Here is a 144179-nt window from a genome sequence, read left to right on the forward strand (position 1 = left end):
CACCAATCATTCACCCCTCTGAGTTAGAATATCCCCAGTTTCCAGTTTCCATTAGCCTTGAGCATTACTCAGACTTGAAAATGTGTGTAAAAATGGTTACCCTTATGCAGGCCATACATGGGTCAAATTCCGAACCAATTTTCTTTCGAAAATCCGAAATTTCTTGCGTTTTGTTATCTGATGATGCCACCACTGATTTCGAAATTTGACCAACCAAGCTTTCAATCTCACCTCATGTTGTTACAGAAAATAATTTTCGTGGACGGGAATCTTCTTTTCTTTCCCAGGAATTTTCTTTTCTTGTGCTCATGAGCATTTCTTTTTTTATTATATTTTTCACACGATTCTCCCATTATTGATTAGAAAATAATTTTTCAAAAAAATTCCAACATGCTCGATCACTCAAATTCGATGGCCACACGAAAATCGGCCATTGCTGCAGCCCACTAATGGTGCGAAATTCTAACCAAAATTTTTTTTTAAGATTTTTTAAATAAAATTATTTCTAAATTTGTCCCATGTATGGCCGGCCTCAGATACACTTTGGGGTGGATTTCCTAAAGGCAAATAGACTGTACACTTTGCAACTGCAGCTGCACTCTGCAAGGGTTTGCCTCCGAGCCTTGTAAGTTAGGTCAGTGGTCCTCAACTCCGGTCCTCAGGGCCCACTAACAGGCCAGATTTTAAGTATTACCTCGGGGAGATGCAGACTAAAGTACTGCAATCACTGAGCAGCAAATTATATCACCTGTGATGTATTTCAGTTATCTTGCAAACCTGGCCTGTTAGTGGGCCCTGAGGGCCAGGGTTGAGGACCACTGAGTTAGGTGAATCACATGAAAGGAAAAAAAAAAACATTTCTACTTGCACATGATTGGACGATGAAAGGCAGATAAGCTTCCCCTTACTAAGCTGTGGAGCAAATGCCCTTGGAAAGGGCACAGTCTACTTGCCTTCCGTAACTCAACCCCATTGGGTTAATCTTTTTTTACATAGTATTTCAAGACTGAGTAATGCTCAGGGTTAACACTAAGGAGCTTAATCTCCAAAGATCAATAGGATCATTAGTTTTGAAGAAAACTAATAAAGCAGTGAATACCATATTACAACAGTTAATATTTACCCAGAAAAGTAAATGATAAGCAAGATGTACTTAGTTCTGAACTTTTGTTAGTACATAGTTCATGTAATAACCGTCACAAATGAATAATAAAAAGATAGAAGAGAAAATAACATAGTTACATAGTTAGTCAGGTTGAAAAAAGACACAAGTCCATCTGACTCAACCAATAAAAAACAAAAAACAGTAAAGAAAACCCAACAGTACAATCACATATACATAATCCAATACCCGCAGTTGATCCAGAGGAAGGCGAAAAACCCCAGCAAAGCATGATCCAATTTGCTACAGCAGGAGAAAAAAAATCCTTCCTGATCCCCCCCGAGAGGCAATCGGATATTCCCTGGATCAACTTTACCTATAAATATTAGTACCCAGTTATATTATGTACACCTAGGAAAGAATCCAGGCCTTTTTTTAAGCAATCTAGTGAGCTAGCCAAAACGACCTCTGGAGGGAGTTTATTCCATATTTTCACAGCTCTTACAGTGAACAAACCTTTCCGTATTTGGAGACTAAATCTATTTTCCTCTCAACGTAAAGTGTGCCCCCTTGTCCTCTGTGTTGACCCTAAAGTGAATAACTCAACACCAAGTTCACTATATGGACCCCTTATGTATTTAAACACGTTGATCATATCCCCCCTTAATCTCCTCTTCTCAAGAGAGAATAAATTCAGTTCCTCTAATCTTTTCTCATAGCTGAGCTCCTCCATGCCTCTTATCAGTTTGGTTGCCCTTCTCAGCACTTTCTCCAGTTCCCCGATATCCTTTTTGAGAACTGGTGCCCAAAACTGAACTGCATATTCCAGATGAGGTCTTACTAATGATTTGTACAGGGGCAAAATGATATCTCTCTCTCTCTCTCTGGAGTCCATGCCTCTGTTATTACAAGAAAGGATTTTGCTTGCTTTGGAAACCTCAGCCAGTATCCTCCTGACTATAGAAGATAAACTAACAGGTCTATTAGTTATTTGGCATAGACTTTGATCCCTTTTTAAATATAGGCACCACATTGGCCCTACGCCAATCCAGTGATACTATTCCAGTCCTTAACGAGTCCCTAAAAATTAGAAACAAAGACTTTGAAATTACAGCACTCAATTCTTTTAGGATGCATGGGTGGATGCCATCTGGTCCAGGCGCTTTATCCACCTTTATTCTGTCTAAATATTTCTGGATCATATCACTTTTGAGCCATTGTGAATCATTTGGGGCTGTGTCAATACCATCCTTGTTATGGTCATGAGCTCCCCCATGCTCCTTTGTATACACAGAGCTGAAGAAAGTATTTAATACATTTGCCTTCTCTTCCTTGTCCCCAGTCAACCACTCCAGATTTTTTTGTAACTAGCCTACATGCTCAGATCTAACCTTTTTACTATTAATATATTTGAAGAATTTTTTGGGGTTTGTCCTACTATCTTTTGCAATCTGTCACTCATTTTGAATTTTTGCCTCCTTGATTTCCTTTTTGCATATTCTGTTATATTCTTTATAACAATTAAACAATGATAGTGTTCCCTCATTTCTATATTTTTTTAAAAGCTCTTTTCTTATTATTTATAGCCTTTTTAACTTTGGCCGTGAGCCACATAGGTTTTATTTTTAGCCTTTTAAACTTATTGCCAATGGGAATATACTTTGCAGTGAGTTTGCATAAAGTATTTTTGAAAAATTACCATTTCTGTTCTGTGTTCATCTATGCCAATATTCCCTCCCAGTCTAAGTCTTGGAGAGCAGCCCTCATCCTTGGAAAATTTGCTCTCAAAGTTAAACTTTTGTGGGGAAAAAAATAAGCAAATAAAGAAAAAACAATATAGCGTATACAATTGCGACACAAATCATATTGTAAATGTTATTAAAAATTACCATTCCTTTTCAATCTGCAGCTGTTGTAATATTCCAAAAATGCAATGCAATATGGCTACCTGGAGCTGTTCTGTACACAAAAAGTGTACTGACCACACCCCAGAAACATAATTTCCTGCTTGTGTGATTGTCTCACAAATTTTCCCTAAAGTCTGCTTGAGATACAAGTCAGATTTCTGGCAACCCCTGCAACAAAAATGTAATTTTTGGTGAGATACTCCCAATAGGAACAGATCTAAAGGGATGCAGGCCCAGCAGCTTTCCTCATTAGAGCCTTGCAGCTGCCACAGCTGATAAATAGTTATGTAACCACTCCCATTAGACCCACTCAGCACAAAGGAACAAACAATGATTTCTTCAGAATACCAAAAGGTAGGAATCTGCAACAAAGTTTGTTAAAATCCCTGCAATGTACAGAGATCACCCAGAGGGGAATGTTTTTTCTCAACAAAAGTAGAGTTACATTTTGAGTCTTTTTATATTTCCTGTATGTGTTTTTTGCTTACAGCTAACATTAAATGGAATCATATTATGGTCACTGCTACCCAGATGTTCTTTTATATGAACATTATTAATACTGCATGGTTTGAGATTACTAGGTCCAACAGAGCATCATTTCTAGTAGGGGCCTCAATAAACTGTACCAAAAAATTGTCTTGTAAGAGGTTTATAAATTTTTGCCCTTTAACTGTTCCAGCTGTCAATACTCCAGTAAATGTTTGGGTAGTTAAAATACCTCATTAGTATCACTGTCCCCGCCCTTGCCGCCCTTTCTATGCATGGGATAGGCATAAGGCTATCCTTCATATAAGATAGGGCCAGGGACTATTCATAGGATTCAGATATATTGGGCAGACTAGATGGGCCAAATGGTTCTTATCTGCCGACACATTCTATGTTTCTATCTTACGCACACCCATTTACATTTCCACCCATACTGCTTCAGACTCATCACACACTCCATAAACTAGATTCTCTTTCACACTCACTTTGAGATCACTTCTCACATAGAGAGAGACACCCCTCCGTTTTACCCTGTCTTTCCAAAAGAGAACATAGCTAGGAATATTATTAGCCCAGTCATGTGAAGAATGAAAACAAGATTCAGCAATACCAATTAAATCATAGTTCTCCTCGTGCACCAGAGCTTCCAACTCACCTATTTTGCTTGGCAGACTTCTGGCATTGGTGAACACACACTTTAATTCATTGTCACATTTTGCACACTTGTTTTGCATATTTTTTAATTTTGTACAAATAGTACCATTCCCAATGGTTGTTTGTAACATGGTAATCTTCTTATCCTCTGCCATAACTCTCTCCCCATCTTTTCCCATTCCACCCACCAATAGGGGATGAACTGTCTGCCCCATTATAATCTAATTCACCCTCCCCCCTCAATCCTAGTTTAACCACTTTAGGACTGCTCACGTTGCTGCTACTGCAGCAAGGTGGCAGCCCTGGGTCTAGCGACGTAGACCTACGTCGCTGGACTCCTCCCTGTTTTGGCGGCGCGCGCTGCCGGAGGCTCGTTCCCGCTGTGTTTAGACACAGCAGGAGTCGGGCTGGAGGAAGAGAGATGGCGATCACCGTTTCTCTTCCCCGATCGTCGGGGAAAGACTGAGAAAATCCGCCTGCTTGTGTAAACAAAGCGGGCGGATCTTCTCTGTGACAGACAGGGACAGATCACAGGATTCAGCATAGCGATCTCTGTCTGTGTCACAGAACCCCCTCACCCTACACATGTCAGTAAGCATGAGGCACACATTTAACCCCTTGATCACCAACAGTGTTAACCCCTTCCCTGTCAGTGTCATTATTACAGTAACAGTGCATATTTTTTAGCACTGATTACAGGAGTAATGTCACTGGTCCCCCCAAAAGTGTCAAAAATGTCAGTTAGGGGTCCGATCTGTCCGCCGCAATGTCGCAAGTCCCGCAAAAAATTGCAGATCGCCGCCATTACTAGTGAAAAAAAACAGTAAAAATGACAAATCTTTCCCGTAGTTAGTAAACGCGATAACTTTTGTGCAAACCAATCAAAATACGCTTATTGCAATTTTTTTTACCAAAAATATGTAGAAGAAAACAAATTGGCCTAAAATGTTAAAAACATTTTGATTTGTAAATTTTTGGGGGGAAATGTTATATATCAGAATGTGAAAAGTATTGTTTTTTTTTTTTTCAACATTGTCGCTCTTTTTTTCAAAAATTAAAAATTGCACAGGTGATCAAATACCACCAAAAGAAAGCTCTATTTGTTGGGGGAAAAAATGACATAAATTTAATTTGGGTACAGCGTCGCACGACAGCGAAATTGTCCGTTAAAATAAGGTAGTGCCGAATCGCAAAATATGGCCTGGTCAGGAAGGGGGTAAATCTTCCAGTCTTAAAGTGATTAAAAATACGCTCATTAAGAATTTTTTTGTCAAAGACATGTAGCTAAATACATTTTGGCCTAAATATATGACAAAAATTGAATATATTGGATATTTTTTAACTGTCAAAGTAGAAAATGTTCGCTCTTTTTTTATTAGGGAAGACACAATGAGTCGGCGCACGACAGAAGAGATCTCAGAAAAGACTCTGACCAAGTCTACCAATGTCAGAATCGCAGCGAGACGTCTTAAGATATAGGAAGATGCTGAAGAAAAAAAGGGGGTCTCACTACTTATAATATATAGACAGACCAGATAATTAAATCAGAAGTCAGCAGGTATACGAAACATATACGATCCAACTCTTGCAAACTAATCCGATTCCTTTAAAATCCTTAAAAAAATCCCTATATCTGTCTGAGGTGTATGAAGGTGGGAAGTGAATCCTACTTGTAGACAACTTTCATCAGGTCAATCTATAAACAAAGAAGGTATAAGAAGACATATATAATGCGAATCTTTAAAAACATCCAAATCCGATTCCTTGACACTAATTAAAAATTCTAAAATAATAATTCCCAGTAGAATAAAAAGCCTCCTTTTCTAAAAACGACACATAAAGATATAATGACCTTGATAATCGCAACAGCCAACTGAATCGCAGTAATAGTTTGCTAATTCACAAATGGTGCATGTGTGACCAAATAAATATATATATATAAAGTGCTATGATGAATCAATAAATAATATAAAATAATCAAATATCAATAAATATCTAAAAGGTGTATAACAAATTTGTGTGTAATCCTGATAAATAATTTAAAGTGCATATATCAATCTGGTGCAGTGATCACAAAAAAAAAAAAAAAAAACATATATCAATAATTCTATGTGCACTCAACAGTCCATGTGCATAAAAGGTATATATATATATATATATATATATATATATATATATATATACACAAATCTTTGTGCAAATGATGATCCGTGTGCGGTGAATACAGTTGGTACAGTGATAAAAATAAAGTTCATCTGTGCACAATTAATAGGTGACAATTAGTGGTTTTCTAAGGCACTATTGTGAATATCCCGCGCTGTGATCCAGAGTGAGCCGTGATAGTATAGGCGCAGTGGCCGCTCACCTCACTGCGCCTTAATAGGCGCTTTAAGCTGGTCTCTCCCCTAGGGGTGTACTGCTGGGTTCTTCAGCAAGGGATACTCCAACCTCCACTCTGTACTCCACAGTTATCGGTTCCAGATTATCTCCAAACGGTACCAGTGTGTCCCAGAAAAAGAGAATAATCCCCAATCGTGAAGTATGTAAAAACTGTCTTTATTATGTAAAGCAAAGAAACACACTCACATTTAAAACGAATGGTATGGGCAGAGACGATATAATGTTGCCGCACTCTTGCGGTGTTGATTCCCGGGTACTTTCGGTTACGGCCGTCCAACCAGAAGCTGATGTCACCCAAAGCCTACTGACCGGTTGCATCACAGAGATTTTTTTATTAATATCGCAAAAAATAAAAAGTGCAGAGGTGATCAAATACCACCAAAAGAAAGCTCTGTTTGTGGGGAAAAAAGGACATAAATTTAGTTTGGGTACAGCATTGCATTACTGCGCAATTGCCAGTTAAAATCACGCAGTGCCAAGTTGAAAAAAGTGGCCTGGTCATTAAGCATGAAAATCCTCCAGTCTTAAAGTGGTTATAACCTCCAGCCTTCCCATAAACCTCTCTCCTAGCACAACAGACCCCCTTCCATTTAGATGTAACCGATCTTTAGCATATAGGTTGCACCACAATAAAAAGTGAGCCCAGTGCTCTAAAAAGCCTTGCATTCAGCTTTCTAATCTCCCCCTGTATTTCCTGTGTTGTGCATGGCACAGGCAATATTTCAGAGAATATCATCTTGAAAGGCCTTCCCTTTAACTTGCAGCCTAGTTCATTAAATTGATTCTTAAGGAGCCTTCACCTTCCATATATTCTGTCATTGGTTCCAATGTGGACCAAGACAGCTGGATCATGCCCAGTCCCTCTCAGTAATTTATCAACCCGGTCCACCACATACCAAACCCTGGCACCAGGGAGACAGCAAACCATTCGGTTGAGGTGATCCTGGCGACAAATTATTCTATCAGTCCTTCTTATTATAGAATCCCTAATTACCACCGACTGTCTAGCAGTGTTAATTTCATTGACAAAAATGTTTTTGTCGACTAAATTAACACAATTTTAGTCGACTAAAATACGACTAAAACTAAAACAATTCAGATGACTAAAATACGACTAAAACTAAAATGGCATTTTAGTCTTAAGACTAAAATACGACTAAAACTAAAATGGCATTTTAGTCATAAGACTATAACTAAAACTAAATTAAAAATTGACATCATCAAAATTAACACTCCTCTGCTGGCCATTTCTTTATCGGCAACACAATTCCATCCAGAGCCTGTAATAATAGCACATTAAAGTTTAAACATGTATTGCACCACCGCATACGCATAAGTAAGGGGCATCTAACTAAGCTGCTGAAAACTAAAAAATTAAGAAAAAGGATTTTCTTATATTTTTCCCTAATATTTAATGTTGGTAATATATTCAGGTAGTTTAAAGTTGCACTTCAGTTTGTCAAAAAGCAATAATTCTGTTTGTTTATGAAACTTGGTTTTATTTGTAAAGATGTTATATATCACAATGGCTAAATCTATGTCTGTAGTGCGTGTTCAAACCTTATAATAACATATTATTCGATTTTTACTCCAGGAGTATACAATTTGTTTAGAAATGCTAGAGAAATGTTTAAATAATGCATTACAATTAACCTAAACCTATTCGATTTGTAGTTGACTAAAATGTATGAGATTTTATTTGACTAAAATGTACTGGAGATTTTAGTCGACTAAAATATGACTAAAACTAAAACAATTCAGATGACTAAAAAACGACTAAAACTAAAATCGCATTTCAGTCAAAAGACTAAAATACAACTAAACCTAAAATGGCATTTTAGTCAAAAGACTATAACTAAAACTAAATCAAAATTTGCTGCCACAATTAACACTGCTGTCTAGGCCTACCAACAGTCCCCTCACCACCTCTACTAGACAAACTTCTCTCCCGGCCGTTAGGGATAGCAGTGACATCTAGGGCTGCCACCTCTGAGCTTTCCACCCCAAAATCTTCACCCAACGTGGCAAATCTGTTGGGGTGCTCCAACCCAGGTCTGGCCTTCCTTTTCTGTGAGCCCCTACCACTCCCTCTGACTGTATTAACCCATCTTCCTACCTGATAATCCTGACTTAACCCTCCACCCTCCCCATTAACCCCATTAGCCACCTGCTCAGCAAGCAGAGAACGCCTTTCATGGTTGTCAGTTCTGCCCAGGGTTGCAATTTGCTCCCCCAGATCTCTAATGTTAGCTTCCAGAAGGGTAACCCACTCACATCTGTCGCAGCGGTATCCATCCTGGAGCGGTTGCTCCGTTATTGTATACATGCGGCACACTGTGCACTGCACAAAACCTTAAATCTTGCTAGCACACATTTTCCCGGTTACAACAATAATACAACTAATACAAAATTTCAGATGTTACTTACTGATCAGAAGACTCCTGTTCAAATCTCCTGTTTTAAACTCTGGTTTTTAACTCACCACTTAGTCAAGGTCCACTTGCTCAGAGATTTAGCAAGCAAGAAGGTGGCAAACTCAAGAAAGAGCAAGCTCAGAAATGAGTCCTGCAGAAAGTTATATAGGACCTTTTAAATATTTTAAAAGGTTATAAACGTGAGACAGAATATATTCAAAGACAGCAAATTCTTTGCTAGTTTATACCAATAAAAGTTTTAATGTGGTTGCATACAGACCGGGAGAGTCCGAATAAAGTCAAAACTCCTAATCGACATACTTGTTCCAGGGCAGTGACTGAGAAAGAACTAAAGCCATTTAATCAGCATGACAGCAGGGGACTAATATTTGTAAAAGGAATAGGAATCTTCTGCTTTTATTGTTATGACTAGCACTGAATAGAAAGGACAATCATATTATCTTATTATGAAGAAGTCGTACATCAAAATGAAAGTTTTGCCACATATATTAAACAAAAAAGAAGCAGATATACACATCAGCTAGTAACTGAGACCTCGCCCAGTTACGCCCTATGTGTTTTTTATGTGACCCCTACAGGTGGAAGTTGATATGTAACGTAATGTTGATGTAGTGGCTCTTCTCAGTGGGTTTTTCTTTTAATTATTACATTTTAATGAAAATGTTTTCTTTATCAGAGCTGCCCCTCTTTGCATGCTCCATGTCTAGGAATAAACAAAAACTGAGTTAGGATTTTCCTGAATTTTGGTGAAAAGTGGGAGATTATTTACGGAGAAACGAGTTTTAAATGGGCACTGATGGGTAAGGAAGCTGCTTTCATCTGTTCTGGACACGATCTTGTACTACAAAAAAAAAAAGCATAAAAAATTACCCTCAATAGTTTACATCACAAAAAAAAAAAAAAACACAGGCAGTGAAAAAAAAAAAAAAATTGTAAAACATGAAAAGCATGCAATCCAAAACTAAATATATAATAGGCAACTAATACAAGAAAAAGAAAACAAATAAAACAAATATTAAAGGAAATAAATGACACTATTTTTATAAAGTAGAGCAAGGAAGAAGGAGGCCAGCTGCCCTAGGTGCAGTGTTTTCCCGTGTGTGTTGGGGGGGGGGGGGTGCTGCTCCTTCTCCCATTTGTTCCACATTCTGGGAAAATCCTGGGGACTCTAGGATGATTGTATTGTGCCCATGTACTGTAAGTCCCCAGACACATTGCTGTAATCCCATACTGATTCATGCGTATTCAATTAGGGAAGGGGGATGTAGCTTGGCATCTTCTCCCTGGGCTCTGGATGACCTTTTCCCAGCACTGATGAGGACCAGTAAGCAAGCATTACAGATGTGCCCACACCAGCTGGTTCCCACCTGCCCCCTTGCGCTGACATCATTGCTTCTGGATCCCAAGAGGACCCCATCGTTGGACAGTAAGTAGTAAGTATCCACAACACATATGTGGTGACATGTACACCTGAAGAGGGACATTGCCTCCTGTGCCTTGAAGAAGAACAAAGACTTGGGATCTGATTGCAACCTGGCAGTGAATTCATTTGAGCTAAAGAGGCATTTAGGGGTTTTTTTTTTGCCAGTGATTACTTAGATTGGCTGAAGAGAGGTGTAGTCCACAGTTTTTTTTTAGTCACTAGGTGACATATAAATATGCGACAAAAAGTGCTTAAGTGCTGGAAGACCGTGCGATCACTAAAGTGCTTGAGGCAGATACAAGGAGAATATAAATTGATGTATTACAATAAATAATCACTAAATATATACAATATATCCATGTGATCAACAAAAGTCCATAGCTGCGTGAAAAAAATTATAAAATTATAAATATAAAGTGCTTCTTTGTGGTTCACCAATAAAGTCCAATATGAATACACTTTCCACGGTGGTGCGACCTTGGTGCGTATGCAAATATCCTTTTTAGGGTGCAGGAAAAAAAAAAAATATATATATATAGTGGATCCTTCGCTTGTGGGTGTTTTAGTAGAAGTGATGGTGTTCTTCTTGTGCAGTGCCACCAAATAGTGTGCCTGGCCGCTCACCTCTTACTTTCCTTAAAACAGCCTTTAGGTGTGATAGGTCAGTATCTCCTGTGGGTCCTGGGGGAATGGAGCCCGCTCGATATCATCTGCCTCCACTACTCCTTATTCCTATAGTTGTCTCCTATTTATATGTCACCTGGTGACTAAAACATTTCTCACCACCTCATTTGTTGCAATTATGTCACTATTTTGCACAAATAACACTTGGCACTTTATTTATCTTTATTATGTATCACTTTATAACAGCATTTGCACTTTGTATGATTTCACTTATATAAGTTTTTATTCACATATGTATTATTGATGTGTATATACTAATACTGCTTGGAAATATATAAAAATTACATCATGCTTATCAGAGAGGCAGCGCGGCACTACACCATTTATTACTAAAAGAACAAAAAGGATAAGGATAAGCTTTTAAGTGTTACCAGCAGCCCCCCACCCCAAAAATACACACTTAAATTACACCTATACCCAGGACAGCGTGGGAGATATCTTTATAAATTATTGAGTAGTCCACAGTTTACTTTAAATATACATTTTTCAGAAATAATAGTCCCAAACTATTACAAGATGACCTGTAGAATTCCATCAGAAACAGGCTGTCTTCTCTCTTTTTTTAAATATAATGCAGATTAGAGAATGAAAATAACAGTCTACCCAATTGTTCCTTCCTAGCCTATATCATTCTACCTTACCCCCTCCCCTTCTCTCTTACACTCTTCTTTTTTAACCCTTGGTATTAAAAGTTGTTTCTGTTCATCATGATGTGACAATTATAATGTAACCCATGTTTTGTACACAGAGATACTCGTTTTGTTATCACAATGGTTATTCCTTTTGTGTAAATTCTAGTCTACATGCAAAAAATAGATATAATTTACAAAAAAAAAAAGATAAAATTATGCAATACAACTGTTGCATAACAGTGTACAAAAATGTGATGTACTGTATATCCTCATGCAAAAACCTAGGGTGTGTTCCCATGTACGGCCATTAGTAAATGAACAATTAGATAAGATAGAATATACAAAAAGAGAATATATCCTCTAAAGGGTGACCGTTGATCAAGCACAATAAATCTGAAAAAGGATTGTGGAAGATAAAGAATCCTCCCCAAGAAAACAGATCAACTAAGGGCACCAATAAGATGGATAATGAAAATATAATGACTTTATTAGGCACTTATGCCGGTGCAAAAAATAAATATACGTGAAAAGATGTGGCACAACAATGTACAATAACATGATTAAAAACAAACAGTAGAAAATGGAAAACCATCAACCCGGATTGCTGCAGAGGGCTGGTAGTAATATATGGGAAGATCTGTAGCGGCTAGGAAGGGGTGGATGTTGTACTGTCCCGAGATGCCAATAATCAATAGCTGATGTAAATAGTAGGGTAAGATCCGACATAAACTCAAATTGTAGAGGTCATCATTGTAGATGATTAAACCACCGGTAGGTGCCCCAATTGGGGAAGAGCTATTGCTGGAACAAGGTAGTGAAGTGGACAAACAAAATGAATGGCAGGTGCGGGGAACGAAGCGGACAGCTTTCGATCCAGTAACAAGTTCCAAGTTTCCTCTGACATCCCCGAATCATCTCTAAGGCCTGCATCAATGATTTCTGGATGGTAACTAGAAGATCTATTTTCTACCTACTATTTTTTCTCTATACATCATTAACGGCTTGGAACTTGTTACTGGATCGAAAGCTGTCCGGTTCGTTCCCCGCACCTGCCATTCATTTTGTTTGTCCACTTCACTACCTTGTTCCAGCAATAGCTCTTCCCCAATTGGGGCACCTACCGCAGGTTTAATCATCTACAATGATGACCTCTACAATTTGAGTTTATGTCGGATCTTACCCTACTATTTACATCAGCTATTGATTATTGGCATCTCGGGACAGTACAACATCCACCCCTTCCTAGCCGCTACAGATCTTCCCATACATTACTACCAGCCCTCTGCAGCAATCCGGGTTGATGGATTTCCATTTTCTACTGTTTGTTTTTAATCATTTTATTATACATTGTTGTGCCACATCTTTTCACGTATATTTATTTTGTGCACCGGCATAAGTGCCTAATAAAGTCATTATATTTTCATTATCCATCTTATTGGTGCCCTTAGTTGATCTGTTTTCTTGGGGAGGATTCTTTATCTTCCACAATCCTTTTTCAGATGTATATCCTCATGTATGCTGGATAAAAAATGCAGACAGGTAAATGGACAGAATAATCAGATATAGTACAGAGAACATCAATTTCCACAACCCAAATGCACACCAAAATAAACTTGTGCATAGATGGCCACACTTTACCTACCAAAAGAACGACATTTTATTGACAGTGCTGACATTTTTTTTTTTTTTTTTAAATTGGGACACCATAATTTTCATGGTGTCCCAATTCAAGTGTTCATTAAGGACAGAATAGAAATAATTAAACAGAGAAAATTTACTATTTTAAGGGGGGGGGGGGTTGAAGAGCACAGGGGGAGGAGAGCACTAGGGGGAAGGAGAGCACGAGTGGGGGGGGGGCGGAAAGCATAAGAGGGGCCAGGAGAGCACAGGCTGCAGAAAGCCCAAAAGTGCTGGAGAGCACTGGGGGGGTTGGAGAAAGCAGGGGGGGGCTGGAGAGCACTTGGAGGGCTGGAGAGCACTTGTGGGGGCAGAGAACATGGGGGGCCAAAGAGCACAGGGTGGGCCTAGAGCACCAGAGGGGGCCAGAGAGCACAGGGGGGGCTGGAAAGCATAAGGGGGGCCAGGAGAGAACGGGGAGCAGAGGGTAAAGGGGGGCTGGAGAGCACTAGGGGTCGGTGAAAGCACTGGGGGTTGGCAGAGAGCACGGGTGAAGAGCACAGGGGGGAGAGCACATAGGTGGCGGAGAACATGGGGGCTGAAGGGCACAGGGTGGGCCTAGAGCACTAGGGGGGCTAGAGAGTACCCGGGGGTCAGAGAGCCCTGAGGGGGGCGGTGAACATGGGGGGCAAAGAGCACAGGGGGAGCTAAGAGCATGGGGGGGCCCGGAGAGCATTTAGGGGCTGGACAGCAGTGGGGGGGGGAGCCTGAGAGCACTTAGAGCTGGAGAACACGGGGGGGAGGCCTGGAGTGCAGTGGGGGGGCCTGAGAGCACAGCACAGTGGGGGGGAGAGCACAGTGGAGGGCAGAAAGCACTGTGGGCTGGAGAGCGCTGGGGGGGCTGGAGAGCAGTTTGGGGCCAGAGTGCAGTGGGGGGGAGCCTGAGAGCACAGTGGGAGGGGACCAGTGGAGGGCTGGAGAGCAAGGGGGGTCAGAGAGAACTGGGGGGCTGGAGAGCTCTCAGGGGGTGAAGAGCACAGGAGGGGTGGAGAGCACGGGAGGGTGGAGAGCACTGGAGGGCTGGAGAGCAGTTGGGGGCCAGAGAGCAGGGGGGGTAGAGCACTGGGAGGTGCCTTAGAGCATGGAGGGGAGAGTACTGTGGGCTGGAGAGCACTTGGGGGAGCCTGGAGAGCACTGGAGGGCTGAACAGCAGCTGGGGGTCGGAAAGCAGGGAGGGGACTGAGAGCACAGTGGGGGGGGGCAGAGAGCACAGTGCGGGGGCCAGAGAGCACAGTGGGGGGCCTGATAGCACAGTGGGGGAGAGCAATGGGGGGGCGGAGAGCATGGGGGACAGCAGAAGGATAGGCGGACCAGTTCCATATACAGTAGAAGAATAAATCTCTCAATTTTTTTCCTGAAGCCTCTGAATGCCTGAAGGAGGGAGAGAAGAAGGCTTTCGAGAGCTGCAGGAGAAAAAAGGAGAAATTAATTCTTCTACTGTATATGCAGCCGGTACTCCTATCCAGGCACACACACGGGGAGCTGCACTTACTTTCCCTGCTGTCCAGCATCTCCTGCATATCCTCTCCCTCTTCATGGTCACAGGTCATCTGACCTGACCTGTAGTTTCTGCCCCCCGACTCGACGGCCAAGCTAAATTGGCGGCCAGCCAGCTGGCCACGGAAAGGCCAAGTAGGTGACGCAGGCTCAAGGAGCAGCCCAGCTGCCTTGGGTCCACAAGGACATGCGGCCTGGCAGGCCCTGCCCACCGGCCAAGTGCCTGGTGTGCCATATGGCCAGTCCGGGCCTGATTATATGTAAAATCTGAGGGGCTGGTTTTACCAAAGTTGTTAGATTTATCAACTTGGGTACATTCAGCCTGCCCATATATGGTTTGAATCTCAGTCACTCCTGGCTGAACCAGCCGAGATTCAAACTGTCTATGGCTGGTGTTCTATCAGAATGCCGCTACCCATCAAATTGTGCAATGAAAGTGACTCTCAGACCAAAAAACCCTTACTGCACCAGGGGCGGATCCAGAGTCTAGTCTCAGGAGGGGCACTGCCTTAAAATAAGTTGTTGCTTTCAGAACTGTATTGCAAAACAAACTTTCTCCATACTTCTCTTTTAAGTGTGTACCCAGCTAAAAGTGGAAAGGGTTCAAAGGGGGGCGATAAAACAGAATCTGTGCCTACTCGCTGTATAGACTGCACACACATACCACAATCCTTCTACCACAAAATACTCCTAATCACTGTGCCACAGGTAATCATTTTATAGATACATATAAACCTCAGAATGAACGATCGTGTTTCCATCACATATTCTTTACTTCACACAGAAACTGATCACTGAGCCAGCCTTAAAGAAGATCTTCATTAAAACCTGCAACTGTTGGGATAATAAACACTTTGGTCAGGGCTATGTAATGTACAATATTAACTGCACATGCCGATGACGGGTAGCAGTAATGTGATAGAACACCAATGCGAACATCTTACTACACCCAGCTACGTCTTTCATTGGAGAGCAATTTTAGCAATAAAGTTAGTGTATATAAATAAATATAGTGTATTGATATCTGTGATGCTGTTTGGATGTTTCATTGCGAAAGCATAAAATGTTAGCAGTGTGGGGTGTACCAACATGGCCTCCGCCACCTTCCTACTGCTGGCGTCCAGCTTCTTTCAAAATTTAACATCAAAACAGCATCACAGATGTCAATATACTATATTTATTTATATCCGCTCACTTTATTGCTAAAAATACTCAGAAATTCAAGATGGAACTGGGTGTAGTAAGATGTCCGCATGGGTGTTCTATCAGATTACTGCTACCCGTCAGATCATGAAGTGTTTGTAATGCATAGGGCCTTAGATACACTCTAGCTGCAATCTTCACAAGGGCGGATACAGTTTTGAGCACGTGACTGACAGGTCCGTGTCTGCTCATGCTGTCCATTTACACCCAACTTCCCTCCGATCTGGCCAGATGGAGGGGAACAGATGCCCATTGTTTTTTTTTTTTTTTTTTGCCAGATCGGATCGAATTGGAGGTAGGCTAGTGTAAACAGACACAATTCCATTTACATCTGCCACTCCATAGAGGAGAATGGAGGGTCTGATCAGTTCTGCTTGAAAATGGGCAAGAGGACCTAATCTGACCTGATTTTTAGAGCATTGGGTAATTTAGTGAACCTGGACTTATGACAGTCACTGTAATGCTAGCCATATTGCTGTCCTTTTAACATGGTGACAGAAGCTGACACCTATGCTACACATGTGTAAAGTTACTTTCACCCTGCTAAAAGGACAGCAATAAGGTTGGCATTACAGTGGCAGCAGCTTCAGGAAAACACTTTTATTATCTATCTCACCTCAATCTCTGCAGCAGCTTCTATGCAGAGGAATTCTGTTCCACCCACACAGGAAGCCCGAGGCTCTGTGGTGTTGGACAGTGCACCCTGTGTACCCATTGACTAAGGAGGCAGTGGGAGGTGGAGCAGCCCGCCTCCTGCTGCCTCCTCAGCCAATGGGTAGCTAAAATCATCTTATGTCCCTCCCTCATAACATCTCCCGAGTCCCAGCCCTGCCAGCTAGTTTACTATGCTATGCGGCAGGAGGGCTGGATTAAAAAAAAAAAAACGGACCAGCAGCCTCTGGCGTCTCTCCTGCCTCATGTCTCCTCTGGCTCCTCTCTCTTGCACTGTGCACACTTCCTGGTTGCCGGGCCCTGGGCCCCTCCTGGCGCTCAGGCTTCGTACATGTGTATCACCTGTACCCCCCCTGATGGCGGCCCTGATCGTCGCTAATACACACAGAACTAAGCAAACAAGGCAGATCTCAGTCACTTCTAACAAGGGGGAAGAAATGGATTTGTGTTCCTGCAAAGCAGGGAACAAAATCCATCTCATCTCTTAGTAAAATCATCGAACATAGTACACAAAAACACTGGTTATGCTCACAGTTATCCCATATTTTTAGCACTGATCACTGTATTAGTGTTACTCGTTCCCACAAAGTGTCAAAAGTGTCAGTTATTGTTCGATTGTCCGCTGCAATATTGCAGTCCCGCTATAAGTCACTGATCGCTGCCGCTACTAGTATAAAAATGAATAAAAATTCTATATACATATATATCCCACAGTTTGCAGACTGTACAATGTTCGGATAAATCAATCAATATACGCCTATTCTCTGATTTTTTTTTTTTTTACCAAAAACCAGCGGCAGAATACATATTGACATACATTTATGAAGTAATTGGATTTTTTTTAGCCACTTATTGGATATGTTTTAGAGCAGAAAGTAAAAAATATTGTTTTTTTTTTTTTGTTTCGTTTTTCAAAATTGTCGATCTTTTTTTGTTTGTAGCACAAAAAATAAAAAATGCAGTTGTGATCAAATACCTCCAAAAGAAAGTTCTATTTGTGGGGAAAATGACATACATTTTATTTAGGTAATGTTGCAGGACCACGTAATTGTCAGTTTAAGTAACGCAAGGCCATATCGCAAAAATTGGCCTGGTCATAAAGGGGGGTAAATAGCAGTATATCTGCTATAGGATGGTACTTAAGTGGGGGCCCTATTAACACTGGCATTAAAAGCAGGCATTTGATTTACATTTTTAACTCTCCTCAAACATCTAGTAAAGCAGTCTGCAATTGATAATATGAATAGCGTACAATGTTGGCCATGATATCAAAGCATGAAGCGTTTGCGTTGCATCACTGCGCTTTAAAAATTAAGCTACATGAAGCATCTCAACTCCTTCCATTCAAGTTTATGCTAACATGCCATAAATGTGCTGGCACACATTTGCTGCGTGTTAGTCCTCGTTTAGAAAAAAAAATTAAAAATGGACGTCTGGTGTGTGTTTTTAACACGCTTTTAATGTGCAATTTGCATAAGGCATTGGACAAAGCGCATTAATGCGTTAGGTGCATTTGTTCAGCGTCAGTATTTTTAGCAAGTGTTAACAAGATCTTAAAATGGTCTGTTGCAAAGTGGAAAAATATTCTGTGGTCAGACAAATTGAAATGTAATATTCTTTAATTTCAATCATGGGTGCAGAATCCTCTGGACCTTCTGGCTAGTTATCAACACTCAGTTCAAAAGCTTGCATCTTTGATGGCATGGGGGTGCTTTTTGTTACCCTGCCTCAACTTTTGAAAAGTGTTACTGCCATCAATTTTTTTTTTTAATATGCTACTAAACAAATTTTCTACTATAATGTACGAACTCTCTTGGCAAGTAAATATACTGAAAAAAAATAGTAACAGGGGTGCACATGCCCAGACACCAATGAACAATAACAGACAAAAAATCAACCTTTGTTGATTATAAAGTATATCATGAAAAGAAAGAAAAAGCAAATGAGTGTATGTGTATACTTATAGGATAAAAAGCATATTATTCCTTTAGGAGAGCAGAAGGTAGAAATTTACACCAGTAGTGCTAATCTGCTAATCTTTTTTAGCTTTCCCTATAATATAAGAGTATCAGACAGATGGTCACTAGCTACAAGGAGGTCTCCCTCTCTCAAACAATTTGACTGGTCAGTTACCGTGGCATGTGTCATGCATCCAAGCCACTCGTTGATCTCACTCAAAAAGAGTTAATTCCCATATCTCCACTGGAACCTACTAGGCAAATTGACTAGTCAATTACCATGGGATGGTGTCTTGCATCCAAGCCACTCGTTGGTCCCACTCAAAAAGAGACAATTCTCATATCCCCATTGCAACCTACGAGGCAAATTGACTAGTCAATTACTGTAGGGTGGTGTCTTGCATCCAAGCCACTCGTAGGTCTCATTTAAAAAGAGCTCTTATAACCACATAGAAAACTGCCTATTCACCATCCTAGTAAACCATGTGCCCCATGTGATACCCCAAAGTAAAGTGAAAAAATTGGTGCAAAAATAACTTAACTCAACATGTTTCGCTCACCAAACGAACTTCATGAGGAGTACCAAATAGTGCACCAAATTAAAATAATGGGACAAAGAAACATATAAGGTCCATGGTGGTGAAAGGAAAATGACATCCAATTGTTTGGTCACCCTGTATTTATAACAATATTGACAAAATGGCCGCCATGCGTCCACGTGCAGTGACGTCATGACGCACGTGATGTCATCATGCAATCACGCATTGGCGTTCGTGTTTTTCGCAAATAAAAAATTGCTATTTTATCTTTAAGCCACAGCGCCTTCTATCACACTAGCTGAGAAGTGTTAGGCAATATTGGCCTAAATATCAAGTGAAAATCGATTACTCCTCACTCCACCTTGTGAATGAAGGATAAAATAACACTAGTCATGAGGCAGAGGAACCAATTTAATATTCTCCAGGCCGGGGGATATTAGTTCATTTAACCCAATGTACACTTCAATAAAATACTACATTTTAAATTTATGTTGCCAGTTAGAATAATATATATCAATAAGGATCCTCGTGTTTTGAGAGGATTTCCTTTTTGTATATATCTCTTGCTCATACATACAAATCAGGTACCCATGGATCAAACTTTTAATGGTGCCTCCTCTTCACACTCAACTTGCTCAAAATTCTTCCCTTATTTTAATCTTGGACATAAGACTAGTTGTCCCACACAAAAGGTAAGTAGGTGAACCCCTCATTTAGACCATGAGGGGCCCTCAATCCCAAATGGAAATTCCCTAAAAACTGAGAAATTATTACCATTGACTCCTTCCTAAACTGTAGAAGGTGTTATACATGTGATCAAATGCCCATGCCCACTTTTATATGTTGGGAAAACAATTTGTCAACTAAGACAACGTGTTTTGGAACATGTAAACTATGTAATTCTCAAATTCGCAAACCAGAATGTCTATCCTTTTGGGCTGTCAAGCAGACAAGTCTGGGCCCAAGGAAGGGGTATCCAAACAAGATCCTCCTTAAAACGGAGGCCAAATGGATTTTCTGTTTGGGAATCGAGGGGCCCCCATAATCTAAATGAGGGGCTCACCTACTTACCTTTTGTGTGCTGATGTAATTTTGGGACAACTAGTCTGATGTCCAACATTAAAATAAGGGAAGAATTTTCAGCAAGTTGAGTGTGAAGAGGAGGCATTATTAAAAGTTTGATCTTTGGGTACATTATTTGAACATATGAGCAAGAGATATATACAAACATATGATTTTTGACTTACCGTAAAATCCATTTCTCTGATGTTCATTGACAGACATCTCTTGATCTTTTTAACCATTGGGTTATACTGCCCCCTAAAGGAATAGGACACCAGGCAGAAAAAAAAAGTCTGGCTACACCTATGGGCAGTCCCAGGGGGTATACTCCCTCTCTCTGCTATAGGTACTCAGTTTTGTTACAAACAATGTCAGAAGTAATACAAGTCCACAGAGGGGTGGGTGCTGTGTCCGTCAATAAACATCAGAGAAATGGATTTTACGGTAAGTCAAAAATCCTATTTTCTCTTTTGTTTGTTGACGGACATAGCTTTTGATCTTCTTAACCATTGGGAACATCCCAAAGCAGTGTTCAGCATGAGGGGTGGGAAAATGCATTTTCAAGGCTAACTATAGCCAACCAGGTAAACAGGAGCTCAAACAAAACAACTGGAGCTCACCTGATAAAACAATACACCCTAAAAGATGACCAGATCCTCTAAACAGCAGCCTGCAAAAACCTTGCAGCCAAAGGAAGCATCCACAGATGCCAACACATTCACTTTATAGAACTTTGTGAAAGTGTGCACTGACGACCAGGAGGCCACCTTGCAAGACTACATCACTAACGCCTGATGACGGAAAGCCCAGGAGGCACTGAGCGCCTGAGTACATTGTGCCTTGACAGGGAAAGGAAGAACCTGGCCCTGGATGGATAAGACCTGAACCACTGTCTGTCTGATCCATCTGGAAATCGAAGAAGAGGAAACGGACAACCCTTTCCGAGGCCCATTCATGAGTACAATTAGTGAGTCTGACTTCCTAAAAGACTCCGTAGCTGCCAGGTACACCCTTATTGCCCGGTCCACATCCAAGGCATGCAAAGCAATTTCCTTCGGATGGGTTGGCCTGGGACACAGGGAAGGCAACACAATGTCTTCATTCAAATGAAAATCAGAGATAACCTGAGGAAGGAACGACGAGCAGGGGCGAAAAACCACCTAATCACTATGAAACACCAGTAAGGTGAACAACAGGATAACGCCACCAATTCCAACACCCTGCACGCAGAGGTGAGGCCACCAAAAAGGCCACCTTCTGGGACAGCGTAAGCAGGGGAATCTCTCAAAGATTCTCAAAAAGAGGTTTCTGGAGGACTGAGAGCACCAAATTGAGGTCCCAACAGAGACCGTACTGGAGGTGTCAAGTGCCCAACTGCCTGAAGAAAAGTACACACCAGGGAGTATGTGGCCAAGAGCTGTTGAAATAATACCACTATGGCTGACACCTGACCCTTGATAGTACTTAAGGCCAGTTTCTGCTTAACCCCCCGTTGAAGGAAGGTCAAGAGCCGAGACACCGAACAGGAGCGAGGATGAACCCCAAGAGACTCATACCACGCAATGTACGTCTTCCACATATGACGGTATATCTTCCTAGAAGTAGGTTTCCTAGCTTTTAGACTCGTGACTGTAAAGCAGGATGGAAGATTGGACCTTGGGACAGCAGATCCTCCCTGAGAAGAAGCTTCAAAGGAACGTCGGAGACCAGCTGCACCAAATCGACGTACCAAACCCGGCAAGGCCAGTCCGGGGACACTAAGATGACCAGAATCCCTTCTGCCTCGATCCTGTGTAGAAGTCTTGGCAGAAGCTTGAGAGGAGGGAAGGCCTAAATCGGACGATACTGACCCCAGGGGGCCACCAGCGCATCTGTGGCATCTGCCAGAAGTTCCAGTGACTGAGCCACAAACCTCTGCACCTTTCTGTTGAGCTGGGAAGCCAACAGATCCACCTCGGGGATGCCCCACCGGAGACACAACTGATGAAACACCCCTGAATGAAGGGACCATTCCCCTTGGTCCAACGCCTGCTGGCTGAGGTAATCCGTCTGCCAGTTTTCCACTCCAGGAATGTGTATGGTGGAGGGGGCTGGTATGATCCGTTCTGCCCACCTTAGAATGCTGGCTACCTCCAGAGCCTCCGAGACACTTCTTGTGCCCCCTTGGTGACTGACATAAGCCACGGCCATGGCATTGTCCAATTGAATACGCACTGGACATCCCTGAAGACGATTCGCCCAATGTTCCAGGCACAGTCTGATCACTCGGAGTTCCAAGACATTGATCAGTAGTCTGCACTCTTCCAGTGTCCAGATCCCCTAAGCACAATATTTGCAGAGGACGCCTCCCCAACCTGACCGGCTGGCATCCGTGGTGACCACTGTCCAATACAAGGGGAGGAAGGATTTGTCCAGCTGAAGCGCCGAAGAACTAAGCCACCATATCAGAGACCCTTTCCTTCCCCGGGTCTGAGTGTCCAGAGACTGCGGATTCTTGTCCTATATGGCCAAAATCTCTCTTGCAGGGACCTCATATGGAACTGTGCAAATGGAACCGCCTCAAAGGTAGACACCATCAGGCCCAGCAGCCGCATGCAAGTCCAGAGGGATAACCATCTGGCATCTGCTAGACATCAGGAGACTAATTGCAGCCTGTAGTTTCTGGAGTTTGTCTAGAGCAAGGAGCACTCTGGCTAAGGCTGAGTCCAGAGTCAGACCCAGATAATCAAGCCAGAGCAGACTTCTGAAAATTCAGAATGCAGCCAAACACCCTCAAGCTCATATGGTGATTTCCAGGTTTTCCACCAGAGCAGTAGGAGACTTCGCTTGCAGAAGGACGAGGTCCATATAACCCAGTACCACAATCCCCCATTGGCATAACAATGCTGGCAGAGGCGAGACCAAAAGGTAACGCCACAAACTGATAATGCTCCTCTCCCACGGCAAAGCGGAGGAAGTGCTGGAGACGACACATATTGGAAAGTTAAGGTAAGCGTCCTTGATGTCATTGGAGGCAAGAAAATCTCTCTGATGAAGGGAAGACACCACCGTGTGATCGGACTCCATTCTGAACTTCTGCACCCGCACAAAGCAGTTCAGCGCCTTAAGGTCCAGAATTGGACGCACCATGCCTTCCTTCCTGGGGACTGTAAAAAGGTTCGAGTAAAACCCCTTAAAACGTTTCAAAATCGGAACCGGAACCATCCCCCGTAAAGTAAAAGGTCTTGCACCTCCGCAAAAAGAACCTGTAAGCGGACCAGGGACAGTCGCAAGTTGGAAGAAAGAACCTTACTGGAGGGTAAGAATGAAACCCAATCTTTTAGCCAGACGGAATGACCTCGTGGACCCATTTGTTCTTGTACCAGGGGAGTCCACGGGTCCGGGAACCAGCGAAGACGTCCCCCTACCCCACATACGGCTGAGGGCGCACCTTGCTGCTGAACGGGCCTTGAGGGCGGGTCTGGATAAGCCCGCACTTGACTTGCCAGACCAAGTTTCCTTGGATCCTCCAGAGGAGGCCCCAAAGGGCTCCGATCCCTTGTCAGTCGACCCTGAGGAACAAAACAACTTCTTATGAGCCCAGAAGGAGGGCCAACGTCTACAACAAGGGTCCTTGTCCTTAGAAGCCTGCAGAAGAAAGGTACTCTTCCCCCCTGTAAGACCTTTAATGATGTCATCCAGGGTAGCACCAAAACAGGCGAAAAGAAAGGAAAGATCAGTCAAGGCCTTTTTTAGAAGTCTGGTCCGCAGACCAGCATTTGAGCCAAAAGACACGCTGAATTACCACTGCCGAAACAGAGAGCTGAACCACTAGGGGAGCTGCATCCAAAGAGACCAAAAGGTAACGCCACAAACTGATAATGCTCCTCTCCCACGGCAAAGCGGAGGAAGCGCTGGAGACCGACACATATTGGAATGTGAAGGTAAGCGTCCTTGACTTGAAGAAAGAGGGCCCACGTCTACAACGAGGGTCCTTGCCCTTAGAAGCCTGCGGAAGAAAGGTACTCTTCCCCCCCCCCCCGTGACACCTTTAACCACTTAAGCCCCGGAAGATTTGGCTGCTCAAAGACCAGGCCCTATTTTGCGATTCGGCACTGTGTGAATTTAATGGACAATTGCGCGGTCGTGCAACGCTGTACCCAAACAAAATTGACATCCTTTTTTTCCCACAAATAGAGCTTTCTTTTGGTGGTATTTGATCACCTGTGCAATTTTTATTTTTTGTGCTATAAACAAAAAAAGAGCGACAATTTTGAAAAAATAACAATATTTTTCAATTTTTTTATATGAAATTCTCAAAAAAAAAATGTAAAAATCTAAATTTTTTAACATTTTAGGCCAATTTGTTTTCTGCTACATATGTTGGGTAAAAAAAATCACAATAAGCGTATTTTCATTGGTTTGTGCAAAAGTTATTGCGTTTACTAACTACGGGAAAGATTTATGTCATTTTTATTGTTTTTTTTTTTTTTTACTAGTAATGGCGGCGATCTGCGATTTTACTCACTACTTTACATTGTAGCAAAGTGTAATTTCTTCAGTGTTGTCACATGAAAAGATATAATAAAATATTTACAAAACAGTGAGGGGTGTACTTTCGTGACATACTGTATGTCGCGTCCAACCTAGCACGGAGCTGAGATCTGAGCGTGCTCGCTTGTCAGACTGGGGTGACTACTTGATCTAGATTACCAGCCTATCACCCAGTCCGTCAACCAGTCCGGCAGTTGATAGTAGATCTCACAGGAAAAAAACAGGAGAAAAAATATTCTAAAAATAAAGATTTTCCAGGACCTGAGTTCCCAACAAGGAACTAGGTCCTTACTCCTGACTAGGCATGAAAAAAAATAGATTTTTGTAAGATCTTACCGTAAAATCCTTTTCTCTTAAGCTCATTGACAGACGTAGTCTTCTTGATTCTCAAGAGATGGGTTATGTTGTCTCCGCAGGAGTAGGACTAGGCAGAAAGACAAAACGTTCTGGCTCCACCTTAGGGGCAGTCCCTGAGGGTATATCCTCCCTCTCTCTGCTACAGGGAATCAGTTCTGTTTTAAAGCAGTACAGAGAATTTAACCCAACCCAACTCAATGATAGAGGGGCGGGTACTACGTCTGTCAATGAGCTTAAGAGAAAAGGATTTTACGGTAAGATCTTACAAAAATCAATTTTTCTCTATCGCTCATTGACAGACGTAGTCTTCTTGATTCTCAAGAGCTGGGACATCCAGAAGCAGTGCCACAAATGAGGGGTGGGATTGACAAAATCAAATCCAATCTAGAAGGCCCAACCGGTGCCAAACTAGAAGTTTTAAAGGCTCATTATAAACAAAGAATGAGACTAAAGAAAAAATTTTCCAACGGAAAAAAACCTCGAGGTAGACCGCTGGTCTCCTCAAATTGCGGCCTGCAAAACCTTGCGGCCAAACGAGGCATCAGACGATGCCATTACATCAACTTTATAATGTTTAGTAAAGGTATGCACCGACGACCAGGTAGCCGCCTTGCACACCTGGACCACTGACGCCTGATGGCGAAAGGCCCATGACGCACTAAGTGCCCGAGTGGAGTGCGCCTTAACAGGGAACGGGGGCTCCCGACCCTTAATAGAATAAGCCTGTACTACCGTCTGTCTGATCCATCTGGAAATGGTCGCGGCAGATGCAGGCAACCCCTTTTTGGGTCCATCTGGGATCACAAAAAGTGAATCCGTCTTGCGAAACGAGTCTGTCGTTTTCAAGTATACCCTGATCGCCCGGACCACATCCAAGGAGGGTAAAGCAAACTCCCGAGGATGACTGGGCTTAGGACACAGGGAAGGTAATACAATTTCTTCATTCAGATGAAATTCTGAAACCACTTTTGGTAGGAAGGATGGATTCGGACGAAGAACCACCTTATCTCTATGAACCACCAGATATGGTGAACGATAAGATAATGCGGCCAGTTCTGACACCCTGCGTGCAGAAGTAATAGCCACCAAGAAGGCCACCTTCTGGGACAACGTAGGTAGAGGAATCTCCCTAATATCTTCAAAGGGAGGTTTCTGAAGAACCGACAACACTAAATTAAGATCCCAGGGGGGTAACGGCGCGTGCACTGGCGGAGCCAGATGTCGCACCCCCTGGATGAAATTCCGCACCAAGGAATGAGTAGCCAAAGGCTTCTGAAAGAAGATGGCTAATGCTGAGACCTGACCCTTGATAGTACTCAAGGCCAGTTTCTGCTCAACCCCTTGTTGTAGAAAAGCCAATATTCGACTAATCGAATAAGACCGAGGACGGAACCCCAAAGGTTCACACCATGCAATGTAGGACTTCCATGTGCGATGATAAATCTTTCTGGAAGTCGCTTTCCTTGCTTCAACTAAAGTAGGAATAACTGAAGCTGACAAACCTTTGTCCTTCAGCACCTGGGTCTCAATAGCCAGGCCGTTAAAGCCAGCGATCGTAAAGCAGGATGGAAGATCGGTCCCTGAGACAGTAGATCCTCCCTGAGAGGAAGTCTCCACGGGACGTCCGCCACCAGTCTGACCATGTCGGCGTACCAAGCTCGACGAGGCCAGTCCGGAGCTACCAGGATTACTGGAATTCCTTCCTCCTCTATCCTGCGAAGAAGTCTTGGCAGTAACGCGAGAGGAGGGAAGGCATATATTAGCTGGTATTGCCCCCACGGGGCGATCAGTGCGTCTGCGGTTTCTGCTAGAGGATCGCGGGAGCGAGCCACGAATCTCTGAACTTTCCTGTTGAATCGTGATGCCAACAGATCCACATCCGGGGTGCCCCACCGTAGGCACAACTGGTGGAAAACGTCTGGATGGAGGGACCATTCCCCCTGATCCAGGGTCTGACGGCTGAGATAATCTGCCTGCTTATTCTCCACCCCCGGAATGAACACCGCAGAGATTGCTGGAACAAATCGTTCCGCCCAGCAAAGAATGCAAGCCACTTCTTTGGCCGCTCGGACACTCTTGGTGCCCCCCTGGTGATTGACATAAGCCACGGCCGTGGCATTGTCCGACTGGATCCGAACCGGGCTGCCCTGGAGCTGCTCGGTCCAGTGAATCAGACAAAGTCTGATCGCTCTCAGTTCCAATACATTTATCGGTAACCTGGATTCTTCCGGGGACCAAAGTCCCTGGACAGATAACTGACCGAGAATTCCTCCCCATCCGGATAGACTGGCATCCGTGGTCACTATCGTCCAATATATTGGCAGAAATGACTTTCCCTGGCTGAGCATCGGAGACCGAAGCCACCAGACCAGAGACTCTCTGGTCTGTTTGCTCAATCGGATCCGATTGTCCAGGGATTCCGGATTCCGATTCCATCTGAGAAGAATCTCTTGCTGAAGAATTCGGGTATGGGACTGGGCAAATGGGACTGCTTCGAACGAAGCCACCATCAACCCCAGAACCCTCATGCAAGTCCGAAGGGAAGACCAGCTGTTGGACAGTAACAACTGGACTGCTGATTGAATCTTTCGGAGTTTCCCTACCGGAAGAAAAACTCTTGTCCTGACTGTGTCTAGAATTAGACCCAGATATTCGAGCCTCTGGGTGGGAACCAGAAATGACTTTTGCTGGTTCACCAGCCACCCGAATTCCTGTAAAGAAATCATAGTAATTTCTATGTTTTGTAGCAAGGTCTGAGGAGACTCTGCATGAAGCAGAAGATCGTCTAGGTAACCAAGGATCGATATGCCTCTTTGGCGCAGAAGTGCCAACATTGGGGCCAACACCTTTGTGAAGACCCGCGGAGCCGTGGCGAGACCGAAAGGTAACGCCACAAACTGATAGTGGTTCTCTTCTACGGAAAAGCGTAGAAACCGCTGATGTCCTGCGAAAATGGGAATGTGAAGATAGGCGTCCTTGATGTCTATGGACGCTAGGACATCCCCTGGATGCAGGAAGGCTGCTACTGTGCGAATGGACTCCATTCTGAATCTTCTTATGTTGACAAAAGAATTGAGTGCTCTTAAGTCCAGAATTGGACGCACTTTGCCCTCTTTCCTGGGTATTGTAAATAGGTTTGAATAAAACCCTTGAAACCGTTCTGTCCAAGGAACGTGGACTACCACTCCTTGTTGTAGTAAATCTGTGACTGCTCTCCGCAGATCTGCTAAACGATCTGAGGATAGTCGGATATTGGAAGGGAAGAATCGCGCCGGTGGGAGAGATCGAAACTCGATCTTGTACCCTGACCTTATGACTTCGCAAACCCATTTGTCCGGGATTCTGGAAAGCCATGGATCCGGGAACCGGCGAAGACGTCCCCCCACCCCAGTTATGGGTGGGGGCGCACCTTCAGGCTTTGGATGGTTTATCTTCAGGTCTGGAGGGGGCGGGCTTTTGCTTGCCCGACCAACGACCCCTGACGCCTCCTGCAGGAGCTTTGGAGGACTTAGTTTTTTCACCCGCGGGACGAAAAAACCTCTTGTGAGCAGAAAAAGAAGGCCCTCGTCTTTGACGAGTTCCTCTACCTTTAAAATTTTGCGGTAAAAAGGTGCTCTTTCCACCCGTGAGATCTTTAATGATCTCATCTAAGTTGGCTCCAAATAGACGCTCTCCTGAAAAGGGGATATTAGCCAATGCTTTTTTGGAACCTTGGTCGGCTAACCAACCTTTTAGCCACAGTGTACGCCTGAGAACCACTGCTGAGACTGATGCTCGCGCCAATAATGGAGTGGCGTCTAACGCCGCATCACACACAAACTGTAACCCCTGTATCATTTGTTCCAACAAATCTGATACCGCCTGAGGGACCTCTTCTAAGTCCCGGCGTAACCACTTGGTCCATTCAGTTACAGCCTGCGAAACCAGACCAATAGCTATTATAGGTCTGAAAGCTGATCCAATCAAGGAAAACATGGTGCGAGACATAGCTTCTATCTTGCGATCCACTGGATCTTTAAAAGACGGAGCGTCTTCTAAAGGAATAACCGTGGCTTTATTCAATCTAGCAATTGGTGAATCCACCACAGGTGGTTCTGTCCATTTCTTAATAAGGGTTTCCTCAAACGGATAACGCCTGTCAATGCGTTTAGAAATCGTAAAAGTGCGTTTTGGCAGACGCCATTCTTCTTCGATTGGATTGCCAAAACATTTGGGCAATGGAAAAACCTTCGCCACTTTGATGCGTTTTTTAGTCCCAAAAGGGATTTCAGTTTCAGCTATTTCCGATGGAATACCCTGTAACCTTAAGGTCTCTTGAACAGATACAATGAGTGCGTTTACCAACGCTTCCTCTCGGGCTATGGCGGATGCCGAAACATCCTCCTCACTGTCTGAAGATACAGGACCCGAGACACCAATCCCAGATGAAGTACCTGCAACTGCAGAAATGGGCTCAGAGTCTGAATCCGAGGTTTCAGATAATATGGGGTTAGGCGGGGGTCGCTTTCTTGCGCCCTGTCCCTGACAAGCCACTTCCACCCGGGACACAAAAGTTTCCATAATAGCTGACAATGATTCAATTGTCAATGGGGTGCTGGAGGATCCCGCAGACCCCTCGAGGGGATCCGGAGGAGATACATGAGTGGCAGGGTCCATGTTAATTCAGGACACCTTTGCCAGCAAAACAAAAAAACTTTTTTTTTTTTTTTTTTTTTTTGTGTGTCTCCCCCTAGCGCAATAGCGCCCCTCAGAGTACCTGCTTCTCGATCCCACAGAGAGAGAGAGGGACCCCCAAGGCTCACCAACCGATGCAGTGCAGTTTCCAACCAACTGCAGTCAGCGTCTGTCTTACACAGACTGGAAGGAGCTGTTTGCTTTTTCCCGGGTAGAAGGATGTGGCTCCGCCCCCTGTGTACGCCTTCCGGCGTTCCCAGCTCTCCACGAGGTAGCTGGGCTCACAAAACATGGCCGCCCCCATAGAAGAGACATAAGACTCCAAAAACATGGCGGCCGGCGTGACCTGAGGACATACATGCATTTGGTCTACGGCAAAATGGCGGCGGACCGCCGAAATCGTTTTCCCAGCACATCCACCTGCATCTCTGCTAAGAGGCGATATATGGATCTACAGGAGATACACTACACATAAGGTAGGATTATACCTCCTATGTCTGCTGTAATGTTACAGTCTGCTGGGTAGAGTGTTAGCTCTTAAACCAAGTCCGCTTCCCACAAACACATGCTGTATTACAAGGGGGACTTGTAAGTATCAGATATATACTGACCATATATGGAGGGGCCCATAATACATACTGCCTCATAACGAGGAAAAAAGGGAACGTTTACTCACCATACCGAACCGATAGGCACCCTCTCTTCACAATACCCTCTCCACCGGGGTGGGGGTTTGTGGACCACTCCGGACGCCTCGACTCTCTGGTTCCTGGCGTCCAAGCGAGACTTTTAACTCGCAAGGTCAGTCCCTCCACTGGGACTCCGTCGCGGCCGACCCAGCGCGGAGCTCTGGTCTGCACGCGCTCGTAGGCAGAAACCGGGGTGACCACTGGATCTCAACATCCAGCCCGTCGCCTGGCCCCGCATACTTACTTGAATGTGTCGCGGCCGACCAAGCGCAATGCCATGGTCTGCGCGCGCTCGTAGGCCGGCTGGGGTGACCACAAGTGTCGCCCAGTCCGGCATTTTTGCTTGAAGATCTCACAGGAAAAAACACTGGAGAAAACTACCTAAAAAATGTCTTTTTCTTAAAGAAAAAAGTCTTGCCAGGACCAAAAGATCCCAGCAAGGAACTTAGGTCCTTACTCCTGACTAGACAGAAAAAAACTGATTCCCTGTAGCAGAGAGAGGGAGGATATACCCTCAGGGACTGCCCCTAAGGTGGAGCCAGAACGTTTTGTCTTTCTGCCTAGTCCTACTCCTGCGGAGACAACATAACCCAGCTCTTGAGAATCAAGAAGACTACGTCTGTCAATGAGCGATAGAGAAACGTACCTATATCAGAGAGAGGGAGTATACCCCCTTGGGCTGCCCATAGGCGTAGCCAGACTTTTTTTCTGCCTAGTGTCCTACTCCTGGAGGGGGCAGTAAAACCCAATGTTTAAGAAGATCAAGAGCTGTGTCCGTCAATGAACGAAAGAGAAAAGGAAATCCTGTCAGAATATGAGGGTCCTGATTGATTTTCTAACTGGTCACTGAAATTTAAAATGTATTATTTTATTGAAGTGTACATGGGGTTCAATGAACTAATATTCCCAGACCTGGAGAATATCAGGCTACTGGGAATGCTTGGTTCCTCATGATTACTGTTATTTTATCCTTCATTCACAAGATGGAGTGAGGAGTAATCGATTTTCACTTGATATTTAGGACAACAAATAGTTATTTTTGCACCTATATTTCACTTTACTCTGGGGTGTTACATGGGGCACATGGTTTACTAGGATGATGAATAGGGATGGGTCGAACACTCCTCTGTTCGGTTCGCAGCAGAACTCAGGGGAAATGTTCTAACCTGAACGGCGAACCCCATAGAAGTCTATAGGAGCCAAGTAGGAACAATCAAAAGTGCCTATTTTGAAGGCTTATATGCAAGTAATTGGCCTTAAAAGTGGTATGGGGGGGGGTCTGGGTACTGCCATGGGAGACATGCATCAGTAAAAAAAAAAATAGTAAAAACAATTGTTTTTTCAGGAGCAGTGATTTAAATGATGCTTAAAGTGCAACAATAAAAATGAAACATTCTTTTAAATATGGTGCCTGGGGGTCCTCTTATGTGCCTGTAAAGTGGCGCATCTGTAGCTTGTATAAAACATGCTACAGCAAAAATGACATTTATAAAGAAAAAAAAACTGCCCCCCTCCTGAACCATACCAGGGCATAAGCCCTCAACATGGGGGAGTGGTCTGGGGCAGGGGCCCCCCCCCACCCCAAAGCACCTTATCTCCATGTTGATGGGGACAAGGGCCTTTTCCCCACAACTCTGGGCTGTAGTTGTTGCGGTCTGTGGGTGGGGGGCTTATTGGAATCTGGAAGTCCCCTTTGGAAGATCCTGGCCCCTCCCCCCCCCCCCCCCCATTCACCAAAAAAAGTGTACAAAAAAGTAAACACATGACACATTTTTTGACAAGTCCTTTTTTAAAAAAATAAAAATAGTGACCCCCGATGTAAATTCATCTTCGATCACACTGCCCGCCGCACCCGCCGACCCCCAAAAAAACAGCCCTGCTCTCATTGAACGCTTTCCTCGGTCTGCCTGTTCGCGGTTTGACAGTCCTTATATAGGGAATGGGCGGGTGGTCCTACCCCCTCGTGATATCACGGACTGGTGCATGCTGGGTTGGTGATGCCAGGAGGGGTGGGGCCACTATGTGACCAAATTGGTGTGGCCCTCCCCATTCCCTATATAAGAACTGTCAAACCACATTGGTGTGATTGATGATGGATTTGATGATTTTTTGATCTTTATTTTTTTTATTTTTGAATAAAGGACCTGAGAAAAACTGTGTGTTTATTTTTTTGTACACTTTTTTGGTGAATGGGTAGGGGTACAATGTACCCGATACCCATTCACATGGAGAAGCGGGATCTGGGGGCCTCCTTGTTAAAGGGGGCTTCCAGATTCCACTAAGCCCCCCACCCTCAGACAACCACAACTCAGGGTTGTCGGAAAGAGGCCCTTGTCCCCAACAACATGGGGACAAGATGCTCTGGGGTGGGGGGGGGGGGCCTGCACCAGAGCACCCCCCCTGTTAAGGGCATGTGGCCTGGTGTGGTTAAGGAGGGGGGGCTTTCTCATCCCCTCCCCTTTCCTGACCTGCAGGGCTGCGTGCCTGGATAAGGGTCTGGTATGGACTGGGGGGAAGGGGGACCGTATGCCGTTTTTTTTTCTTGAATTTTTTAATAGCCAGTAAGACAGCAATTGTAACCGCTATTCATTTTAAATGTGATTTGAATGTGATTTGACACTTTTTTTTTTTCTTTAGAAATGTCATTTTTGCTGTAGCATGTTTGTTGCATGCTAAAGATGCTCCACTTTACAGGCAGACTAAGGGGACCCTCCAACCCCCCCCCCCCCCCCCCCGCCACTATATTTAAAGAATATTTTTGTTTTGTTCAGCTGTCAGCGGGGAAACCTATTGACAGCTGATGACTCCGGCCCCGCTCCTTAACAACCAAGGGCAAAGCTTTGCCTAATCAGGGCACAGCATTGCAGGGCCGGAGAGAACACCCTTCAAATTCGGGTGTTCAGCGAATAGCCGAACAGGCGAATGTTCAGCCCAAACTCATGCTTGGGCCGAACCGTTCGCCCATCCCTAATGGTGAATAAGCAGTTTTCTGCTCTCCTACAGGATCTATATGCTTTCCATCTTATAAGTCTACACTAGTGATGGGCCGAACACCCCTCTGTTTGGTTCGCACCAGAACATCTCGAACAGGGAAAAAGTTCTAGGGAAATGCGAACTCTATTAAAGTCTACAAGACATGAACATGAAAAATCAAAAGTCCTCATTTAAAGGCTTATATGCAAGTTATTGCCATAAAAAGGTGTATGGGGACCCTGGTACTGAACATGGGGACATGTATCAATGCAAAAAAAATTTTTAAAACAATTTTTACAGGAGCATTGATTTTAATAATGCTTAAACAATAAAATTGAAAAATTCCTTTAAATTTCGTGCCTAGGGGGTCCCCTTAATGTGCCTGTAAAGTGGCACATCTATACGATGTATGTAGCCCGTTGCAGCAATACTGACATTTCTAAAGGAAAAAATGTAATTTAAACTTGCTCGCGGCTGTAATGTATTGTCGGCTCCCGATAAAAAAATAAAAGGAAAAAAAACAGCATGGGGTCCCCCCCCAACCAGGCAAAAAATTAAAAATAATAAAAACGACATGGAGTCCTCCCCAAAATCCATACCAGTCCCTTACCTGAGCATGCAGCCTGGCAGGCCAGGATAGAGGGGGACGAGCGAATGACCCCCCCCCCCTCCTGAACCATACCAGGCCACTTGCCCTCAACATAGGGTGGGTGCTTTGGGGTGCCTCCCAAAGCACCTTGTACCCATGTTGATGGGGACAAGGGCCTCTTTCCGACAACCCTGGGCTGTAGCTGTTGCGGTCTGCGGGTCGGGGGCTTATTGGAATCTGGAAGTCCCCTTTAATAAGGGGGCCCTCCATGTGAATGGGTATCGGATTTAGAGGCTGGAAATTCCTGGAATAAGGTAAAAAAAATGTCCCTGTATCTGTATCAACCCCCTTATTCTTACTAATCTCAATTCAGCGCTGTTCCCGTATGCAGTGATTCTCTCTGTTCTCTTTGCTCACAGGGGAAGTATTGCATACTGTCTGGTTTTTTCTTTCTGTGAAAAAAAAGTTAAATAATGAGGCTGATGCAGGTCTGTTTTTCGGCACAAGAACAGGTCCATAAAAATTGAAAGGCACTTCCGTAACCCTCAGGATCCATTTAGAGGTTGTTTCACCTTTCAAAACCAATGAATATTCATTATCTACCATCGTGTGTTCACTCAAATATAAAGAATTTAAAAAAAATTGAAAAAACACTGATAACCACCTTAATGGTGCCTTTTGCCTTGATTCTAAAATGGCAAAATTTTGCTGAACTCACTAGAATATTGGGGAAACAAAAATTCTCAAATTCGCTCCTCCCTAGTATTAATCAGAAGATTCTGCATATCATCATTTGTGTTTTTACTATTTTTGTATGTTAATATTTTTTTGTTTATGGTGCACAAAGTTTACTATTTTACCAAACCTTTAATAAATTTCACTTTATGCATCTTTTTTCTAGTTTGACTGACAGGTAGTGTGACCTTTCTCCTGATCTGTTATTTCTAGCGCTCATTGGTATACTCATGGCCTAGTTGTGGAATGCAGTGTTCATTTATTGTACTCTTCTGCCCCACAGTGGAATTTCTGTAAAATTGCAGTCCGTGTTTATACAGTATTGGCAGCTATATGGTAAAGCTTCTTTTAAAAATAAAATTATGAAAACCTAATAAAAATCAATAAGGAATACAAATTAAAAGGGGGTCCAGAGTTTCCATTTGTCAGAACGAATACATTTCATCATGTGCTCTCGGGATTACTTGTTCATTTGCAAAGTGTCAAGAGAGGCCTGCAGTAGACTCATGCGGTGTGAATGTGTGATTAAGCCTCGATTTTAATGTAAAATATGAACACTTATCTTTGGAATGAAATAAGCTTTTTATTGTTTCAATAAATTGCAAAATATCCTCATACCAATTGTTACATGCTTGAAATAATAAAAAACAAAAGTTGAGTTGAAAACATGAGAAAATGGCCAATTATGGCTTTCTGCTGCCCATACCAAAACAGCTCCCAACCATCAACCTGAAGCATGTTTACTTATGGGTAGAGGCAGATTTTAACTGTATACAGTCTGTATAGGGCTCCAGACAGGCCGCATAGGCCATCACATGGGCTATGTAGTTCTGCTCGTGGATGCCATGGAATAGATGAGCAAAGGGGCCTTTAGCCATGATGGCCACATCCTCCCCTCCGTGTGTTTCTGAAACGAGTGGGACAGCCGCTTGCTGTCTGTAATTGGAGGCTTCTGTTGAAAAAGTATTTTAAATAATGAGTTAGATTATATACACATTACATTTTAAAGCCCTATTAAATGCGAAGTGTACCAAAATACATTTAAAGTATGAAATAACCTGAAAGAAGTAACCAATCACATTCTTATGCTTATGTAGGCTTCTTGCATGTGAACAATTGACTCTAGTTTATTGTTACAGGCAACTCCTAAATAATAAAAATCTAACAAAATAAAAAAAAAAAAAAAAAAAAGTATAAAAGACAGGGTACTGTTCAGAAATGTTCTCTAAAAGTAAAAGCAGGTTTACATTACTCAGTGGCATGCCCAGCATTTCTGGCACCTGGAGCCAATCATTTCTCAACATTCCTTCCCTCAAGAAAAATAATTCTAAGAATATAGTGGCACCACATTGTGGGTTTGGCAAAATTGTGGGAGGGGCATAAAAGGCCTAGGTTAAATAAAACCTGAGCCTACTCACTGTATACACAACACACATATATCTTATTACTTGCACCTAGGCTCACTGGAGTGCATAATCAACAGAGTGCAGGGCACAGGGGTTTTAATCCCACAGGCCACCACACAGAATACAACCCAAAAAACCCAAGCCCATATCTCTCACAAATGAGATCTCAACTAACATCCCCAATCTCCCCCCAGTACATATCTTCCTACAAAGCCCTGAATCAGCCCACCACCTTAGTAAGACCCCCGCCCCTTCCCCCAGTATAATCCTGTTCAGTACTGACTCTTCCCAGTACAGACCCCTCTTCCAGACTAACCCTTAAGTACACACTCTCCCCCCTTCCAGCCTAACCCTTCAGTACTGACTCCTCCAATACAAACTCTCCCAGCCTAACCTTTCAGAGTACAGACTGCCCTCCCAACCTAACCACTTAGTACAGAACCCCACTACAGTCCCCATTCCCAGTCTAAAAATCCAGACGCCCCCAATAAAGTCCCCCTCTCAGCCTAACCCCTCAATACAGACCCCTTAGTAGAGATGCCCCCTCCAAGCCTTACCTTTCAGTACAGATTTGCCCTGTACAGACCCCCCCCCCCCCCCCCAGCCTAACCTGTCAGTACAGACCGCCCAGTATCATTGACTCTCCCAGCCTAACCCCTCAGTACAGACACTCTTTAGTACAGTCCCCTCACGCAGCCTAAGCCCCAGTGTATACCCCCTCCCAGTCTACCCCTTAGTACAGAAAGTCTAACACCTCAGCACAACCCACCCAGTACAAACACCCTTCAGTACAGCCCACAGAGAATTTTTTATATATATATATATATATACACATACATACATACACTGCTCAAAAAAATTAAAGGAACACTTTGAAAACACATCAGATCTCAATGGAGAAAAATATCATGCTGGATATTTATACTGATATGGACTGTGTTAGGAACGATAGGATGCCACATTGGTTGAAGGAAATAAAAAAATTATCAACCTACAGAAGGCTGAATTCAAAGACCCCCCGAAAAATGGGCTTTTTGTATTTACCATAAAATCCCTTTCTCTGAGATCACAGATGGACATAAATCTATAACTATTGGGTTATATTGCCTCCTCCAGGAGTGGGACTAGGCAGAAAAAAAACACCTGGCTATGTCCATGGGCCGTCTTCAGCTTGGTATATAACCCCCCTCTCTGCTCTAGGTAATCAGTTTAGTAGCAAGCAGTATTAGAAGTATCAGAACTCCATAGAGGGGTGGGTGCTGTATCCGTCGATGAACTGGATTTTACGGTAAGTACAAAAATCCCATTTTCTCTTTCGTTCATCGATGAACACAGCGCTTCATAAATTTTAACTACTGGGACCTACAAAAGCGGGGCCAAAAAGAAAATGAGGAGTGGGGAAAATAACCCAAGGCTAAACATAAGTGCTAAAAAAAAGCATCTAAAAAAATAAAAGTTTTTTAAACAGCAGTCTGCAAAACTTTGCAGCCAAAAGAAGCATCCACAGATTCCAAAGTATCTACTTTATAAAAATGTTGTGAAGGTATGCACCGACGACCAAGTGGCCGCCTTGCAAACTTGCGATATTGATACCTGATGACGAAAGGCCCAAGAAACTCTCAGCACAGAAGAATGTGCCGTGACAAGGAAAGGTGGAACCTGACATTTAATGGAATAGGCCTGAGACATCATCTGTCTGATCCATCTGGAGATGGTAGCCGAAGAAGCGACCAGCCCTTTTCTTGGTCCGCCTGTAATTACAAAAAGCAAGTCTGACCTCCGAAAGGACTCAGTAGCTGCCAGATACACCCGAATCGCACAAACCCCATCCAAGGTATGCAAAGCAAATTCCTTGGGATAACCCAGCTTGGGACACAAGTGAGGCAACACAATGTCCTCATTCAAAGGGAAGTCAGAGTCAACTTTGGGCAGGAATGATGGACAGGGACTAAGAACCCCTTTATACCTATGGTCCACCAAATAGGGACTGCAACAGGATAATGCCGCCAATTCCGATATCCTGTGGGCCGAGGTAACAGTTACCAAGAATGTCACCTTCTAGGATAACGTAGACAAGGAAATCTCCTGAATATTCTCAAATGGAGGTTTCTGGAGAACTGAACACACTAAATTTAAATCCCATGTCGGCAAGAGAGACCATACAGGTGGAGCCACATGTCGAACCCCCCTGAATGAAGGTACAAACTAAAGAGTATGTGGCTAGGGGTCATTGAAAGAAGATTGCCAAGACAGACACCTGGCCCTTGATGGTACTCAAGGCCAACTTTTGAACAACGGTCCGTTGAAGAAAGATTAAGATCCAAGCCACAGAAAAGGATCGAGGATGAGTGCCAATCGACTCACACCAAGAAATGTACGCTTTCCGCATATAATGATATATCTTGTTGGAAGACGACTTCCTCACCTTAACCATAGTAGGGATCACTGATCCAGACAAACCTCTATACCTCAGTACCTGGCTTTCAATAGCTAAGCCATTAAAACCCAGAGATGTATAAAGTACTCGAAACCCATACTTGAGTAAAAGTACAAGTGCTCGATCAAAAAGTGACTTAAGTAGAAGTGGAAGTGCTCGATCAAAAAGTGACTTGAGTAGAAGTACTAAAGTATTCAACATGTTTTGTACTTAAGTATTGCAAGTAGTTTTCTTAAAAAATTTGCTACTCAAGTACTGAAAGTATAAGTACAAGTACTGTGTTATGTAGTTATTAAAGAAAGAAGTCAAAAGTTTGAACATCATATTGTTTTTTATTATTTCAAATGCAGCTTTTATTTATACATACAGTAGCATTTATTTTCGTATGCGCTGATAATACACATGTTTTGAGCTTCATGAAACCTGCCATCTACTGTTCTGGCAGTGGTAATTTTTATAATAGTAACGAGTAACTATGCAGCACAAAAAAAAAATATCGGAGTAGAAGTATTGAAATCATTGAAAAAAGGTAGTGAAGTAAAAGTGGAAGTAGGAGAAAAAAATTCTACTCTAGGAAAGTACAGATACCGCCTTTCAGTACTTAAGTACAGTAGTGAAGTAGTTCTACTTAGTTACTATACATCTCTGTTAAAACCAGCGACTGTAAAGCAGGATGGTAGATTAGCCCTTGGGATAACTGATCTTCTCTGAGAGGAAGCCCCCAAGGGATGCTTATGACCACCAAGATGATTGGAAGATCCTCGCTCTTGATTCCTCACAGGAACTGCAGAAGCAGCCTGAGCCAAAGATGATACTGGGCTTAACATGGCCTTTGGATGTCTACGGCGTCTGCTAGAGGAACCTGTGATCTCGCCACGAACCTTGGTATCCTCCTGTGGAGCCGAACCTGCTAAAGGAGCTGCATGTAGGATTGTGCAAACAGAACTGTCTTGAAGGTGGATACCACCAGACTCAGGACCTGTATGCAAATCAGGAGAGAAAACTATCTGTTTGACAGCAGCCGGTGAATCACGGCCTGTGGTTCCTGAAATTTGTCCAAAGGAAGAACCACCCTGGTTAGAATTAAAATCAAACCTAGGTAATTCAATTCCATGGACAGGGATAGGGAGTCTTAGGTAGTTCAGACAGTACCTGAACCTTTGCAGGAATTAAATCCACACAAAGAGACTCTGAAAAACCTGAAAAGAACAAGCTTTGCCCCCCTTTCTGGGTACTCCCAAAAGAAACGTTTTGTGGATCTCCTTGATGCTCACAAAAAAAGTCCACAGGGCCGGAAAACCAACGAAGATGTCCCCCCCCCCCCCCCCAATAAGGGGTTAGGGCAGACCTTCAAGTTAAATGGGTCTTGTCTGCGGGTCTGGAGACGCTAGCTCTAGGCTTACCAGACCAAGGTTGCTTGAACCCTCCCAGGGAATATTTGAAAAAAAAATGCCAAAAGGGGAGAGGGGGACTGTACTTACCCTTCCATGGTGCGGGTAACGCTCCAGACAGAATCCTCGCCATTGAAGTAGGGAAGCTGTCGGCCAAGAGACTGATGCGACTCAGACCCAAGCCTGGTCGTATGCGATCCTGCGAAATGTTTAAGTCGCAGGCCATCCTCTGTCCGTGAGGCTATGTCGTGGCCGACCTAGCGCATAGCTGTGGTCTGCACGCGCCCGCTGGCTTGACTGGGGGGACCACTGGATCTAGATTATCTGGCCCGTTGCCTAGCCCAGCAGGTGATTGTAGATCTCCCAAGAGAAAAAACAAAAAAGATGTAAGGAAGGAGAAAAAATTGCTAGGACCAGAGATCCCAGTCGGGAGCCTAGGTCCTTACTCCTTACTAGACAGATTAAAACTGATTACCTAGAGCAGAGAGGGGGGTTATATACCAAGCTGAGGATGGCCCATGGGTGTAGCCAGGTGTTTTTTGTTCTGCCTAGTCCTACTCCTTGAGGAGGCAATATAACCCAGTAGTTATGATTTATGGAGCGCTGTGTCCGTCGATGAATGAAAGAGAAATCAAAGTAAAAAATTATGCAGCAGGCTAGTCCATTTTGGTGAAATTTCAGCAACTCAAAATGGTACTCAGTAGTTTGTATGGCCCCCACGTGCTTGGTGCTTGTATGCATGCCTGACAACATCGGGGCATGCTCCTAATGAGACAACAAATGGTCTCCTGGGGCATTTCCTCCCAGATCTGGACCAGGGCATCACTGAGCTCCTGAACAGACTGAGGTGCAACCTGGCGGCGTTGGATGGACTGAAACAATGTCCCAGAGGTGTTCTATTGGATTTAGGTCAGGCGAGTGTGGGGGCCATTTATTGGATTCAATTCCTTCATCCTCCAGGAACTGGCTGCATACTCTAGCCACATGAGGCCGGGCATTGTTGTGCACCAGCGTAGGGTCTGACAATAGGTCCAAGGATTTCATGCTGATACCTAATGGCATTCAGGGTGCCATTATCTAGCCTGTAGAGGAATGTGCTTCCCTCCAAAGATATGCCTCCCCAGACCTTTACTGACTCACCACCAAACCGGTCATGCTGAATGATGGTACAGGCAGCATAATGTTCTTCACAGCTTCTACAGACCCTTTCACGTCTGTTATATATGCTCAGGGTGAACCTGCTCTAATTTGTGAAAAGAACAGGGTGCCACTGGCGGACCTTCCAATTCTGGTGTTCAATGGCAAATTCCAATCGATCTCCACAGGGCCGGGCAGTGAGCACAGGGACCACTAGAGGATGTCGGGTCCTCAAGCCACCCTCAAAGCCTGTTTCTAATTTTTTAGGTCAGAGACATTCACACCAGTGGCCTGCTGAAGGTAATTTTGTAGGGCTCTGGCAGTGCTCATCCTGTTCCTCCTTGCACAAATAAGAAGATACCGGGCCTGCAGATGGGTTAAGGACCTTCTACGACCCTGTCAAACTCTCCTAGAGTAACTGCCTGTCTCCTGGATCTCCTCTTTGCTTTTGAGACTGTGCTGGGAGACACAGCAAACCTTCTGGCAATGGCACATATTGATGTGCCATTCTTGAGGAGTGGGACTGCCTGTGCATCTTCTATAGGGTCCAGGTATTGCCTCATGCTACCAGTAGTGACACTGACCCTAGCCAAATGCAAAACTAGTGAAAAACTGTCAGAAAAGATGAGTAGGGAAAAAACATATCAGTGGCCTCCACCTGTAAAACCATTCCTGTTTCGGAGGTTGTCTCATTGTTGCCCATCTAGTGCACCCATTGTAAATTTCATTAACACCAAAGCAGCTGAAACTGATTAACAACCCCCTCTTCTACTTAACTGATCAGAGCAATATCCCAGGAGTTTAATTGAATTGATGCTATTTTTTTGGAGCAGTGTATATATATATATATATAGATATATATATAGATATATATATATATACGTATATATATACAGCCTATAGCATTGGGGTGTGCACCCTAAAGCTCAAACACACCTGCATGTGTGTGTGTCTACATATACAGTATCTCGCAAAAGTGAGTACACCCTCACATTTTTTAAATATTTTATTATATATTTTCATGTGACAACACTGAAGAAATGACACTTTGCTATAATGTAACGTAGTGAGTAGGGATGAGCTTCGAGTTTGAGTCGAAAGTAAGTTGACTTGAACATCGGTCGTTCGATCGTTCATCGGATGACAAGCAAGTGTGCTTCTACGTGGTAAATTAGAGCGCCCATAATGCGCAGCGCATGCAGCACATTATGTGATTGGCCAAAGCATGCACCCTGACCTCATGCTTTGGCCAATCAAATTATCTCTTCCATGATTGGACAAAAGGTAGGCTTGCCTTTAGCCAATCATGGCTCAGGGGCTAAGTACACTCCCCACACTATATAAAGGCTGCCCGCGCAGCCGCAGCATGTAGTGTGATTGTGCGGGCGAGGAGACAGGGAGAGGAACGTGTTTTAGGCAGTTTTTTTCAGTTTGTCAGAGAGTGCAGTAAGACATTGCGAGAAGTGTAGGGAGGGAGAGGAGCGTGTTTGAGGCAGGGAGAGAATCGTTTTTTGCAGTTTGTCAGGCAGTGCAGTGAGACATTGCTAGCGGTTAGGCAGGGAGGGAGATTTGTGCTTTTTACAAGTTAAGAGATCAGATAGTGAAGTATATTCAGTAGTGCATGCCATAGACCATGTACCATACATAGATCTCTATCTATATATAGGGCTATCGATTACATCATATCAGGTCATTGAGTATTTTATCGGTCACTTGCATATACCCTATATCCACCACATCTCTATCTATATACAGGCATACCCCACTTTACGTACACTCACTGTACGTACACTCGCAAGTATGGACACATTAGCCAGCTTGACATGGCACTGTTCCTGAATCATAAGTGACAGGGAAACAACTTGGGTCCCTTCTCTGTGCTCCTTAAGACAACAACATATCCAAATTTGGGGTTGGCCAGCTTGCCTAGGTAATTTACCATGTCATAGTCCTGGGTCCCCTTAACGTGCTCCCCAAGTTTGGTGTCCCTGTCACTTATGGTTCGGGAGCAGTGCCAAGTCAATTTGATCTAGATTTCCCATAGACGCCTATGTTAAATGATGAAAACCGGAAGCAGTACCAAGTCAAGCTGACCATGATTTCCCATATTTACATGCATTGAGAAGTGAAAAAAGGTATTGCTTCATTTTAAGTACATTTTCGTTTTACATACATGCTTTGGTCCCATCGTGTACTTAAAAGTGTGGTATGCCTGTATAGGGCTATCGATTACATCATATCAGGTCATTGAGAATTTCATCTGTCACTTGCGCATACCCTATATCCATCACATCCATATCTATATATAGGGCTATCGATTACATCATATCAGGTCATTGAGAATTTCATCTGTCACTTGCGCATACCCTATATCCATCACATCCATATCTATATATAGGGCTATCGATTACATCATATCAGGTCATTGAGTATTTTATCTGTCACTTGCGTATACCCTATATTCATCACATCTCTATCTATATATAGGGCTATCGATTACATCATATCAGGTCATTGAGTATTTTATCGGTCACTTGCGCATACCCTATATCCATCACATCTCTATCTATATATAGGGCTATTGATTACATCATATCAGGTCATTGAGTATTTTATCGGTCACTTACGTATACCCTATATCCATCACATCTCTATCTATATATATAGGGCTATCGATTACATCATATCAGGTCATTGAGTATTTTATCGGTCACTTGCACATACCCTATATCCATCACGTCTCTATCTATATATATATATATATATAGGGCTATCGATTACATCATATCAGGTCATTGAGTATTTTATCGGTCACTTGCACATACCCTATATCCATCACGTCTCTATCTATATATATATATATATAGGGCTATCAATTACATCATATCAGGTCATTGAGTATTTTATTGGTTGCTTGCCTATACCCTATATCCATATCATCTCCATCTATATATATATATAGGGCTATCGATTACATCATATCAGGTCATTGAGTATTTTATCAGTCACTTGCGTATACCCTATATCCATCACATCTCTATCTATATATAGGGTTTGCGATTACATTATATCAGGTCATTGGGAATTTTATTGGTCACTTGCGTATACCCTATACTGATCTGATCTCTATCTATATATAGGGCTATTGATTAGATCATATCAGGTCATTGAGTATACCCTATATTCAGTGGTGTGATTCAAACATTTTAGTAACCAGTTCTGACTTTCCCAGCAGAATAACCAGCGTGCCCCCTTTCAATGCACAGTGACCAGCGTGCCCCCTTTCAATGCACAGTGACCAGTGTGCCCCCTTTTAATGCAGAATGACCAGCGTGCCCCCTTTCAATGCACAGTGACCAGCATGCCCCCCTTTCAATGCAGAGAGACCAGCGTGCCCCCTTTCTATGTACAGTGACCAGCATGCCCCACTTTCAATGCACAGTGACCAGCGTGCCCCCCTTTCAATGCACAGTGACCAGCGTGCTACCCTTTCAATGCAGAGAGACCAGCGTGCCCCCCTTTCAATGCACAGTGACCAGCATGCCCCACTTTCAATGCACAGTGACCAACATGCCCCACTTTCAATGCACAGTGACCAGCGCTGCGTGCTGGATGTGGATGTGGATACAGGAATATTCAGGGGCATTGTATTCTGACAATGGGGACCCCCCCACTGTCAGAATACATGGATTAGTGCTGTAGCCAATCAGCTGCAACCGCAGATTGAACAAGGTTTTCCAGCAGTCCTGTTCAACAGAAGCTGATTTAATGCTGTTCTCTGCTGAACTAGAAAAATCTCAATCTATGTGTAGCCAGCTTTACCTTATTCCTTGTTCCTCTAGGCTTCCTCCAGTGCTGTGACTTGTCTCTTTCAGCTTCTATGTAAGTTACTGGCTGTGGTCAAACTCCAGCCTCCCCATCATACTATACAGGGTTAATGTCCCTGCATTGTATGTGATGATGTCACATGTGATGATGTCAGGGCTTTGTGTGGAGGAAGAGAGTACTGGAGCTGGCTGCTAAATGGAATAAGGTAAGAGCAAGAGGCCGTTTCTCCCCCTCCTCTCCTCACACCTACACTGCAAGGATGGACTTTTTTTTTTTTTTACTTTCCTGGAGTTGGCTCTGTTATGCAGTTACATTCATTGCTGTTTATACTTCGATTTTCTAATAGGTTAGGAAGATGCCTGGACTTCTGAGGTGATACATAGATGTATTCCATATACATACTATATCCTATTAAAAAAGATGTGTGTTCGGAATACATCTATGAATCACCCAGTATATCCCTAACCTATTCAAGGAAGTTACTCTCTCTGTCTCTCTCAGTAAACCTGCAATGTAAGGTGCAGGGCAGGTTTACAGACATCATAGTACAGGGTGGAAGGCAGAGAAGGTCAGGACTCACAGGGGAGAAGCTGAAGGCTGCCATCTGTCCTCTTAGATCTTCACTCAGGGAGAGGCAGAGTGTGCTGGGCAGGAAGCAGTGATTGGGGCTGCTGTGTAACCTCTTCCAGCTCCGCCCACCTGTTCTGGAGTTCTTACTGTGAAAGCCCCGACTCAGCCAGCTGACAAAAAGAGGCATGACTGCACTCCAAAGGATATCACTCTGCCAGGCACCAGATCTAATGGAGGGGGCGGCACCCGGCCGCTGCTCTTGTAAAAAAAAAAAACATCCCAGAGCAGCTCATAGCTGACAGCAGCCCCAAGGCAGCCGGCCTGCCCGGAAATTTCCCGCTATCCCGGCAGGCCAGTCCGGCCCTGATACTGGCTCATTTAGACTTATGGTTGGGGGGCAATAAAAACACACAGTTGAGTTGCATTTTTAGCGCCACCCAACAGCCCCCTCTTAAAGTGGAAGTTTACTCATAACAACTTGTTAAAAATAAAATGTTCTTTAGCATGGAACATACATTCCACATTAATCGTAATGCTACCAAAATTTGTGTGCTGTATATTGCCACCAGCAGTGCTGGAGCATTGTACCTTCTTGCTGGAAGCTGCCATTTTGCTGAATCCCAGAGCCCATGAGCAGCAATAAATCTTTAAGCTGTCAGCAGATTGGCCTCTACATTTTAGGCACAGTGCTGAAAAATAAAGAGCAACTGAGCATGTGCAGAGCAAGGTAAGACAGCATATTACTGGACTTTAAACTGTATAGGCACTTATTTTTCGTATTCAAACGTGTTATTAAAACGAGTATCGCAATGGCCATCACATAAAACAAAACAGCCATCATAAATAGGGAATGCTTTCCCTCAGGTAGTGGTACATGAACAAGTGCCAATAACATGTCTAAACAAACAACAATTGGACACAAGAGGCAAATCAACTTATGGAAAAATCTATTCCTACAAATGAGGGCTTTTAGCAATCTAATAGCTAAAGTAGAGGTAGAAAAAGATAAAGATTTGGTTTGCCCACCCCAGCCATTGCCCGGGGGAAACAAGGCCCAACAAAGTCAGTGAAATATTCAGCAATATACTGATAAACAAGAGAAAAAAGTAGATAAGTAGTGGTGGAAAGGGGGTGGGGGGTGGTTAAAAGGGTATTGAACCAGCCAAGGTTCCAAGAGCATAGTCAACTGACTAGTATAGCAAGACAGCCAAGGCTCCATAAGGGAGACATCAAATTAGGGAGAAAAAAATCTTTTAAACCAAGGTTGCAAAATTTTGGAGTATCATCTCACCTTACCTCTATCTTGGTGTAGCACCCTCTAGTGCGTGCTAGATGTAAATAGGTTTGTTAGTAGTAAGTAGTGGTGGAAAGAGGGGGGGGTGGTTAAAAGGGTATTGAACCAGCCAAGGTTCCAAGAGCATAGTCAACTGACTAGTAAAGCAAGACAGCCAAGGCTCCATAAGGGAGACATCAAATTAGGGAGAAAAAATCTTTTAAACCAAGGTTGCAAAATTTTGGAGTATCATCTCACCTTACCTCTATCTTGGTGTAGCACCCTCTAGTGCGTGCTAGATGTAAATAGGTTTGTTAGTAGTAAGTAGTGGTGGAAAGGGGGGGGGGGGGGTGGTTAAAAGGGTATTGAACCAGCCAAGGTTCCAAGATCATAGTCAACTGACTAGTAAAGCAAGACAGCCAAGGCTCCATAAGGGAGACATCAAATTAGGGAGAAAAAATATTTTAAACCAAGGTTGCAAACATGCCAGTTGGGGCAGTAAGGTGAAAGATAGAGACAGAGTGCTGGGGAGGCTGTCGGCGGCCCTTCAGGGCACCCACTAGTCTGGGGGGGATAACTTTGGGGCTGGGGCTCGGGTGCTGGAGGGACTCTCTCAGAGATGTATAGTAACGAAGTAGAACTACTTAAGTACTGTACTTAAGTACCGAAATGCGGTATCTGTACTTTCCTAGAGTAGAATTTTTTTCTCCTACTTCTACTTTTACTTCACTACATTTTTTCGATGATTTCGATACTTCTACTCAAGTATTTTTTTTTTGTGCTGCATAGTTACTCGTTACTTTTAAAAAAATTACCACTGCCAGAACAGTAGATGGCAGGTTGCATAAAGCTCAAAAAAATGTGTATAATGTCATTTGTAAATCATCCCATTTGAAAATAAAGGCTGTGTATAATAAAAGCTGCTATACCAAATCTTTCCAATAAAAAGAAAATATGAAACAAACAAATAAATGGTGCTAAAGCGCTTAAAGTGCATCAAGAAACTACTAACAAACACAGGTTAATCATTTGAATAAATCATTTGAAATAATAAAAAACAATATGATGTTCAAACTTTTGACTTCTTTCTTTAATAACTACATAACACAGTACTTGTACTTCTACTTTCAGTACTTGAGTAGAAATTTTTTTTCAAAACTACTGGTACTTTTTACTTTTAGTACTTAAGTAGCAAATTTTTTGAAAAAACTACTTGCAATACTTAAGTAAAAAAAATGTTGAATACTTTAGTACTTCTACTTAAGTAACTTTTTCTGCGAACACTTCCACTTCTACTCAAGTCACTTTTTGATCGAGCACTTGTACTTTTACTCAAGTAGAAATTTCGAGTACTTTATACAAGTCTGGACTCTCTACAACACAAGGACACCTCCTATCCTGGAGGCACGGGAGCAAGGAAAAGACAGCGAGAGCAGGTCAGCACATCCGGGAGATCTCCTGAGTGTCAGTCCGAAGGACTGGTGAGTGTCAGTCAGGAGGACTGTGGAGGGCTAATGAAAGGGGCTGCTGCAGCCGGGAGGGCCTGAAGAGGTGGTGCTGGGACCAGTGACCATGGGAAGAAGTGCAGTAAATGTGGTAGTGGTGTCAATCTTTATTCCACAAGTATAAGGGGCTGAAAGTCCATGCCTGTAATGGGCCATTGCTGCAAAAATTTTAAAGAGTGACACTACTGGAGATTCTGCAAGCAAGTGAAGTGCTGGAGGAAGGAAATTAGCTGTATATAGGACTGTATAAACTAGGAATTGTCCCTGAAGTTTGTTTTGAAGTCAAGTGGGCATCTCATAATATGCCTACCCCCATCCAAGTTCAAAACCCTTAATAAAAGAAAAAAAAATAAAAAAGTACTGAACTGTTTTCTGACTCTGAAGTGACTGTAAAAATTTGCCTTGCTGTAGAGGTTGAGGAATCCCATTTCACTTGCGGCTCCTGTGGGGGTGCACTTCATTGCCTGGGCGACTTTTCTGTAGCTGCCACACTAGGTACTGGCGTCTTTCAGGCTTTGGCTATTGCCTGCTTCACAGCAGTCGATGATGAAGAGGAGGCAGCATTGGTTCCTGGTCCGCTCCATGGAATTAAAGTTCAGCAGGGCTATTCGTGGTTTAGGTGAAATCCAATTGTCAAATAACGAATACAGGATGGAACAAATGTCTTTCCAATAAGACTGCACAATGGGACAGGACCACCATGTATGTAGATATGTGTCCAGCTGCCCACAAGCTCAAAAACAGGAGGATGAGTAGCCCGGGATATATTTGGCTATCCTATGAGGCGCTAGATACCAGCGGGATAAGAATTTATAAGATGTCCCCAAAGCAAGAACATTTGGAGAAACCTTATGTGTTGTCTGCCAAATCTCCGACCAAACCTATATCTGTAGTCAAGTTAATCAACATAAGCTGGTGGGGGAGGCTGTGGAGAGGATAGCAATAATGAGTACAATTTGGAAATAACACACTTAGCGTGTTAATCAGATGCACAAAAATGTTCATACAGAGACATCACACTGAGGTCTGTGGTAAATGAAAGTGTAGCAACGTAAAAATGTTTTATTTGAAGGTATCGAAAGATCTCATGATTAAGGAGTTTATATCACTATTGTAGGTTTGGGAATGATTTAAAACCATTCCATTAGTCAAAAGATGGTGTAATCGAGTGAGGCGTAAGCGCATCCAGTGATGAAATTAAATTGGGGAAATGGCTGCAGGATAAAAAGCCAGATTGTGGAAGAAAGACAATAAGGTCCGGAGAAATAACTTTTACTTTAAATTTTACTCTGTCCCAAATACGTTAGGAATGTCGAGTGGGTGGAATGTGTAGCCTCGCTTCAGTGGGGTAAGCTAAAATAAGATGTCCATAGTGTAAGGGTCAGCATCCAGGAATTCAAGACCAACCCACAGGGGGACCTCCTTATTAGCATATAGGCACTTATTTTTAGTGTTTTACATCGCTATACCTGCAAAAGGGGCCAGCATGGAGTGATCTAGCAAGACTTAAGTTTCCGACTAAAGTTCCACTTTCAGCTACAAAGGCAGCAGATGGAGTGTTCACATGCCACAGTTGTTATCCTTTGGTTCACACCCGCGGCAAAAATGATCAGTCCTGTTGCATTTCAAAGGCAGTACCACAACCAAACACGACCCATTTAGGCAAACAGGGAAGCACCGCAAATGCCCCTAAACAGCTTGTAAGAGTATGTCACCTGTTTAGTTAGCTGCTTGCCTGGAATTCATTTTAAAGCAGGTTAATGCTACCATCATTATTTGAGGCTTTTACAATGATTTGTAGTCTATATGGAGACACTATTAAAGAACATGTTGCTATTTTTACATCTTACAATTAACTTTGCCCTATTATGAACTTTTTTTTATAAAAGTACACAGTGCACCAACCTGATATCTAAGTCATGACTTGGCAGCATTATTAAGTAACAAATTACAGAAAAAGAATAAAGCATTATTTTGTTTAATGGAAATCTATAGTTTTAGAAATTGTGATAAAAGGCAGAAAAATAGGGCCTATATCTCATATTATCATAAGGAGAAAAGTGATTCATACCAGTATCAGTGGCAGTGATATCTTCCCGTTTTCCATTGACGAGCTTGAATCCAAGACCATTCCCATACAGCAAGCTGGTATATGGTTTGAGGTCACTGGCTTTGCTTGGTGCCAAGCCTAACAAATACAAAGTAATATAAAGCATTCATGATTATTGGCAGCCACTGTATTTAATAAATAATGATTTAAAATAAACTAGCCATTTTAAGAAGAATTACTGCTGAATAGGGTTTAAAAAAAATTCTCTCTGAAAAATACAAAAATAATGGCAGAAATGAATTGTTAAGAGAAAATGGTTTTAGAGGCACCCATTAGTTACTGCATTGCAAAAGAACAACCTTAAAGAAATAACAGTTACCAGCGGAAATGTTTTAAAGTATCCATGACAAAGTACTGTACATGAGACATATGTTGTGAAAGTGAAGAACTATGTTTAAGTAAAACCAAATAAATTAAATCCAGCCAGTCAACTGCAGTCTGCTTGCTACAGTACCTACCAGTTAGTGTGCTACAGTCTGCCTGCTAAAGTACCTATAAGTTTCTGCGCTACTGTCTGCCTACTATAGTACCTACCAGTTAATCTGCTACAGTCTTCTAGAAATGTGCCTGCTATGGACACTACCAGCCAGTCTGTTACAGTCTGCTGCCAGTAGTACTGCTGTGGTCCACTACTAGCCAATGTAGCTAAAGTAAGCTATCAGTAGCTATAGTCACTACTAGTTAGTCTGGCAAAGTATGCTTACAAGTACACCTGCTACAGTGTGCCATCAGTCTGCCTGCTACCATTCACAAACAAGCCAGTCCGCTACAGTCTACTTACTACAGTCACTACCAGTCAGTCTGCTACAGTCACTACTAGCCAGCCCGTTACAAGTCTGCCTGCTACAGTTACAACTAGTCAGTGCACAACAGTCTGCTATAGTCACTACCATTAAGTGTGCAGTAGTTCGCTACCAATCTGCACGCCACAGTCGGCACTAGTCAGAGCCCTGCAGTCTGTATGCTACAGTTGTTACCAGTCAGTCTGCTTGTTACAGTCACCAGCAGCCAGTCTGCCACCAGTTTGCCTTCTACAGTCTACCAACCAGTCTGCTTAGCAGTGTGCCTGCTACAGTCCCCTTGTAGCCAATGCAGCTACAGTAATCTACCAGTAAAATGTCACAGTTACTACCAGCTACAGTCTTTACTGGTCAGTCCATCAAAATGCCAGTCTGTCTGCTACAGTTACTACCAGTCAGTCTGCCACAGTCCGCTTGCTACAGTCCTTATCAGTCAGTTCGCTAAAGTCACTACCAGTCAGTATACATTCTGCAACCAGTCTGCCTACTACAGTCACTGCCAGTCAGTCAGTTTGCTACAGTCACTACCAGACAGTTCTGCTACAGTCCACTATTAGCCAATCAAGCTATGGTTAGCTACTAGTAGTCCTGCTACAGCTTGCTACCAGTCAGTCCTGTTAAATTCGGTCACCTATCCACCTCCGCATCTGTGAGTATCTATTGGGTGACCTAGGATATGTATATAATTGTGCTATTGAGCGAACAATTGTTTATGGAATAAATATTGAGGCTGCATAAATGAAAAAGTAGTGTGATAATATATCTCCACTGTTATTGCAGTCGAAAGAGGGAGAGGCTGGAATCATGCGATAATCTTCCTGAAAAAAAAAAAAAAGTAAAGACTCTACAGAGGCTAGATTGGTTTGTGAAGAGGTTTATTAAATAGTTACTACTCTGCTGGGAGAAGACAATGATTATTGCTAGTGGCTATAGCAGCCGCTAGCGATAATCGCAATTGATCCAGCAGGCTGGTTGTACCTAAGTTGATCGATAGATCAACTTGATACATTCAGCCTGCCCACACACAGTTCAAATCTCAGCCGGTTCCTTTCTTTTTTTGTACAGAGGTATACGTTCATAGCCTAAACTACATTTGCTCTCTCCAACAGGAGTCTGCCATTGCCTTAATGCATTTTGTTTAATACCCAGGGTCCAGCAGAGCTAAATTAGTGAGTGTGACTTGACTGCATTTTTTTTAATACCCACGGTTCAGCAGAGCTAAATTAGTGAGTGTGACTTGACTGCATTCTTTTTAATAGCCACGGACCTGCAGAGCTAAATTGGTGACCTGACCACAGGTACCAATCCCAAGAAAGAGAACTCAGGATTTTCTTCAGCCCCTTTTGTTTATGTTCATCAATATCACATAATATAATAAGATAAAAATACACCAACGGCAAAATCAATCATATCTGATAAATAACATTGTAAACAGAAAACATAAAATTGCCACAAAGGAAATTCTGCAGAATTACAAATTGCACTAAGATGCAAGTTCTGCTTTCCTATTAAAAAAGAATAGCGCGCAAATGCAAAAGAAATTACTACCAAATCTGAAGAGAGTCCATAAATAAAAATGGGGGTTTGGTCCCACCATATGGCCATATCGTGCTCAAGCCCACTACTGCTTTCCACCTTCTGCTCTTAAACTGCCACATTATAATAAACTAAAAAACTCTTTGGGAGTAAAAAAATACTTACCTTGCACCCCCAGGCTTCCAGAGGGCTTGTCTAAGCAGGGTAATACCAGTGGATCTTTTTGGGGGATCCTGAAAAAGTTGGGGATCCCAAATCCGGTGAGAAAATGCTTCTGTACAGTGCTGACATGGGTCCTGAACTTTCTCAAGATCCCTCTGTGTGATCCAGTCCTGTCAGTGACCAGGGAGTAAGGTGGGTATTTTTCATCACTCTTCTTTCAAAGTTTTTTCTTTTTTAAATACAGTAATGCAGTGTTTTGTCAACAGGGGTTGGTGGCAGACACATATGCAGACCTTTCATTTTAGTGCATTTAGTGCACCACTTTAATAAAGTGCCTTACCAAAAATACTGTTACCACGATCTGTGTACCCTCCAAAGGTGAAGACATGAGAATGGTCAGCAGTCACAACAGTCAGTGTATCAGATACTGAAGTCAGCTGCCCAGCTGTGCGAATGGCTTTGTCAAACTCAACAGCTTCAGTCAAGGAATTCCTAGCATTGCCATCATGATGGCCATGGTCAATTCTGCCACGTACAACAAATACAAGAACATTAAGCTGTAGCAAAGATTCTATCATGCGAGACCATCATTTAGTATTTTGCACACAAGAACCAATTCAAGAATAACTTTTAACAAGTGATGACCATATAAAAATTCCTAATGTCATCTATTACAAAAAAAAAAAAGACCATACACTTTGAACCAGGTGATATGATTTATAAATATATAAAAATGGTCTTTCACTTTCATATGACCTTGTTTTATGGGTTTGGTACTGCCCTATGACAGCTTTTGCTGAGTATATTTTAGATGATTATTTTTTTAAATATTTTATTATTTCATACTATGGTTTTCTTTGAAAAAAGTCAATAATGACAGCAGAAGTGTGCCATACATTAGCAAAAAAACATCTGCAAGAATCCCCATAAAGAGAAGTTAATTTGTAGCTGATAAAATAGAAATAAAATAAAGTGTCACAAAGAATGTTGTTATAGTCTTGATATCTTATGTTTAAAGAGATTCTGTCACAATATAAATCACCTGTCTTAGATTTATCCTTATAGCACTTTGAAGACAAAGTTAAAAGATGTTGCTGAAAGCCAGCAGCGTTATCGATAGCCATAGTAGCTAATGCAGCTGCAATGGGCCCGGAGGAGAAGGGCCCACTAGGGAGGCTTGTTGAGGCAACAAACACAGAAAATGAGTGTGCCTCTAAAGATAACACAGTTCCAGTACTGTATTTATAATTCATCATCTTCTGAAGTCTTCATTCCAGAACAGCTGACTGTAAAACTTTGGGATCATGATGTGGCTAATCATAGATCTCCCCTTCTTTATGTGCATGTACAATCCTTTATTGATAAGCAGTATCTTTTTATTTTTGGTTTTACTATTTTCCCTTTGAAGGTCGTTTTCAACAATCAATAAGTGTTTATAAATAAATGAGTAGGATTAAAGTTTTTCCTGTTTTGGTGCCCAGCTTGATACTTTAGGCTTGTTATAGTTTTGATTTAAATATATTAATACAACACTGTGACTCTCTGGGATTTCAAGTATTCTCTTTAGGGGTAGTCATTATGCAGAATGTGTTCTGCTGATCAAACAAAATACAATTTTGGCTCTGGAACTGCGTGTCAATGAATTACACTGAATGGGAATTAAATGTTCTCAAGGCTAAATTTTAATTGCAAAAAAAAAAAAAAAACAACATAAATAGTACCAAATGTTCATGTAACAATCAACATCTTCTCAACAACATCCTTTGAACCCTGGCATATGCCTATTTCTTGTCAGGACTAGCACATTCTCTTAAGTCGGAGTGTATAAATAAAACCCTTGTGCTACAATATGTGCCATCCTATTTATACTTATCTTCTACAAAAAGGAAAAATCCATTGGGATTCTTGCTCAGGATCTTAATGGCCTTCTCAGTCATCTCTGCTAAGGATGGATCCGTGGAAGGATTACGACTTAGTTCATATTTCATGTCTTTTGGTTCAAACAGCCCTAAAATATGGCAAAACATGTTTGAATGTGTTCATGATTCCATATAACTGAAAGAAACTATGAAAACTTTCATGGTATTACAGAAACCTTCCCCAAGTAAAATATGCAGGCTGCTACTGAGAAACATCTTTCTGAAAATGGTAATTAACTGGCTGCCCTACTATCAGTGTTGGGGTAGTTACTCAAAAAATGTAACTAGTTACTAGTTACTTCTGTAAATTGTAACGAGATTACTTTACTAGTTACTGCATTTGAAAAGTAACTTCACTACTTATTACTTTACTATCCTCTTTCTTAATTGACTGTGTAGAAGAAGATACATGACACTCTTTCTGCATAGAGTTTATTGTATAAACACAGGCTTTGGGAAACATGAGAACAAAACCTGAAAAAAACAGAATAAAACATAAAGTGCAACAAAAAAGTCATAAACTTCATCCCTCTCTATTCTTCGAAATAACGATTGTATCGCACGGCTTGGGTAACGCATGAAAGCGCGTTCCTATAGCCTAGTAAAGTAGTGTAGTTACCTCCTATAGCCTAGTAAAGTAGTGTAGTTACCAATATTAGTATTGTAACTAGTTATATTACTTAGTTACCAAAAAAAGTATTGTAGTTACTGTAATCAGTTACTTTGTAACTAGTTACCCCCAACACTGCCTACTATTACTGTGAATTTAATACTTTCTCAGTGAGTCTTATAGAACAAATATTGCTGAGTATTTATGAAGTAGAAGAGAGGAGATGAATCACTAATACTTTCTGCTATGTGGTTAAATTGCAGCCTCATGGAATCCTGGGAGATCAATCACTACTAAAATCTCTTAAGTAGGGATAACCTTGCGTTTCTTCAGAACTGGGTTCAGATTCAAACCCAGAAGTCAGCTGTCAGTCCTGGTCAAACAAGTTGTATACAGGGGACTCCATCCCCTTCCTCCCCCGCAGCTGACATTACAAAGGGGTGGCAATACTCATGACCACATGGCCATATTAGGTAAATTATTTTATATTTTTATGTATTTTTACATATGGTGCCATTTACCTGCATGACCTATAGATATGTGTGTCAATGCTCAGAACCTGCGGTAGGATTTTTTTTTTAATTAGAGAGCACCACATGCACTTCTATATGTACATTGTAATTTCTTCAGAACTAATTAAAGGAACATTAGATGACATTTGACTTGCTTGTGAGTAAAGTAAACTCTTGTACTCACTGGAATTCATAAACATTGTAGTAAACACTCTTTAGAATTCTGTCGGGCCTCCGCGCCACAATTGTTGGTGCTTTGGGACAGATTCATGTACCTGTCAGATGGGTACAGGTACATGAATCTGTCGCACTGAGGATGGCACTAAGGTCAGTCCTTATCATGTCCATATCATACGCCCCATCTCTAATGCAACTCCTTAAACACTGAGCTCCCTGCCTGGTCACTACACCTGTCACATTTGACAGGCTGAGGAGATTTGTTGTGGGATGGGGCCTGATGGGGAACTCTGAGAGACTAGTTCCCCATCATATCAGACACCCTTCCAGAATTAGGCGCAGGACATTTTAAATAGATCATACCACTGTTGTGGAAATTTTATTAATATTTGTGTGGACATTTTTCAGGATGTGTTTTAGTTAAATTGCTATCATTATGTCTCCCAGTGTCAGTTTATAGGTATTCGCTATGTACGGCGAATATGGCTTTAACTAGCATTGAGGAAAGGCCTGTAGTTGTGGAAACCTTCCATTAAATGGAGACTGCACACCACTCGCCTGATCTCCCAAACGGCGGGCACTCTGAGCGACTAGGGAAGGCCGGTCCGGATCTATGGCAGTGCAATGCGAAGTCCGCCGCACCAATGTATATCAGTCAGTCAGGGCCCTCGGAATTCACGGGTGGAGATATGTTTGTGATGTGGGATTATTGGCGTTTTGATAAGTATCTGCCCTTTAGCTGGAATAATAGCTGGTAGCTTTCTATTATGCTTGATCCGCATGATCAAAATATTGCTGATATATCCTTTGCAGATACTGTATAGTCTCATTTACTGGAACAGTAGCATAATCACTATCAAATATGGTTTTTATGAACTATATTATATAGAACTCACTCTAACAGGTTATGATGGGAGTGCATGCATATGTATTGGTACGGCCGTGTTCATGAGAATACATGCTAGTTCCATTGTATGGTGTTTGGCGGTCATTACACATGGATCCCATTGTTAGCAATAGCGAATGGTTGCTCTTGCACCCAATGGCTGGAAACTCATGCACACAGCTCAGCTTGTCCATTAACATACACTGACACTCCTTTTTTTTAATTGAATCTTTGAATGTGTAGATGTCTGTGATTGGTTGTGTTGTATAGTCGCCACCTCCCATTGTAAACCATTGTTTTCTGACTATAAATAAACAAGAGCCCTGTGTTGGAGCAGGACTGATTCTGTTTACATTGACCATGACACAGCTTTTTTCCTGCTTCTATCTTTGTCACCGAGCGCTCTAGGATTTCTTTATACAAAAGAGCTGTACATTGTACTTTCAGTACAAGGGATTAATGGCGGTTGGCGCGTATTAATATCTGGCAGTGTGCTTTCAGTGCAGCAAAGTTCTCCTTTCACTGAGCAAGTTTCTATGCGCCAAACCCCATTAATTTCCACCACACCACCAGCATAGTGCCACAAATGCTTTATGGAGAAGTATGCTGCAGCTGTCCCACATTGACTCCAAGACTGAGAACTGAGCGATCATGACAGCTAATCATTTAGTGGTCTTTTTGGAGCAGAAAGCAGTGACTGTCAGTCACTGCTCTCCACTCTGCTCCTCCAGCGCTCACTGGAGCATCAGCCTGGAAAAGGGGGCGAGCACAGCCGGCTTCAGCTTTCAGTGGTGCGCTAAACACCAGAGACAGCTGTCAGTCAGGCAGCTGGGTGTATCTCGACAACATGGTCAGGATCCTTCCAGAGCCTGGAGCAGCTCCATGATGTCAGCTGATTGTGGGCAATAGCCCACTATAATCGGACTATGGGTCACAGGAGCAAAAAGTAAGTGCACTCCTGTGACCCAAAAGAGAAGTATAACCAAAAAAAAAAACCTTTGGCCATTCTTCTCTTTTAATGAATTCCCAACCATTTGATTTTCACTTATCAGATACTCTACCCATTAGGTAATCTGTTGTGGTTTCATCCACAGCATCAAAGGCTTGTTTATTCCACACATACTTTGACCCCTGTTAAGAAGAAAATAAAAATTACATATTAGTTGTCAGAGATGTTCATTATATGCTTTATAATGCCAAAAGGGAATCATTTTTCTTCTATGACATAAATAAACCAGTGTTTTGGGGTCCATTGCTAAGTGAACAAAAATAGATTTTTTATTTTTCGGTTAAGAGAAACCTGAAAGTTTTGTGGGGTTATGAGGATGACTGGTAAATGCAGCTCACCTCATCTCTCTTCATGTGTACTCTGCTCCTTACAGGCTAATGTACAAATTATTCCCTCAAAAAACAGAAAGGAATTCTGAGTAAAGCTATAATTTTCATGGCAACCCTACAAGCACCAGTGTTTTCAAATGTATTTTATGTTAGAGTTATTATTTTGTTTTTAATCAGTAAGGTTTTACTTTTTGATGATTTAATTGTAAAATGGAACACTCTGGTTAAAAAAAAAAAAAAAAATTACAAAAAAATATAATTACAGGTTATTTTTGCAAAAGTTTTGTTGTCTAGCTACAGATTATTCGTTAAGATTCCCTGCCTTGTGCTAGATGACAGATAATGGCTATGATGATAATCTACAAAAGTTATCCGTACCACCAGTTTGAATAATCTGCTTTGATGATGATCCCCATCAGACTCTGTTTTTCCTATTGGAGAGAAGTCCAGTGAGAGTCACCGTCTGCTTGGATAAATAATGTTTTATTGAACGGAGACATGAGGAGGTATAATTGGCTTTTGTAAATTACTGATGCAGATGAGAAATAGACGTTTCCCCAATGACAACACAGTGTCAGTATCACAGTGTTTGTGCGAAGAAAGTACGGTGGCACAAAAGAGCCATAACCTGCCACAGCAACTTATGAGTGTGGGCAGTGGACATACACTGTATTGTCAAAAGTATGGAGATACCTGCCTTTAAACGCACATGAACTTTAATGGCATCCCAGTCTTAGTTCTTAGGGTTTAATATTGAGTTGGCCCACCCTTTGCGGCTATAACAGCTTCAACTCTTCTGGGAAGGCTGTCCACAAGGTTTAGGAGTGTGTCTATGGGAATGTTTGACCATTCTTCCAGAAGCGCATTAGTTGATGTTAGACGAGACGGCCTGGCTCGCGGTTTCCTCTCTAATTCATCCCAAACGTGTTCTATCGGGTTGAAGCCAGGACTCTGTGCAAACCAGTCACGTTCCTCCACCCCAAACTTGCTCATCCATGTCTTTATGGACCTTGCTTCATGCACTGGTCCAAATCATTTGGTGGAGGGGGGATTATGGTATGGGGTTGTTTTTTATGGGTTGGGCTTGGCCCCTTAGTTCCAGTGAAGGGAACTCTTAAAGATTCAGCATACCAAGACATTTTGGACAATTTCATGCTACATTGTAGTTGAGGTTGAATAAAGACATCAGTCCATCCAGTTCAACCTGTGCAGGTGTGTGTATGTGTCAGCGGCCTGATCACTTCCCATAACCCTGAATGTTGTGATCTGTGAGATGCACATCCATGAGTCTTTTAAAAGTAGCCATACTCCCCGCAGCTACCACCAATTGTCGAAGAGAGTTCCACATTCTCAACCGCCCTTACAGTGAAGAACCCCTTATGCAGCTTAAGGTTAAACCGCCTCTCCTCTAATCTCATTGTGTGGCCACGTGTCTTTTTGCACTTCTTGAGACTAAATTGTTTTTTACCTATGCTGGGATCGCCATTGAGGTATTTGTAAATCGCTATACCGTCCCCTCTCAGGCGTCTTCTCTCCAAGGAGAATAAATTAAGCGATTGTAATCGCTCCTCATAATTAACCACTTTAGCCCCGGAGGATTTGGCTGCTTAATGACCAGGCCACTTTTTTCAACTTGGCACTGCGCGATTTTAACTGACAATTGCGCGGTCATGCAATGCTGTACCCAAACAAAATTTACGTCCCACACACAGAGCTTTCTTTTGGTCGTATTTGGTCACCTCTGCGCTTTTTATTTTTTGTGATATTAATAAAAAAAGAGCAAAAATGTTGCGAAAAATTGACATTTTCTACATTGACAGTTATAAAAAAAACAATATATTCAATTTTTGTCATATATTTAGGCCAAAATGTATTTAGCTACATGTCTTTGACAAAAAAATTCTCAATGAGCGTATTTTTAACCACTTTAAGACCGAAAGATTTTACCCCCTTCCTGACCAGGCCATATTTTGTGATTCAGGAATGAGTTACTTTAACGGATAATTGCGTGGCCATGCGATGCTGTATCCAAATTACATTTACATCCTTTTTTTCCCCACAAATAGAGCTTTCTTTTGGTGGTATTTGATCACCTGTGCGATTTTAGATTTTTGAAAAAAACTGCGTCAATTTTGAAAAAAAAAACAATATTTTTCACATTTTGATATATAACATTCCCCCCCAAAAAAATTTACAAATCAAATTTTTTTTACATTTTAGGCCAATTTGTTTTCTGCTACATATTTTTGGTAAAAGAAAATCACAATAAGCATATTTTGATTGGTTTGTGCAAAAGTTACTATTGCAAAGATTTGTCTTTTTTTTTTTTTTTTACTAGTAATGGCAGCGATCTTCGATTTTTTGCGGGAATGTGACATTGCTGCGGACAGATCGGACCCCTAACTGACATTTTTTACACTTTTGGGGGGACCGGTGACATTACTACAGTAATCAGTGCTAAAAATATGCACTGTTACTGTAATAATGACACTGGCAGGGAAGGGGTTAACACTGTTGGTGATCAAGGGGTTTAATGTGTGCCTCATGCTTACTGACGTGTGTGGGGGGAGGGGGTTGTGTGACACAGACACAGATCGCAGGTTCAGCTATGCTGAATCTTGTGATCTGTCCCTGTCTGTCACAGAGAAGATCTGCCCGCTTTGTTTACACAAGCGGGCGGATTTTCTCACTGTTTCCCTGACGATCGGGGAAGAGAGACGGTGATCGCCGTCTCTCCTCCTCTGGCCCAACTCCCGCTGTGTCTAAACACAGCGGGAGAGAGCCTCCGCCGGCACTCGCGCGCCGCTGACACAGGGAGGAGTCCAGCAACGTAGGTCTACGTCGCTAGACCCAGGGCTGCCACCTTGCTGCAGTAGCAGCAACATGAGTGGTCCTTATGGGGTTAAGGTCCTCCAATCCCCTAATTAGTTTAGTTGCCCATCTTTCCAGTTCCAGCACATCCTTTCTGAGGACTGGTGACCAGAACTGGACAGAATACTCCAGGTGTGGGTGGACCAGGGTTTTATAAAGTGGTAGGATTATAGCTTTATCTCTGGAATACATCCCCTTCCTTATGCATGCTAATATTCTGCCGGCTTTGACAGCTGCCGCTTGACATTGCATGCTATTACTTAGTCTATCTTCCACTAAGACTCCCAGATCTTTCTGTATTCTTGATTCCCCCAGAGGTTTCCCCCCCAAAGCGTATTTTTCGTTCATGTTTTTAGTCCCCAAGTGCAATACCTTACATTTCTCCACATTAAACCTCATTTGCCATGTAGTTGCCCACTCTGTTATTTTGTTCAGGTCATTCAATAAGATTTCTATATCTTGATGAGAAGTTATTGCCCTGCCTATTTTTGTGTCATCCGCAAAAATTGAGATTGAGCTAATGATCCCATCCTCGATGCTATTAACTACTTTAACCCCGCCCACCGTACATTTACTCCGGCACTCTGCCACTGCTGGGCAAAACGACGTAGCCCTACGTCACTCGCTCAGGAGACTGTAGGGGGCGAGCGCACGCCGCCGGCAGCGCGATCCCCCCCCCCCTCGTTCCCTGGGGAGCCGTCCACTCGCGATCTCCTGCAGCAGAGAGAGAAAAACAGATGGCTGATGTAAACACAGCCGTCTGTCATTCTCCCTGAAGTGATCACAGAGGCTATGCGATCCTGCTATATAGGATCGCATGTCTCTGTGGTTACTTCACTAGCCACGCCCCCTGACAGTTAGAATCACGCCCCTAGGGACACATTTAACCCCTTGATCACCAGTAAAGTTAAGCTATTCCCTGCCAGTGTCATTTTTACAGTAACAGTGCATATTTATAGCACTGATTACTGTAGTAATGTCACTGGTACCCCCAAAAGTCTCAAAAATGTCAGTTAGGGGTTCAAACTGTCCACTGCAATGTCGCAGTCCCGCAAAAAAAAATAGCAGATCGTCGCCATTACTAGTTAAAAAAAAACCAAAAAAAATGACATAAATCTTTCCCGTAGTTAGTAAACGCAATAACTTTTGCGCAAACCAATGAAAATACGCTTTTTGCAATTTTTTTACCAAAAATATGTAGCAGAAAACAAATTGGCCTAAAATGTTAAGAAATTTTGATTTTTACTTTTTTTGTGAGAATTTCATATAAAAAAAAATGTGAAAAATATTGTTATTTTTTTTTCAAAATTGTCGCTTTTTTTGTTTATAGCGCAAAAAATAAAAATCACACAGGTGATCAAATACCATCAAAAGAAAGCTCTGTTTGTGGGAAAAAAAGGACGTCAATGTCATTTGGTTACAGCGCTGCACGACCGCGCAATTGTCCGTTAAATTCACACAGTCCCGAATCGCAAAATAGGGCCTGGTCATTGAGCAGCCAAATCCTCCGGGGCTAAAGTGGTTAATGAAAAGAAATGAACAAAATTGGTCCCTGGACTGAGCCTTGTGGGACCCCACGGTCCAACTCCAGACCAGTCTGAGTACGTGTTATTTATCACCACCATTTGGACACTCCCCTGTAACCAGTTTTCTATCCAAGAACAAACCTTGTGGTCGATGCCTGCAGACCTTAGTTTGTAGATTAAGTGTTTGTGGGGAACTGTATCAAATGCCTTAGCAGAATCCAGATACACCACATACACAGGTCTCCCCCTATCTAGCTCACAGCTCACCTCCTCATAAAATGTTAACAGATCGGTTTGACAAGAACGTCCTTTTGTTAACTCATGCTGATTACTACTGTTGATACTGTTGTCCTTAGCAAATTCTTGGATATAGTTCCTTATCATCCCTTCCAGTAATTTATATACTGTTGATGTCAGGCTGACCAGCCTATAGTTTCCTGGGATATGCCTCCGCCCTTTTTTGAATATTGGTATCACATCGGCTTTCCTCCAGTCACCTGGTTCAGCTGCTGTAAAAACACTATCTGCAAAGATCAGGAACAACAATCTAGTTATAACCCTACTGAGTTCTTTGGGTACTCTCGGGTTCGTGCCATCTGGTCTTGGTGATTTATTTGTGTTAATGTTATCAAGCCTTTCCTTGATTTCACCCTCTGTTAGCCATAGCAGCAAGTCCTGTGATGTGCTGCTAACCATACAGTCAAGGTCAGTATACCCCTCCTTTTCCTGTGTAAAAAACTGAGGAGAAGAAAGCATTTAGTACAGATGCCTTCTATGTGTCCTCTGTAACCATGCTCCCATCATCGTTAATTATGTGTGCAACGTGCTCTGACCTCGCTTTTTTGCTATTATATTTAAAGAATTTCTTAGGGTTCTTTTTACTTTCCTCTGCTATGTGTCTCTCGAAGTCAATTTTAGCCTTCTTGATTTTGTTTTTACGTTTTGTATTAGATTCCTTGTATTGGTGGAAAGCCGATAAAGTCCCCTCCGATTTTCTTTTTCTTAAAGGCCTTTTTTTTTCTCTAATAAGCTTTTTTACATTACGGTTTAGCCACCCTGGTTTGACCTTGGCTCTTCTAAATTAATTTCCCTTTGGAATGCACTGTGAGATATTAGCATGTTCCTAAAGCATTCCAATTTTTCCTCTGTGTTCAGTGTTCCTAGGGTTTGGTCCCAATTTATTTTCTCTATTATTGAGCACAGTTCAGGAAAGTTTGCCCTTCTGAAGTTTAGGGTTCTTATGTTCCCCTCTTGCCTTGCTATCTTATGATTTACGCTAAATGTGATCATCCTGTGAGCGCTAGAACCCAAGTTGTCCCGGTTTCCTACATCTGTGATTGATGTTGGTCGTTCGTAGTGAATAGATCTAGCAATGGATCCTTTCTAGTAGGAGAGTCCACCAACTGAGACATGTAGTAGTCCTGTAAGACATTCATGAAATGACGGGCCTTTAATGAGTGTGTAGTCCCCTCTTCCCAGTCAATGTCAAGATAATCGAAGTCACCCAATATGATGACTTTCCCCAGCTTTGCCGCGTTTCCCAACTGCGATAGAAATTCCAGCTCTACCTCCTCCCTTTGGTTGGGCGTCCTATAACATACCTCCACTATTTCTTTCCCCCTTATTACTTCTCCTATGCTGAATTTTATCCTATGAAAATAGAAGAAAAATGGGTTGTTCTGGTAGTAGATCCTGCCATTTCAGCCCTCAAACACCTTATAGTTTCTATTAACGATGTTTCATCTTAAAAGGTGTTTTGAAGCCATTTTAAAGGCTTCCTTTGCCCTTGCAGCTGACATGTCTATTTGCCAGACTATTGCTTATGTACACCAAAAAGAAACCTTAATTGCTAACTGGACAAGACAGATAAAATAGAGAACATGAACCTGTCCTTGATGACCCCATTCTCTTGGAACATTTTCAGCGGATGTCATCAGCCTTATTGTTTTGCGTTGACACTCCAGAGCAACCATTCTCAAACAGGGTTCTGAGGAAACCAGGTTTCCTTAAGAGGTTGCTAGGGGTTCCTTACGCTGTGCCTGATTGACTTTCCATTTATTGGTACCAGCATAGTTATAGGGCCCACACCATGATACCAATGATATTTTTAGCTATACGTAAGGGTGGTATTCTGACCATCACTGTAAGAGTTTTTTTTTCTTCCTACTGACTACCAATGTAAGGCATTTTTCCCATTGCCACGAGATGAAACTGGTTTCAGTAAGGGTTCACAGAGACCTGAAAATTATTTTAGGGGTTCCTATGGAGTAAAAGGGTTGAGAAAGACTGCTTTAGGGAATGTATTTATCAAGTCTCTAGGAATGTCTCTTATCTCTGTGCAAATGCACAGGAATTTGTGGTTAAAAGCTTGGTCTGCTGAACCTGCTTGTAAAGGGCACCCTTTACGCAGGTCTTTTGACAATGAATGCATATTTGGGGAATCCCTTGATAAATAATAAAATCTGTCCCTGGGGGAAAGATGCTCCTACACCAAAAGAAAAAGCCTAAGTCTTCTACACGTACAGCTATTACCTCTACCTAGCAAAAAGGGACCAAACAAAGGCTTAGTGCTATCTTTCGTCACAAGCTTTGTACTCCTACATTTACTAAGCTTGCCTAGAAGCCCTTCTCACAATGAAGGAGTGTCCCCACTCCTCGAACTAGGGGGATGTCTGATGACATTTATATCAGCCTTGATCCGAGATGTCCCGATCTCTGAGTCAAATCTGTCATTTCAAAAGAGTACAAAATTAAATGTTTCTCTCTGTCCCCTCCTTGGTTCCTATATATACTGGCAACCTTGTGGCAACTTCTGCCAAAAGGAGTGGTTGTACCTGTTCCTTCAGTGGAAAGGTTTCATGGTTTATTCAAAATGATTCACACACACCCCAGACTAAATTTTCCTCACACTGGATTTAAATGTCTAAATCAATTACTTCAGGTACCAAAATATCACATGGAATCAGCAATATCGGTCATTTCTTTTCTCAGACATAGGGAACCTTACAACATACAAAATGCCTTTCTACATAGCTCCACATACCCCTCACACCAACGCTGTCTGCGAGTTGTTGTGGGGGATCAGCATTTCCAATTTATAGCACTACCATGCAGAAGCAAAACTGTTTGCCCTTCTTCTTCATACCCAGTACATTCATGTCATATGGTACATGTAGGGTTGAGGAGTACTTTGGCAGAAAGAGTCTGTTCACATACAAAAAATGAATAAAGTTCACTTTTCAGGAAAATATTCAAAAAAACCCCCATGTGATTCTACATGTAAAGAATAGTACATACCATAGCTCCTCCTGTTGGAAATGAAGGTCCTCCCATTCCAGATGTAGCTGTTTTGGGTTCTCTCCACAAAACGAGCAGACCCCTCATACCTCTCTATCCTGCTGTTTGCAGGACGGGCTGAATTTCACTATACCCCACCCCCTAGCGTCTGTCCTTGGCTTTTCAAACTGCACGCCTGGGCAGCGAGTCCTCTTGTGGTTTCAGCAAGCCTTAGTGGTGGCCTTTCTGGGCCGTGCAAACTCCATGCATGAGTAGTGAACAGTTTCCCCCTCTATCTAAGTTTGCTGCCCATGCATGGCGTTTGACTGGCCCACAGTACCTGCTACTAAGGTCAGCTGCATCCGGTAGAAGATGCACTGTGCAGGAGTGTAGTTTGAACAGTCTGGAACAGGTGCAATATAGTGAAATGCAGCCTGAAGTGGATGGTAGGAGGCCTAATATAGTAAGATTCAGCCCATTCTGCAAATGGCAGGACAGAGAGGTATAGGGGTCAGTGCTTTTTCTGGAGAGGACTCAAAAGCTGCATCTGGAATGGGAGGATCTTTACTATTTCCAAGAGGAGGAGCTATGAATTGTACTAATCATTAGATGAAGAATTGAATAAGAGGGGATTTAAAAATCTTCTTACATGTTAAGTTCCTTCAAACTTTTTTTTTTTACTAAATTTTATTTATTTATAATTTTCCACATACATTTCTTATACATTCATGGTTTCATGTATTATTCACATTATAACAGAGGTTAAGGTTTATAACTTCAGTAACTTTCCCACTATGGGGAGGGTACAAAAGAAAGGGTAAACAAAACAGTATAAATGAAAAGTAATCACATCTTACGTATTCCCCCAGTTTACTGGTCTGTTTGTATACCTTTAACTATCTGACCTCTCTTTTAATACTTTGAGAGACCATGAAGAACCAACAAGACTAAACACTTAAAAACTTCAAACTTCTTGGCTGGTTAATAAACTTCCTAAAGTCTACCCTCCAGTTTTCACACTGTCTGGATTATCTGGGTCTAATACTGTTCACAGCCCCAGCCAGAATTTTCCTTCCTGTAAAAAATATTGTTTGGTTAAGGTCTCGTACAAATAGATCTAAAAGGCATCCTTGGGTTTGCTTCTGCATAATGGTTCTGGGCCTAATGCTAGCCTCCTTTGAAGTAATTTATTTTGCCCAGTTTAATTCCAGGCCACTCCAACTCATCCTTATGTCTTTGAAAACACATCAGTTCTGGTGGGCAGCTTGCAACTCCTTAATGGTTCAGGGGACCTACTCTTCAGAGGAGTTGAGACTCCAGATCAAAATTCTGAAGCTGAGACCCATCATATTTACTTTACAATATTGGATCTCTTCTGCAAGGTCACTCAGACAAGGTGCAGTTGAACAATACTACAGTAGTTACCTACATAAACCACAGGGGGGCACCAGAAGTCAAGCAGCCCTAAGAGAAACAAACGTATTAGTCTTCCGGGTGGAAATTCTCATTCTTGGAGTGGGAAATTGGCAGGCAGACTTTCTAAGCAACAAATGCCTAGACCCGCAGAAGTGGTCTCTGCACCCCAAAATCCACCAGGATCTCTGTCAAAGGTGGAGAAAACCAGATGTAGACATTCTGTCCTGCAGGTTAAGCAACAAGTTATACTGATTTGCAGCCAGAATCCCGGAACCTATAGACTTTGCCATAGATGCCCTGGGTATTCGTTGAACTCCATTCAAGCTGATATACAGTATGCCTTTTTTCTGATAAAAGTTCACAGTGACTGCCACACAAGATAGAAGAAAAAGGGTTGCTATCAGTGGCGGCTGGTGCTCAAAATTTTTTTTTGGGGGGGGGGGCGCAAACAGAAAAATGTAATAGGCATTGCTTTGCAGCAAAAAATTGCACGACTTTGAGGTCACAAAAGTGTGAAAGGGGCCTTCAGTAATCAAAGTATAGTGTGCCCCCTTCAATGCAGAGTGACCACAGCATGCCCCCTTCAATGCAGAGTGCCCATAGCGTGCCCCCTTTCAATGCAGAGTGACCACAGCGTGCCCCCTTCAATGTAGAGTGCTCACAGCATGCCCCCTTCAATGTAGTGTGACCACAGCGTGCCCCCTTCAATGTAGAGTGACCACAGCATGCCCCCTTCAATGTAGAGTGACCACAGCGTGCCCCCTTAAATACAGAGGGCCCACAGCGAGCCCCCTTTCAATGCAGAGTGCCCACAGCATGCCCCCTTCAATGTATAGTGCCCACAGCATGCCCCCTTCAATGTAGAGTGACCACAGCATGCCCCCTTCAATGTAGAGCGACACAGCGTGCCCCCTTCAATGTAGAGTGACCACAGAGTGCCCCCTTAAATGCAGAGGGCCCACAGCGAGCCCCCTTTTAATGCAGAGTGCCCACAGCGTGCCCCCTTCAATGTATAGTGCCCACAGTGTGCCCCCTTCAATGTAGAGTGACCACAGCATGCCCCCATCAATGTAGAGTGACCACAGCTTGCCCCCATCAATGTAGAGTGACCACAGAGTGCCCCCTTCAATGCAGAGTGCCCACAGCGTGCCCCCTTTCAATGCAGAGTGACCCCAGCGTGCCCCCTTCAATGTAGAGTGACCACAGCGTGCCCCCTTCAATGCAGAGTGCCCACAGCATGCACCCTTTCAATGCAGAGTGACCACAGCGTGCCCCCTTCAATGTAGAGTGACAACAGCCTGCCCCTTCAATGTAGAGTGACCACAGCGTGCCCCCTTCAATGTAGAGTGCCCACAGCGTGCCCCCTTCAATGCAGAGTGACCACAGCATGCACCCTTCAATGTAGCATGACCACAGCGTGCCCCCTTTCAATGCAGAGTGACCACATCGTGCCCCCTTCAATGTAGAGTGATCACAGCGTGTCCCCTTCAATGTAGAGTGACCACAGCGTGCCCCCTTCAATGTAGAGTGACCACAGCGTGCAGAGAGACCAGTGCACTTACCTGATGCAGCGGCGGCTTCTCCTCAGTCCTCCGTGTCTCCCGAGTCCTCCTCCTCCCCGGCCAATGGCAAAGGTTCACCTTTCGGCCAATCAGGACACGGGTCTCGGACCCGCTTCCTGATTGGCCTGGAGGAGGATCCGTGTGACAATAGGGAATATTCATTCGCTATTGTCACACAATGGGTGGGCTCAGGGAGCACTGCTCTGCGCCCCGGGTCCACCCTTTTCTGAAGCCTATTAGAGCCTCTGGCTTTAATCACGTGCTTCAGAAGAAAAAAAAAACCCCATTGAACTTCATGTGCCCAGCGCCCCGCATGTAGATTAGGGGTCCGGACGCATGGATAGGGGGGGGGGGGGGGGCGGCGCCCCTAACGCACCGGCCGCCACTCCCTATGATCCTCATTTCACCAAATTTGCACAGAAGGAAATGGTACACATACTCCTAGTAGATGGTCCTTGGCCTATTTAAAACTGAACAGACTTGCTGGAGCAAGGTCTTTAATTTACACCCTGCTTCTCAGTCGCTGGCTTTAATGGCATGGCTGTTTAAACCCAAATCCTGAAGTATAGGGGTATTTCTGATTTTGTTATCTCCACCTTACTCAAACCGAAAAAATCTACCTCTCACAAAATCTACGTTCACATATAGAAGGCTTATTTTGCCTGATGCAAGTACAGGAAGCTAAGCCACAAAGTAGCAGGAAGCAGAGTCGCAATACTCTGTTGTTTGTATTTTGGCCTTTCTGCAGTCTAGTCCTGATCAGTGACTGGCACACACTACTCTTAACCACTTCTGGACCGGAAGATTTGCCCCCTTAATGACCAGGCCATTTTTTGTGATTCGGCACTGCGTTAATTTAACAGACAATTGCTCACTCTTGCGACACTGTACCCAAATAAAATTGATGTCCTTTTTTCCCCACAAATATAGCTTTCTTTTGGTCATATTTAATCACCTGTGCGATTTTTATTTTTCGCTCTATAAACACTAAAAGAGCGACAATTCTAAAAAAATATATATATATTTTTTTTCACTTTCTGCTATAAAACATTCCCCCCAAAAAAATTTTAAAATCAAATTTTTTCATAATTTTAGGCTAATTTGTATTCTGCTACATATTTTTGGTAAAAAAAAAAATCCCAATAATTGTATTTTGATAGGTTTGCGCAAAAGGTATTGCGTCTACAAATAAGGGGAAAGATTTATGTCATTTTTATTTATTTAATTTGTTTTACTAGTAATGGCGGCGATCAGCGAGTTTTAGCCAGACTGCAACATTGCGGCTGACAGATCGGACCCCTAACTGACAAATATGCACTGTTACTGTAATAATGACACTGGCAGGGAAAGGGTTAACCCAGGGGCGATCAAAGGGTTAAATGTGAGCCTAGGGGGTGTTTAACTGTGGGGGGGATGGGCTTGTGAAATCAACACAGAAACCTGTGTTCCTAAATAGGAGGAACACAGGAGCTCTGTATTAATTCCTGAGAGAACAACGGTCTGCTGTGTTTACAACAGCAGACCGCTGTTCTCTCTTCATTGGGAGCGATCGCTGGTGCCCGGCGGCAATGGCGGCCACTGGCCCCGTGAATCGGCTTCCCTGCTGCCGAGTGGGCGCACACAAACCACCTCTGGTGGCGCGTGCGTGCCCCCACAATCGTTCCCGTGAGCCATTGTACAGGTACGGCAATATGCAGGAACCTGCCGCCGTATATAGGCGGCAGCTGGTCGGTAAGTGTTTAAGGCTAGGTTCACACATGTCCAGTGCGAATTTCCCCTCAGTTTTCACTGCAAACTTACTAAGCAGCTGTTCAGTGGTTCAGCTGCGATTTTAGATGCTGTTCAGATGCAAATTTTTGGAACTGGCGACCACCAGTGTCTTTAACATTGGCTGGTTGTTGAGGAGCGGGCCAGTAAGCCGACCATCGGGTCCTTAACAACAGATGTCTCCTTTGCATGGGGACCCTAAAAAATCCATACCAGACCCTCTTCTGTGCATGCCGCCTTGCAAGATAGGAAAGGGGGGGACGAACGAGCGCTCCCCCAACCATACCAGGCCTTATACCCTCAACATAGGGGGGTTCTTTGGGGCAGGGGGGTCTGACCCCCCACCTCAAGGCACCCTGTCCCTATGTTGATGGGGACAAGGGCCTCTTTGCTCAGGGTTGTGGGGAAGAGTCCCTTGTCCCCATCAACATAAGGACAAGGTGCTTTGGAGTGGCGTGGGAGGCAGAGCCCCCCTGCCCCAAAGTACCTCCCATGTTGAGGGCATGTGGCCTGGTATGGTTCAGGAGGGGGCGCTCGGTCGAGCCTCCCCTCCCCTCCCCCTTTCCTGGACTGCCAGGCTGCATGTTTGGACAAGGGTCTGGTACGGATTTTGAGGGGGGACCCCACACCATTTTTTTTAACAAATTTTGGTGTGGGAGTAGAAGGCAATAGCCTGAAATGTGAATCTGAACCGCACCGCAGTGCTCAAAAAAGGCACAAGACTCTCTTTAAATTTGCAGTAAATTCACACTGCTGCTGCCCCGCACATATTTGAACCGGCTCCATAGAAAGCAGGTTTAATTCACATGTCATGTGAATTGGATCCAGTTCAAAACCCATCCAATTCACATTTATATGAACGGAGTCTAAGAGACAGGTTTTTCCCTTGTTTGATAAGTGAATGTAAACCCGCGCTAATTAAGTATAGTGATATAGTGATAAATAAGTGAAAATTATATAAAATAAAATTACAAATAGATAAATGGATGATTGCAGCTGCTGTTCAAGTAAAAACTCGGAAATATTAATGAAACAAGAGGGCACGCTTGCAAAAATAATAATGATAAATATCTTCAATAACCAAATATACAGTAATGTTCATCAAATATGTGCAAATATCTAGTGTATAAAGTGCAAAACATGACCATAAATATGAATAAAATATGCTATTATTTAATAAATGTCCAATTAACTCCAATAAAAAATGAAAGTTCAAATTTCTTGTGCACAGAGGTGCAATATGTGACCAAAAAATTAAAAAAAAAATATATAACATAAAGGTTACATAGTTAGTGAGGTTGAAAAAAGACATCAGTCCATCCAGTTCAACCTATGATGTGTGTGTGTGTTTGCTTTAACCGTACATTGTATACCCCTGTATGTTGTGGTCTTTAAGGTGTCCATCTAATAGTTTTTTGAAACTATCAATGCTCCCTGCTGATACGACTGCTTGTGGAAGAGAATTCCACATCCTTACCGTTCTTACAGTGAAGAACCCCTTACGCACTTTAAGGTGAAACCGCCTTTCCTCAAGTTTTAGTGAGTGACCACGTGTCTTATTGTATCTCCTATCTCTGAATAGTTTGTTCCTTATGCTCGGGTCACCAGTACAGTATTTGTACATTGATATCATATCCCCCCTCAATCGTCTTTTCTCCAGAGAGAAAAGGTTCAGTGCTTGTAGTCTTTCCTCATAGCTGATGTCCTCCATTCCCCCCCTAATTATTTTTGTTGCCCTTCTCTGGACTTTCTCCAATTCCAGCACATCCTTCCTGAGGACCGGTGCCCAGAACTGGACAGCATACTCCAGATGTGGCCGGACCAGAGTCTTGTAGAGTGGGAGAATAATCTCTTTATTTCTGGAGTGAATCCCCTTTTTTATACATCCCAGTATTCTGTTGGCTTTGCTTGCGGCGGCTTGGCATTGCATGCCACTGCCAAGCTTGTTGTCTACCAGTACCCCCAAGTCCTTTTCCATCCTAGACTCACCCAGAGGTTCCCCCCCTAGTGAGTAGCTTGCTTTCTGGTTTCTGGCCCCCAAGTGCATTACTTTACATTTATCCACATTAAACCTCATCTGCCATGTAGTTGCCCACCCTGTTATTTTGTTCAGGTCTGCTTGCAAGGTTTCCACATCCTGCATAGAAGATATTGGCATGCCTAGTTTAGTATCATCTGCAAATACTGAGATTGTACTAGATATCCCCTCCTCTAGATCATTTATGAACAAATTAAACAGGATTGGTCCCAGGACAGAACCCTGGGGGACCCCACTTTCCACACCCGCCCAATCCGAGTACTCCCCATTAATCACCACCCTCTGTTCTCTCCCCTGGAGCCTGTTCTCTATCCAGGTACTCACCTTATGATCCATACCTACCTTCCTTAGTTTGTACAGTAATCGTTTGTGGGGAACCATGTCAAAGGCCTTTGCAAAGTCCAGATACACCACATCCACAGGCTTACCTTTATCTAGGTGGCTGCTCACTTCATCGTAGAAGGTTAATAGATTGGTTTGGCAGGAACGATTTTTCATAAATCCATGCTGATTACTACTTATAATACCGTTTTCATTACTAAAGTCTTGTATGTGGTCCCTTAACATCCCCTCCAAAATTTTGCAGACTACAGATGTTAGGCTGACCGGCCTATAGTTACCCGGGATATATCTCGGCCCCTTCTTAAATATTGGTACCACGTTGGCTTTTTTCCAATCAGCTGGCACCATACCCGTCTGTAAACTATCCTTAAAGATCAAGAATAATGGTCTGGCAATCACCTGGCTGAGCTCATTAAGAACCCTCGGGTGCAAGCCATCCGGTCCCGGGGATTTATTTATGTTAAGTTTCTCTAGTTTAGCTCTAAGTCTATCCTCTGTTAGCCATGGCGGCACTTCCTGAGGTGTATTATTTAGTTCGGCCTTACAAGCTGGGTTTGTGTAGCCCCCCGATTCTTTTGTGAAGACTGAAGAGAAGAAATTATTTAACACTTCCGCCTTTTCTTTGTCCTCAGTGGCCATATTTCCTTTGTCATCTTTTATGGGGCCAATGTGTTCTGGCCTCGCTTTCCTACTGTTTATATACTTAAAGAACTTCTTGGGGTTCTTTTTACTCTCCTCCGCTATATGTCTCTCGTGTTCTATTTTAGCCGCCCTGATTTCGTCTTTACATTTCTTATTACACTCTTTGTAATGCTTAAATGCTGCCAATGACCCCTCAGTCTTGTATTTTTTGAAGGCCTTTTCTTTAGCACTAATATACATTTTTATGTTGGAGTTTAGCCATCCAGGGTTTATTTTTGCTCTTTTAAATTTATTTCCCTTTGGAATGCACTGGCCAATCCCCCTGTTTAGTGTGCTCTTGAAGCGCTCCCATTTTTCCTCCGTGTTCTTTGTTCCCAGGGTTCTATCCCAATTGATATTTTCTAGCAGCAAGCGCAGTTTAGGGAAATTGGCTCTTTTGAAATTCAGTGTTCTTATATTACCCCTCTGCTTCCTATTACTGTAATTAATACTGAAACTTATTGACCTATGGTCACTGTTTCCTAAGTTGTCCCGTATTTCTATATCCGTGATCAGGTCTGTATTGTTGGTAATCAGTAGGTCAAGTACCGCATTGTTTCTTGTCGGTGCATTCACCATCTGACCCATAAAATTGTCCTGCAAAACATTTAGGAACTGCCTAGCCTTGGCTGAGTGCGCGGTTCCTTCTGCCCAGTCTATATCTGGATAATTAAAGTCCCCCATTATAATGATGTTTCCCATCCTTGCTGCCAATCCTATCTGTAAAAGGAGGTCCGCCTCACCCTCCTCCCTCTGGTTGGGGGGCCTATAGCATACGCCCAATATTACCTTCCCCGCCGTGCCTTCCCTTTGAAGCTCTACCCATAGGGATTCTGCCTCGTCCTTAGCTCCATTATTAATATCATCCCTCATATTTACCTGTACACTGTTCTTAATATACAGACATACCCCTCCCCCTTTTTTACCCTCTCTATCTCTGCGATAAAGGGAATACCCCTGAATGGTCGCCATCCAATCATGAGAGCTGTCAAACCAAGTCTCAGTTATCCCCACAAAATCTAAGTCCTCCTCAAACATCAGCAGCTCCAGCTCTCCCATCTTGTTGGCCAGGCTTCTGGCATTGGCATACAACCCTCTTAATTTTGATCGGTTACATTTATCTTCATTTGATGTTTTTAGGCTGCTCTCTTGATTTTTCCCCATACCCACCCTGGGTTTAGGAGCTCCGAACACCCTACCGCTAATGCCCCCATATCTGCCCTCTGAAACTTGCTTTCCACTGGCTAACTCTACATCTGTACCCTCCCCCCCATTCCCTAGTTTAAAAGCCCCTCTAACTTTTTGGCCATCCTTGCACCCAGTACGGCTGCACCCACCCCATTTAGGTGCAATCCGTCCCTACCAAAGAGCCGGTGACCGACTGAGAAGTCAGCCCAGTTCTTGTCATGGTCTTACCTTCTTGCTGTTCTCCTTCGTTTGACATGTGCTTGCGGCCATCTTGGTTTCTGGGTTTCTTGTAGCCTCCCACCCTGCGGCTCCTCCTTCCCACTGGGAGGAGCTGGATGCCTAGCTCATATATATAGGTGGTCTGTGGCTTCAGTTCCCTGCTTGGTCCTCCTGTGTTCACATGCTTCTAGACTGCTGCTGCTGCTGGTTCCTGATCCTGGTTTCGTCTGACTACCCTGCTGGTTCCTGATCCTGGCTTCATCTGACTACCCTGCTGGTTCCTGATCCTGGCTTCGTCTGACTACCCTGCTGGTTCCTGATCCCGGCTTCGTCTGACTACCCTCCTGGTTCCTGACCTCTGGCTTCGCAAGGACTCTGCTTCGGTTTCACCATCCGTTTGGACTTTTGCTTTACAGCTTGATTTTCAATAAAGCCTTCTTATTTTCACTTATCTGTTGTTGTACGTTTGGTTCATGGTTCCGTGACATTAGGACCACAGGCCATGAATTCTGACGGTACAGGGCCATCCTCGCTACCCACGCTGGTTGCCAGACTTGATCAGCAGGATCACCTGTTGGGTCAGTTCGCCGTGGCGTTGCAAACCCTGCTTGAACGCACGGTACCACAGGCCATGAATTCTGACGGTACAGGGCCATCCTCACTACCCACGCTGGTTGCCAGACTTGATCAGCAGGATCACCTGTTGGGTCAGTTCGCCGTGGCGTTGCAAACCCTGCTTGAACGCACGGTTCATTTCGCTCCTGTTGCCGATGGGTCGGTTGTCGCTCCTGGGCCCGCTCCTACTGCCGCTCCGGTTGTTGCGCCAGAGTCTACCCCGACACCTGTTGTTGCGCCTGCGGTGTTTCGGGGTATGTCCGGTTCTGCCCCCCTTCCACAGCGCTTTGGGGGAGAGCCAACTCAGTGCCGAGGTTTCCTTAACCAGGTGGGCATTTATTTCGAGTTGCTGCCACATGCCTTTCCTACTGAGAGATCAAAGGTGGGCTTCTTAATCTCTCTGCTCTCGGACAAGGCCTTGGCCTGGGCCAGCCCTTTATGGGAGAACAACAATCCGGTGGTTGCCGAGTTTTCCGGTTTTGTTGCTTCTCTTCGGAAGGTATTCGATGTGCCGGCTCGTGCTGCCTCTGCTGCGAAGCTCCTTATGTCCATCAGTCAGGGTTCACGATCCGTAGCTGAATACGCCATTGAGTTTCGTACCCTGGCAGCAGAGGTGGGCTGGAATAATGAGGCTCTGGTCGCTGCTTTCTCTCATGGTCTCTCGGATGCCTTGAAGGATGAGGTTGCAGCTAAGGACCTACCAGTGGAGCTTGAGTCTCTTATTTCTTTCCTGATTTTGATTGACACCAGACTCAGGGAGAGACCTTCCTTTAAGGAGAGTCTGCGGAGGCCTCCTAACAGATTGGCGCCTACCTTTGCTGTCCCACCCGTGCCTCCCTCTCCTCCCACGCCTCCTGGGGATGACTTGTCTGGGGGTGAACCCATGCAGCTGGGGTTTGCTCGCCTGTCCGAGGGGGAGAGGGTACTCCGGAGACGCGAGGGCCGATGCATGTACTGTGGTCTCGGTGGGCATTTTCGGTTGGCATGTCCGAACCGTCCGGGAAACGCTCGCACCTGAGATCCTGTCGGGGGCAGATCTTGGGTGGAGTCTCCTCGTCCCCGGTTTCCCGTGTTGACAAACCACTGATCACTGTTGTCCTCTCCTGGGTCGGGGGCTCGGTGACGACCCAGGCGTTGGTGGACTCTGGTGCTGGTGGTTTGTTCATTGATAGTGTGTTCGCTGCCGCCAATTCCATTCCTCTGCAGGCTCGAGGTTCTCCTCTGGCTCTTGAGGCGATAGACGGCAGACCCCTTCTGCCGCCACACGTGACTCATGAGACCCTTCCAGTGGGGTTAGCCATTGGTGCCGTCCACAGAGAGTCGGTCTGCTTCCAAGTTATTTCGTCTCCACACTACTCGGTGGTCTTGGGGTACCCCTGGCTCCAGAAGCATAATCCGATTTTCGATTGGAGATCGGCCGAGATCCTCTCGTGGTCACCGCAGTGTGGGGCTAGTTGCATCCATGGGCCTGTCAAGTTGCTGTGTACTTCCTCGGACTCTCTGTTGCCTCCTGAATACGAGGAGTACCGGGATGTATTCGATAAGGTGCGCGCGGTTGCCCTACCTCCGCACCGCCCATACGATTGTGCCATCGAGTTACAATCTGGTGCCGTTCCTCCTCGTGGCAAAGTCTATCCACTGTCGGTAGCGGAGAATGAGGCCATGGAGGAGTACGTGAGGGAGGCGCTTTCACGCGGACACATTCGCAAATCCTCGTCCCCGGCAGGGGCTGGATTTTTCTTTGTGAAAAAGAAGGGCGGTGAGTTGAGGCCTTGCATCGATTACAGGGGTCTCAATCGCATCACGATCAAGAACGCTTACCCGATACCCTTGATTTCCGAGCTGTTCGATCGCCTTAAAGGGGCTACGGTCTTTACCAAACTCGACCTGAGGGCGGCATATAACCTCGTAAGGATCAAGGCGGGCGATGAGTGGAAGACCGCGTTTAACACCAGGACCGGTCATTATGAATCCTTGGTTATGCCTTTTGGGCTGTGCAATGCGCCCGCAGTCTTTCAGGAATTTATCAACGATGTTTTCCGTGACCTGTTGCAGCAGTGTGTGGTGGTCTATTTGGATGACATCTTGGTATACTCTGAGTCCATGGAGACCCACATTCTGGATGTCAAACGAGTGTTGCAACGGTTACGAGAGAACAAGCTGTTCGGTAAGCTTGAGAAATGCGAATTTCACCGATCCCAGGTAACCTTCTTAGGTTGAATAATCAAAAATGCTTTATTAAGGATCAAAGTGACACATTGTCTAAAAATTAACCCCGTCATAGGGGAACAGTGTACAAAACATGAGAGGATACAGAAAATAAACTGACCACACACAAGACATAAAACCAAAAAAGAAATCACACATACAAGGCCGGCCTCACACATACACTGGAAGATCAGACCAGCAATGACCGGAGTAAGCTGCATACATTCCAGCCGGGAATGTTTGAATGCTGCTATCTCATCGGTTTGCTGGTCGGCATGCCACAATGATGTAAAATACCTGGTATGATATATAACCAATATAGCTGCACCAATGGTTCAAAAGGTTGAGAACTTCAAACTTAAAACTCTAATTTTGTCAACCCTAAAATTCAAAATATACTGTGAACTGTTGCCATGCAATGCAGATCTAAACCCATACACTTCTACTGTGATTGAGAGGCATATAGGCTCTGGATTATCAACACGATTTCACCATGAAAAGAGGGAGGCATCTAGAGGAATGTCTGCACACCGATTAATATAAACTGTAAATAAAGCCAGTCCTTGACATGGATGATGGCTCGTATCTTGAAAAAGATGAAGTTCAAATCCTCAAATAACGTTTGGTTTGTATAATCGGGCCAACTTAGAACCCCTATAGCAGAGAGTCTCTTGCTGTAATGGTGAGTAGGGGTGCAGGAGCAAGGGAGAGACGCAGTATATGGGGAAGACTGCGCGGGCTCACACCAAACATAAGCTGTATCCCATACTGGTCAATTGTGCCATTGGCCAGGTGACGGCCGTAAATTAATTGGCATATATCCACTGTATGGCTGGGTCAGCTTGGTGGTCACGGCCTTTTCTCTATCCCATTTATTATAAATGCTTATGCTCACCATGCACTGGAAGTCTTGAATGAAGGGACATCTGCATAATTCCTTGGGGTAATTTTGAAGTAACGGCCCAGACATTAAATGTTCCGCTCCGACATGCCACGAGGGGATGGCGTGTTCTGAAATTTGCAGGCGAACAACGCTCTAGACGGAGGCTGGAACGCAGCGGTGGCTCTTCCGGGTAGTGTGTTGCCGGCGTGTGACGTCAACGCGTTTCGCGTGCGTGACGCACGCTTCGTCAGGACGTCATTGGAACGTGAGGGAGGAAAATAAATAGGGAGATGGCCTGATTGGAGATTGCCATCAGGTGGCAGTGTTACAGCCATTCCTCTATTACAGCCTCTCGCTTAATTAAAAACCGGATGGAATAACACCATCATGTGGTAAAAAATAGGTAATGCACAGTATTAGGTATTCTTTTTTCATACGTGGCGTGGCTCCAATACGGTCAACTGCGGCTCAATAAATAACCAGATACCACTCAAAGGTTTAAGAAGAATAGCATACTTAGACAGTGTAGAAATTATCGCATTCATCATGCAGTTTATTGATTACCCTTGATGCTAAATTAATCACATTATTATTGGTTGTCTTGCGTCAACAGCACATACAGCTTGGAGATACCGATGCATTATTTAGACAAATTCCCAAAACAAAGAATGGCATACAGAGGCTACTCTTGTTTCGAGGGAATTATCATTCTTTTTCAAAACTCCAACAGTCTTTCACTTCGAGCTAAATAGTAATTTAGCAATCAAGGCATAAGGAAATGTTATAATTATGGATCCTTTCAGAATTTCTTTCAAAAAAAGGGGGAAAGAAAAGATAACATGCCTTACATTATGAACTCTTAGATTGTACATGAAAGTGGCCAAATTACTGTACTGGGTGGCACTATATTGTCCAGATTTCCCATAACCCGAGATCCATATCTCTGTATATTAAAAAGTATGTAATATATATAGAGGATAATAATCCTATTTAATAAGAGCATGTAAGATTTCAATCATATGGATATCAACTTAACGGGAATATCATATGTATTAAAGGGTTTAAATGGAATGGACTGGTGAAGTATGATGTAGTGAAAAACATAACACCCTCTGTTTTATTGTTCTACAGGTGAATGTCATATGATATAACCAGTCTTACTCCCTATCATCGGGCCATGTATTAGAACTGACAGTACTACGGCTCAAGAAATATACTGAGACTCATGTCAGTATTCAATCCCAAGGGTACCAAAGTTTGGAGACGAAAAATCCACGCCTTCTCTTCTTTTAAGAGAACTCTATCGAAGTCGCCTCTTCTGGGCGATATCTTTAAGGCCCAAAAGCCCATTACTTTTAGACCGGAGGGGTCGCTGTTGTGTTTTTCGGCAAAGTGTAGGCCGATAGGAGTCTCTTCCTTAAGGCGTACACTTTTTAAATGCTCCCCTATTCTAATACGCAACTGCCGTTTAGTCTTACCCACATACATTTTATGACATGGGCACTGTATAATGTACAATACACGGGAGGTGGAGCAGTTTATGAAGGACTCAACACTATATGTCACTTTTGCTTGTGAATCTGTATAAACCTGTGATTTTATCACATGGTTACAAATCTGACAGTGACCACAATAATGTGATTAATTTAGCATCAAGGGTAATCAATAAACTGCATGATGAATGCGATAATTTCTACACTGTCTAAGTATGCTATTCTTCTTAAACCTTTGAGTGGTATCTGGTTATTTATTGAGCCGCAGTTGACCGTATTGGAGCCACGCCACGTATGAAAAAAGAATACCTAATACTGTGCATTACCTATTTTTTACCACATGATGGTGTTATTCCATCCGGTTTTTAATTAAGCGAGAGGCTGTAATAGAGGAATGGCTGTAACACTGCCACCTGATGGCAATCTCCAATCAGGCCATCTCCCTATTTATTTTCCTCCCTCACGTTCCAATGACGTCCTGACGAAGCGTGCGTCACGCACGCGAAACGCGTTGACGTCACACGCCGGCAACACACTACCCGGAAGAGCCACCGCTGCGTTCCAGCCTCCGTCTAGAGCGTTGTTCGCCTGCAAATTTCAGAACACGCCATCCCCTCGTGGCATGTCGGAGCGGAACATTTAATGTCTGGGCCGTTACTTCAAAATTACCCCAAGGAATTATGCAGATGTCCCTTCATTCAAGACTTCCAGTGCATGGTGAGCATAAGCATTTATAATAAATGGGATAGAGAAAAGGCCGTGACCACCAAGCTGACCCAGCCATACAGTGGATATATGCCAATTAATTTATGGCCGTCACCTGGCCAATGGCACAATTGACCAGTATGGGATACAGCTTATGTTTGGTGTGAGCCCGCGCAGTCTTCCCCATATACTGCGTCTCTCCCTTGCTCCTGCACCCCTACTCACCATTACAGCAAGAGACTCTCTGCTATAGGGGTTCTAAGTTGGCCCGATTATACAAACCAAACGTTATTTGAGGATTTGAACTTCATCTTTTTCAAGATACGAGCCATCATCCATGTCAAGGACTGGCTTTATTTACAGTTTATATTAATCGGTGTGCAGACATTCCTCTAGATGCCTCCCTCTTTTCATGGTGAAATCGTGTTGATAATCCAGAGCCTATATGCCTCTCAATCACAGTAGAAGTGTATGGGTTTAGATCTGCATTGCATGGCAACAGTTCACAGTATATTTTGAATTTTAGGGTTGACAAAATTAGAGTTTTAAGTTTGAAGTTCTCAACCTTTTGAACCATTGGTGCAGCTATATTGGTTATATATCATACCAGGTATTTTACATCATTGTGGCATGCCGACCAGCAAACCGATGAGATAGCAGCATTCAAACATTCCCGGCTGGAATGTATGCAGCTTACTCCGGTCATTGCTGGTCTGATCTTCCAGTGTATGTGTGAGGCCGGCCTTGTATGTGTGATTTCTTTTTTGGTTTTATGTCTTGTGTGTGGTCAGTTTATTTTCTGTATCCTCTCATGTTTTGTACACTGTTCCCCTATGACGGGGTTAATTTTTAGACAATGTGTCACTTTGATCCTTAATAAAGCATTTTTGATTATTCATACAAAGTTGGTCTGAGCATCCCTTTATGCAGCCGTTCTTTAGAGGCTTCTCTTTGGCCCCTTCCATGTTTTATTTCCCAGTTACATTAGGCTGCGGTGGCTCCCCACTTATCATTTGAGACCCTCTTGGACTACCATTGGGTCTACTGACGGGTCTGTGCCCAGGCTACTTAGGACACAGCAGTCTCCATTTTTGGGTGCTCCTCTTATTTAACCTTCTTAGGTTACATCATTTCCGCTGAGGGGTTCTCCATGGATCCTGAGAAGGTTTCGGCTGTCTTACAGTGGCCCCAGCCCAGTGGTCTTCGCTCCCTGCAGCGCTTTTTGGGCTTCGCCAATTATTATCGGAAGTTCATCAGGGACTTTTCCATGCTAGCCAAGCCTCTCACGGATCTGACCAGGAAGGGCAGTAATTCCCAGGTCTGGCCGCCCGAGGCCATTCGAGCTTTTGAGGCTCTAAAGTCCGCCTTTGTGTCGGCTCCGATTCTGTCGCATCCCAACCCTGGGTTGCCCTTTGTCCTCGAGGTGGACGCGTCTGAGACGGGAGTAGGCGCCCTTCTGTCTCAGCGTAGAACACCAGAGGGTCCTCTGCTTCCTTGTGGGTTTTACTCCCGGAAACTGTCTTCCGCGGAGTGCAACTACCAGATTGGTGACAGGGAGTTATTGGCCATCGTGCAGGCTCTTAAAGAATGGAGGCACTTGCTCGAGGGTTCGGTGGTTCCTGTCCTCATCCTGACGGACCACAAGAATCTGACCTACCTTTCTGAGGCCAAGAGATTGACACCACGTCAGGCCAGATGGGCCCTGTTCTTGTCACGTTTTAATTACGTGGTCTCCTACCTACCCGGTTCCAAGAACATCAGGGCAGATGCCTTATCACGGCAGTACTCCGACCTGTCCAGGGAGGAGTCGATTCCGACTTCGGTCATACCTCCGAATCAGATCCTGGCCGCCATTCGCACCAGCCTGACCTCTCCCCTGGGTGAGCAGATTTTGGCGGCTCAATCTGGTGCTCCCTCTGGGTGCCCCAACGGCAGATGTTTTGTGCCTGAGGAGTTGCGCACTCGGTTGTTGCGAACCTACCATAACTCCAAGACCGCGGGGCATCCTGGAAAGAATCAGCTGTCCTGGGCTGTTTCACGTCTGTTCTGGTAGCCTTCCCTACGTTCCGACATCGCCGCATATGTAGCGGCATGCTCCGTTTGTGCCCAGAGTAAGTCCCCTCGGCACCTTCCGTTGGGCCTTCTGCAACCCTTAGCCACCGGGGAGCGCCCATGGTCACACCTGGGGATGGATTTCATTGTGGACCTCCCTGCATCCCGAGGCCATACGGTCATTCTCATGATTGTGGATCGGTTTTCCAAAATGTGCCACTGTGTTCCTCTCAAGAAGTTACCCTCTGCACAGGAGTTGGCCACGATTTTTGCCAGGGAGGTCTTCCGGTTGCACGGTTTGCCCAAGGAGATTGTGTCGGATCGGGGGAGTCAGTTTGTGTCCAGGTTCTGGCGCGCCTTTTGCTCTCAGTTGGGGATTCATCTCTCCTTCTCCTCGGCCTACCACCCTCAGTTCAATGGGGCCGCAGAACGATCCAATCAGGCCTTGGAGCAATTCCTTCGTTGCTATGTCTCCGATCACCAAGACAATTGGGTTGACCTCCTGCCTTGGGCTGAGTTTGCCAGGAACACGGCGGTGAACTCTTCCTCTGGGACGTCTCCCTTCATGGCCAACTATGGGTTCCAACCTGCCGTGTTACCGGAGGTATTCTCTCCCCAGGATATTCCGGCTGTGGAGGATCACCTTTCCGTCCTACGTGCTTCTTGGGTACAGATCCTGAAGTCCCTTGAGGTCTCTGCGCAGCGCCAGAGACTCCAGGCTGATCGCAGACGAGCGCCTGCTCCTTCCTACCAGGCCGGAGACCGTGTATGGTTGTCCACCCGCAACCTCAACCTTCGAGTGCCCACTCCCAAGCTGGTGCCTCGCTTTGTTGGTCCCTTCCGAGTGCTTCGCAGGGTAAACCCGGTAGCCTATGCCCTTGCGCTTCCTCCTGGCATGCGGATCTCCAACGTGTTTCATGTCTCCCTGTTGAAGCCACTGGTGTGTAATCGTTTCACTTCCTCGGTTCCTCGGCCTCGTCCGGTCCAAGTGGGCAATCGAGAGGAGTATGAGGTGAGCAATATCCTGGACTCACGCCTGGTCCGCGGTCGGGTGCAGTTTTTGGTTCATTGGCGTGGTTATGGTCCAGAGGAGCGTTCCTGGGTTCCCTCCGCAGATGTCCATGCTCCTGCCTTGCTCCGAGCCTTCCACGCACGCTTCCCTCAGAAACCGTTCTTTACTCCGCGGAGGAGGGGCCCTTGAGGGGGAGGTACTGTCATGGTCTTACCTTCTTGCTGTTCTCCTTCGTTTGACATATGCTTGCGGCCATCTTGGTTTCTGGGTTTCTTGTAGCCTCCCACCCTGCGGCTCCTCCTTCCCACTGGGAGGAGCTGGATGCCTAGCTCATATATATAGGTGGTCTGTGGCTTCAGTTCCCTGCTTGGTCCTCCTGTGTTCACATGCTTCTAGACTGCTGCTGCTGCTGCTGGTTCCTGATCCTGGTTTCGTCTGACTACCCTGCTGGTTCCTGATCCTGGCTTCGTCTGACTACCCTGCTGGTTCCTGATCCTGGCTTCGTCTGACTACCCTGCTGGTTCCTGATCCCGGCTTCGTCTGACTACCCTCCTGGTTCCTGACCTCTGGCTTCGCAAGGACTCTGCTTCGGTTTCACCATCCGTTTGGACTTTTGCTTTACAGCTTGATTTTCAATAAAGCCTTCTTATTTTCACTTATCTGTTGTTGTACGTTTGGTTCATGGTTCCGTGACAGTTCTCCAGGAACCCGAAACCCTCCTTACTACACCAGCTCCTCAGCCACTCGTTAACTTCCCTAATCTCCCGCTGCCTCTCTGGTGTGGCTCGAGGTACAGGTAGTATTTCGGAAAATACTACCTTGGAGGTCCTAGTCCTCAACTTAGCGCCTAAGTCCCTGAAATCATTTAGGACTCTCCGTCTTCCTCTGCCTATGTCATTGGTACCCACGTGTACCATGACAGCTGGGTCTTCCCCAGCCCCACCCAATAATCTGTCCACCCGATCCGCGATGTGCCGAACCCGAGCACCCGGCAAACAACAGACTGTTCGGCACACACGGTCTTTGTCACAGATTACACTGTCTGCCCTTCTAATAATTGAGTCCCCTACCACCAGCACCTGTCTTTCCTTTCCCTTTCTCCCGGCCTTACTGGAGGAGTTCTTCCCCTGGCAGCTAGGGGCGTCGCTCTGCTCCAGCAATGCTGGTCCCTGACTGGTTTCCCCAACATCACACAACGGGGCGTATCTATTGGGGTGCTCCAGCCCACGATCAGCCTCCTTGCCTTGTTCCCTTCTACCCCTCCTAACTGTCACCCCTCTAAACTGCTCTGATGCCTGCACCTCCAATACTCCGCCCACCTCTGTGTAGACCCCTGCCTGCACCTGACTGGTACAATCCTGGCTCTCCTCCGGTAAGGTGCTTCAGTGCAGGTATTAAAGTGCTTAGGATGATCACTCGTGCCAGGTGCCTTGAACCCCTTCAAGAACCCCACTCACCAGAAAGGGTGTACCCTTGTTAGGGGTCAAAATCGCTTGTATTATAAGGGATCGTTGGATCTGTATTCCTGGCTAGATGAACTTTATGACATGCCAAATCTTATTTTGGTGTAATATAGACTGGATGGTATTCCTTTCACTTTAATGGCCCTGGATGGCTGTCCCCTCGTGCTCACATGCAGAAGCGAGAGCTTACGTAGGTCGTGTTCCCATATGTAAACAATGTTCAAACCACATATGTGAGGTATCGCTGCAAACGTTAGAGCGAGAGCAATAATTCTCACATAAGACCTTCTCCGTAACTTTAAACTGGTAACCTCGAAAATCAACAGTGTCAGCAAGACTATTATTGTATGTTCTTGTTTAGCTGTGTAACTTTGTAGAAAATTATTTTCAAACTAGATCTTCATCACAGACAACCCGCCTGTTAACACACAGCTACTTAGCTGTAGATTGCAAGCCCCAAAACAAGCAAGTGTCTATGATAAATAGGTTTTTCCCTTATCCATTTTCTTTCAGACTACTCTCACATTGCAATCTATTTTCAAGTCTTTTCTTCAGGGAGGTGCTCATATAATTCCCCCAATACAGTCCCCCGTAACCCAGGAATCTTAATCTGGTGCTCTCTGTACTTCAGAAACCCTTTTGAGCCAATTAGAGAAATCCCCTTTGGAAGACTACATCTTTTAGGTGCACTTCTTATCTGGTTGCTCTTTTTTGTAAAAAAAAATTTTCTCGTATTGCACAGGGTCAAGGTGGACTTATGGCCAAGACCTTCTTCTCTACCCTAGGTGGTCTCTCCCTTCCACCTCAACAAAGATTTAGGCCCCCTCCTTCTGTCCTACTCCAAATCATGCCAAGGACGTTTTCCTACACTGTTGGATTTTGTCAAGGTTCACTTGGCAGCCATAGCTTCTGTTCACAAAACGAAGTACCTTTTTGTCTTACCTGCAGGCTCTTGAAGAGGACATCCTGCCTCGGGCTCCACTGCCAAATGGATCAGACAATGTATTTTCAGGGCCTATGTCCTTAAGAAAAGTGTTCCTCCTTTCCCTATCAGCGTTTTATTATCAAATTCGTTGGTGCCTTCTAGGCTCTTCAGCATCAGGCATCTGTGTCCCAGATTACCAAGGCCACCACATGCTTCTCTGTTCACATGTTCTGCAGGCTCTGCCAGATGGATGTTTAGGCTTTGCTTGATGTAAACTTCAACCTCATAGTTCTTAAAGCTGTCATCTGCTAGTTTTTGGGTTCCTTTTTCATGTTTTTTTTTTTTTTGTGGGCCTGTTAGCCATTCTGTTTTCTATTTTCTTGTGTCAATTTATTGCTTGGGGACATTACTTTACTTTTACATTACTTGGTCTACAGATACAATCCTCCACTGTACAATAAAGATGGAAGGGATTTTGTCTTACCTGTAAATTCCCTATCTTGGAGTACAGCACAGGACACAGGCTCTTCCCCTTGGTCTTATGTGGTCATTTTTTAATGCTTGCATAAAAACTGGTGTCTCACAGAGTGAGGATAAAAGCTTGCAGTAGGGGTGGTCCTAGGAAAGTTTTTTTATTCTTTTTCTTGTCCATTCATCTGAAGGTAACTTCCATATAACCTATGGTCTATGAATACAAGTACTGTACCCTAAACAGTACAACAAGACACCAAGATATGGAATGTACAAGTCAAAATTCCAATTTTTCTAATTTTCCCCAGACATACATCTTAAATTGTTGGCATATTCTGCACAAAATGGGATTATTGACTTAATCTTAAAATCTATTTCTCTGATGTTCATTGACGGATACAGCTCCTTCTCTTCTTCACTGTTGGGTTAAACTTCTCCCTACAGGAGTAGGATACTAGGCAGGAAAAACCTTGACTAAGCCTATGGGGCAGTCCCAGAGGGTATATTCCCACTCTCAGCTATAGGTATTCAGTTTTGTTACAAGCAGTGTCAGAAGAAAACCAACTCCACTGAGGGGTGGGTGATGTGTCCGTCAACGAACATCAGAGAAATAAATTTTACGGTAGGTCAAAAATTGGACACAGCTCCTTCTCTTCTTGACCGTTGGGACGTCCCAAAGCAGTGTCAAACATGAGGGGTGGGAACAGCAGGAAAAAAATTCCCAAGGCAGAAGTAATAGCCACCAAAAAGGCCACCTTTTGGGACATCATAAGCAGGGAAACCTCCCAAAGATTCTCAAAGGGAGGCTTCTGAAGAACAGATAGCACCAAATTGAGGTCCCATGGCAGCAATGGAGACCGCACTGGATGAGCCAAGTGTCAAACTCCCTAGATAAGGGTGCGCACCAAGGAATGTGTGGTCAATGGACGTTGAAAGAAAACCGCTAAGGCCAAAACCTGGCCCTTGATGGTACTCAAGGGCAGGCGCTGCTAAACCCCGCCCCGTTGGAGGAAAGGAGCCACCAAAAAGGAGCGAGGGTGAACCCCAAAAGACTCACACCACGCAATATACATCTTCCAAGTACGATGGTAGATCTTCCTAGAGGTAGATTTTGTAGCCTTTAACAGTGTAGAAATCACTGATTCAGACAAACCTCTATCCTTCAGCACCTGGCTTTCAACAACCAAGGCGTTAAAGCCAGTGACTGTAAAGCAGGATGGAAGATTGGCCCTAGGGACATCAGATCTTCCCTGAGAGGAAGTCTCCAAGGAGCATCGGAAACCAGATTGGCATACCAAGACCGGCGAGGCCAGTCTGGAGCCACTAGAATGGCCGGAATCTCTTCTGCCTCTATCCTGCGCAGGAGTCTTGGTAGAAGTTTGAGAGGGGGGGAGGCGTAAATAAGAAGATACTGGCCCCAAGGAGCCACTGCGGCATCGGCTAGAGGATCTCAAGACCGTGACACAAACCTCTGTACCTTCCTGTTGAGATTAGAGACCAACAGGTCCAACTCAGAGCTAAGGCCTGCGCGCACTCGCTGGCCAGACTGGGGGGGGGGGGGTTGATTGTAGACTCTCACAGGAACAAAATAACAAAGATAGGAAAAAAATTCCATTTAAAAAGAAAATTGCCAGGACCAAAGATCCCAGCAAGGAACTAGGTCCTTACTCCTGACTAGGCAGAAGAAAACTGAATCAAGTTCCCCACTACCACTACCTGATGAACTCACCATGACTTCACCAGCAACCGCTTCCTATGGTCCTATTTTAGCTGGAGGAGCTAAGAGGGATTCTTCATCTACACTGAGTGTACCTTGATCTTGCTGGCGACTGTTTGACCACTCTGTAATAGGAGGGTCAGACTATCTGGTAAGGAGATTTGGCTATCACCACTGGGTGGATTTGGTTTTTCCTTACTGCACACACTCGTGATTGGACAATTTGGATTGATCTCCTCCTTCTCCTTTGCTTTTGATTGTAAAGAATTTTGGACTCTCTTCATTTATAATTTGATGCATTTATATGTATCTAATATTGGAGCTGCTCCAACTTGACCATTGCTTTCCTATAGGATTGTAATCTACCTATTGAACTAGCTTCCTTTGTTGTCACAACGTTTTGATTGCTGTGTACCCTTTGATTCTGAGCGCAGATATTTCCCCCCCTTTTTTTTTTAGAAGAAAACTGAATGCCTATAGCTGAGAGTGGGAGTATACCCCCTGGGACTGCACCATAAACACCTAAACTATCCTACAGAATGTTTTATAGTTTGAGATATAGCAGGTCACACCTACCGGCCTTTTTTTCAGCCATATATCAGTCAAATTAAGGCCATCTCTTCGAACAGCTTGACTTGATGTACTGGTTGGGTATTCTGGGTCAGGTGTCCCCTTGGCATTCATATAGGCTCGTCCACCTCCCAGAATCACCTGCCGAAGACAGAAATATTCTAAGAGGTTGGAAAAGTTGAACAACCCATTCAACTTAACTAAATGTTCTGTTTATAATTACATCAATGTCTGTGTTGTGCACAAGCTGGTATGCAATATCCTTGCAGCCACTATTAACCATATTCGAGGTCATCTCACTGTCCGAGTACCAATTCCGACTGGCACTGTGAGCATAGGCTGCAGCTGGAGAGGCATGCTGGACACGCGTGGTTGTTACAATGCCCACTGATTTACCTGTAAAACATTTTCATAAGAAACACACTTATTTCAAAATGTTGTGGGAATTTTTTTATCTAAATTATAAATATTCTGCATAGATGGTCATTGTAAAGTTGCATGAGTGTAAATGTATCTACTCAGGAACTCTTTGTGATAAAATAGCATTAAAACATGTATGTTTACATCTCACCTGCAAGTTTAGCTCTATGAAGGATAGAGGTCACCTCATTTCCATTGGCAGTAGTGCAGACTTCATATTGAGTAGCGGCGCTCACTCCCAGTGTCCCAGAATTGGCTTTAACTCCACATAAGTAGGCAGTTCCTGTGCCTGCACTGTCTGGAACCTGTGCATCTACATTGTACACCTACATAGCAATAAAGACATATTAATTAGTACCTATAGTACCAAATGTATGAGACTCCTTGAATGGAATTACCTTTGAATTCCATTCATTTTTTTGAATGGAATTACCTTTCAGGAATACAGATAGTTTAGTTGGAGAAAAAGGGTGGTAGGCAACCATGGGAAATACAATACCATGTAAAATAAAATGCTAGGGATTGATTAACCAAATATTCAAGCTCTTAGGCATAACACTCTTCGTAAAGTAGCGATGTATGACTAAAGTTGTAAAACCGCAAGTGATGACAGTACATTGAAGTCTGATTTACACACAGGGTCAGATTTATGCTTTTTCTCTTATTTTTACAGGTCAGTTATGTACAGTGCTCCAATGCACCATTTAGGTTTACGTTAGGTTTACGTTACCTAGTGTTGACTTTTGAATTCTGCATTCTGTGTTGTATATTACATGCTTTGGACCATTAGATAGAGCTACAGGCTCAGTTCAGTGACCCTGAGTCTCCAAACAGTAACTTGCCTGCACTGAAACCCAGGTCCATGCATTGTCATTGGTGAAGGTGGGTTGTTGTCCACTAGTTGAAGTCTAGGTGTGAGCTAGTAATGGGTAAAACTAGAGCCTCTTCTACTAATTCAGGGCAATCAACAAGTCAGTAGGGAGTGGCAGCTTGGCAGGTCATTGGCTTTGTAAGCCTAAGTAGCAGTGAGTACCTAATAGACCTAGACCCTAAAGTGTACCTTGCTGGCAATCATGGTGCCCTAGCCCAGTGTTTCTCAAGCTTTTTTTCAGTCAAGGAAACCTTTAAAATTCCAGATAATCTCAAAGGAACCCTCCAAACTTATGGACAGTCTTGAGGGACCCCATTCAAAAATGTAAAAACTATTCTAATAGAATTACATAATGCAGCAACATCAATACACGTAGATGACCCAATGTAAGAGGTGATATATTCTTCCAAAGCAAATACACTATTGCAAACCTGTACTGACTAGTATTTCGGTGTTTCTTTTCTCCCTCAGTTTTTCTCCATCAACTAGCTAATGAGACCCCAAAGCTGATGGAGAGAGGCAAGGGAGGGTCAATCAAAGATGATATGCAGGCAACGAACAGCCTTCTTTTCAACTAATAAAGTCATTGGTTGCTAGGAGGTTGGCACCCAGAAGGTTGTAATGGTATACAATGAAAACCTGTGGCTTTGTGTAACTAAAAGGGTATCAGGACAATATCCCCCCGGACATTATCCCCTGGGCAATATCCCCCGGGACAATATCCCCCCGGAAAACATCCCCCTGGACATAGGGTTAGGGGGATAGGGTTAGGGCTAGGGTTAGAGGGGGGATATTGTCTAGGGGGATATCGTCCAGGGAGGATATTGTCCGGGGGGATGTTGTCCAGGGGGGATATTGTCCAGGGGGGATATTGTCCGGGGGGATATTGTCCGGGGGGATATTGTCCGGGGGGATATTGTCCTAGAATCAACTAAAAGGCAGGTTTCATCCACCCACCAGCTTGTATACAATTTTGGGGCAATTTTTAGACATTTTGCTAAGGCACCACTGAAGAAATCTCTGGGCACCCTGGTTGAAAAAGGCAACCCTAGCCTGTGGCTTATGTGGCCTAGTTCTGAATCTAGACCTGTTCACACTCACCTTGGAGAGAGCCACGTATGGGAACTTTTCCATCTCCAAAACATTCTCTTCTCCAGGTTGCCCAGCCAGCTGTCCCTGGTATATACGAGCTGCTGTAATTGTGGCCACGCCCATTCCTGAAATAAAGAACATTAGTCCCTGAATATGTATTACTGTTTCTCTATACATTTTGAGATATTAAGTATTTGTAAACACCTAACAATAACTAGTGCTCAGTTGATTATTTCCATCTGACTCTCCTTATTGAAAGGATTTTCTAGCATCAAGGGCCCATTCTCACTGACCTGGAATGTAAAACACTGCACCCATTTTTCTTCATTTCACTAATTCACACCCAGGGCTCTGTCACAGTGAGAACAGGGCACTTAGAAAAGAATTGTCTAGCACAAAAAACGCAACAGAAAAACCGACTGTTGAGCTCTGTGGCTGGCTGTTATGCAAAGACAATGGTGAACAGTACATTAAGATTATGGAGGCTCTATGCACTGTCCAACCAGTGGGAAGACCAGAGGTCTGCATCTGGGATCCGCGGATACATTTCGGAATTTAAGAGAGGTGCAACAGGGGTCATATTCAGGAGACTAATTAAAATTTCAGTTATAGATATTGTGACAAACAGCCCCTTTTGGGTCTAGGGCATTGCCATGGATAGGGTTTACTTGTTCACTAGTTACACAATGGCCACACCTTTTTCCCTCCTGGGGCAAAGTTTAGGTCTTCCCTAGGATGAGCAGTGTTTTGTGTGTTAGATAGAGACACTACATGTAGGCTGTGCTGGTACAGTCTGCAGGTCTAAGCAAACCCAAATTATCTCAAAGGTAACCAAAAGGCTGAATATTTTGTTATTCATTCTACTGTGCTTCTACTGTGCTGACACAGACGAGGGAATCTCTGTTGTATAGTTAATGCAATATATGCCAGGACACCCTTAAACCTGCTTTGGAGTTAGGACTACCTCTCCGCAAGGTACATGTTTGAAGCTGACCCCTACAATTGGTGGAGAATAAAAAGGGAAAACGTGGAACTCACTCTGCCTGATCCCTGCTGAAGTGTTTTCTTTTTGTAAACTGTGTACATTGTGCTAAAGTGCCACTGAGCTAAGAACTGTGAAAAATGTGTTGATTTTGCTAAACCTGTAAAACCCCTGTCTATATTCTGGTAAAACAGTAGACTGTGTTGGTTGAAGGTTTAAACATTGCAAGCCATACCGTTCTGTGCATGTTATAAATCTGCAGCACTGAGGACCTGATAAAGGCATTTCTGCAATCGAATGCTGTCCAGCAACAGGCAACTGACTCACAAAAAAGGCTCATCTCCCCTACCAAGGATGACAACCCACAATGACGTGGAGGTCTTCGTATCTACTTTCAAGAGAACTGCAGAAAGGCAAGCCTGGCCTAAAGAACAGTGGGCAGTGCCTCTCACGCTAATGTTATTAGGAGACTCTCAAAAGCATACTCTGACCAGTTGTTTCACGGAATAATGAAAATTTGAAAACAGACCCTGGTGAGAGACCAACAGGTACACAGCTAGAGCTACCAGACCAGAGGGGTTTCCTCACTCCCAAATGTATGGTCTGAGCTACTTAGTTAAAAAATGGCTGCAGCCTGAAAATCTTACAGGTTCGCAGATCATGGAGGGGGTCACCAAAAACTGATTCCTGAGGGCTTTACCTCCAGAGCTGCAAAGGCTGATGAGCCAATCAGCTGGTAGAGATATATTCGTCTTCTGAGGACCTCTTGGCTGAGTCTACAGCTTACAAATCTCTAATAATCAGGAGGTCACCCCCCGTTGCAATCAATTCAGGGATAACTTCACAATCCGTAAAGCCACAAAAGGGAGGCACAGAGAGGCCTGCAAGAATGGCTAGAGGGTCACTACTAATGGGACTCCCATCTTGATGAGCCTAGCAGAACACACGGCCATGCCCAATGTTTGCAGTGTAATAAATGTCATATCGTTGCCAAGTGCCTTCTGACCCAAGAGTTTATGGAGCGTGACTTAGCCTTCCCATTGTCCTCTTTCGTGTGCCCAGATGTGGTCACTGATCCAGACATGCCAAACTAATTTGTAAAGATAAGTAAGAACAGCGTGTGGATGGAACCTACTTGCCCTGCAAGCAGGGGTACCTTTAACGCAGAGCATTCTCATCAGTGCCCAGGACCAGGAGGAGACTGCGGTTATGTGAACATTCTAACATTAAGGAAGTTCCCAAACTTATCAATGTGTAAATGTGCAAAAACTGTGCTAATCCAAAATAAATATATATATATATATATATATATATATATATATATATATATATATATATATATATATCTTTAGCTGCTCACACTACAATAGACATGATATTGTTATAAACACATAAAATGAAAGTGTAGCGCTAAACCAAATCTAATAACAAATATCAGATAGATAGGTTGTGCAAATATATCAATATAGAAACTGTGTAAAGTACAAAAAAAATACACAGTAAAGAGAATAAAGACATTGCAGTCCGATAATTAGTAGTAAAGTCCACAGACTGAAAATGCGAGCCTTAGTGCAGGAAATAATGTAGAAATTAACCGTGCCACTTTCTGACACATGCACTGTGTGGTAATCCGTACGGCGCGTACCAAGTCACGTCCAGATTACATTGTGCATTCACATATGTGATCCAAGATGAGGCTTGGATAGTGCTACCCCATACTCACATAGGGGAATCCAAGATGAGGGTTGGAGCGCACACTGATAATCAGAGTGAGGCTTGGTACATACATGAGAATCTGGAGTGAGGCTTGAAGCTCACTCTATACCACCATGTTCATTACCAGGAAGTATTTTTTCATTCCAGAATGAATATGCATGGGGGGACAGCAATTAAGGTAATTATTGTAAATTATATATATATATATATATATATATATACAGTATATATACACACACACACAAGCAATGGCCAGCATGTCTCCAGACACCAGATGATGTCTTTGAAGACAAAATGTGTTGGGTTTCTTATTATTCAGGCCATTGCACTCTGATCTTTCATGCTGGATGATGTTACAAGCGCTTTTTATTCAGATTTGATGAAACTTTTTTATTTTCTTTAATAAATATTGGGTGATACAGTTTTACACCTTGTGGAGCCTTTTTCTTTATCCTATGGTTCTACGTACCATTTGATACCACACTGTGAGGAACGGATGCATCGCACTATCCTGTTTAGAAATATTTTGGAGTTCTCCTCTGAACATATTCTAAACATGGTTGATCCAGTACCTGTAAGGGTAACTGAATCCACATGTTCTGGTAAGCAGTGATTTCTTTAAGTGGTGGAGGTTTTACATTGAGGACTGAAGCACAGAAAGTGGCACGGTTTATTTCTACACTATTTCCTGCAATAAGGCTTATGTTTTCAGTCTGTGGACTTTACTACTAATTATCGGACTGCACTGTCTTTATTATCTTTACTGTGTATTTTGTTGTAATTTACACAGTTTTTATATTGATATATTTGCACAACTTATCTATGTGATATTGGTTATTAGATTTGGTTTTGCGCTAAACATTTCATTTTATGAGTTCCCAAACTTCGATATGAGCCTTCTCTGTGTGCAGCAATTAAACTACATTTGAGTCCCATTGAGAAATGTCTTGTTCCATTTCACTACACACTGTAACCTTAGTAGATGTTGCAATAGGAGGGATATGCTGAGCCTGGGGCCACTCCAAACAATCCAACAGAATGGAGGCCCGTCTGAGCACATAGCACAGACCTCATGCATGCTCATTAACTCCTCCACTTCCTTTACCTCATGACCAGGCCATAGATCTTCCTAACGCAGGTTCAGATGCAGTTGCTTCTGGATACCGACCCCTTCGGGAGGGAGCCAGACAATAACCCCTTGCTGCCTGAGGACCTGTCACCTTACCAGGTACCATGCCTAATTACTGGTTGCTTGGTGTCTTGAACTTGTGTCTGGTTACCCTTGGCAACAGCAATTCTCTTCCTTGTCTTGTCGAGTTAACCCTTATGTGACAATGTTACTTCATACCACTTTCTTCCTTACAGAACCTGGTCCTTTAGATAGACCAGAACCCACATGCACCCCTTTGACCAGGCTTAGAACAGTTAATGGTACCTTACTGGGGAAACCTTGACATTACAGTCCAATATGAACAGTGTCGAATTTCAAACCCTAAATACAGTTGTGTGGCTGCCCAGGCATACCTCCATGAGTTGATAGTCTAAGCTAGTATTCTCTCTGGCTTGGATGTTCTCTGGAAACCCCGGTGCCTTTAGCAGACAGCAAGGCACAACACTCCCAGTACCACGAGCCAAGAACAGGAACAGAACCAACCAAGAGCCCCAGGCCCCAGCCTTCCCCCTTTTTATATCACAGGTGGGCTGGCTGGGACCCAAAAGCCTCACAACTGAGCACACCATAACTTAACCCTTTCCCCCAGCCTGGGCCAGCTGCTAACTCACTGAACCAGTATAGACACAACCTGCTTACAAGCTTGCATGCTAGACCAGGGAGCCTGGTCACCTTGTTCCATACTCAGGTTCATGGAACCTGAACAACTGAATCAGCGCAGGAAGGCATTATTTGTACACTGTGACTGTATAAACTGTTAAATACCATTTCTCATCAGCAGTATATAGCAGTCTTGTCACTTCTATCAGTGTCCTGCCAAGCACTGGTTAAAGCTTGTAGGGGGATTTTTCATTTTCCTCTGACTCTCCTTTGAGGCCGCATAGCCCCTGATTTTCTTTCTGGACAGGTCTGATTGGCCCTGTGCTGAGCACATGCACCCTCCCGAAAAAAAAAAAAAATTAAACTAAAAAACCACTAGCAATACACATCCAAACTGAGCATGTGCAGAGTGTCTTCAATGCTCTGTTCTATCAGCTGATGAATTGGGGACAGTAAAAGAAGGGGGGGAATCAGAGAAGACAGAATCAAACAGCCTTTTCACACAATGCAGAGGATTAACCCTTTAGATTATACAGTGAGCATACCCAGCATGCTTTACTGCATATACAGACTGATTTTACTGTTGTGGGTTTAGTAACACTTTAAGTATTCACTGGGATGAGCAGTGTGTGGTTTGTTAGAAAGTGAAACTGCATGCAAGCTCTGCTGTAACCGACACTTTCTGATGTAATGACCTCCTGGGTCCCTTGCTGCTCTTAGTGGTTCCTCTTGATAACTTCCAAATCACTACGGTGTCCTGCATTGCCATAGGTCAGAAGAAGTAACCAGTGAGAGCTGCAGGGAAATCAGAAAATCAACACTCCGGGAAGTGTTGGTTTCCCAGGGCACAATTTCTGAGGATCAGATCTTCTTAACCAAGTTTAAAAAAAAAAAAAAATTTTTCCTTCTACATTTACAGGTAACTCTTACTATTCATCTTTTTAGAGCAGAGTCACTTTGGGGTAAGATATCAACAAAAGGGGTGTGTTGTTTTCTATTATTTAGCCAACTCTCATATACTTGCATTGTAAGAAGATTAGTAAGACTATATACATCATTGTGATAACATTCATGTTTAAAAAATAACTGAAATGACTCTACATTTGCTTTGAAATGTTAGCAATATTGGCCTGTTCCTTCTTACCATCTCCCAGGAACAGAATAAGATTCTTGGCTTTGTTGACATTTGGATTCAGATTCAGAGCTGCCATCAATGTCTCTCTGGCATTGTCATTCCAAAACTTTGGGGCCTTCTCAGCTTCTAAAACACAAAAAAGTTTCATGTGAATTTTGAATCTGGCTTTTAACTATCTATTGATTTTTTCATTGTGGTGCTAATACAATTTAACTTTAAAACAAAGAAATAAAAAAAAAAAGGAAATTACTACTTCCATTTAAAAAAGGAAATGCTATGCATTAAGGAAGAAAACATTTCTGGGTGCAGCCCCCCCCACCAAGCCCTTCCTTATACTTACCCGAGCCCTCTCTCGATCCAGCAATTTCCATTAGAGCAGGTCTCCCAGGTCTCTCTCCTCATTGGTTCACACAGCAGTGGGAGCCATTGGCTCCTGCTGCTGTCAATCACAGTCCTTGAGCCAATGAGGAGTGAGTGGGGACAGGTCCAAGACACGCTGTGCGTGATTATGATTGGACAATGTCCATTCACAGGAGTGCAACTTAGAAGCAAGCCTGCTTCTGTGACCCCATACCAAGAGAGTTGCTATTGGGGGCACTTGGCAGGGGGGAGGTGTCAATACTGCTGGCAGGGGATCCAAAAAGAAGAGGATCGGGGCTGCTCTGTGCAAAACCATTGCACAAAGCAGGTAAGTATACCAGGTCTAGTATTAAAAAAAAACAAAACAAGCCTTTAGTATTACTTCACATCACCCCCCACAGCTTTAGAGGCGTCTCTGTTTTGTTTTGCTTCTATCTCCAACATTAGAACATCCATCATACTCACCCTTTTAAAGAAGACAACAGGTGCTGAAACGCGTTGGAGTTTTGTCCACATACCAATGACCATTTGGGTTCCCTTTTCAGTGGATTGATGGGTATCCATTCATTATGGTTGTGAGCGTTTTAATGGGATCTCTACAGTGTAACTTTGTCTATCATTGTTTTTATATATTTCTTAATTTTTTTACAATAAACTTTGTATATTTTAATTGTTATTCATACTCTTTGGTGGCTTAAAAGTCCTATGCATATCAGTTTCTTGGTCTATAGCAATTATAGGGTTGTGGCACCTTTCTACCTGATATAAGCTATCTGTCTGGCATAATTAAACTAATATGGAATGTTAACTATTGCAGCTTCCGCTCCCGCCCTCCGTCTAGTGCGGCTGTGCCTCACACTCTCTGTTCATTGCTATTCTGCCGTCCGCTTTTCCTTGAGAAGGACAACGGAAGCGTCACAAACGTGGGTATGGATGGGACAGTGGCTTGGTCCGGATCCAGACTGAAGATCCCCATTTGGTGATGCCTGCTCTATACTGTATAGTGTTTATAGTTAGTTCTCCACTGGGCATGTTTGCTACACTGGTTTGCTTTATATACAGTATTGTATTATATATGTTGATGTTCAATACATTTTCTGTTTTTCACTTCAAAGCAGTAGTGTGGGTTTCTATGTGAATGTGCATACCTGGTAACAGGAGACCACAGGTTACCACCAGCATTGGTATCCTGATGCAAGTACATCCTCCTTTGTGTAGTGAAAGGCAGGTGCATAGCCTACACCTTCTGCGCTATCCCACCATTTAGTGCCTTAGCATGAAGGTTTGTAGCTGGGCCACCTGGACATCCACCAGCCCCTAGGCTCCTGTCTTGTTAACAATCCAGATAGTGTCACTGGGACCCTGGATTTATTATAGTTACTTGGATAAGCAATGAATAACACAGAAGAGTTATTACAACACTAGCCCTAAAATGACTAGTGAAGACAGATTTTTGCAAAAGTGTCTCATGCACACACTGGAAGTGGCACAGCGTGTGGTCAAATTCATGAACCTTTTTAGAACTCTTAGTACTTAGATTTGGTGCACACTGCTCCACTTTTAGAACTCACGCAAGACACTTTAACAAAATCTATGTGCCAGGGTCTCTTTCTGTGCACCAAAAAAGAGTTGGTCATAATTAGCTCCCTTTTTGTAAGATAGGAATGTTTGGGGTACATAGGACACACCCCATGTACTGTATGTGGGTGGACAAGTCCCTGTTGGTTTAACATTGCCCGGTCATATCCTGTTTTTTTTTACACTGTATTTAATAATGTACCATACCAGGAAATAAAGGAATGGTGAATCAATCTCTGTTTTTTTTTTATATTGACTTATGCCCCGTACACACGTACCGATCGTCGGCCGAACGATCGGCCGTCTTTTGTCCAGGGCTGTCCTGTCGGTTGAAAAGTGCAAAAGACTGCACAAGAATTTTGTCCGCCGACTACAGCCGACTGCAGAAGTGATGTCATGTAATGGTTAACTTTCCCTGTGTTTTTTCTTTTCTGAGCATGCCCAGTCTTGCAAATCTGCGGTCTGTCGGCCGAATTCTGTACTGACTGGCGAACAATCGGCCGCTCTGGTGTCGGCATACAAAAATTTTCATGCTTGCACGACAGATTCTTTTCGGCCGAAAGTGCGCTGTCGGCTGTCGGAAGCATCATACTAACAAGCCTACAATCGTCAGATCGGTCGTCGGCTGAAGCTTTTCGGCCGACGATCGGTACGTGTGTACGGGGCATTATTTACACTGCTCCCACAGGCCTACTGTCTGTCTTTGCGTGAGGAACAGAAGGTGCCTGCAAAGGTCAGTATCGTATAATGTAAGGTGCAGAGGTATAAGTAGAAACAGTTGATTTCACAAACGGTCAATGTTTTTAATTTTGAATCTGGCACATTTATTGCTCCACCATAGGTGTGCGCACAGGGTGTGCCAAGTGTGCCTGGGCACACCCTAATCTCCACGTGTGGTGCAGATTCCCCATTTAGACCACTGATGTTTCCCCAAAGCCCCCTAACAGAGCTCCTAAAAAAAAAAAAAAAACTGTAAACATTTTTTTAAAGAAATAAAATTGTAAAAAATAATAAAAAATAAAATCTACTGACACCATACATTGCTCTACTGACACTGTTAGGGCTCTTTCACACGGGCGGTCCGATCAGATCCGCCTATCAGTTTTTTAGGCGGATCTGATCGGATCCTCCATGCAGCTCTATGGGGCAGCGGGTGTCAGCGGAGACACCTCCGCTGACACCCGCTGCCATCCGCATCCGATCCTGTGCTGAAATCTGGACGGATGGAAACCCTATTTTTCCATCCGTTCAGTAATCAGAGCGGAGCGGGTCTGATGAGAGCGGACAAGCGGTCCGCTCTCATCCGATCCCCCATAGAGGGCAGCGGGTGCGGAGACACCTCCCTCTCCGCTCTGCAAGCGGAGACGGAGCTGTCATCCGCCGGCTCAGCGGGGATCGCGGATCGATCCCCGCTGAGCAACACGGATCCGCCTGCGGAGGCGGACCATGTGAAAGAGCCCTTAGTATATATACACATGCACATGTGTTTGAGCTTTGAGGTGCACACCCTAATACAATAGGCTGTGCACGCCAATGTGCTCCACAATGAAAAAGTGCCACATTTTAAAACTACCCGATCCTGTTGCAGATACAGTGGGTACGGAAAGTATTCAGACCCCCTTAAATTTTTCACTCTTTGTTATATTGCAGCCATTTGCTAAAATCATTTAAGTTCATTCTTCTTCCTCATGAATGTACACATAGCACCCCATACTGACAGAAAAACACAGAATTGTTGACATTGTTGCAGATTTATTAAAAAAGAAAAACTGAAATATCACATGGTCCTAAGTATTCAGACCCTTTGCTCAGTATTTAGTAGAAGCCCCCTTTTGATCTAATACAGCCAGGAGTCTTTTTGGGAAAGATGCAACAAGTCTTTCACACCTGGATTTGGGGATCCTCTGCCATTCCTCCTTGCAGATCCTCTCCAGTTCTGTCAGGTTGGATGGTAAACGTTGGTGGACAGCCATTTTTAGGTCTCTCCAGAGATGCTCAATTGGGTTTAAGTCAGGGCTCTGGCTGGGCCATTCAAGAACAGTCACGGAGTTGTTGTGAAGCCACTCCTTAGTTATTTTAGCTGTGTGCTTAGGGTCATTGTCTTGTTGGAAGGTAAACCTTCGGCCCAGTCTGAGGTCCAGAGCACTCTGGAGAAGGTTTTTGTCCAGGATATCGCTGTACTTGGCCGCATTCATCTTTCCCTCGATTGCAACCAGTCGTCCTGTCCCTGCAGCTGAAAAACACCCCCACAGCATGATGCTGCCACCACCATGCTTCACTGTTGGGACTGTATTGGACAGGTGATGAGCAATGCCTGGTTTTCTCCACACATACCGCTTAGAATTAAGGCCAAAAAGTTCTATTTTGGTCTCATCAGACCAGAGAATCTTATTTCTCACCATCTTGGAGTCCTTCAGGTGTTTTTTAGCAAACTCCATGCGGGCTTTCATGTGTCTTACACTGAGGAGAGGCTTCCGTCGGGCCACTCTGCCATAAAGCCCCGACTGGTGGAGGGCTGCAGTGATGGTTGACTTTCTACAACTTTCTCCCATCTCCTGACTGCATCTCTGGAGCTCAGCCACAGTGATCTTTGGGTTCTTCTTTACCTCTCTCACCAAGGCTCTTCTCCCCCGATAGCTCAGTTTGGCCGGACGGCCAGCTCTAGGAAGCGTTCTGGTCGTCCCAAACATCTTCCATTTGAGGATTATGGAGGCCACTGTGCTCTTAGGAACCTTAAGTGCAGCAGAAATATTTTTGTAACCTTGGCCAGATCTGTGCCTTGCCACAATTCTGTCTCTGAGCTCTTCAGGCAGTTCCTTTGACCTCATGATTCTCATTTGCTCTGACATGCATTGTGATCTGGAAGTTCTTATATAGATAGGTGTGTGGCTTTCCTAATCAAGTCCAATCAGTATAATCAAACACAGCTGGACTCAAATGAAGGTGTAGAACCATCTCAAGGATGATCAGAAGAAATGGAAAGCACCTGAGTTAAATATATGAGTGTCACAGCAAAGGGTCTGAATACTTAGGACTATGTGATATTTCAGTTTTTCTTTTTTAATAAATCTGCAACAATGTCAACAATTCTGTGTTTTTCTGTCAGTATGGGGTGCTATGTGTACATTCATGAGGAAGAAGAATGAACCTAAATGATTTTAGCAAATGGCTGCAATATAACAAAGAGTGAAAAATTTAAGGGGGTCTGAATACTTTCCGTACCCACTGTACTTAATGAATTTGGCACAACACTTTTAGGCTCCATGCACACTGACTTAAAAATCGCTGCTACTACAGGAGTTTTTGTTTTGCCTGTAGAAGCAGCCTAATGTTATTATATGTGTCCTTGCACATTAGGCCAATTACAGGCTTATTTTGAGCTCAACGTTTAGAGGCAGGTAAAAAAAAAAAAAACCTTCTGGATTGTATTTCTGAATGGAGCTTTCAGGCAGAAAAAAATGGAAAAAATTCTCCTAAACTCATCTAAACTATGTACAAAAATCACTCTATATGAGCGTTTTTTTCACCAAGGAAACTGGCATTTTTTTAAGCCCAGTGTGCATGGATTCAAAAAAGTGGAGCAGCAGCTTTATTGAATTCCCCTTAAGTGTTTGTCACTTACAGACAAAAAAAAAAAGAAAATAATCATCTTGTTGTTTGAAAACATTCTAAGGGAAAAAAGTGCCCTATGCAACTGGGGAGCAATAATCCGTGATAAAGGACAACAGCTAATGGTTTAGTAATAGCATCATACAGCAATTAGAGCATATAATGAGCTCTAAAGATAACTCCAAGCACAAGATAGTATGATTGTGATAACATTGGTGAGTTAATGTACATAATTATGACGAAATAGCTATTGCGCTGTGATAACCACTGCTTGTAAAAGTGTTCTTACTTTAGAATTGATTAAGAAAATTGTGTTCATTGGGGTAACATCTAACCTTACAAAACGGATACTGCATTTGTTACTTTAGCACACCTCGGAGAGTTGGGGAACTTGCACAGGAATCGCTATATTTTGGAATTGCTTTCTACCAGATATTCTAGAGGTGATGATGCACAGCTGATTCGGATTATAGTGACAAAAACGCTCTCTGTATGTCCTTCTGTAGCCAGATGCAGCGTGATGTCGCTCTGTTTGTTGGTTTAAACTGCCAAATCTCCATAACTCGCTGTAGTAGCGACATCTTGGTTCCTCAGCTTCGAAGGAAGCGATTTTATAGTGATAAGACAGCTTGTTTGAGATCCTGATGTTGCCTCTTTTCGACAAATTGCTAGCGATCTCTGTATTCACTTTAGGTCCTTCTAAATACAGTTTGCTTTAGTGTATTATTTACTATACATAGTTTGTGTATATTTCTTGTTATATGTTCTTGTTGATAAATTTGTAAAATAAGCCTCATTTGGCGACTATGTATGTGCTATGTTCACGGTTATGATAGTTGTTGGCTTGTCTATATAATTTGTATAATGAAATCACTGGTGTAGTCAAGAATATTCATGCTGTGATCTTCCTTTTAAAAAAATATTGGTATGAAAGGCCATCTTGGGAAGCAAACCAAGAATCTAAAAGAAACCATAGTAAGCTTTATGTACAATGAAGCACAAAAGATAGCATTGTTTTTTCTACTCCTATTTGGACATCAGATCCCAGTAATAAAGACTAATGTATAATGTATAAACGGCACCAGAACTTTAAAGGTGTCACACCATCAGCCATAACCCCAAAACAATATTTATGGTTGATGGTGAGAAACATTTAAGCCTCATACACACGCACCGATTATTGGCCAACCGATCGGCCGTCTTTTGTCCAGTGTTGTTTGTTGGTTGAAATGTGCTCTAGACTTGCACTGGACTTTTGTTGGCCGACAGAAACCAACTTCAGAAGTGATGTCATGTTCTGGTTTACTTTCCGTGTGTTTTTTCTTCTCTGAGCATGCCCAGTCTTGCTCATCACATTTTTGTCTGCCGAAATCTGTACTGACTGACGAACAATCGGCCGTTCTGTTGACGGCCAACAAAAATTTTATAGCATGCACACCAGATTTTGTTCGGCCGAAAAGTCACAGTCGGTTGTCGGTAGCATCATACTAACAAGCCGATAATCGGCCGATCGGAGGTTGGCCGAAAATTCACGGCCAACAATCGGTGCGTGTGTACGAGGCTTTAGTGTCCATGCACACAGGCTTAAAAAATGCTGCTTCTACAGGAGTTTAGCATTTTGCATGTAGAAGCAGCTCAGTGTTATGTCCATGCACATTATGATGTTTAGACGTGTATTTAAGCTCAGTGTTTAAAGGCAAAATGAAAAACCTTCTGTCAGCAGTTTTCTGGCAGAAAAAAACAAAACCCTAAATGCTCGCTAAAAGCATTTCTTTTCTGCCACAGTGTCGATTTTTTTTTAAGTCCAGTGTGCATGGACCCTAAAAATCCTTGGTGTTGCAGTTGATACAATAGTCTTATGTACAATCATTTATTATCTGCAGTCACAACAGGTAAGCTGGACACTACTCTCAGATGAAAACAAAAATGATAATTTGATATTATTCACTTATAGTTAAATTATTTCTTTGTTAATGTAAAGATAATGCTCTTAATTTATATTCTGCAATCAGTCAACATTTTTTGTGTTAAAGTGGTATTAAACCTAAAAACAAAAATGTAATTTATTGCAGCTTAGCATTCCTTAGATGTAAAGGCTGCATTTGTTTTCTTTTTTTTCAGGCTTTTTTTCACCTGATAACCCGGCCAGTAACACACTTCCTGTTTTAGGGTGTCTAAAAGCATTGTCTGTCTTGGGGAAGGGTAATGTTAGACAAGCAGATTTAAATGGACTTGACCAGTGGCGGCTGGTGCTCAAAATTTTTGGGGGGGCACAAACAGAAAAATGTAATAGGCATTGCTTTGCGGCAAAAAACGCTGTAAAAAATTGCGTGACTTTGAGGTCGCAAAAGTGTGAAAGTAATCAAGGTATAGTGTGCCCCCTTTCAATGCAGAGAGACCAGCGTGCCCCCTTTCAATGTAGAGAGACCAGCGTGCCCCCTTTCAATGCACAGTGTCCAGCGTGCCCCCTTTCAATGCACAGTGACCAGCGTGCCCCCTTTCAATGCACAGTGACCAGCGTGCCCCCTTTCAATGCACAGTGACCAGCGTGGCCCCTTTCAATGCACAGTGACCAGCGTGCCCCCTTAAATGCAGTGACCAGCGTACATGCCCCCTTCAATGCAGAGATCAGCGTACATGCCCCCAATGCAGAGACCAGCATACATGTCCCCTTCAATGCAGTGACCAGCATACCATTCCCCCAATGCAGAGATCAGCGTACATGCCCCCAATGCAGTGACCAGTGTACATGCCCCCAATGCAGTGACCAGCATACATGCCCCCAATGCAGTGACCAGCATACATGCCTCCAATGCAGAGATCAGCGTGCGCGCCCCCTTCAATGCAGTGACCAGCATACATGCCCCCAATGCAGTGACCAGCATACATGCCCCCAATGCAGAGATCAGCGTGTGTGCCCCCTTCAATGCAGTGACCAGCATACATGGCCCCTTCAATGCAGTGACCAGCGTACATGCCCCCTTCAATGCAGAGATCATCATACATGCCCCCAATGCAGAGACCAGCATACGTGTCCCCTTCAATGCAGTGAGCAGCATACCATTCCACCAATGCAGAGATCAGCGTACATGCCCCCAATGCAGTGACCAGCATACATGCCCCCAATGCAGAGACAAGCATACATGCCCCCAATGCAGAGACAAGCATACATGCCCCCAATGCAGAGACAAGCATACATGCCCCCAATGCAGTGACCAGCATACATGCCCCCAATGCAGAGACAAGCATACATGCCCCCTTCAATGCAGTGACCAGTGTACATGCCCCCAATGCAGTGACCAGCGTACATGCCCCCAATGCAGTGACCAGCATACATGCCCTCAAATGCAGAGATCAGCGTGCGTGCCCCCAATGTAGTGACCAGCATACATTCCCCCAATGCAGAGATCAGTGTGCGTGCCCCCTTACTTACCTGGAGCATCAGCGGCGGGCGGCTTCTCCTCAGTCCCGGTGACCGGCAGCACGTCTCCTCCCATCCTTCCGCTCCCGCCTCCTCCTCGGCCAATGGCATGGGGTTTGCCTTGTGGCCAATCAGGAAGCGCATATCCTGATTGGCCAGGAGGAGGATCGGTGTGACAATAGCGAATTTTCATTTGCTATTGTCACATAATGGTGGGCTCTGGACACACTGCTCTGCGCCCCGGGTCCACCCTTTGCATCGCCCTATTAGAGCCTCTGGCTCTAATCAGGTGATGCCAAAAAAAAATCCCCATTGAACTCCATGCGTCCGGCGCCCCTGCATGCAGATTAGGGGGCTGGACGCATGGATGGGGGGGGGGGGGCGGCGCCCCTACGCCCTCAGTACACCGGCCGCCACTGGACTTGACTAACAAATTGAAGTTGAGAGGACTTTGAGTTGAGATACTTTGAGAGGAATTTTACGAAGGGTCCTTTCACACGGGCGGTCCGTAGTCCGTTTTTCATCCCATCCGTTTGCGGATGAAAAACGGACATAATGTATGTCTATGGGATTGCAGACGTTAGCGGATGACTATCAGCTGACATGTGTTTTGCGTCCATTCCGTTCAGTTCCGTTTTTTGAGACGGAAGAGAACCCTATTTTTCTTCTGTTTAACCACTTGCCGCCCGCCCACCGTCAAATGACGGCGGAGCGGTGCGGCTATTGTTCTGGGTCGACGTCATATGACGGTGGCCCATTCAGGCAGGGCAGGCACGTGATTGTGTGCGCGCCGCCCTGCACTGTCGGTGGGGGCATGTCCCTGAGACACAGCGCGTCACTGGCAGGGGGGAAATAGCCAATGGCCTAGGCTGTTTCCCACGTGATCGGCTGTGTTCTAATCACACAGCTGATCACAATAGAGAAGCCCGGAAGAAGACCGCGGCTCTGTGTTCCCTAGGAACACAGCTAGTCACTGGCAGTAGTAAACAGCCACTAACAGTGGCTGTTTACTATGTGATCGACTGTGAATCCATTTACAGCCGATCACAAATGTAAATACAGAGCAGTGACTCACTGTTACTAGCTCTTCTCCCCTCACACACCGTTTCCAGTGTGAGGAGAGCAGAGCCAGAAACAGTGAGTTACTGCTCTGTATACCTGTCAATGTAAAAGCGCACCAATAAATGTCCCCACACAGTCCTTAGCCCCCCCCAATTGCACCTGTCACCCAACAGTCACCTCATCAGTGCCCCCCATAAAGTGCACCTGTCACCAGAGACTGCCATCACTACCGCCGTGCACCAGTGCCCATCACCGGTCACCCATCGGTGATCATCGCCCGTCACCTGTCACCCCATCAATCACCGTCACCTGTCACCCCATCAGTCATCGTCATCTGTCACCCCATCAATTATCGTCACTTGTCACTCCATCAGTGATCGTCATCTGTCACCCCATCAATCATCGTCACCTGTCACCCCATCAGTGATCGTCATCTGTCACCCCATCAGTCATCGTCTCCTGTCACCCCATCAGTTATCGTCATCTGTCACCCCATCAATCATCGTCACCTGTCACTCCATCAGTGATCGTCACCTGTCACCCCATCAGTGATCGTCATCTGTCACCCCATCAATAATCGTCACCTGTCACCCCATCAGTGATCGTCATCTGTCACCCCATCAATCATAGTCACCTGTCACCCCATCAGTAATCGTCATCTGGCACCCAATCAATCATCGTCATCTGTCACCCCATCAGTCATCGTAATCTGTCACCCCATCAGTCGTCACCTGTCACCCCATCAGTCATCGTCACCTGTCACCCCATCAATCATCGTCACCTGTCACCCCATCAGTCATCCTCATCTGTCATCCCATCAATTATCGTCACTTGTCACCCCATCAGTGATCGTCATCTGTCACCCCATCAATCATTGTCACCTGTCACCCCATCAGTGATCGTCATCTGTCACCCCATCAGTCATCGTCACCTGTCACCCCATCAGTCATCGTCACCTGTCACCCCATCAGTTATCGTCATCTGTCACCCCATCAGTCATCGTCATCTGTCACCCCATCAATCATCGTCACCTGTCACCCCATCAGTCATCGTCATCTGTCACCCCATCAATTATCGTCACTTGTCACCCCATCAGTCATCGTCACCTGTCACCCCATCAATCATCACCTGTCACCCAATCAGTCATCGTCATCTGTCACCCCATCAATTATCATCACTTGTCACCCCATCAGTGATCGTCATCTGTCACCCCATCAATCGTCACTTGTCACCCCATCAGTGATCGTCATCTGTCACCGCATCAATCATCGTCACTTGTCACCCCATCAGTGATCGTCATCTGTCACCCCATCAATCATCGTCACCTGTCACCCCATCAGTGATCGTCATCTGTCACCCCATCAGTGATCGTCATCTGTCACCCCATCAATCATCGTCACCTGTCACCCCATCAATCATCGTCACCTGTCACCCCATCAGTTATCGTCATCTGTCACCCCATCAGTCATCGTCTCCTGTCACCCCATCAGTTATCGTCATCGGTCACCCCATCAGTCATCGTCACCTGTCACCCCATCAGTCATCGTCACCTGTCACCCCATCAGTCATCGTCACCTGTCACCCCATCACTCATCGTCATCTGTCACCCCATCACTCATCGTCACCTGTCACCCGATCAGTGATTGTCATCTGTCACCCCATCAATCATCGTCACCTGTCACCCCATCAGTGATTGTCATCTGTCACCCCATCAATCATCGTCACATGTCACCCCATCTGTCATTGTAATCTGCCACCCATCAGTGATCATCCGCAGTCAACCGTCACCCAGCCCATCACAGCCAGCAAGTCAAAAAAGATGTACAGCAGCGCTTCATGTCCTCTCCATGACTGATGAGAGCACCGGGGAGCTCTCATCAGTATCCGAATCCAACTCGGAATTTGAAATCGTTAATAGTAGTGGATCGGAGATGGACTCGGACTATTCCTGTACACTTTCCTTTATAGAATGTATTTTGTAGTGTAATTCTTGGTATGTACATGCTATGTGTTAGAAATATGAGGGGCCTTCAAAAATGATAGGTTGTCAGGAAATTAGATGTGTATTTTATGTTCTCAGAATGCCTGATGGTGCTACTTGAATGTTGGGCCTCTGTATGTGGTCAGACTATGTAAAAGTCTCACACATGTGGTATTGCCATACTGAGGAGTAGCAGAATGTATTTTGGGATGCAATTTTTGCTATATACATGCAACCACTTACCGGCCGCCTAACGACTATATACGTCGGCCATTTAAAGCTAAATACTGGGGTTATGGCAGCAGATAGCTGCCATAACCCCAGTATTTTTTTAAATGGCTGGCGGTCGGCTTTCAGATAAGGGTGGTCCCAGTGGCGGATTCACTGCAGAATTACCCTTACGGTGCAGGGGAAGAGGGCCCCCCCCCTCCCGCCGCATCCCAGACATTTTCCCAGCTTATCGGACCCGCCGGCAGCGGGGAAAACTATCCGGTCCCGGGTCCTCAGAGACAGGAAGTCGAGTGAGGGCAAGATGGCCCTCACTCGACTCTATGGTCTTGGAGGACCGGAGATATGTCAAAAGTCGTTGCCTAGCAACCGGTTTAAAGTGCCGGGTTTTTTTTTGTTTTTTTGGGGTTTTTTTCTTTATCAACAATTTATTTTTATTTTTTTGTTTTTTTTTAGTGTAGTTGTGAGGTGTGAGGTCTTTTGGACCCCAGATCTCACAATAAAGAGGACTTGTCATGCCTATTTCTATTACAAGGGATGTTTACATTCCTTGTAATAGGAATAAAAATGATCAAAACATTTTTTTTTAAAACTGTGTAAAAATAAAAAATTAATAAATAAAATAAATAGGAAAAAAAGAAATTAAAGCGCCCTGTCCCCGTTCGCTCGCGCGCAGAAGCGAACGCATACGCAAGTCCCGCCCACATATGTAAACGGTGTTCAAACCACACATGTGAGGTATCGCCGTGATCGTTAGAGCAAGAGCAATAATTTGAGCCCTAGACCTCCTCTGTAACTCTAAGCTGGTAACCTGTAGACATTTTTTAATTGTTGCCTATGGGGATTTTTAAGTACCAAGCTTTTGCGCCATTCCGTGAGCGTGCGCAATTTTGAAGGATGACATGTTGGGTATCTAATTACTCGGCGTATCATTATCTTTCACATTATGGATAAAAATTGGGCTGAATTTACTGTTTTCTTATTTTTTAATTCCAAAAAGTGAAATTCTTTTAAAAAAATTGCATTTGGAAGACTGCTGTGCAAATATGGTGTGATAAAAAATATTGCAATGATCTCCATTTTATTCTCTAGGGTCTCTGCTAAAAAAAATATATAATGTTTGGGGGTTCTAAGTAGTTTTCTAGCAAAAAAAAATGATTTTAGCTTGTAATTACCAAGTGTCAAAAATAGGCCCAGTCTTAAAGTGGATAAATGGACAACATTGTGTAAAGTGCTACTTGGATTTTAGGCCTCTGTATGTGGCTAGGCTGTGTAAAAGTGTCACACATTTGGTATCGCTATACTCAGGAGGAATAGCAGAATGTATTTTGGGGTGAAATTTTTGCTATGTGCATGCTATGTGTTGGAAATATTTCATAAATGGACAACTTTGTGTAAACAAAAAATGCATTTTCATTTTCTTTCCACAGGTTCCAAAAACTTGTGGAAAAAAATGACACGTTCAAAAGACTCATTGTGCCTCAAAAATTATATGTTGGGGTGTTTGCTTTCCAAAATGGGGTCATTTTATGGGGGTTTCCATTGTCCTGGTGCTCCAGGGCCTTCAAAAGTGCGATAGGTTGTCAGGAAATTATATGTGTAATTTATGCTCCTAGAATGCCGGACAGTGCTACTTGGATGTTAGGCCTCTGTATGTGGCCAGGCTGTGAAAAAGTCTCACACATGTGGTATCGCCATACTCAGGAGGAGTAGTAGAATGTGTTTTGGGGTGTAGTTGCAAGCATACATATACTGTGTGAGAGAAATAACCGTTAATACGTCAATTTGTAAAAAAAAAAAAAAAAAAAAAAACAATCTTCATTTTGCAAAGAATTGTGGGAAAAAAATACAACTTCAAAAAACTCACCATGCCACTTATTAAATACCTTGGAATGTCTACTTTCCAAAAAGGGGTAATTTGGGGGGTATTTGTACTTTCCTGACTTTTTAGTGTCTCAAGAAATGAGATAGGCCTTCAGTACATCAGGTGTGATCAAGTGTGATAAATTTTCAATGATTAGCACCATAGCTTGTGGACTCTATAACTTTCACAAAGACCAAATAATATACACTTATTTGGGTTATTTTTACCAAAGATAAGTAGCAGTATACATTTTGGCCAACATTTGTGAAGAAAAATTACTCATTTGCAAAATTTTATGACAGAAACAAAGAAAAATGCGTTTTTACACAATATTTTCTTTTTTTATTTATAGCACAAAAAAATAAAAAACCCAGTAGTGATTAAATACCGTCAAAAGAAAGCTCTATTTGTGTGAAGAAAAGGACACACATTTTTTTATGGGTACAGTGTTGCATGACTGAGTAATTGTCATTCAAAGTGTGAGAGCGCTGAAAGCTGAAAATCGGTCTGGGCAGGAAGGGGGTGAAAGTGCACTGCAGGCAAGTGGTTAAAAAACGGAACGGACGCAAAATCGAATGTCATCCGCTAACGTCCGCAATCCCATAGACATACATTGTGTCTGTTTTTCATCCGCAAACGGATGGATGAAAAACAGACATATGGAACGGACCCTACAAAAGTGCATCCGTGTCCGTTAAAAAAAAAAAAAGTGACTGAACAGAAAAAAAAAACAGATCGTCCTGTGTGAAAGGACCCTAAAGGCCCGTACACACAATAAGAAAATCTGAAGGAAAATTTCATCGTTTCAATAGCCGACTCCGACTTTTAGGCCGAAAAAATCCTGATGTGCAGGCTATAAAATGTTTATCGTCCGTCAACACAACATCCGATTTTCGTCTCATTAGTACAGTTTGACGGAAAAAAATCTTAAGAGCAAGACTAGGCATGCTCAGAGATGAAAGAACACATACAAAGCAATCCAACACATGACATCACTTCTGAAGTAGAATTCTGTCGTACGGGAAAATTCATATGGAAATAACCTCTTCACTTTCCACATCAGACTAGCGTGCCACAAAAAACGGACGACAGATCGTTCGATAATCTGATTGTGTGTACGGGGCTTAAGACTGGTGTAGACAGAATCCGGAACAGCTGTGCATGGCAAACCAATCTGCTTTCACTTCCAAAGCTGAATTGAACAAGCTGAAGACAGAAGCCGAAGACAGGAGCTGATTGATTACAATGGACAGCTGCTCCAGATTTAGTAAATTCTCCCCAATATTAGCACAAACAGTTTTTTGTTTTCCTTTTTTTTCATTTTGGGATCAATGTTTTACATAAATGGATAAAAGCCAACCAATGTAACCACTTCTGTCAATGGTAAATGGTTTGCCTCTACTCAACTCTCTAACTGCTACTTTGTCTGGACAGCTTTGTTCAAAAATAACAGACTAAAGCCTCGTACACGCGCACCGATTGTTGGCCGACCGATCGGCCGTCTTTTGTCCAGTGTTGTTGTGTTGGTTGAAATGTGCTCTAGACTTGCACTGGACTTTTGTTGGCCGACAGAAACCAACTTCACAAGTGATGTCATGTTCTGGTTTACTTTCCGTGTGTTTTTTCTTCTCTGAGCATGCCCAGTCTTGCTCATCACATTTTTGTCTGCCGAAATCTGTACTGACTGACGAACAATCGGCCGTTCTGTTGAAGGCCAACAAAAATTTTATAGCATGCACACCAGATTTTGTTCGGCCGAAAAGTCGCAGTAGGTTGTCGGAAGCATCATACTAACAAGTCGACAATCGGGCAATCGGACGTTGGCCGAAAATTCACGGCCAACAATCGGTGCGTGTGTACGAGGCATTAGACCCCATTCACACTAATACGACTTGTCAGGCGACTTGGTCAGCCTGACAAGTCGCGGACCGTCGCGGTCCATTGTGTGGTACAGGAACCGTTCTAATAGGAGCGACACAAGTCGCTCCGACTTAGAAAAAGGGTCCTGTACTACTTCGGGGCGACCTGGAGCGACTTGCATAGACATTCATTATATGAAGTCCGTGCAAGTCGCGCCGAAGTCGCGGTGCACGCGACTTCACAAGTCGCCCCCTAAGTCGGATCGCCATAGTGTGAACCGACTGTTACTGGCCATTCAACAGGTGATATAAAAGGAAAAAGGCCTAAAAAAAAAAAAAAAAAAAAAAAAACAAATGCAGCCACCTTATCTAAGAATAGCTAAACTGCAATTTAAAAGATTTGTGCTTTTGGTATTAATACCACTTTAAGTCTTATATTCCTTTTATTTACTCTTATTTGGACATCACATTCAAGTAATAAAGACTATTGTATCAACTGCAACACTCAGGAATTTAAAGGTGTCACACCATTAGCCATAAAACTCAAAAAAATATTTATAGCTGATGGTGTGACATCTTTTTAACCTGTGGTGCAGTTGATCATAGAATAGATTTTTGTTTCACCTGCAGTCACAACACTTATGCCTCGTACACACGCATCGATAGTTGGCCGTGAATTTTCGGCCAACGTCTGATCGGCCGATTTTCGGCTTGTTAGTATGATGCTTTCGATAACCGACTGCGACTTTTCGGCCGAACAAAATCTAGTGTGCATGTTATTAAATTTTTGTTGGCCGTCAACAGAACGGCCGATTTTCCGTCAGTCAGTACAGATTTCGGCAGACAAAAATCAGATGAGCAAGACTGGGCATGCTCAGAGAAGAAAAACACACGGAAAGTAAACCAATCACTTCTGAAGTTGGTTGTTGTTGGCGGAGAAAATTTGTGTGCAGTCTAGAGCACATTTCAACCAACACAACAACACTGGACAAAAGACGGCCGATCGGTCGGCCAACAATCGGTGCGTGTGTACGAGGCATTAAGCTAAGGACATCTATGGTATGTCAGATGAAAAAACAAATAATTTTATATTATTCAGTCAAATTTAAAATATTTATTTTTATTGTTAATGTAAAGATAACTCCTACAAATGATCAATTGCAATTGATCAAACATTTCTGGTGTTCATTTGAGAGCACCTGTTAAGTAAAACACCTTTGCAGCAAGGCTGTGGAGATACTGACTATTCCATAATAACTACTCATAAAAACATCCTAGTTCGGAGCCACTAACTTGGTGAATGAGTTTTGCTTCTCTGCCCAGAATTAGTATGCAGCACATGAGTTGGAAAATTGTTGCCTCCACTAAATTCTTCTGACGTGGGTGTTATGATTTCCTCAAATAATACAACATTGTATTCAGTTCAGTATCCCTTAACAACAATAAACAATCTCCATTTGCTCTATTTTTAAATGATGAAAGTTTGGCTAGTTGCTATCGGTTACTACACATTGTTGCGCTTTCACCACAACTAGAGAGAATTTGGTTGATTTACTAGAAGCTGGAAATCCTCATTTACATTATGTGAATATTTCTTCAGTTATCAGATCATATGAAAAACAAGTTCCTGTTTATTTCATCAATACATGACTAATTATTTGAAGTAAAACAGGTATTTGTTTTTCACAAATTTGAATAACAGAAGTGCTAAAAATTTTTTTTACATTTCTGTGAACAATAACTACTCCTAACTGTAATTTCATTAAGATTGAATCTATGTTACCTTGTACATTAACACTAGCATATGTGTCTTTAAAACTGATGGCAGAAGTGGGATGATACATATAATAAACATGTAGTCCTGGTAGCATACATATTTGCAATCGAAATACCAAATGCAATTAAAAATATTGCAATAATATGCAAGATGCAGTTACCCAGGACAACCAGTTTGATTTTCTCTCCCTGTAGTCAGAGCAATGAAAGATACATTCCTAATGGTTGTTATCTTAATTTGGGTTACTCTAGATCGGATGGGAGCCCCTGATGGTTCATGACAGTTGGGGCTATACACAGTGCCTAATTGAATATTGGCTCACCTAGAGAAATTGCTGCTCCTGTGCAGAGTGGGACAAATATTAGGACAGGAAGGAGTGCAGCAAAGACAGCTGTATGGATAAATGTCATCTTCTCAGTCTGTGCTCTTCAGCTGTGAATAGATGATGTCACATGAAGCACATTTATATAGAATTGTCAGGACATCAATGTTTAACACCTTTGAACCTCACTGTAAATCCAAGTGTATCGGAAAATAGTTTATCTGTGTTGCTGAAGGTAGGTTTCAAATTTCTGTTCTGCTATGTTCACTGATAGATAATGTCTGGTCTACATGATAGTGAAACCTTTACTGCAACTTAAATATGTAGTGCTACCCCTGAAGGAGCTGCTGGTTAAGATGGATCCTCTCAATAGGCTTACCGCAACCATGGACTTCAGTAGGTCCAGATTTCCTCTACCATATGTGATTCTATTTATCCTTGTTTTTGTAAGTTTGTGTACATATGGTAGAGGAAATCTGGACCTACTGAAGTCCATGGTTGCGGAAAGCCTATTGAGAGGACCCATGGTAGGGATAGGCCGATATATCGGTGGGCGATATGCACTTTCCCCGATATATCGGTATCGGCCCCGGAACTGGCCGATATTGGCAATATTTTTGTGATGTCATTCTGCCTTCTTAGCCTGCCTCCCTCGCCTTGAACAGCCTCGTCTGGAGTCGGGACTAGTCTCGCGGGAGTGTATACCAGCCATACACACACCCAGAGTGGCCCGGTGCCAGCCAGCCACCCACAGGCCCTGTACCAGCCAGCCAGCCAGCCACATGCACTGTATCAGCGAGCCACCCACAGGCCCTGTACCAGTCAGCCAGTCCCCCACAAGCCCTGTACCTGCCAGCCACAGACACTACCAGCCACCCACAGGCCCTGTACCTGCCAACCACATTCGCTGTACCAGCAAGCCAGCCAGCCACCCACAGCCCCTGTGACACACACCCACCACAGGTTGCTAGACAGCCAGTCACCCACCACAGGGTGCCAGCAAGCCAGCCATTAAGCATTAAACAAAAATTAACATGTTCAGTAACAGATTTGTGTCAAAAGTTTTTCAAAACTTTAAATGTACAAAATATCGGCCCATATCGGCCGATACAGATATGCGATGACCAAAATATCGATATCGGCCCTGAAAAAAACATATTGATCTATCCCTAATGTATGGCTTGGCATTACAGCAATGTTATTATATGCTGTGACTTATAACTTTCGCTTGAAAAATATTTTTCAAAAACATTATCGGAAACGAAGATGGGTCCTCTCAAATTGAGGACATTTACAGAATGGAAGATATCCTTGCCTCTGCAAATCACAGAAAGTTTCGCAAAACATGGTTCTACTGGACAGACTATACCTTTTCCTTTAGCTATATTGCCTTGCCACCTGAAACTTGTCAGTCTATTGCCCCACTCTTGGAGCCTTGAAGTGTACATTGTAGGAAGCAGGGGAGGGCTGGCAGCCTTAGGCCTGGGGGGCAAGTCTCGTCAAGTGGCCCGTTGAACCACCGAATCAGCTCACCATCCATGCCCATCTGGTTTTTATAGCAGGTATTGATGTTGTTATGAAACAAGACCAATATGACCCCGATCTCGTTAAAGAGCCGATGCCGCAGCTCATTGCACATGTGATTGGCTGTGTCCAATCACAGTGGATCATGTGTAAAATGTGGAGAGCCAGATCAGTGGCATTTCCTCGCAGGGGAGACCTGTACAGATAATCAGAGCACAGCATTACAGTGCAGCCTCAGCAATGCCCAGCAAGTGACGCCAATCAGTGCTACCTTTCAGTGCTTGCTCATCAGTGCAGCCCATCATTGCATCAGTGCCACCTATTAGTGCCCCATATTAGTGTCTCCACATCAGTGCCACCTAGAAAAATGTTTTAACCACTTCTGGAGCGGACGATTTTCCCCCTTAATGACCAGGCCATTTTTTGTGATTCGGCACTGCGTTATTTTAATGGACAATTGCGCAGTCGTGCGATGCTGTAACCAAATAAAATTGATATCCTTTTTTTTCCTCACAAATAGAGCTTTCTTTTGGTGGTATATGATCACCTGTGCGATTTTTTTTTTTTGTGCTATAAACAAAAATAGTGACAATTCTGAAAAAAACAATATTTTTCACATTCTGCTATATAACATTCACAATAATAATAAAAAAAAATAAAAATCAAACTTTTTTATAATTTTAGGCCAATTTGTATTCTGCTACATATTTTTGGTAAAAAATAAATCCCAATAAGTGTATATTGATTGGTTTGCGCAAAAGTTATCGTGTCTACAAACTAGGGAAAAGATTTATGTCATGTTTATTCTTTACTAGTATTGGCAATTTGGCAGCGATAAGCGATTTTTTGCAGGACTGCAACATTGCGGCGGACAGATCGGACACCTAACTGACATTGTAGACACGATAACTTTTGCGCAAACCAATCAAAATACGCTTATTGGGATTTATTATTTACCAAAAATATGTAGCAGAATACAAATTGGCCTAAAATTATGAAAAAGTTTGATTTTTAATTTTTTTTTATTATTATTGTGAATGTTATATAGCAGAATGTGAAAAATATTGTTTTTTTTCAGAATTGTCACTATTTTTGTTTATAGCACAAAAAAAAAAAAAAATCGCACAGGTGATCATATACCACCAAAAGAAAGCTCTATTTGTGAGGAAAAAAAAGGATATCAATTTTATTTGGTTACAGCATCGCACGACCGCGCAATTGTCCATTAAAATAACGCAGTGCCGAATCACAAAAAATGGCCTGGTCATTAAGGGGGAAAATCGTCCGCTCCAGAAGTGGTTAAAACATTTTTCTAGGTGGCACTGATGTGGAGACACTAATATGGGGCACTAATAGGTGGCACTGATGCAATGATGGGCTGCACTGATGAGCAAGCACTGAAAGGTAGCACTGATTGGCGTCACTTGCTGGGCATTGCTGAGGCTGCACTGTAATGCTGTGCTCTGATTATCTGTACAGGTCTCCCCTGCGAGGAGATGCCACTGATCTGGCTCTCCACATTTTACACATGATCCACTGTGATTGGACACAGCCAATCACATGTGCAATGAGCTGCGGCATCGGCTCTTTAACGAGATCGGGGTCATATTGGTCTTGTTTCATAACAACATCAATACCTGCTATAAAAACCAGATGGGCATGGATGGTGAGCTGATTCGGTGGTTCAACGGGCCACTTGACGAGACTTGCCCCCCAGGCCTAAGGCTGCCAGCCCTCCCCTGTCTGTAACCCTGCCAGAGCCGCCCGAGCAGCAGCACCCGGTCAGCTCCGGCACATGCACAGTCCTGAGCTGCCTGTACAGCGGCCCATTTTACAGGGAATCAGAGCGGCCTGGGGGGAAATTGCCACTTTGCCCCCTGGCCCAGCCCGCCCCTGGTAGGAAGTCATCTCCCACGCCCCTCGAGGGCTGTTTAGAACTGCCACTGACGTTGGGGGCCTCTAAATTGCACACTCCCCACTTTATTTTTTTTCCTGAACAATGTTGACCCATAATTTAAGTTCAATATGTAAATGTAAGGGGAACACTCATGGTGGCAGAGGGGACCCTGCTTTCTTTGTGGTTGGGAACGCTCTTGTAGTAGGTTGATATACTCTGGTTCGTTTTGGTGAGCTTTACAGTCATGTTCTGGAGTAACAGGTTGTTGTTCTCTGTTTTCTTTTGTTCCCCCTGACCATTTCTGGTTTTGTCTTGTTTGTATTCTTACACAGTATTTTGCTAAAAATTTTAAATAAATAAAAACGAAGATGGGTGCCATCTTCTCTGCCACACCTGCCAAAGGCCTCGGCTCCTCTGACACACCAGGATAATAAAGAGGAAGAGCAAGAAACACAATGAACATTTCCTTTACACTCAGTATTTTATTTTATTTTTATTTAATATGTTTTTATTGAAAGAAAAAGTGCAATAAAAGATATTGGCAAACTGAAATAAATCATCAGATCATGTGAACAATACCAATATAGGGCAACGAGGTATTCCTCATGTGGAAATCATAAGAGAGTAAAGAGAGGAGTAAGGGCAGAAAGGGCTAGAGAGGGAAATGAGAAAAAGAGAAACAGCGGGCATGGAGAGGAAGGAGTAGAGTAAAGAAAAAAAGAGAAAAAGTAAAAATAGAAAGTGTGCAGGCCACGGGTGTTAAAAAAAAGTATATATACACATATATATATATATATATATATATATATATATATATATAAAAACATAGCAGGCATTGAGAAGAGGAGCAAGGGATCTCTAAAAAAAAAAAAAAAAAAAGAGAACATCACTCAAGTAACACGGGGCAGGTAGTAATGGTATTCCAGCAGGTAACAATGTAAGCACTAAACATTATATATAATGGCACAATCGGTAAGTGGTACCTTAAATTAAGACTCATCTGATTGGGGGGACCCGGAGGGGTTTGAGGAGCAGATATATAAGTATGTAGGGGTAGTTTTAAACGTGGTCCACAGGTACCAAATTGCCCAAAAAGAATCCAGCTTGTCACGAGATATATGAGAAAGCTCTTCAAAATAACAAACTTTATCAATTTTCCGTAGCCATTGATCAACAGGAGGGAAAATCGAGCTACCCCAGAAAACCGGGATGAGAGCCTTGGCTGAGTTCAGTAGGTGTGGCATGAGTGAACGTTTATAGCGAGATATCGGTTTGGTGGTACAATGTAGTAACACAGTCCAAGGATCCGAAGAAAGAGCCTCCCCTGTGATATCTTGTATAATGCAAAGTACTTCCGCCCAAAATGACTTGATTAAAGGGCAGTACCACCATATGTGAGCTTGAGATGCAGTGTCTCCACAACCCCTCCAACATAACGGGGGGCTAGAGGGAGATACAGTAAACCCCCCTCCATTGCGGGGGTTACGTTCCGGACCCAGCCGCGAAAAGTGAAATTCCGCGAAATAGAAAAACCCTATTAAAATGCATTGTAGGCATGTTTATTTTACTGTCACTGTACGTGTAGAAGAATTTTAAGGTCTTTAAACACACTTTTAAAACAATAGAAACTCATTTAAACACATAAAAGATAATAAGAGACATAGCAAGAGCTATGGAAAACACAAAAATATTTCATTTTTAATGATTTATATAGTAAAATAACATTACAAAAAAAACACGAATTACCGGGACCGCAAAAACTGAACCGCGATGGAGCGGGGGATTACTGTATAGCATTCAACCTCAACGGGGTGTAATATCACCTAGACAGTAACTTGTAGTTGGATTCCGCCACTTTGGTAGAAATAGATGAGATATGTACCAGGGCGAGAATGTTATCTTTTTGGGCATCTGAGATTTGGGAACCAAGATCCAATTCCCATTTGTGGAGGAAGTCTGGACACTCAGTATTAACACTACCATGAGTAAGGCACCAAAACTGTTGGGAAAAGAAAATTTTTATATTTGTATTTAGAAGGGTTTTCAATGCAACAGAACGACAATTAAGTTTAAACAATCCAGCTCACTGGGCAAGTAATAAAACAAAGAGAGTCAGGCAACAAATGCGTAATACTCCCAGGTCAGCATAAAGGCCCGTACACACGTACCGATCGTCGGCATACAAACGTCGGCGGACGAAAGATCTGCCGATTGTACGCGTGTTAGTATGGTGCCTCCGACAGATGTCTGCGCACAATCTGCGGACAAAAGTCTTTCTTGCAAACATGAAAATTTTTGTCTGCGGACACCAGAACGGACGATTGTTCGCCTGTCAGTACAGAATTCGGCCGACAGACCGCAGATTTGCAAGACTGGGCATGCTCAGAAAATAAAAAACACAGGGAAAGTTAACCATTACATGACATCACTTCTGCAGTCAGCTGAAGTCTGCAGACAAAATTCTTGTGCTGTCCTTGTGCTGTCTTTGCACTTTTCAACAGACACCGACATCCCGGGGAGAAAAGACGAACATTTGTATGCCGACGATCGGTACGTGTGTACGGGGCTTAAATGGTAGCAATGTCACCCAGAATACAGACAGGTGGTGAATTGATCTTTGATTTAGCAGTACAGGAAATATGTGACCCTTAAGTTCCAAAAATTGCTTGTTAGGCCAAGACCTCCTGAGTTGACACAATCAGTGCTAAACAGCATAAATGTTGTAAAGATTAGGGGAAAGATACTATTACATTTTGTGAAAGGGGCACTCTCTAAATTAGGTCTTCTGCTGGCAAATGTTGGGGCAATTAGATGACGGTAAGTACATCAGAGGTAGTCTCTCTGCTCTGTAAACAGCAAGAAGTGCAGAATAACTGGCAGTAAGGCAGAACCAACATGTTTCAAGTGGTGCACAGTGAAGCTGTAGTATAACTGCACCCTGAGTTTGTAATGGCATTTCATGAACTTAGATCAGATGGCTGTAAATGGATGCCAGTTAGATTGCTATCAGCATCCTGCTCTCGTGGCATGTCTTTTGGTTAATGGTATTAGTGGGCCAACTCTCCATCGTGGCAATGCAGTCTGATGGAAGTGCCCCACTCTTGGTCTGGTCCCAGTGTGACAGACCAGCTGGCCTGACAATTGCTCTGGTTCCCACAATGTGGGCCAAACAGTCACAGATTCCCCAAGCTTCCCGCTATTTCCAACAATCTTTGTCTCATAACATCATAGTCCTGCAGGGCCGGTGCAAGACTATTTTGCACCCTAGGCAAGACCAGCTACTTGCGCCCCCCCCCCCCAAAAAAAAATAAAAAAATCAACTCAATAATTCTAGCGCTAAAACTCCTGCCTAACACTAAACTGATGACCTGTAGGGGCTTTGCGTATGTGCGCCCATGAAACTACGAAAAACTTCAGTTCCGTATATTTTTTCTTAGGCAATGCTTTAAAAGCCCCATACAGATCATCAGTTTAGCGTCAGGCAGGAGTTCTGATGCTTGAAATATTTCTCTCACTCCGGTGAGCGCTGTGATACAAACCATGTATAGGCCAATCATAGGCGCTAAAGCACATGCATTTTTGTGTGTGTACAGCATACAGGTGTGGGCGGGCAACACTGGCACTGGGGTGTACAGTATTCAGGTAGGGGGGGCAGGGGTGTGCAGTATGCAGGTGGGGGTATGCAGTAAACAGGTAGGAGGGCGGGAGGTGTGCAGTATACAGGTGGGGTATGCAGTATACAGGTGGGGGTATGCAGTATACAGGTAGGAGGGCGGGGGGGTGTGCAGTATACAGGTGGGGGCGGGGGTGTACAGTATACAGGTAGGGGGGCGTACAATATACAAGTGGGGGCAGGGGGGTTTACAGTATACAGGTGGGGTGGAAGTGTATAGTATACAGGTGGGGGGGCAGAGGGGGGTGTGCAGTATACAGGTAGGGGGCGGGGGTGTGCAGTATACAGGTGGGGCGGGGCTGTACAGTGTACAGGTAGGGGGGCGGGGGGTGTAGAGTATACAGGTGGGGTGGAGGTGTATAGTATACAGGGGGGGCAGAGGGGGTGTGCAGTATACAGGTAGGGAGGTGGGGTGTGTGCAGTATACAGGTGGGGGTGGGGGGATGGGCAGAATACAGGTGGAGGCAGGGGGATGTGCAGTACACAGGTGGGGGGGATGTGCAGTATACAGGTGGGGGGGATGTGCAGTATACAGGTGGGGGGGATGTGCAGTATACAGGTGGGGGGGATGAGTAGTATACAGGTGGGGGGGATGAGTAGTATACAGGTGGGGGGGATGAGTAGTATACAGGTGGGGGGGATGAGTAGTATACAGGTGGGGGGGATGTGCAGTATACAGGTGGGGGGGATGTGCAGTATACAGGTGGGGGGGATGAGTAGTATACAGGTGGGGGGGATGAGTAGTATACAGGTGGGGGGATGTGCAGTATACAGGTGGGGGAATGTGCAGTATACTGGTGGGGGGATGTGCAGTATACAGGTGGGGGGATGTGCAGTATACAGGTGGGGGGGATGAGTAGTATACAGGTGGGGGGATGTGCAGTATACAGGTGGGGGGGGATGTGCAGTATACAGGTGGGGGGGATGTGCAGTATACAGGTGGGGGTGTGTGCAGTATACAGGTGGGGGGGATGTGCAGTATACAGGTGGGGGGGTGTGCAGTAAACAGGTGGGGGTGTGTGCAGTATACAGGTGGGGGGATGTGCAGTATACAGGTGGGGGGATGTGCAGTAAACAGGTGGGGGGGGTGTGCAGTATACAGGTGGGGGGTGTGCAGTATACAGGTGGGGGGATGTGCAGTATACAGGTGGGGGGATGTGCAGTATACAGGTGGGGGAATGTGCAGTATACAGGTGGGGGAATGTGCAGTATACAGGTGGGGGGAATGTGTAGTATACAGGTGGGGGGAATGTGTAGTATACAGGTGGGGGAATGTGCAGTATACAGGTGGGGGGGGGTGTGCAGTATACAGGTGGGGGGATGTGCAGTATACAGGTGGGGGGATGTGCAGTATACAGGTGGGGGAATGTGCAGTATACAGGTGGGGGGGATGTGCAGTATACAGGTGGGGGGGGGGTGTGCACAGGTGGGCGGGGGGTGTGCAGTATACAGGTGGGGGCAGTATGCAGCTGGTAGGGAGATCGGTGTCCCCCTGGCAGTAGGTCCTCTCACACACCAGGCAGTCAGGCTGTGTGGAGAGGTGACTCACCGTTAGGCAGGGGACTATCAGTGTGATGTGTACTGAGCCCCATCCTGGCTCCTCACATCACTGGACACCGACTCCACTCTCCTCTATTACCGATCATAGACTCCTCCCTCTTCCTGACTCTGGACCGTCCAACCCCGCCTCCTCCACGACGTCATTCAACTCCGCCCTTCAGAGTTCCTCATTCGTCCTGCATCTGGGCAGAACAAGAAACAATGGAGGGGGGGTGACGTATGTGAAGGAGGGGGACAGCCGAATGTAAGGAGAGGCAGGGCGTGCCATCGCAATTAAGGTGGGCTCTGTATCGATCTTGTTTTGCCTAAAAGGTAGCGCCGACCTGCAGATGGCCCCTCCTGCCTCCCCCACCGCCGGGACAATACCACACCCCCCACTGCACCCGTCCTAGTCCTCCGGGCCGCTGTCACATCACTTGACGTAGTGAAGAAATCCAAGTTCTGGGAGGTGCCGCCGCCACTGCTGCTGCTCACCTCCCATCCAAAGCTCAGCCCTCAGGCTTAGCTTTCCTTCTTCTCTTTCTCTGCGGCCGCCCGCTCGCAGCGTGGAGACAGATGCCTACTCCACGAGAACACTGCTGCTTGCTTCCACCACCCCGAACCAAGACTCTCCAATGCCCGTGGCTGCGCCCTAGGCGGCTGCCTAGTCCGCCTAGTGGTAGCGCCGGCCCTGTAGTCCTGTACCTAGCTACATATATATGTTGCAGGTTTCAGGGTATTTTTTTATTTTTTTTTGTGTAGAGAGACACAACTCTATTCCCTCAATGCAAGGGTGGCTTCAAAGTATGTCGCAAGAGAAAGTCGCCACCCTGAAACAGGAGTAAGCAGTTATGGCAGCAATTTAAACTGGAACATAGGCAAGGATTGAAAGATAAAAAATCTGCATTCTCATTAAGTGAATAAATCTTCATGTTTAATATACCAAGCAAAACCTGCTGCTGATTTGCACTATTTGGAACCAAAAATCTCTCCAACACACATCTGCCCTGTAAATTGGTACATTATAAAGAGAGATTTTATAGTGTTTTAAGTTTTTATTTTCTTTTGTGGAAGAAATGCTGGCTGCAGTTAGACGACGGGTAAGAAATCACTTACACGGTAAACTGGATTAGTATGGGGCGTGGCCAAGCGAGGCATGCAGTGAGACGTGTCTGAGAGCTCCTCCGGCCTAGCCTTGTATCGCTCTGGGACCAACATCACCGGCTGCCCGTGTCTGCATCCTCTGGCTGGCTATATGTGTTCTCTCCCATGGCTAAAAGAGGATAGGGCTCTCGTGCTCCGCCCGACACTCCTGGCCAAGATGGCAGCCTCCCACCCCGCTCTGCAAAGGAGGCTGCTCAGCGCCTCTTCTCCAAGGCTGGCAAGAATCCTCCACCACCACAGCTGGCTGTTCCTGGAGGCAATGAGTATGAGGGATGACTCAAGGGACCTGGATTCCACCCCCTGCTGCTAGCTGACACTCCAGCTCATTCACATGCGAGTATACATTCTGCACAGCAATATGCCTCTAATATGGCAACGGCTGGCCTACAGGCCAGCACAGAGCCTGAACCTACTCTTAGAGACATCCTGGCTGCTATCAACATATGCAATACATCCATTGCGGACCTTGCAGGGGAGGTGAAGGGCATGAAGATGGAATTCTCACTAGTGAGACAAGACATGCAGAAATTGTGGGGGTGAACCTCTGCATTGGAGGGGCGTCTCAGTACATTAGTGGATTATTGGCAGCCTCTACAAAGAGAAACTAAATCTACTCAATCTGTGGCTTCTACTAATTCATCTTGGTTGGAGGATATGGAAAACCCCCTTCGGTATTCCTGAGAGGGCAGAGGGCAAGAACCCTGTAGCGTTTATAGAAGCATGGCTTACTAATATCTTTGGCCGTGACGCTTTTTCATCTATGTTTGCGGTGGAGAGAGCTCATAGGGTTCCGGCGCCCGTCACCACAGAGAGCCCCACCACATCCTTTTTTTTTTCGCCTTCTCAACTATAGAGATAGAGATGCCATCCTGTCAAAGGCCAAAACAGCTGATTCTCTTAAAGTGAATAATGCGAAAATATCATTGTTTCCTGATTTTTTCAGCGGAAGCCCAGAGGCAAAGGGCAAAATTCCTGGTTATAAAAAAAAAGGCTACGTACACTTAATGTGCAATACTTTATGCTGTAACCGGCAAAGCTAAAGATCATAGCCGATGGTTCTTCACATCTTTTTTTGATAACCCTACCTCTGCTATGCACTGGCTTGACAGAGCGGAACGAAATCTGGTGCAATGTGGATAAATAAATCCGCGCTAAGGATATCAAGGGATTGTAACAATATATGCACAAATAAGCTGCAGCCTCCCTTAAACTATAGCCAAAGGCTATAAAGAGATAAATAAAATGGAAGGTGATGGCGCTGCTTATTTAATAAAGTGCAAATAAATATAAGATGCTAAAGTATAAATATGATTGAGGAATAAGTTAATAGATAAAAGATGCGGAGGTGAAAAACCAAGTAAAAAGATCAAACGTATAGTGTTATAAGGGATATAAATTATTCTAAAAATAAATTTAAATATATAAAAATATTCCAAAGGTATATGAGAGAAACAACCACCAGAGGGCGTAATAAATGGCAAAGTGTGACAATAAATATGCTTGTGTATATGCCAAAATAAAATAAACAATGTGAATATATGACAATGCTAAATAAATAAATAAAATTTATACAAGGTGTATATTCCACAAGTGATAATATAAATAATAGTGAATAGATAAGTAAATAAATAGGTGATAAATGTGCGGGAAACTATTATGCACGGGATGGGTGTGCAAAACAACAGTTGGTATACAGTGCAACAAAAAGTGATAACAATAAATATATCAAGGTGAGTCAAAGATAAATGTGCCAAAAATAATTTTTTATATAAATATGCAGGTGAATATAAAGGTGCGGGAAGTCTATTTGTGCAACGTGCAAAAAAATCCAAAAAATTAGTCCATAAAATAATGGTGATAGCAAAAAATATAGGTGTACAGGATATCTTACGGTGACCCCCAAGGTGGGTGACTGGTGAGTGGCAAAGTGGCCCCTGGTAAAAAGACCTACTCACCAGATGTACCCACCCCACACAGGGGTATAGAGCGGGTACTGAAGAGGTATCTTTTAAGCCTGGATCTGTGTAGTAGTTCCCTTCCTAGGGTAGATGTGTTATGGAGTCCGGAGTGTCCTGAGTGGGGTCCGGTAGTGAATTGTGGTATCCAAATTCTCGTGGGTAAATCAAGTGTGGCCACTCAAGGGTCAGCTAGACACGTGTCTAATGTGCATGTACACCACTTGCAATGCATTCCTTTGGATTGGGTCGTACTATGGTCTGGGCTCGACCATAGTACGACCCAATCCAAAGGAATGCATTGCAAGTGGTGTACATGCACATTAGACACGTGTCTAGCTGACCCTTGAGTGGCCACACTTGATTTACCCACGAGAATTTGGATACCACAATTCACTACCGGACCCCACTCAGGACACTCCGGACTCCATAACACATCTACCCTAGGAAGGGAACTACTACACAGATCCAGGCTTAAAAGATACCTCTTCAGTACCCGCTCTATACCCCTGTGTGGGGTGGGTACATCTGGTGAGTAGGTCTTTTTACCAGGGGCCACTTTGCCACTCACCAGTCACCCACCTTGGGGGTCACCGTAAGATATCCTGTACACCTATATTTTTTGCTATCACCATTATTTTATGGACTAATTTTTTGGATTTTTTTGCACGTTGCACAAATAGACTTCCCGCACCTTTATATTCACCTGCATATTTATATAAAAAATTATTTTTGGCACATTTATCTTTGACTCACCTTGATATATTTATTGTTATCACTTTTTGTTGCACTGTATACCAACTGTTGTTTTGCACACCCATCCCGTGCATAATAGTTTCCCGCACATTTATCACCTATTTATTTACTTATCTATTCACTATTATTTATATTATCACTTGTGGAATATACACCTTGTATAAATTTTATTTATTTATTTAGCATTGTCATATATTCACATTGTTTATTTTATTTTGGCATATACACAAGCATATTTATTGTCACACTTTGCCATTTATTACGCCCTCTGGTGGTTGTTTCTCTCATATACCTTTGGAATATTTTTATATATTTAAATTTATTTTTAGAATAATTTATATCCCTTATAACACTATACGTTTGATCTTTTTACTTGGTTTTTCACCTCCGCATCTTTTATCTATTAACTTATTCCTCAATCATATTTATACTTTAGCATCTTATATTTATTTGCACTTTATTAAATAAGCAGCGCCATCACCTTCCATTTTATAAATCTGGTGCAATGCCCACCATAAAGATGATGAGCTGTCCTTTTTCTTTCTTACATCGGTGCTTCTTTGTTACAATTGGGCTATATGGCATAGAAGGCTATGACTGTTTTTTTTTTTTTTTCTTGCATAGCCTGCTCCTGTTCACCTAACCTGTTTGGTTGGCATTAAACTGTCGGAGTGTTCTACAAGTTCACATGAACGCTTTACTCCCCTTATGTTAAGGGGTATTTTTAGTCTCGCTGGGTCCTGTTGACTCGGCACTCTATGTTCAGTTCCATTATTTGGGATCTGTTTTTCCTGTTCTTTTTTTTTACCTTTTTTTTTTTTTCTTTTTTTACAGGTGGGACTGGAATGTTTTTATCCATTGCTGACTGTTCTACACCAGGACACTAGATGGCACTCCAAACATTTTTCTATCTTGGAGGGATATGGCATTCTACATACTAAGTATTGTAAAATTAACATTTTGGCTGCTGTTTGAAAATATAGGTTATATTTTACAGGTTAGGAGGGTGCCTTTTAGCACCTCCCTATTTTCCCCTTATCAGCGATATGTTGGCTAACTCTACTCAGGGCCTGCCTCTTCTTTCTTGGAATGTGAGGGGCTTAAGTGACAAAATTAAACGAGGAGCGGTTTTCCAATATCTTACTAGATTGAGGCCGCATTTAGTGTCGCCAGTAGACACATTTGCAGCCAGACTCTGTCCGCCTGCTACTCTCCCGCAAATTTCCTGTTCAGTTCCACTCTACATTCTCCTCTTTTTCCAGGGTAGTGGGTGTGTTGATTTCTTATATCTCCTTTACTTGCCTGGAGCGGCAGGTTGACAGAGATGGTAGATTTGTCTTTTTGTTTTGTAAACTTAAGGGCATCTTGTGCATTATTGCAGCTATGTACAAACCCAATTCCAAAAAAGTTGGGACACTGTATAAATTGTGAATAAAAAAGGAATGGACTAATTTACAAATCTCACAAACTCATATTTTATTCACAATATAATATAGATAACATATCAAATGTTGAAAGTGAGACATTTTGAAATGTCATGCCAAATATTGGCTCATTTTGGATTTTATGAGAGCTACAAATTCCAAAACAGTTGGGACAGGTAGCAATAAGAGGCCGGAAAAGTTAAATGTACATATAAGGAACAGCTGGAGGACCAATTTGCAACTTATTAGGTCGAGTGGCAACACGATTGGGTATAAAAAGAGCTCTCAGAGTGGCAGTGTCTCTCAGAAGTTAAGATGGGCAGAGGATCACCAATTCCCCCAATGCTGCGGCGAAAAATAGTGGAGCAATATCAGAAAAAAGTTTCTCAGAGAAAAATTGCAGAGTTTGAAGTTATCATCATCTACAGTGCATAATATCATCCAAAGATTCAGAGAATCTGAAACAATCTTTGTGCGTAAGGGTCAGGCCGGAAAACCATACTGGATGCCCGTGATCTTCGGGCCCTTAGATGGCACTGTATCACATACAGGAATGCTACTGTAATGGAAATCACAACATGGGCTCAGGAATACTTCCAGAAAACATTGTCGGTGAACACAATCCACCGTGACATTCGCTGTTGCCAGCTAAAACTCTATAGGCCAAAAAAGAAGCCATATTTAAACATGATCCAGAAGCGCGTGCGTTTTCTCTGGGCCAAGGCTCATTTAACCACTTGCCGACTGCCGCACGACTATTTACGGCGGCAGTCAGCCCCTCACAGGCAAAGTGACGTAGGACTACATCACTAGCCTGTGAGCCTCTAGGGGACGAGCGCGCGCCGCCGGAGGTGCGCTCCCGCCCCCGCTCGCTCCCTAACATGTTCGCGCGTGTGACTGGTGGACCCGATGTCCGCCGGTCACTCGCGATCGTCCGGTACAGAGGGAGAAAGGCAGGCGGCTAATCTAAACAAAGCCGCCTGTCATTCTCCCCTGTGTAAGGGCAGAGATCATACGGTCCTGCTATGTAGGATCGTATATCTCTGTAGTTACACAAACAGCCACATCCCTTTACAGTTAGAATCACGCCCCTAGGGACACACTTAACCCCTCCTTCTCCAATAAAGTTAACCCATTCCCTGCCAGTGTCATTTTTACAGTAACAGTGCATATGTATAGCATTGATTACTGTAGTAATGTCACTGGTACCCCCAAAAGTGTCAAATGTCAGTCAGGGGTCCGATCTGTCCGCCACAATGTCGCAGTCCCGCAAAAAAAAAAAAAAAATCACAGATCGCCACCATTACTCGTTAAAAAAAAAAAAAAAAGACAAATCTTTCCCTTAGTAAACGCAATAACTTTTGCGCAAACCAAAATACGCTTATTGCGATTTTTTTTACCATACATATGTAGCAGAAAACAAATTGGCCTAAAATGTTTTTGGGGGGGGGGGGGAATTTCATATAAAAAAATGTGAAAAATATTGTTATTTTTGCAAAATTGTCGCTCTTTTTTTGTTTAAAGCGCATGATAAAAAAAATCGCACAGGTGATCAAATACCACCAAAAGAAAGCTCTGTTTGTGGGGGAAAAAAAAGGACGTCAATTTCATTTGGGTACAGCATCGCACAACCGCGCAATTGTCCCTTAGAGTCACGCAGTGCCGTTTTGCAAAATAGGCCCTGGTCAGGAAGGGGGTAAAGTCTTCCGGGGCTTAAGTGGTTAAAATGGACTGTGACAAAGTGGAAAACTGTTCTGTGGTCAGACGAATCAAAATTTGAAGTTCTTTTTGGAAAACTGGGACGCTATGTCATCTGGACTAAAGAGGACAAGGACAACCCAAGTTGTTATCAGTGCTCAGCTCAGAAGCCTGCATCTCTGATGGTATGGGTTTGCATGAATGCGTGTGGCATGGGCAGCTTACACATCTGGAAAGGCACCATCAATGCTGAAAGGTATATCCAAGTTCTAGAACATATGCTCCCATCCAGACGTTGTCTCTTTCAGGGAAGACCTTGCATTTTCCAACATGACAATGCCAGACCACATACTGCATCAATTACAACATCATGGCTGCATAGAAGAAGGATCCGGGTACTGAAATGGCCAGCCTGCAGTCCAGATCTTTCACCCATAGAAAACATTTGGAGCATCATAAAGAGGAAGATGCGACAAATAAGACCTAAGACAGTTGAGCAACTAGAAGCCTGTATTAGACAAGAATGGGACAACATTCCTATTCCTAAACTTGAGCAACTTGTCTCCTCAGTCCCCAGATGTTTGCAGACTGTTATAAAAGAAGAAGGGATGCCACACAGTGGTAAACATGGCCTTGTCCCAACTTTTTTGAGATGTGTTGATGCCATGAAATTTAAAATCAACTTATATTTCCCTTAAAATGATACATTTTCTCATTTTAAACATTTGATAGGTCATCTATGTTGTAGTCTGAATAAAATATTACAATTTGAAACCTCCACATCATTGCATTCTGTTTTTATTCACAATTTGTACAGTGTCCCAACTATTTTGGAATCGGCTTTGTATGTTCCTCCAATCTTCTCTTCAATACTTTTTAAGGGACTGGCACAATTTATGGCTTTGCACCCTGGTTCCTGTTTTAGCCTTGGGAGACTTTAACAATGGTATTAATCCACAGTAGGATAGACTGTCGATCCATTTGAGATCTACGCCTGCCACTTCTGGAAGAACACCAATTGCCTCCCTGCTTTCTGATATGGGTCTGCAGGATGTCAGACGAGAACGAAATGCTGATATGAAGTGCTACTCCTGTCATTCTGCCTCTCATGGTGGACTATCTCAAATTGATTTAGGATTAGGGAATAATGCCCTGCTCCCCTATATAGTAGACTCTGCATATGAACTCGCCTTCTTTCGGATCATTCTCCATTTTGGGTGCGCTTAGCTACTGCAAACTCACCCATTCATCCTTTGTTGTGAATAAACCCATTTTGGTTCACTGCTCCCTACCCCAGATAATATCGCCAGTGCATTGGCGGAGTTTATCCAATTTACCATGCATTCTGCTAGTGAGGCTGTTATATGGGACTCCGTTAAGGCGCTCTTACAGGGTCTGTTTATTCGGGAAATTACTGGTATTAAACGTAAAACTAGAGAAAGGGAGAACACTGTTCGTACTGAATTACAACGTAGGGAGGAGGCATTTGTGGCTAATCTCACACAAGCCGCTCATAGCAGTTAGGTTGAGGCCCAATCCCTATATAACTCTGTATTATCGTCTGTGGAGAAAAATGGATACTTCTTTCAACAGAGTTACTTTGAGGAGGGGGAGAGCATTGGTCACCTGTTGGCTCTGGTAGCTAGAACACAACAGGAGGATTGTTCTATTACTGCAATTCGGTCATTGACTGATAGTGTGTATACATCTATTTCTGACATTTTGGATATATTTCAACATTTCTTCACTGACTTGTCTGCCTCAAAAACACATACAACGCCTCTGGACTTAATGCTATTTTTACAAGATTGTACCTTTCCCCAGGTGTCTGTTGATGAAAGAGCTGCCCTGGACTCCCCGATAACTATTGAGGAATTAACTAAGGCCCATGCAAAAGCACCTAACCATAAGTCACTGGGCTCAGATGGCCTCCCAGCGGAAGTGTACTCCGGGCATAGGTCGTGCTTTTGTGGGCCTTACATGAGGCGGCTAGAACAGTTCATCTACCGGATTCCATGAAGCAGGCCATAATAGTGGTGCTCCCTATGCCGGGTAAGGACGGACTCGTACCATCCTATTTCTTTACTAAATGCGGATGTTAAGCTCCTTGCCCGTTTCTTTGCCAATAGGCTGAAAGTGTATATAGAAAAACATGGACTTTATAGGCAGGTATATTTAACCACTTTACCTCTGCTCACAGTAATATTACTGCGGCAGAGTGGCTCGTTATCGTCTGACGACGTAGTACTACGTCGTCAGACACTCCCCCTTCTGGGCGGCGCTTGTTTTCATTCACAGCGGGAGTCGGGCCAGGGGAGGAGCAGCGGCGATCGCCGCTGCTCTTACCCGATCGTCGGGGATCGAGTGTAAACACAGCGGGCGGATCTCCATAGTGACAGGGAGTGACAGATCGGACTGTTCAGCATAGCTGGACATCCGATCTGTCCATGACTCACTCAGTCCCCTCCCCCCCTACACGTCAGTAAGCACCAGGCATACATTAACCCCTCCCTCTCCAATAAAATTAACCCCTTCCCTGCCAGTGTCATTTTTACAGTAACAGTGCATATATATAGCACTGATTACTGCAGTAATGTCACTGGTACCCCCAAAAGTGTCAAAAATGTCAGTCAAGGGTCCGATCTGTCCGCCGCAATGTCGCAGTCCCGCAAAAAAAATCGCAGATCGCCGCCATTACGCGTTAAAAAAAAAAACACCAAAAATGACAGAAATCTTTCCCTTTGTTAGTAAACGCAATAACTTTTGCGCAAACCAATCAAAATACGCTTATTGCGATTTTTTTTACCAAACATAGGTAGCAGAAAACAAATTGGCCAAAAATTTTTTTAAAAATTGTTTTTTACATCTTTTTTGGGGGGAATTTCATATAAAAAAATGTTAAAAATATTGTTATTTTTTCAAAATAAACGCTCTTTTTTTGTTTATAGCGCAAAAAGTAAAAATCGCACAGGTGATCAAATACCACCAAAAGAAATCTCTGTTTGTGGGAAAAAAAAGACGTAAATTTCGTTTGGGTACGGCGTCGCACGACCGCGCAATTGTCAGTTGAAGTCGCACAGCGCCGAATCGCAAAAAGTGGCCTGGACGGAAGACAGCAAAATCCTCCGGTGGTAAAGTGGTTAAATAAATACCAAAATGTATTAATACAGAAAGGACATACAATTTTTTTTAAAAGATTAAATCATGAATATCACATGAACACAATATAAAAACATGAGTCTTGATAATAACCACGGTCATGTAACCAATTCTCCTGAAGGGGATAATGATAAATATCAGAAGCCCCTCAGGGGATATCGGCATGGTCGTGGCACTAGGTGGTGGTAGATCAGGTGCTAGCTCAACATGTTTCACAATGATGCTTCTTCAGGAGCATGACTCACCACTATGGGTAAGAGAACAATTCATTCAGTGTAATAAAACAAGACAACATAAATATTGAAACATCTGATATCTCATAACAATAACAAATATATCATATTGTTATGGGGAATTGGTTACATGACCTATGTTATTATCAAGGGTCATGTTTTTATATTGTATTCATGTGATATTCATGATTTAATCTTTTTTTTTAAAAAATTGTATGTCCTTTCTGTATTAATACATTTTGGTATTTTTTTTTTTTATATAAGTGTCTAAAAGGTTCATGTTTTTCTATATACACTTTCAAACATTTCTCATAAGAATGTGGCACAATATTTATTTTGTGCATTCAGCTTGCCACCCCTGGTAATGCACATTTAAACTAATTTGCCAATAGGCTGTCTGGGGTAATTGGCTGTCTGGTTCGCCAAGACCAATCTGGGTTTATCCCAACATGATCAATGGCAGATAAAATAAGACGACTATTTCTAAACTTAGATACTGGTGGATAATCCTGGGGGTAGGGCCATTCTATCTTTAGACGCTGTCAAGGCTTTTGATAGCATTGAGTGGCTGTACCTCTGGGAGATTGTCTCAGTTTTGCTTGGGGGACAACTTTATCAATTGGGTGAGGGTTCTCTTCTCTGCTCCCCGTGCTAGGGTCCGCATTAACAATTCCCTCTCTTCTCCTTTTTCCCTGCATAGAGGAACTCGTTAAGGGTGTCCATTGTCCCCACTCTTATTTGCACTGGTGGTGGCCATGTTGATCCATAGGAACCCTGCCATTGTAGGCTTCTGTAGAAGTCCTTTGGAAGATATCTCTTTATGCAGATGACACATCGTTATAGGAGACACGAATGACTCCTTGCAAACTTTAATGGGAACCATCACTACATTTGGAGAATTCTCTGGATTTACCATAGATAGGTCTAAATCTGTTCTTATGCCCCTTGATCTGCTGGTATCGCCCCTCCCTGTAGGTGACCCTTAAATTGCTATTGTTCGTTCTTTTAGATACCTGGGGGTGGTGATATCCTAAGATCCATCGGAATACCTCACAATTTAACTGCTGTACTGGACAGACAATGGATTAAATGTCAAAGTTGGTGCAAGTTACCATTGTCTGTAGTGGAGAGAGTAAATCTACTAAAGATGATCTGGGCCCCACAGATCTTCCACAATTCACCTATGTGGATTTCTAATAAATGGTTTAAATGAATTGACTCTCAATTTCATGATCTCATATAGAAGAGGCAGGCCCATATTAGCTTGAATGCCTTACAATATAGCAAAGATGGGGGGGGGGGGGGGGGGTTGGCGGTTCCACACTCCAAAATTTATTTTTTGTCATCCCAATTACAGCAGTTCGCGGGTTGGGGGATTGAGGACACTGGGGACCCTATTGCCCAACTGGTGTTTTTACCTAATCCTACGCTTATGGCTGGATCTCATCTGGAGATGGGTCTTCCAGGTGTCCCCTCTTCTTCTCCAACGGCGAATCTACTTAGGAAGGTTTGGCAAGCAACCAGAGAGGCACTGACCATTACCGGACCTATGGACTTTACTCCATTGTGGAATATCCTGAATTATGTAGGCTACAGGGATTTTCCTTATGGAGGCAGCAGAGGATCTGGTTTTTCAATCAATTATACTCTAGTGGCACTCTCAAGGCTTATGATCAATGATGTGTGGAATTTCGATTAACACACAAACAATTCTGTCAATATCTCCAACTCAGGCATGCGATACAGACCCAAAAACAAATACTAAATCTGACTGTCTCTGTCTCCTCGTTGCTATAGGAGGCTATGCAGGCGTCTGAACGCAAGAGGTTGATTTCATGAGCATACTGTGTCTTGTTATCATCCATTCAGGATCCTGCCTTACTTAAATGTAGAACCCATTGGACTACTGATATTCAAGATATAGATGGGGATCAATGGGACATAGCCCTGGAGTCTCTTCCAGTTGTGTCAGTATCGGCTTCCCATAAACTCTTGTAACTATTTATCCTGCACAGAACTTATCGTACACCTATTAAACGATTTGATTGGGGCTGGAGGAATTCTCCTTTATGCCCGAAATGTATAGTCCACAGAGGTGACTTTATACACATGATATGGCGTTGCCCGAAACTTACACGATATTGGGCAGAGGTTATGTGGACTATTTCTGATCTAGCCCAAACACCTATACCGCTTAATCCGCTGGTGTGTCTGTTGGGTGTGATCGATGTATCCAAAAGGTATTTACATCATGGTAACCAGATTATTATAAAAGAAGTAGTGGAACCGCACTCAGGTGAATGAAAGCAATGAAGTTTCTTTATTCTTCAAAATCATATGCAGACAGACAGACAGTGTAGGGAACAGGTAGTCCAAGGTTGACGCGTTTCACGGCACACAGGGCCGCTTACTCATAACCATAGTGAAGGATAACGGAAATCGGTTGGTATTAATAGACGAACAAACCATAGTTAATTGATGCGATTGCTCGCAGGTTTGTGTCATTAGCTTCATTTTCCTCAATGAGGAGCCGATTAATCCGTGATCTGACACCTGGAACCTTTGGATGTACATATGAAGTTGCTTCGTAAAGAAGCACAGCACAAAACACAACAAATGTGAAACTTAAATGACATCACACTAATAGAAATACAAAATTAGAAATAAATGTTATGATAAAATCATGTTTAGCGCAAGAAGTATCTAAATCGGCAGAATGCAAAAGAAGACAACATACAGGATTAGGACAATATATATATATGTATATCAGTCCTTTGTATTCTTTTGCACATATATAGAGCTTCAAAATATATTGCATATAGAAGACCATCGTCATTCCCCAAATCGAAAACCATGAAGAAAAAAAAAAAAAAAAAAAAAAAAGGGGGGGGGATGAGAGGCAGGAAGACACACATATATATATATATATATATATATATATATATATATACACACACATGCACAAATTATTCCGAAACCACAGAAAATGTGCATAGGTTATATGATTAGAAATATACATGTTGCTGAAAAGCAGTATAGTGTGGTAATGTGTATCCAAACCTAAACATACAGTATGTATATGTATGTATAATAATGGAAATACATGTATAAAATACAAATAATGAACGGATGTGAAAAATTGTGAAAATATGGTGACAAATGAACATGAAAGTAAAATTGTGAGAAAAAAACTTTTTTACAAAAAATAATAATTGGTGAGGTAAATAAAAGTGAAAAATGAAATATATATATATATATATGAAAATGTGGCTGAACCAATCGATAATGGTATTAATAAATATAATGGGGACTTGTGTAAAGAATGAACGTGAACAACTATAATATTGCGTAAAGCAATAGAAAGTGAGAATATACATAAATGTCATATGTGTACATTAGTGTGAAAGAATAATAAATGAATAAATGTACGTGTATATAAAAAATATATATATATTTTTTGCTGGTACAAATCGAAGGGTGAATGTAGAGGTCAGGTAAAACCAAAGAAGCAAAATACTGCCGACTTAAATATATTCCATAGGCGCAATGTACATAAACCCGTGAGGAAAAGGTCCCAAACCCAGACAGACAAAATGAATGAATATTCTTTAGAAAATGACTGATCTCTGTCGATGGTCGAGGATCTAATTGGGAATCGTAAACCACAGATGGAGCCCATAATCCCATTAGTAAAACTATTTTGAACCGAAAAAAATGGATTTTTGTAAGATCTTACCGTAAAATCCTTTTCTCTTAAGCTCATTGACAGACGTAGTCTTCTTGATTCTCAAGAGCTGGGTTATGTTGTCTCCGCAGGAGTAGGACTAGGCAGAAAGACAAAACGTTCTGGCTCCACCTTAGGGGCAGTCCCTGAGGGTATATCCTCCCTCTCTCTGCTACAGGGAATCAGTTCTGTTCTAAAGCAGTAACAGAGAATTTAACCCAACCCAACTCAATGATAGAGGGGCGGGTACTACGTCTGTCAATGAGCTTAAGAGAAAAGGATTTTACGGTAAGATCTTACAAAAATCCATTTTTCTCTATCGCTCATTGACAGACGTAGTCTTCTTGATTCTCAAGAGCTGGGACATCCAGAAGCAGTGCCACAAATGAGGGGTGGGATTGACAAAAAATCAAAATCCAATCTAGAAGGCCCAACCGGTGCCAAACTAGAAGTTTTAAAGGCTCATTATAAACAAAGAATGAGACTCAAATGAAAATTTCCAACGGAAAAAAACCCTCGAGGTAGACCACTGGTCTCCTCAAATGGCGGCCTGCAAAACCTTGCGGCCAAACGAGGCATCAGACGATGCCATTACATCAACTTTATAATGTTTTGTAAAGGTATGCACCGACGACCAGGTAGCCGCCTTGCACACCTGGACCACTGACGCCTGATGGCGAAAGGCCCATGACGCACTAAGCGCCCGAGTGGAGTGCGCCTTAACAGGGAACGGGGGCTCCCGACCCTTAATAGAATAAGCCTGTACCACCGTCTGTCTGATCCATTTGGAAATGGTCGCGGCAGATGCAGGCAACCCCTTTTTGGGTCCATCCGGGATCACAAAAAGTGAATCCGTCTGTCGTTTTCAAGTATACCCTGATCGCCCGGACCACATCCAAGGAGTGTAAAGCAAACTCCCGAGGATGACTGGGCTTAGGACACAGGGAAGGTAATACAATTTCTTCATTTAGATGAAATTCTGAAACCACTTTTGGTAGGAAGGATGGATTCGGACGAAGAACCACCTTATCTCTATGAACCACCAGATATGGGGAACGACAAGATAAAGCGGCCAGTTCTGACACCCTGCGTGCAGAAGTGATAGCCACCAAGAAGGCCACCTTCTGGGACAACGTAGGTAGAGGAATCTCCCTAATATCTTCAAAGGGAGGTTTCTGAAGAACCGACAATACTAAATTAAGATCCCAGGGTGGTAACGGCGCGCGCACTGGCGGAGCCAGATGTCGCACCCCCTGGATGAAATTCCGCACCAAGGAATGAGTAGCCAAAGGCTTCTGAAAGAAGATAGCTAAAGCTGAGACCTGACCCTTGATAGTGCTCAAGGCCAGTTTCTGCTCAACCCCTTGTTGCAGAAAAGCTAATATTCGACTAACCGAATAAGACCGTGGACGGAACCCCAAAAGGTTCACACCATGCAATGTAGGACTTCCATGTGCGATGATAAATCTTTCTGGAAGTCGCTTTCCTTGCTTCAACTAGAGTAGGAATAACTGAAGCTGACAATCCCTTGTCCTTCAGCACCTGGGTCTCAATAGCCAGGCCGTTAAAGCCAGCGATCGTAAAGCAGGATGGAAGATCGGTCCCTGAGACAGTAGGTCCTCCCTGAGAGGAAGTCTCCACGGGACGTCCGCCACCAGTCTGACCACGTCGGCGTACCAAGCTCGACGAGGCCAGTCCGGAGCTACCAGAATTACTGGAATTCCTTCCTCCTCTATCCTGCGAAGAAGTCTTGGCAGTAACGCGAGAGGAGGGAAGGCATACATTAGCTGGTATTGCCCCCACGGGGCGATCAATGCGTCTGCGGTCTCTGCTAGAGGATCGCGGGATCGAGCCACGAATCTCTGTACTTTCCTGTTGAATCGTGATGCCAACAGATCCACATCCGGGGTGCCCCACCGTAGGCACAACTGGTGGAAAACGTCTGGATGGAGGGACCATTCCCCCTGATCCAGAGTCTGACGGCTGAGATAATCTGCCTGCCAATTCTCCACCCCCGGAATGAACACCGCAGAGATAGCTGGAACAAATCGTTCCGCCCAGCGAAGAATGCAAGCCACTTCTTTGGCCGCTCGGACACTCTTGGTGCCCCCCTGGTGATTGACATAAGCCACGGCCGTGGCATTGTCCGACTGGATCCGAACCGGGCTGCCCTGGAGCTGCTCGGTCCAGTGAATCAGACAAAGTCTGATCGCTCTCAGTTCCAATACATTTATCGGTAACCTGGATTCTTCCGGGGACCAAAGTCCCTGGACAGATAACTGACCGAGAATTCCTCCCCATCCGGATAGACTGGCATCCGTGGTCACTATCGTCCAATATATTGGCAGAAATGACTTTCCCTGGCTGAGCATCGGAGACCGAAGCCACCAGACCAGAGACTCTCTGGTCTGTTTGCTCAATCGGATCTGATTGTCCAGGGATTCTGGATTCCGATTCCATCTGAGAAGAATCTCTTGCTGAAGAATTCGGGTATGGGACTGGGCAAATGGGACTGCTTCGAAGGAAGCCACCATCAACCCCAGAACCCTCATGCAAGTCCGAAGGGAAGACCAGCTGTTGGATAGTAACAACTGGACTGCAGATTGAATCTTTCGGAGTTTCCCTACCGGAAGGAAAACTCTTGTCCTGACTGTGTCTAGAATTAGACCCAGATATTCGAGCCTCTGGGTGGGAACCAGAAATGACTTTTGCTGGTTCACCAGCCACCCGAATTCCTGTAAAGTAATCATAGTAATTTCTATGTTTTGTAGCAAGGTCTGAGGAGACTCTGCATGAAGCAGAAGATCGTCTAGGTAACCAAGAATTGATATGCCTCTTTGGCGCAGTAGTGCCAACATTGGGGCCAACACCTTCGTGAAGACCCGAGGAGCCGTGGCGAGACCGAAAGGTAACGCCACAAACTGATAGTGGTTCTCTTCTACGGAAAAGCGTAGAAACCGCTGATGTCCTGCGAAAATGGGAATGTGAAGATATGCGTCCTTGATGTCTATGGACGCTAGGACATCCCCTGGATGCAGGAAGGCTGCTACTGTGCGAATGGACTCCATTCTGAATTTTCTTATGTTGACAAAAGAATTGAGTGCCCTTAAGTCCAGAATTGGACGCACTTTGCCCTCTTTCCTGGGTATTGTAAATAGGTTTGAATAAAACCCTTGAAAACGTTCTGTCCAAGGAACGTGGACTACCACTCCTTGTTGTAGTAAATCCGTGACTGCTCTCCGCAGATCTTCTAAACGATCCGGGGATAGTCGAATATTGGAAGGGAAGAATCGCGCCGGTGGGAGAGATCGAAACTCGATCTTGTACCCTGACCTTATGACTTCGCAAACCCACTTGTCCGGGATTCTGGAAAGCCATGGATTCGGGAACCGGCGAAGACGTCCCCCCACCCCAGTTATGGGTGGGGGCGCACCTTCAGGCTTTGGACGATTTATCTTCAGGTCTGGAGGGGGCGGGCTTTTGCTTGCCCGACCAACGACCCCTGACGCCTCCTGAAGGAGCTTTGGAGGACTTAATTTTTTCACCCGCGGGACGAAAAAACCTCTTGTGAGCAGAAAAAGAAGGCCCTCGTCTTTGACAAGTTCCTTTACCTTTAAAATTTTGCGGTAAAAAGGTGCTCTTTCCACCCGTGAGATCCTTAATGATCTCATCTAAGTTGGCTCCAAATAGACGCTCTCCTAAAAAGGGGATATTAGCCAATGCTTTTTTGGAACCTTGGTCGGCTAACCAACCTTTTAGCCACAGTGTACGCCTGAGAACCACTGCTGAGACTGATGCTCGCGCCAATAATGGAGTGGCGTCTAACGCCGCATCACACACAAACTGTAACCCCTGTATCATTTGTTCCAACAAATCTGATACCGCCTGAGGGACCTCTTCTAAGTCCCGGCGTAACCACTTGGTCCATTCAGTTACAGCCTGCGAAACCAGACCAATAGCTATTATAGGTCTGAAAGCTGATCCAATCAAGGAAAACATGGTGCGAGACATAGCTTCTATCTTGCGATCCACTGGATCTTTAAAAGACGGAGCGTCTTCTAGAGGAATAACCGTGGCTTTATTCAATCTAGCAATTGGTGAATCCACCACAGGTGGTTCTGTCCATTTCTTAATGAGGGTTTCCTCAAACGGATAACGCCTGTTAATGGGTTTAGAAATAGTAAAAGTGCGTTTTGGCAGACGCCATTCTTCTTCGATTGGATTGCCAAAACATTTGGGCAATGGAAAAACCTTTGCCACTTTGATGCGTTTTTTAGTCCCAAAAGGGATCTCAGTTTCAGCTATTTCTGACGGAATACCCTGTAATCTTAAGGTTTCTTGAACAGATACAATGAGTGCGTTTACCAACGCTTCCTCTCTGGCTATGGCTGATGCCGAAACATCCTCCTCACTGTCTGAAGAGACAGTACCCGAGACACCAATCCCAGATGAAGTACCTGCCACTGCAGAAATAGGCTCAGAGTCTGAATCCGAGGTTCCAGATAAGGGGTTAGGCGGGGGTCGCTTTCTTGCGCCCTGTCCCTGACAAGCCACTTCCACCCGGGACACAAAAGTTTCCATAATAGCTGACAAAGATTCAATCGTCAGTGGGGTGCTGGAGGATCCTGCAGACCCCTCGAGGGGATCCGGAGGAGATACATGAGTGGCAGGGTCCATGTTAATTCAGGACACCTTTGCCAGAAAAAAAAAAAAAAAGTTTTTTTGAAGTGTCTCCCCCTAGCGCAATAGCGCCCCTCAGAGTACCTGCTTCTCGATCCCCACAGAGAGAGAGAGGGACCCCCAAGGCTCACCAACCGATGCAGTGAAGTTTCCAACCAACTGCAGTCAGCGTCTGTCTTTTACAGACTGGAAGGAGCTGTTGCTTTTTCCCGGGTAGAAGGACGTGGCTCCGCCCCCTGTGTACGCCTTCCGGCGTTCCCAGCTCTCCACGAGGTAGCTGGGCTCATGAAACATGGCCGCCCCCATACAAGAGACATAAGACTCCAAAAACATGGCGGCCGGCGTGACCTGAGGACATACATGCACTAGGTCTACGGCAAAATGGCGGCGGACCGCCGAAATCGTTTTCCCAGCACATCCACCTGCATCTCTGCTAAGTGGCGATATATTGATCTACAGGAGATACACTACAAATAAGGTAGGATTATACCTCCTATGTCTGCTGTAATATTACAGTCTGCTGGGTAGAGTGTTAGCTCTCAAACCAAGTCCACTTCCCACAAACACATACTGTATTTACAAGGGGGACTTTTTAGTGTCAGATATATACTGACCATGTATGGAGGGGCCCATAATTCATACTGCCTCATAACGAGGAAAGAAAAAAGGGAACGTTCTACTCACCATACCAAACCGACAGGCACCTTCTCTTCACAATACCCTCTCCACCGGGGTGGGGGGTTGTGGACCACTCCGGACGCCTCGACTCTCTGGTTCCTGGCGTCCAAGCGAGACTTTTAACTCGCAAGGTCAGTCCCTCCACTGGGACTCCGTCGCGGCCGACCCAGCGCGGAGCTCTGGTCTGCACGCGCTCGTAGGCAGAAACCGGGGTGACCACTGGATCTCAACATCCAGCCCGTCGCCCGGCCCCGCATACTTACTTGAATGTGTCGCGGCCGACCAAGCGCAATGCAATGGTCTGCGCGCGCTCGTAGGCCGGCTGGGGTGACCACAAGTGTCGCCCAGTCTGGCGTTCTTGCTTGAAGATCTCACAGGAAAAAAACACTGGAGAAAAACTACCTAAAAAATGTTTTTTCTAAAGAAAAAAATCTTGCCAGGACCAAAAGATCCCAGCAAGGAACTTAGGTCCTTACTCCTGACTAGACAGAAAAAAACTGATTCCCTGTAGCAGAGAGAGGGAGGATATACCCTCAGGGACTGCCCCTA

At 43.8% G+C, this 144179-nt stretch overlaps 1 protein-coding gene across 1 annotated transcript; it reads right to left on the reverse strand.

Annotated features, from left to right (window-relative positions):
- Nucleotides 1–35593: 35593 nt before the first annotated feature.
- Nucleotides 35594–115614, reverse strand: LOC309549345 (alkaline phosphatase, tissue-nonspecific isozyme-like; the record flags this gene model as incomplete). The annotated part of the gene is made up of 11 exons (XM_082249545.1): nt 35594–35833; nt 50500–50616; nt 53377–53561; nt 54906–55044; nt 58202–58271; nt 89485–89619; nt 89702–89874; nt 90050–90224; nt 91871–91986; nt 97475–97591; nt 115527–115614. The coding sequence occupies 11 exons, from the start codon at nt 115612–115614 to the stop codon at nt 35622–35624; spliced, it is 1527 nt and encodes a 508-aa protein (XP_082105671.1). The 3' UTR covers nt 35594–35621.
- Nucleotides 115615–144179: the final 28565 nt, after the last annotated feature.

This window comes from Pelophylax lessonae, assembly GCF_965119305.1.
Source record: "Pelophylax lessonae genome assembly, chromosome: 3".
Classification (NCBI taxonomy): Eukaryota; Metazoa; Chordata; class Amphibia; order Anura; family Ranidae; genus Pelophylax; species Pelophylax lessonae.